Raw genomic sequence first — 144,179 nt, 5'->3', positions numbered from 1 at the left:
TCTCACCCTTAAAATAAGTATAATAATGCCCATGTTGTGCAATTATAGTGCAGATTGCAGGAGACAACACATTTAAAAAGACAGTACACAGTCTAGTGTGTAAAAATCCTCACTCAACTTTACTAATTATTGCTACTTTTATTGCATCTCATCATCTTTTTGCTAGCATTGTTAATCACAATATTATTGGTTCACCTTCAGAATATCACCTAATCTGTGGCCTGATCCTCATCTCCGGAAGAGATTCCATTTTTTATCTATTTTTTTATCTAAAGATTTTATTTACTTATATATATGACAGAGAGAGAGAAAGAGCACAAGTGGGGGAGTGGCAGGCAGAGTGAGAGGGAGAAGCGGGCTCTTGGCTCAGCATGTACCCCGATGTGAGACTCAGTGTGGGGCTCAATCCCAGGACTCTGGGATCATGACTTGAGCCAAAGAGAGATGCTTAACAGACTGAGCCACCCAGGTGCCCCATTTGCAGGAGGTTCTAAAGCTTAATTGTCTCACACTATTCGAACTCACAAGTGATTGATATGAATATTGAAATGCTAATATTTTCATTCAAAATGGAAATCGGTTATGTATAGAGGGTGCTACTATATTTAAGAGACCAAATAATATATCAAGGCGTATTTGATAGACATTGCAAAAGGAGTTGAAAAATAGTAATAATAGCGAGTATCAATTAGTGGTTACAATTTGTGGAACAGCTTTCTCATATTCTTTCATTTGATCCATGTGAACTAGGCACTTCCTTTATCTCCATGTCACAGATGAGTAAATTGAGGTGCAGAGATTCAGTACCTTGCTCAAGTGTATAGATCAAGCAAGCAATGGAGCTAACCTTGAAGGTAAGTCTTTCCTGTACCATTAACCTTTATACAAGTCTACCTTCCTAGATCCTAGTATCTATTTCTAGTAAGATAAGATACTCTGATAAAATATCCTGCACATGTGTTAGTTTGTATATATACCATAATAGCAGAGAGACTTAAAATCATGATTCTTCGAAGTTACTTTATTTTTCCATTATATAAAAAAGTCCAAGTGAGTGGTTCATGGCTGATGGGGCCACCCCGTAATCATCAAGAATGCAGGTCCTTCATCTTCTGTTACTTCATGTAGCCCTTTCATGTACAAGCACATACACCTTTCTCCACATATTCCTTTTGTATATTGGTACAGGGGCTGCTCCAGCTCCTACCACCACACTTGCTTTTCTACTGACGAGAAGAGGGAAAATGCACAAGAGTTAGGTGAGCACTTTACTTTTAAATGGTTGGCCCAGCCTTTTCCCACACTTTTGTTTCTGTTCCATTGGCCAGCATTTGGCCACATAGCACAGCTGGCTGCAAGAGATGTTAAAATACACATATATTTGGTTACAGATGGCATGTGCTCAGCTAACATTATATTAATATAATGTTATGATGTTATAAATGATGCCATTTGCAAGAACATGGATGGAACTAGAGGGTATTATGCTAAGTGAAATCAGTCAGTTAGAGAAAGACAAGTACCATATGATTTCACTCATATGTGGAATTTAGGAAATGAAACAGACAACGGGAGAGAAGAGAGAGAGAGAAAGAGAGAGAGAGAGAGGCAAACCAAGAAATAAACTCTTAACTAGAGAGAACAAACTGATGGTTCCCGAGAGGAAGAGGGTGGGAGATGAGTGACATAGGTGATGGGGATTAAGGAGGGCACCTGTGATGAGCCCTGGCTGTTGTATGGAAATGATCAATCACTATATTGTACATCTGGAACTAATGCTACACTGTAGGTTAACTAGCTGGAACTTCAAACTTTAAATTTAAATTAAAAAATTAACCATCACAGGATTGTAGGTACTCAGGATAAAAAGTTAAAAGAGGAGGTCTTGATGAAGGACCTGCCAATTTTTGCTAAGCTGTTGGAAGAGAAGGCAGCAATGTGAGACCAAACCCCAGTAATCTAAACTGCATTGGAGAAGCAACCATCTAGTGAACTAAGACATACTAGACATTATATCATTAACCGGGCAAATGGGATTATCTTCCTAAAAAAAAAAAAAAACAACAACAACAAAACAAAGCTAAGGTGAGTGAACACACAAAAGCACTATGAAACACTATTCTACACCGCCTGCATCATTTTTGTTTTTCCTATTCTCTTAGGCAATGCCTTCAGTGCAAATTCATAAAATCACAACCTAACCTCCTCTTGACTTTGATCTTTAAAGTGATCAAGCTATCTGGTGTCCTTTAAGCTCTGAAAACTCGGAGAATAGCACCACCATCAACAGGATCAACTGCATTACCTGTAGAAAATTGCAAGGTCAAAATGTGATGATTGTTTCCGTAGCAGAGTTTATTTAGGAAGTAATCCCATTTCATTTTTCCTGCCAGAGTCAGAAAACAATGCAAACAGCTAATTTCAATAAGCACCTAAAAATCAAATGGAAAACCACACAAATATCAGAACGGGTTTGCAACAAAGTCTCAGGGTTTCTGGGGCTCACTGGGCACAAGATTTCCAATATCCACATCACGCTATTAGAGGTAATCATTGCTCTGCAATAATCAATGCACTTCAGGCTCTCCAGTGGTGGTGCCTCAGAAGCTGAAGGAGAAGTGACACCTACTCAGCCTCATCAGCAACCCTAAAACAGAGACCTGGGCACATTCCCCACGGAGGGCCCTGCTCCCCTGTCGAATACACACAAGCCTTTCAGAAGAAGGATACAGCTTTTCACAGCTTATCGCCCCGACTCTGATAAGGAGAGCTAATTGCACTTGTTTTACCACCTGAAATCCTGTCTTCTTGGTACACTGTGTATGTCCAGAAGGTCTCTGGTGCTGCATCAAGTGACACCTCTTCCTCAAATGGTAAAGATTCTTCATGACAAATGATGGACCCAGGGGAGGACGGCATCCCACCCAAGTGGAAATTCAAGTAGTTCCTGCTGGAAACTGACAGCAACCCCACACTGAGCCTGAGATACTATTCTACTGAGTGTGGGAGAGAGCATCTGCTCAACAACCTTGAAAACCAAATTACTTGGGGAATGGGGCACTTTGGCTTATTGGACTTGGTTATCTGAAAGCCCCTGATATTTCAACTCTTATCACTGGAGTTCTTAGAACTTGGAAAAGTCAACTTCCCATCCTAGCATTTTAGGAGTACACTGAACGTGACTGAACTGGCGGATGGGGACTTGGCACTGACACTTGAATTGTCAGGAGCTATGGATGAAAAACTCATGAACGATTGCAGCTGAGTAATACTGACCCCAGGATCTATACCAAAAGGCCGTTAATTCATTAAGCAAATAATTATTCAATTTCTATTCTCTGCCAGGCATGGAGAACAAATATGCCTGAGAGGAAGGGGAGGAATTGACAAAATATTTCACAAATAAATATTTAATAACAGCCAGCTGTGTTGAACACTATAAAAGCAGTGAGCATCTGACAAATTACAAGAGGCCCTTTCTATGCTGGCAGTTATGGAAAGCTGACTTGAGGAGCCCGTGTTTAACCCAAACCGAAGCAGAAGAAATAGCACTTACAATTAATTTTAAAGTAAATTTATGTGACTTTACACTATTATTATAAGTCACAAAAACTACAACATATAGAATAGCAATATCTTTTCCCATAGTCAAATATTGCGTCCAAATACTTATTTATTTATTTATTTATTTATTATAGACACACAGAGAGAGAGAGAGGCAGAGACACAGTCAGAGGGAGAAGCAGGCTCCATGCAGGGAGCCCGACGCGGGACTCGATTCCGGGACCCCAGGATCATGCTCTGGGCCAAAGGAAGGTGCCAAACCTCTGAGCCACCGAGGGATCCCCTATTGTAATTGTTTTAATTTGCATTTTTTAATGTTTGTAAGGCTGAGCATCTATTCAAATATTTATTGGCCAATTGGATTTCCCGTTCTGGACATACCTATTGATATTCTTCATCCATTATTTTGTACTTTCTTTTTTCTTCTTGATTCCGGGACCCTTCCTGTTCTACAGATGAGCCCTTTGTCTATACACTGCAAATCTCTCTGATTCTGGTGTTATCATTGTGTTTATGGTCTTTTATCTTGTGGGGAGATTTTAATATTAACGTGATCAAAACGAACAATCTTCTCCTTTAAGTTGTGCAAGTATTAGGTTCTGTTTAAAATATCACTGCTTACTCTCAAGTTGTAAAGGCGTTCTGCATATTTTTAAATAAAATGTGAGGAGTTTGCTATTCACAATTGCTCCATTGTTACTTTGCTGTTTGGTATGAATAAAGCAGATTGTTTTACTTATTTTTTATTTTGGACAGTAAACCAATCATCACGGCATCATTTATTGAAAACATTCTTCCTCATTGATCTGAAATGTCTTCTCTGTCATTTATCCAGTTTCTGTAGGTGTTCCTGGGCTCTATAATCTGCCCCCCTCCCTTTATTTCCATCTCCTTACCTTATGACCAATGAATATTATCTTAATATTATAATTTTGTAACCAGTCATGCTATCTAGAAGGATTGTTCCCCAACTTTTTAAAAAGAAATTTAAAGAGAAGTTTGGTTATTTTGGGCACTTTATTTTTTTTTAAGATTTTACTTATTGATTCATGAGAGACACACAGAGAGAGGCAGAGACACAGGCATAGGGAGGGGCAGGCTCCCCAAAGAGAGCCTGCTGGGACTCGATCCCAGGACCCCGGGATCACTCCCTGAGCAGAAGGCAGATGCTTAACCACTGAGCCACCCAGGCGTCTCTTGGCACTAAATTCTTTCACCTGAGTTTTAGAATCTCCTTATTAAGATCTTGATTGCAATCATATCTCATTGGGGGACAAAATAGCTATCCTTACAATATTGAGACTTCCGGTTCATGGCTCTGGTACATACCTCTATTTTCTCATTGTGAAACTTTTTTTGCGACTTGATTCTACTTTAAAAAGAAATACTAAAAAATTAAAATTATGGTAATTTTAGTTTTCAATTATCTGCAGTTTAAGCCTCAAGACACAAAGCTTGAAGTACACGGTGGCCTGGACTCAGAAGAGTTAAGTCCCTTGTTCTGAAGTGTCTGCAGGTCCAGCAGATGACAGCTCTGGGAAAATCAAGGCTCATAGCAAGTACAATGTTTTCTGAGCCATTCTTAGGGATTACAAACACCATTTTATCTCTGGAATTTCCTTTTTACTGTGATCTTTGCTGAGTCTTGGGAGAATTTTTCCCTATTGCCTTTCTTATTTCTAAATTGGTTTTAGCCGAGAAGAAAATTGCACATCTGCAGGAGATACTGCTCAGCAGCAGCAGTCTGATTCAGTACTACAGCAGGTATTTGATTTCAGGCCAAAACTTTTAACAGCGAATATAGCAAATGTTGAAAAGAAAATGAAGGTATAGTATAACTTCATTACTTTTATTTACAGTCATTTTTGTTCTGAAATCATCTTTTCAGGCTTTCTCTCCCTGCATACAAATATCTGTTATGTTTCTTTTCCTTTCTGTTTTTCTAGCTCTCTGTTAATTCCGGTCTACATTTTTTTCTGAGATGCAGGGAAAGCACATTCTCTGAAGTTCCAGTAGATGGTAGCATAGAGCTGCTGTTCCAGCCGGGATGTGCCTTCAGTTCTGCAGGGCAGGATCAAGACTGCCTGAGTTGTGCGTCCCGGATACAGAACATGAGCTCGGTGTGCAAGCCAAGGCCAACCCAAGTGACAAATATAACATCCCCAAATTTCCTGTGCACCATGCAATGGGCCTTCAGAGTGAAAACTATAATATTGCAAGTTGCAAATAAAAGGAAAACAAATATACTTCTTACACACTGGCTAGTTCGCTGGAATTATTTGGAAGACAGTCAAAAGCACATTTATGAATTTGAATATTCTTTATGGATCAGTTAGGGAAAAGAAACCGTAAGCCTAAGTACTTCCTGCTGATTACTTTGTTACCAGGACTGATTAAAGATAGTTAGCTGCTGGTAGGACACAGGGCCCCCAGCCATCAGAACTTGCCTGGCCAGCCAGCATAGGATACAGAGACTCATCCCCTTACCACATGTGAGGTCTGAATCTCATCCTTCTTCCTAAAAATAACGAAAGCCCGGGAGGCTCATTGCAGGGAGACTTAGGGATAATTTAAAGCTCTTCGCTGATGGCCATCTTTTCTGACCCTCAATTTTTCACTTGCCAAATTACAATCCTAGGTCCTTCTCTGCTTCCTTTATGGAGCTGTGATGGGGACTAGAGGTATCAGGAGATAGACTGAGGCAGCAGTATCCAGTTAACAACCATGGGCTCTGCAGCCACCAATAAGGGCTTGAACCCAGATCCACACCATCAACTGTGGACAGATTATTCAAACTCTCTAAGCCTCAGTGACCCCCATTGTAATATAGGTCTAGGTTCTAAGACTAGAACATATTTATTCTGTTTTCTTTGTTTAACATATATTAGCTACTAGTATCAAAAAGCATAAATTTTGCCCTGGCCTTGCCATTAACATCTCTGTGGACCTGGGTATATTTTCAATTTGTAAATTGAAAAGCACCATATTAATGAAAAGTATCCCTTACTAAGTGGAAATCTGAAGGAAGTAGATGAACTCAGCTGACAGGTGTTTCCATGGAAGTGGCCAGGTTTGGGGACTGAGTTAATTAAAGGCTTTTTCCAATGGTGTATAAATACTGCTCCAGGTAATCAGAATACAATTATGTATTAGATGGCTGTTAAATAGGCAATGGAGGCCAAAGGCAACACCAAAAGCAACTGGGCATGGAACCAAGGCCAACACTGGGCCATTTGGGCTTGAGGAGCTGCAGGTGCTTCCTGAGTGGAAGAAATCTCAGATGCAACCACCGTTTGGCACCTGCATAAAGAAGACTCTACTGGAGCCTTTGCCGTGATTCCATGAGTGTCAGCCCTGGGTAATCCATGGTTTATCCTGGATACTTTAAGAATATGGATTTTAGCATTTACCCTCCCCCTAAAAATCACCTCCATAAATCTGCCAGAGGTTTCCAAAATTCAGTTGTTCTAAGGAAGAAATGAGCTTCTCATCAGTCAGACATGACAAATCTGGAATGTTTCTTTAATATTACTTAATACATTTCAAGATCATTTCCCCTGCCCAAGATGGCCAGTGTATCTCAGCTATTATCTGCATTCCAGAAAGCATGAATGAAGCAGAATAGAATGGCTTGCCTCCCAGCTTTTGTATAGGTCCCCAGATGTCTCATACATTTCTGTGTATGCATCTTTGGACAGAACTTAGTCAAATGACCACTTACTGCAAAAGGGGGTTTTCACTAATGCAGGGTTCTATTACTCAGAAGCTAAGAGTGAGGCGTGCTGGGGTGACTCAGTTGATTGAGCATCTGATGATTCTTGGTTTCTGCTCAGGTCATGATCTCATGGGTCATGGGATCAAGGTGTGAGTGCGGCCCCATGCTCTGTGAGGTACCTACTTGAAATTCTCTCCCTGTGCCCCTCCCCCATGCTGTCTCTCTCATAAATAAATAAACCTTAAAAAAAAGGGAAGGGGGAATAAATGTCAGGATAAGAAACTAATCACCTGTCACTTATACTGAGTTACAAATTGCATGTCAACAAATAAAATTAACATATAATCTAGAGGCCATGAAAAAAGTACAGCTAAGGGACTTATGGGGATAATTCCTTCCAATTGGAAACCTTCATCTAAAGGAAAAGAATGGGGGTGAACGGGTGATGGGCACTGACGGGGGCACTTGGTGTTATTCTGTATGTTGGCAAATTGAAGACCAATAAAAAATAAATTTATTATTAAAAAAATAAAATAAAGGAAAAGGAGATAACACTGGTGAACAGCACTATCTATTGGGTACTGTGTTGGGCAAATTACACACTTTACCTCATGCTTTCCCACAAGATGTGGTAAGAAATGCTTTCAAAATTACACAGTAGTTATGTGATAGAACCCTGATTATTAAAGAAAGGATGAGAATATTCTAGCCAGGGGCACCTGGGTGATTCAGTGGTTGAGCGTCTGCCTTCGACTCAGGGCATGATCTTGGGGTCCTGGGATCAAATCTCGTATCAGGCTCCCAGTGAGAAGCCTGCTTCTCCCTCTGCCTGTGTCTCTGTCTCTGTCTCTGTGTGTGTGTGTGTGTGTGTGTGTGTGTCTTTCAAGAATAAATAAATAAAATCTTCTTTTTAAAATGAGAGAGAGAGAGAGGGGCAGAGACATAGGCAGAGGGAGAAGCAGGCTTCATGCAGGGAGCCCGATGTGGGACTGGATCCCGGGACCCCAGGATCATGCCCTGGGCCAAAGGCAGACGCTCAACCACTGAGCCACCCAGCCGCCCCCCTGCCCTCTCTCTGTGTGTCTCTCATGAATAAATAAATAAAATCTTTAAAATATATATATATTCCAGCCAAAAGAAGCATGGTTAGATGAGTAAGGACAGGAAATTGCAGGACTTCTCCACCAATGACCACTAGTTCCGTCCCTCTGGAACACAGAGATCCTAAGAGGGAAAAAGGCTGCAGGGTTAGCCTGAGGCTGGATCCTGCAGAGAATGGATTCCAGCTTCCAGAATTAGAAGTTTAGTTTGTCTTCTGACAGGACTGTGGAAAATGCCACAGATTTAGGCCTGGGAGAATAAGAGGAGGGGGTGTGGAGTAATCATTTATAAAAATAGAGTCTAGGGGAGGGAGAACAATTCAAGTTAGAAGACATCGAGGGCCAGGAGCTGTATTGTCACATTTGAGAAGTGGTTGTGGCGGGGGAATTAGCTAAAATGCTCCATACATGCAGTAAACACGTGTCTCAATATGTATAAAAGTAAATAGATGCGTTATCTTTTTACAAAGAGTGGTTAGAATTCCTCATTCTTTCTTGTATAAACTACCTCATAAAATGCATCATCTATAATTTACAGTCTTTTCGTAGATCTCAGTAACATTGTGAAGCAAAGTGAGTACAGAATCTTTGTAGATTTTTACAGTTCCCCAAGAAACTTTTAGATATAACTTGACACCATGTTTTAACAACTGGGCTCTATTGGTTCCAAAGCATTAAACTGATTTTTTCGTAGAAACAAGTTTCTTTTTTTTTTTTTTTTGTATACGTTTTTATTGGAGTTTGATTTTCCAACATATAGTATAACACCCAGTGCTCATCCCGTCAATTGTGTCATCCAGTCCCCCCATCTCCCCGCCTGCCTCCCCTTTCACTACCCCTTGTTCGTCTTTCACACTTATCTTTTATCAATTACTTAGGTATATAATTATAATAACAAGTTATATAATTACAATAACTCCAGCGGGCATAAACAGGCTTGAGAACCAACACAAGTGACCCCTGGTAAGTATATGATTCAGTTGATAGGTGCATAAACTACTGGCCACCTAATTAGCCATGAGATATATAAGTTGTGCACTTAGGGGCCTCAGTCAATATAATATGTTTTAAAGATAAAGAGAAACTTGTCAGTTAAACAGAAGTCAGGTAAGAGCATCTACTGTATTAGATATAGGTATCACTATTTGTTTTTTTTTTTTCCTTGTACCTGTTTTCCCATCATTTTGCTTAATTTTTTTCAAACACGTTCCTCAGGTAGTTTCAAGCACCTATACAATAGTTATTTCTATTCCCCAAAATTTAATTCATGGGTTGCTTTTGCACTAACCCCAAGGTGATATGTTCCATCTTGATCCTCTCTAATGTATTGACACATCATTCACTTGTTCTCAATTCATAGAAAGGTTGATCTAGAAGGATTTTAAAGGTCATTAAGTTAAACACCTACATCTTCTAAATTAATGTTGCCCGATGGAAATACAACACAATTTACAAAAAAAGTTTTCTAGTAGTCATATTTGAAAGATTAAAAAGAACATAAAATAAATTTGTAATGTATTACTTAATCCAATATATCAAATACGATTTCAACATGTAAGCAATATAAAAACAATTATCAATAAAAAAAATTATTTGTACTAAGTCTTTGAAACCAGGCATGCATTTTACATTTATAACACATCTCACTTCAGCCCAGCCACATTTCAAGTGTTCATTGGCTGGATATGACTAGTGTCTACTATATTGGACAGTGGAGCTCTAGGTGACTAGAGGTAATTAATCTCTCGTTCAGGAAGTTTAAATGACTTGCTAGAGGTTGTCTAACCACGATAAGTATTAGCCCAGTGAGACCCCTCCTTCCTGCCCCCAACATCATGGGTAAGGGATGGTGCTTATGTAGATTGCCAAATCTAGCAGAAGTTTTACACATCTAATGACCTACCAAATATTGCATTTTTCTGATTATAAAATATCATCTTGATCTCAGGGTCATGAGTTTGAACCCCATGTTGGATATAGAGATTATTTAAATAAGTAAAACTTAAAAATAATAAAAATAAAATAAAATGTAATATAATATAATCTCACTGTAGAGAATGTGAAAAAATGTAGAAATATATGTAGTCTTTCCTACAGTTTAAAAATCACTGCTGAGAACGACCACAAATATTAAAATATATATATATATATGTGAACAGTATCATACTCGTTTTAAAAATAACTAAATCTAAATACTGTTTTTTAGGTTTATTCCCTTCCTTTCCTAGTCTTGACATGTGCTTCTGTGTTCTCAAGTTTTTTCTTCTTTTATTTTAAATTATTCTGTTTCTGCATTTAAAATGTTGTGTAATTTTTTAAGCCTACTATCAAAAGAGCAGCTGTCCAAAATATCCATTTATTAGCATAGGGGCAAAAAAGCATAGCCAAGATCTGGCTCACTGTATATTTAACTACTTCTAATGATCCAAATGAAGGCTTGCCAGAGTCTTCCAGCTGTTAAGAAAGGTAGACGCCAGGTTTATGAATTCATGTATCCCAAATCAACTTATTCTTAAATTAAAATAATTTCTTTCAATAAAATAAAATATCCTTCTCGAGGACACAGTCTGAAATACGTCACAGGGGCTGAAGTATCTTGTAATTTAAACATAGCATGTTCCTATATTTAGTTTTACACAACAACCCAACCAAATGCTAGATATAATAGAAAATCAGAATAATCTGCATAAGAATCATTCTGCACTCACAGGAAGAGCCACTCCAGGTGCTACATACACCAATAAAGTTACTATTTAAAAATAAACATGAAAAAGAAATGATATAGAATGAAAGATTTTGGAAGCTTGCGCTGTGTAAGAGAAAGCTCAGAACACCGAATCACAGCAGAGAAATATAAAGGAAATTGAAAAAGTGAATTATAGGAGGTAAAGGGATAATTGAGTTATTTCCAGCTAATATCACAGAAATTGGGTTGCACCTAATTGTGACCAATCCAGACAATACCAAATGCTTATGCTCATGGGCCCCTTGTTGCTGCTGGGGAGTAACGCATAGTCCATGGAAGAACTATGGGCCATATTTGTAGGAGGGGAAAGAGTTGTGCTTCCAAATGCACCCAACAATCAACAAGCAAACCACTCCCTGAGCGATGTGTGTTGAAGCACACGGAGCCAAATTCTCTCACAGCCAACTACTCACCACAATTCATCATATTTGGCTTCACGTTTCTCAGTCTGTTCTGGAACATTTGACCTGGCTTTGCTTGTGCATTTAAAGGCGATCTGTTCTGACTGGGGCTCCCCAGCTGGGCTGGAAGATTTCGTGGCCCCAGGCCATGCAAAACAAGCAACATCTCTACATCTCTGCTTGCAGACTTTCAGCAATTGTTTTATAGTGAAAGGAGGGCCAGGAACCCCTAGGGGGAGATTTCTTCTATATTTTTAGTGGCTTCTAGAGTTTGCAAAGGAGGTTGTTGATTAAAATAGTTTCAAAGGGTAATTTCTGATATTCTTTGAATTTAGCTAGAAAAACGAGCCTGGCACTCAAGGCTCTCGAAATTTACCCAAAATATCCACCAGTCCTACCTCTTCATAAATATTTTAACATAACCCCCTTCTGGCCAAATTGTTTTATTTAATAGCACCTCCACAACAGCGCGTTTAACTTTTGCACCTTCATTCATGCATGAAACGCCCTTGCAGGCTCATGCTGCTGCCCAGGGCCTCCCAATCCTGATGGCCTAACAGAGTCATTCACATGTGAAGCTTTTCAGAATATCCAGAGTGGAGCCCAGGCACCTGAAGTTTTCAAATCCACCACGGATGTTTCTGAGGAGCAACCAGTTACAAATTACTGCTTCAAGCCAAGTTCCCCAAATGTTGATGTGTGAGAGGAATATAACACTGACACAGTTGCTCAGCAGGAAAAAAAAAAAAAAAAGTCGGTTAGCCATTTCTGTGTTACTTCTTCACAATGGTAATGGAAAAGACAGCATGCTTACCACTGGAGGAGCCCCTGTCGTACACTAGCAAAACTAAAAAGTTAATAACACAAACTAAGCCTACTTCCTTTTGTCCTCAGGCCAAAATTTGCTGAACTCAGAAGTACCTTGTTATTTTAGTTTTTTAGGGGAAACAGTAATTCCAATATCAAGATGGTACATAAATGTGAGAATGAAAATAGCTGATAACATTGCAAGGGGTTAGTTTTTGTTGATAACAGATTTCGGATTTTTTAGAATTGTTCATTGTCCTTTCAACGTATGTCTTTTCCCCCATTACTTACCCCAGAGTTGTTCATTGACTTTTCACTGGTGACTACCAGTGAAAGGATGATTTGGAACAAGTCCTGTTATAGCTGGGAATCAGCCAAAAACTTGTTGATTTAAGATATCTGTTTGATTTCCTAAGCCAGCCCTTGCTGGTGATGATGCCTGCTGGTAGATGGCCTAGTGTGAGTTTGGCCGACTGGGGAGACTGTAAAACTTATTGTCTCTCTGTGTCACAGCTAAAGGAACCAAAAGACCTTAGCTCTTGGCATTTAAAAATCTCTCTCCTGAGTAGAAAAAGTAAAGATAAACTGATATGCAAAATCCAAAATGAGAAATCAAGAATTTCTCATCCTAAACCAAACAAATAAAATGGGGGTTGAGGGTTGGGGAAAGGTAACATTCTAATCCTATAATTCTCATTTGCTCACTAATGATTGCCCATCATCTAACACAATCTGGAACACAGTAGGTGCTTATGTAATATCTGTTGAATGGTGAATTAATTCATAAATAAGTTTACTTCTGAGAAAATGCTGGCTGATAACTACAATAAACTTGGGATTTGAATATCTATAAGACCAAAAGAGAATAATTTGGGTGGATTTGTAAAATAGAAATGTGTAATTATCATTTACATGGTTCTTTTATTACAAAATCAGCTTAAGTTAATAAAATAGTATAGTAGACTAGTTAATAGCACGGATATAGTAAGTATTTTGGATTTGACACTAGTTGCATGGATGAATTTGGGCAAATTACTTAACCTCACTGAGCTTCATGTTTTACAATGAGTATACATCAATTTTATAATTAAGAAAATACTAATAAATTTTAAGATTAAAAATTGTGCTGCATCTAAAAAAATGGTTACCTATTCCTAAAATGAATATAGTAAGGTGCTAGAATTACAAAAGGTATAACTATTTGAAAAATGAGATATTGACCAGAAATGAAAGGGCAGCAGTAGAAAAGGTTCTTCTACCTGTCCAAAAATAATAATAATAATAATTTAAAGAAAGTAATGTGGCCAAGTGGAAAATACATTTCCGGAATTGAAGGGGTAACCATAGTAATTATAAAAGACATCACATATGAAAATTACTTACCTAATAAGATTTGGGCTGGGTGGGGATGAATCTGGGGCTGAGCTTAGTGGAGTCAGCAAATGCAAACTCATACTAAAGACACATCATCTTGGAGTGCCTGCTTGACTCAGTCAGTTAAACATCCCACTCTTGATTTTGGCTCAGGTCATGATATCAGGGTCGTGAGACAGAGCCCCAGGTTGGGCTCCACTCTCAGCAGGGAGTCTGCTTGATATTCTATCCCTCTCCCTCTGACCCTCCATCCTCCTAAAATAAATAAATGAAACTTAAAAAAAAAAAAGATAGACATGTTATTATGAAATGCTGGAAACAAACACAACAATTTAAAGCATCCAGGGAATGCAATCCAAAATAAAAGTCACAAATAAAAAATTAGAACTCAAAATGACTTGAGAAATCTTAACCATAACACAAATAGCTAGATAGTAGACCAGGGTCTTAAAAAATGCTGAAGGGAAGTGACTTGCAACTTCAGCTTCTACGCTTACATAAACACAATCACACTAATGCATTTTGATGATTAAAAAGAAAACAAAACAGTTCCATGTATTTAACATCACCAATATTTTACCTCTTGGGCATATTTTCTAGGAAGCTACTGGAAAACAGGCTCTATTTGGTAAAAGAGAGTAAACCAAGAGGAAGAAAGGCATGGTATGTAGGGAACAGAAGGACCAACACAAGAAAGAAGAAATTCTCAGTCTGATAGAAAGAGAGATCCAAGGAAAGAACCAGAGCAGAGAGGAGCAGGTCAGAAGACTCCTGGAGAGACACCCCAAGGAAATAAGATGGAATTACTACTAATTGCCTTTGTATGGACAGAAGATTTGAACAATTGGGGAAAAGCTTATGGTTGAACTGCCAATAAGTACCTAGAAATTAAGCAAAAATATGAGGGAATTATTAATTCTAGGATAAATAAAATGTATAGGAAAGAAAAAGTAATCATGGTCCTCCAGGTAGCTTTCCATGAAAATCATTTACAATAGTCATAACAGTGTAAAAATGGAATATGTAACCAATGCTTGATATAACTATATTAAAGGGGTTTAAAAGGATAAGAAAAACAAAAGAGGGACACCTGGGTGGCTCAGTAGTTCAGCATCTGCCTTCAGCTCCGGGCATGATCCCAGGGTCTGGAGACCGAGTCTCACGTCAGTCAGGCTTCCTGCGAGAAGCCTGCCTCTCCCTCTACCTATGTCTCTGCCTCTCTGTGTCTCTCATAAATAAATTAAAAATCTTTTTTTAAAAAAGTTACATAGCTTTATCTTCCATAGTGAGAGGTTAATATAAAATGTCTACCATGGAAAAATTACAAAATGGCAATATAGTAGTTTTATTTAGGAAAAATGGGATGGGAAAAGATAGAATTGGAGAAAATAATAAAATAAAAAATTGAAATAAGTAGAAATATGTACCAAGTGAATCAGATGTAGTAGACTGAAGTGGTTGATTGTGGAGATGTGGATAAGATGTGGATAGCAAGGCAGCAGGTACACATATGACTACCATTTTTTTTAAATAATAAGTCTTATGTAACAAGTAAACTTTTAAAATTATGTGTACCTTTGAGAATGATAAAACCAAAATTTAAAAGAAGTAAAGGAGGAGGAGAAGGAAGAGTAGAAAGAGAGAACCATGCCATTAGGAACCCTCACTGCCCTTGCCTGAAAATCTCCAGGGCACGTTGGTCACAAGAAGGAAAATTATTTTCCTGCCCACCAAGAAGGGCCAGATCCTAGAGGCTGATTCTTCAGAGATGGCTGGTAGGTCAGCAGCTGCAAGGAGCTATGGGAAACACAGCCGTAGTGGTCACCCAAAGGAACAGAAACCTGAAAAGCAGGCCTGTAGGCATACAGGCAGTAGCTCTTATTGCAAATAGCCAGGTCCTTTCCTACAACCTCCCACTCCATTGTGACTAGAAGAGGTGGACTTCTTAGGAGTCAAGCTGAACCATAGTTGAAGTGTCAGTGGAAATAACACCAGCAATAGTATTACCATTAAAGACTTCACAGAGCTTCTTGATGAATTAGCTATAGGAAATCAGTTTAAAAAAAGTTCAGCAGAGTGCTATGAACATATAAACATACCTTGCCCAACTAAAATGTCTTTTATAAATGATAAACAAATGTTACAGGACAATGCTCCTTGTGATATGGTCTGAAGGACAGATGAAAAATCTGTGCAACTTAAAGGACTTCCCCCCAAAATTTGCTCAATATTGAATGTTTCCCTGTACTTGACTCCAAACATGACACTTCTAATGAGACACAGTGCTCATAACCAGTAAGATATGGTATAATAACTAAAAGCCCAGGTCTTAAAAGTAATCAGATTGAGGTTCAAATGCCAAATTGACTACTTCCCTATCTTATGACCTACAAAATGTTCTTTAAATGAAGTCTTTGCTTGTTCTTATGAAAAATGGTATAGTAATACCAGAAAGTTAGACTATTTTAAGAATTATGTGAAAATGTGCATAAATCCCTTAGCACTGTTTCTGACATACATATTTAAAACATTAAATAAATAATAGCCATCACTATATTCTCAGGGGAGGACTATAGAAAAAACAGGGACAAGGAAACTAATGTGGGGGCACCTGGGTGGCTCAGTGGTTGAGTATCTGCCTTTTGCTCAGGCCATGATCTCAGAGTCTTGGGATCTAGTCCTACTCAATCTTCTCCCTCTGCCCATGTCTCTGCCTCTCTTTCTGTGTGTCTCTCATGAATAAATAAATAAAATCTTATTTAAAAAAAGGAAACTAATGTGGAATGTGCTCTTCATGTTCTGGAAATGCTATATATTCTTTTAGTTAAACTTCACAATTCACCCAAGGTCACAAAGATGTAACTAGGAGAGTTTGGATGTGAATATAGAACTATCTGATTTCAAAGGCTATACCCTTCTCAAAAAAATTCTTAACCCTAATTCTGTCAGTGTATCATCAGATCAAAATCCCCTTTCTCTTTCTTATCTACACACATCACTTAGAAAAGAAGATACCTAAGTGGACAAGGTATAGCTGAGAAGAAATGTTTGATCAGAAAAATGAAATAACTAAAGTCTCAGAAAATTTAGCCCCTCCATAGAGGATCCAACCCAAGGGACCCCTCCAGTACCATGTGAGCTCACCCAGATGCCAAAGAGGTGGGGGGAGATGAAGAAGAATGAGGAAAAAATGAAAGAGACAATTTAGAACCAGGGAGATGAACTACATAAGCAACCCAATCCAAATCGAAACACTTCCCAGACTAAACACTTAAATTTGAAGTCATATTAGAAGTCTTAATATATTTATTTTTTAAGAATTTTATTTATTAATTGAGAGAGAGAGAGAGAGATTGAGCACAAGCTGGGGGAGGGAGAAGCAGGTTCCCTATCAGGGAGGGGGCCTGATTCCAGGACTGATCCCAGGATCCTGAGATCATGACCTGAGCAGAAAGCAGCCACCCAACCAACTGAGCCACCCAGGCACCCCAGAAGTCTTAATATTTAATTGTAGTATATCAAATATTGAAAGTTAGTTCATTCTAATAAATTAATAACTTAGAGATATCAGCCAAGTACACTGCATACTTTCACATTCTAGATATAGAGAAAAGAACATAAATCCAGTCTCTGCCTCCAAGGAGTTTGCCAGGTGGTGCTTCTGATAAGGCATTCTCAGAAAAAAAATGATACTAACAGATGCCACAACGTTTGAGAAACATATAATGAGTAGTGCTCACAAATACCTATGGAAGGAACTCAGAAATCAAGACATGACTACCAGATGGATAAACTAGGGATGTTTCACTTCATTTAAACACTGAAATGGATTTGAAATAAAAGGGGGAGTAGTATTTTTGAGGAGGTAAGTGAAAATTAATGAGCATGGGAATAGCATTGTATGTCAGAGCACTCAGAGCAGTAGTGATTTGCTTTGGCTGAAGATGAGAATCAAGGTTGAAAAGGTATAAAATAGGGCAGCCTGGGTGGCTCAGCGGTTTAGCACCGCCTTCAGCCCAGGGTGTGATCCTGGGTCCTTGATCAAGAATCCTTGATCCTCAGGATCAAGGCCCATGTCAGACTCCCCGCATGGAGCCTGCTTCTCCTTCTGCCTGTGTCTCTGCCTCTCTGTCTCTCCGTGTTTCTCATGAATGAATAAATTTTTTTAAAAATCTTAAAAAAAAAAAGAAAAGGTATAAAATATAAGGCTGAGAAAAATAAGTTGCTGCTGAAAAGTAGACGACTTTCAATCTCAGGCTATGGTGTTTGAGTTCACTTTCTAATAAGAAGGGGCCTCTAAAATTTAGGTTTTGTTTGTTTGTTGCCTCAGTCAAGAAATGATGATCACTAGGCTTAAAGATACTCTCCACTGACAAAAATGTTCCTTATATTTTCCTAAGCTTTCCTCTAGGTCCTTAAACAGTGGTTTAAGGACATTGATGATTTTTAATCTCCCCTCAAAGGGAGGAACTGTAGTCATTCAGTAGGTAAAGACAAGAAAGAAAGAATTGTCCAGCTCACAAAACAGCCAAAAGAAGACACCAGATTGCTAACAGCCAGTTTCCAATCTCCAGGTTTGGAAAAAATTTTGTTCTTGAAGATTTAGGAAAATTATTTGTTATGTGAGCCTCATTTTCTTTCCTGCCTAGACTATTTCATGGGGTTTATAGAGATCTAGGAGGCAATTAATAAGAAAATTAAAAGAAAGATATGCTTTGTTGACAGCTAAACAGTAAACAAATGCAAACCATGGTAAAGATTATATTAGGCCATTGAATATCAGAACAAGGAGAATTTGCTGACAATGTAGCCCATGTTTTACTTGAGTCATCATCTTCCCCATTCTGCCACTTTATAGACAAGCAAACAGAGGCTCAGAGATGGGCGAACTTGTTTAATAGTCAAAAAGAAAATACCAAACATCCAGCCACTATCGAAAACAGTAAGGAGGTTCCTCAAAAAATTACAAATAGAACCACTATAAGATCCAGCAATTTCACTTCTGGGAATATATCCGATAGAAATGAAAACACGATGTTTAAGAGATATCAACACCCCCAAGTTCAAAATAGCATTTTTTACAAAAGCTGAGACTTGAAAACAGTCTAAGTGTCCATGGATGGATTAATGGGGGATTAATTAAAGAAACTGTGGTGTATGTCTATATGAATGTTTACACACACATACACGTACACACACACACACACATACATAATGGAATATTATTCAGCCACAAAAGGCAGAAATACTGCCATTTGCGATGACATGGATGGATCCTAAAGACATTACGCTATGTGAAAGAAGTCAGAGAAAGACATACTTTATGATCTCACTCATATGTGGAATCTAAACAACAATCATAGAAAGATCAGATTTGTGATTGCCTAGAGGTGGAATGAGGGAGAATTGGATGAAGATAATCAAAATTTGTAAACTTCCATTATAGGATAAATTAGTACTGGAGATGTGAAGTACAGCACGATGAATATAATACTGCTGTATGGTAATACGAAAGTTGTTAAGAGAGTAAATCCTTAGAGTTCCCATTACAAAGACAGATTTTTTTCTTTTTCTTTTCTTTTTTTATCTATATGAGATGATGGATATTAACTAAACTGATTATGGTAATCATTTCATGACATAAGTAAGTCAAATCATTATGCTGGACACCTTAAACTTATACAGTGCCTCAATAAAACCATAAAAGAAAGAAAGAAATGCTGACCAAAACTCCATTCCTCATTTCTTCTCTCTAGCTTGATCTTTGATTCAAATTGCAGCCTCAGAAAGCTTTTTTTTTTTCCAGATATTGACGTGCTGATTCTAAAGTTTACAGGGAAAGACAAAGGAACTAGAAGAGCCCATTCTGAAATTATGAAAAAGAAAAGAACAGAGAGTCAGAGGTCTCACATTACTGGATTACAAGATTTACTCTAAAGCTATAGTCATCAAGCCAATGTATTGTCAAATGGGTAGACACCTTGATCAAGCAAACAGAATTGAGAGCCAGCAATAGATGGCACAGATACAGTTAACTGATTCTTGACAAATGTTCAAAAGCAAGTCAATGGAGAAAGGCTTTCAGCAAATGGTGATAGAATGATTGAACATCTATGCAAGAAACAAACTTTGATTCATACCCACTGCTATATTTAAAACAAGCAAAAAATTTAAAATAATCGTAGACCTAAAGATAACTTGCAAAATTATAAAATGCTCTTCTGGGAGAAATCTGTATTAAATTGGGTATGTCTATGAGTTTTTAGATACAACTTCAAAAGCGCAACACACAAAAGAAAATATTGATTACTCGGACTCTCAAAATTTTAAAAGGCACCGTTTTTGCTCTGTAAAAGGCACCGTTAACAAGATAAAAAGACAACCCAAAGGATAGGAAAAGATATTTGTAAATCATATATCTGGCAAAAGCCTTGTATTGAGGATACATAAACATTCCCCAAACTCAATAATAGAAAAATAAAAATAAAATCAAAGACACCAGATAGAAAACGAGCAAAACATTTGAACAGACACTTTACCAAAGAAGATAGATGGATTGCAAATAAACATACGGAAACATCCTCATCATTATTAGTTTTTAGGGAAATGCAAATTAAGAACACAATAGGAATTCACTACATACCATTAAAATTGTTTAAAATTTTAAAATCTGACAGCATCAAATGTGGATGTAGAGCAACTGCAACTGTCATACACTGTTCCTGAGAATTAAAAATGGTACAGACATGAAAATACTTTGTTGGGTTTTCTTTAAACTTAAACATACACTTAACATATGACCCACTAATCCCACTGCTAGATATTTATACTGAGCTAAATTGAAAAACAAATGTTCATACAGCTTTATTCATAACTGCCAAAAATGAGAAAGAACCTAAATATCCTTCCACAGAAGAAACAAATTCCAAAACATCTGTCCAACACAACACAGAAAGTATCTATTTATTTACTCAACAGCATAGATGAAACATATAGGCATTTTGCTAAGGGAAAGAAGCCAGACCCCAAAGGCTACATATTTTTTGATGTCCAGAAAAAAGGGAAAGCCATTAGGGTGGAAAATAAATTAGTGACTGCCAGGGTTTGGGATTATGGGTTAAGTACAAAGAAGTACTAAGTAACCTGTAACTAAAATACTAAGAAACTTGTGAGGAAACTGAAACTATGCATTTGCCAAAATCCATGAACCCATATACAACAAAGGAGTTTTACTGTATGCAAAACAAAACAAGAAAATCCATCCACTTCTATTCCACACCGATTTTAACTTTCCCAGAGCAGAAATATGCTAACTATAATTAAGGGATACAACTGGATATTACAAAAATTGGTCTCTTACCATGTCAAATACATAAATCTAACTCACAACCTTTGCTCTCACTTTTTCCTTCCCCATGATTAATGCAGAGATACAAATCGAGACACATTTGACTTTTCACGTGACCCACTAAATCTCTCTAAATCTCTCTCGTGTGCAGGAAGACGTGGCTATTATGTGATTCTCTTTGTGTCTCCCAAAATATATTTTGATTACAGCAGTCACAAAAGAGGCACTCAAAAACTTCCAAGAAAAAAAAAAAAAGGGAGGCTTTAAATAGTCCTTGAATAAATCATTTTAATTTTATTATATCTAGTCTTCCCTAAACTTGGTTGAACTCAGAATTTTTTCTTCCTATCTTCTAATATTCCTTGGAGGTGGTTTAGTGAAATAAACTTTGGGAAATACTTATAGATGTTGAAATACATTTTTGCACTTTAGATAATACTTAAAAGATTAATTTTGGATCCAGAAAAATATTGAGGTCTTGAGAAATTTGAAATATTTGAGTGAATTGTTTTGACTGCCAATTTAGAGACCATGTGGTATTTTTGAAGACTATTTATATGCATTTGGCCCTTACAAAGCTGCAGCCACACGGCCCAGTCCCACAGAGGGGTCATAGCTTAAAGAACCCAATCCATAGGACTGAAGCTAATTTCAAAATAACTCAAGTTATTTATATAATAACTTATTTATGTTATTTAATAACTTATTTTCTTAATATTAACTTAAAATTTTGAATACCACGAAGAAGCTGTCCAGTCCATGTAATACATTTTAGAATTCCCCTTTTTCCTTCCACTGCATTTATATACTAAAACTACTTCCAGCTCTCTCTTCACCACTCCTGAAAAATTCCTCCAACCGCCCTGCCTCATGTCTTCTATAGTTTTGCTTTTCTCACCATTTACTCCTGAATTGCCACCGAGGTCCAAGGAGTCTGGCAAGGTAGGACTTTCTTCAGGGAGGAAAGAGGAGGAAATAATCATCAGGCCCAAGCAGAACCCTCTTTAGCAGGCAGAGGAGGGAAAAGCCAGGAAATATTCAGTAGTAATATTTATTCCATTAAATGCTAAAAGAGGAGCATAGTATTCCCTGAGAAAGACTTTTTTGCAATAAATAATCAGGCAATCAACATTAGGGAAACTGAGGGCCTCAGTGCTTATTGACCAGTTGTGACTATTGCGGCCAATTTTCAGCTGGGTAAATTTGAAAGGGATAAAACTGAAAGGCGATGTCAGTCAAGGTTCAGTCAAAGATGGGCTGCTTGGCTCTCTCAGTCTGTAGGGCATGTTACTCTTATCTCAAGGTTGTAAATTCGAGCCCCGCATCAGGTGTAGAGATTACTTAAAAATAAAATCTTAAAAAAGAAAAAAAAAGAGAGAAAATATTCAGTCAGGAAATTCTGAGAAGCCAAGCAGGATCATGAAGGGGAATCCATAGGGTGATCTAGGGGAAGATGTCTGTGTGAGCACCCAGACAGGGGCCTGTGGCAGGGACTGGCCAGCAGGCACAGCCTTTGGAAAGAAGAGCTGGATATGACAGAGGAGAGAGAGACCAGGCTAGGACTCTTGGGTCCAATCTGGGTCCTTCTGTTAAAAGCTGAAGACCTTGAGAGAGGAATGGCTGTAGCCTTCTAGGTCTCATGCAGATAGATCTCTTTGGCCAGCTCTAACACACAACATAGGGGAAAGGACACTGGGAATTGTGGTTCCTAACTCTTCCAAAGAAGATAGATGGATAACAAAGAAACATATGAAAGCATCCTCATCATCATTAGTTTTTAGAGAGATGCAAATTAAGAACACAATGAGAATTTACTACACACCATTAAAATTGTTTAAAATTTTAAAATCTGACAGTTGTCAAATGTGGATGAGGATGTAGGGGGTTCAGGGGTTATTACTAAAATGAAAAAAGTAGAACTTCCCCTTTCTGGTTGACAACATTTACATGATTCAAATTTAACAGGTTTTGGGGGGATTCCCACTCAATGTCAGACATTGTGGCAGATATTGACACACACACGCATGCACACACGTACCTATAACTTTTTCAGTAGTATCAGTCTATATTCTACCTTTCTCCATTTCTGTTGGTCACAATGAAAAAAATGAAGACTTTAGATAGGTCTGGAGCTTTACCAAAAGATGTAAAAAACAGTAGATAATGTTGTATGATGGTTAGAAGAGAAAGCTCCAGAGTGTCTGGGGCTAAATCCTATCTTCTGTCATATAAGAGTTAAGTGACCTTGGGCAAAATACTTAATTCCTCTATTCCTCAGCCTCATCGTTGCAAATTTTAGGTACTACCCGCCTTACAGGGTTGTAATAATTATATGTGATAATATATGTACAGCACCTGGGGTTAAAAAAAATAGAAAGTCCAATTTAGGAACGAATAAAAATAAGTATTAGTGAAATTCCTGCTTGTGCCTATAAATATAATTTTTTAAATATTCAATTGCTGAAACAGAATGGTTTTAAATTATAGTTATGTATTTTTAACATATGTTCCCTTTTTTTGCTATCAATCAAATGAGGTAATACATATTGATGATATGTATTACCTCATAACATACAGATAACTGAATATACTACATATATCATAAAGTCCCAGAATCCAGAATATTCAATTTCTAACTTAAAATTTGAAGTAGAATACAGAGGTATCAACTGACATAAACAACTCCAAATGACTGAATCAACAATTGAAAATAATTGAGTTAAAGTCCACACAAGTTGTATTTTAATAACTTAAAAATTAAGACAGTTCATTTTATTGCCCTGTAAATTGTTAAGTCTCTATGTCTGCATGGACTTCCTGCTAACTACAGCTTCATAATCTGGACCTTTGCCTAAGTTAATGTCAACCCATTAGGGCTTTCTCTTTATTATTTCTTGATAATCAGTAGCGATCTCCTGTCCTTGGTTCTTCCTTTATAGCTATTTGTCCTAAATGGGACAATCCTTCATTTTGCCACAGCATGTAAGATCCCGTGGCTCTTTGGCTGTGTCTCCCAAATCACGTGGTATTGACTTTCACTGGTTCACTGTTTTTCACTTCTTCATGGTACACTCTTTTCTGCAATCCTGAATAAAGCATGACGTACTTCTCCAGACAACTGCTAAGATTCTTAAAAAGGAAAGACCTCGGACAGAAACTATGGTTTGGTTAGTATAAATCAGATAAATTTTAACTCACACAAAATATTGGCTATCTGTGAGCTTTCCAGTGTTCTGATCAGTACTATTAGTATCAGCATGTGCTTTTTACTAGTAATAGTGCAAGTTACCTGGAAAGGATTTTTGTATTAACTTCTCTGTTCTTCTTTTTAAACACATGAAGACATGGGAATATTGATTGACTCTGTATACCTCATTTTAAATGAATGGCTTATTTTCATGCATTCACATTACTCAGAAAAGTGAGAGTCAGATTTAAGCTATTGATAGTCATCCATTTAAAGGAAGGACAAGCAGGCCGGCGCCCACCTGTTACATTTCACTTATATTACAACTGTATGACTCCTAATTGAGGGGTCCTCTGATCTAGAAGACAATAAGTGAGCCCTAGAAGTGATATCATTCAAGAATACAGGTCCTCAGTATGTGTCAGTATGTGCTAAAGCATATGGTATGTACTTGGTCCCTAGACAAAGTTGTACTTAAAAGGATCAGGACAGTTAACCAGAAGCTCAGGCTGTAGGAGGCAATGCCACATTTGGCCAGTAGATAGCACTCAAGATGTTTCAATAAATGAAGAGAAGGGATCTTGGTGCGATTGTTACACTGCCAGGGAAACATTAGACAAGTTCATTTTAGATCAGTGGAGGGGCAAAATAGATGCCTCCAAATGCTTCGAAATTGGGATTTTCGCACCAAATCCCAGTAGCCTTTTAATGTAAATCTGTACTTTTTAATAAAATAATGGTAGCCCACTTGTTTCCTAAGACGATCTCCGTTTGAAGGCAAGGAAACTACCATTCATTTGATAACAGTTTGAAATAAAACGGGAAAGCAGCACTTGAAGAGTAATGCTGAGGTCCAGAGGGACCACACAGTGGACACAGCAGCTGCATTTCACAAAAAGATTCAAAATGCAACACCTTGTAGTAGAATCCGGATAAAGAGCACAGTTCACAAGCGACATGTATTTCCGAATGCAATGTCTGGGTAAGTAAGAACCTGTCTGTAAACAAAAAATGAGTCATAATTGCTGGAAGCTGGTGGACGGTGCCTTGGCATGGTTAAACCTACCAGTACGTGTAGCTGCTGTTATATCTTGGTAAGTGACGGCTTCCATTGTGCATAAGGAGGAACTCTTGTTCCGTCGAGGTATGTAGAATTCAGTAGTAATATTTATTACTGTAGGAAGTGGTGAAGCCAGCTGCTCCTGTGATTTGGCACCTTCTTCCACATTTGCTCCCCCAGTTCAACTGATACAGCAGGTGTGGGTCTGTGTTAATAAACAAGGTGATGGGTGCTGAGGCAGATACAGAAAACCAGGAGTGTGAGCAGTTAGATGCGAGTCATTCAAATATCTATCTAAGAAAACTGGCAGCACTTGTGAGCAAGAAAAGACAATGTTAAGAAAAAAAGACATCTGAAAAAGAATCAGTGAGAGAGCTAAAGAAACAACGTCGACCTCCTTCTGCAGAAAATTGGAGGTGGTTGGAGGTGTCAGGCTATCACAAAAATGAGCTCCTGGGAGGATGAGTTTTAACCACAAGCTTCCTGCAACTGTAGCCCCAGCCCCACTTTAAGGCACTTACACACTCAGGATGGCCAACCCAATACTCTGCTCAAAAATCTCTTAATCTAACCTCAAATTGCCTGAAACTACCTTCAGCCTTTGAACTTCCTATTCATGGGAGCCGTTATATGATCCTGTTGTCACTGTTTGATTTGAGCCCCTGTTTGGGCGCTAGTAACCAACAGTACCTTGTTAATATTAGGGGGTGGGGGGGAGTCCTATTCAAATTTTTTGCATCCCAGATTTCTGAAACCTAAGCATTTGATTCAAATTGGAAAATTTCCATTTGATTACCCAAGCTAGTGTTGTGTCAGTGTGTTTTTCCTCTGCTGTGCCTTTCTTAACTGCCTTGCGGTTGGCAGTAGGCACTACGTCTCAACCCCGGAATAAGCCCAGAACAACTGAAGTCAAAAGAGCAACCGATCTGGAGTCTGATGTTCTCTGGCTGTGGCCTGGCTGTGTGACCTTAGGAATATCACTTTCCCTCTCTGAGCCTCAGTTTCTTCAACTATAAACTTAGGGGTTAAGCAAGATGTCATAGTTCTAACATTCTATGCTCTGTTCTTCTGCCTTCACTCCATCTAGGAAGCAACATCCAAAGCAGGTCAAATGATTTCCTAGTTGTGACACCCATCATATTTGATGTATAAGTAGGAAAAGCGGTTATTCAGGCAAATAATCACACATATATGGACAATGCATGGAAACTTACATGGAAAAAATGAAAGATTTATAAAACAAATCAGTCTGGTTTGTAGAGACATAGTATTAGCCCTCAGGGAGAAGCTCTCTCCTGCCTGGTCCGTCTTGAGAGATGTTCTCTTTACCCAGTAGCCCTCTCATCACAGGACCTGCTGGGAACCCCAGGCCACCTCTCTCCCTTCTAGCCTCTCCTCTCGGTGGCTGACAGTGGCATCAAATAGCAACACACCCCTGGTAGCACCTTCTGACATCCAAGGACGAGATGGATGTACTGTTCACCAACAGTGGAGAAAAACTGCTTTGCTACAGAGGAATCTTTTGACTTGTGTCAGAACCAGGAGCCACTGATATGTTTATGTAATAAAACTTTATAAATCCCCCAGTCGTTGCCCCAATATCTACAAAGAGAATCTCTAGCTTTCTCCTGATCTGTCCTATAAAACATAACTAAGAAGGCAAATAGGTTCAAGTGATACTCCATTAAAATCTCAGTGCATTTCAGGGGTGCCTGGGTGGCTCAGTCAGTTAAGCAATCTGCCTTGGGGCTCAGGTCATGATCCAAGGGTCCTGGGATCAAGCCCCAAATTGGACTCTGCTTGGCAGGGAGCCTGTTTCTCCCTCTCCTCCCAGCTTGTGCTCTCTCGCTATCTCTGTCTCTGTCTCTCTCTCAAATAAATAAATAAAATCTTAAAAAATAAACAAATAAACTTCAGTGCATTCCAAAAGCGGGGTGGCTACAATTCTGTAGGGGAAAATAGGAAGGAGGGGAAGAAGGACAGAAGGGAGGAGGGGGGGAAGGAAAAAAAGAAAGGTTTCTGGTAGAGCAGTAGTTCTCAACCGTGACTGTATAGTGAAAACTCCTGGATGAAAATGATGGTGCTCAAGCCCACTTTTAGAGATGTTAAATTCCCCAGTCACTCCATGCACAGTCAGGGTTTAAAGTCAATGTAATACGGCATGATATTTTATTAAATAGTGACTCAGTGATATTCAATTACTCAACAAGAGTGGCAACTAAAAAGGATTTTAGTTGTTAAGAATTGCTACTAAAAGCCCGCCAGCTTATGACAGAGGTCTAAGAGTTCCAAAGGCTCCCTGAGAATTCCCTCTTTCCTTGGGGTAAGTAGTGCCATGTTCCTGAGTCCTGATTCCCACATCCCCGAGAGCTGCAGATTAGCCCCATGCCATGCAATTCTCCTCATGTCTCACCCTTCTAAAATTATTACCAGATCAAAGCTTCAGGCTCAGTCCAGTCGAACATCTTTTCCTAATAATAAGATAGACTCTGGGGCTTTTATCATCCATAGATCATTCCTACAACTCTTATTAGCTAAAGGTTCATTCATTCACTACATCAAAACTTTTCTAACTGCCGGCCAGTTGAAAACTACCTGAGGCAGAGTGATGAATTGGAAAGTGTGCTGCAGCGGGAAGCTGAAGGCCTTGAATCAAGTTTCAGATTTGCCCACATGTCTCTGATGACCTGCAGCAAGGCACATGACACTTTGAGTTTCTGTTTCCTTAAACATAAAGTGAGAAAGTTGGTTAATGTCTACTGTATACTCTGGCTCTGAAATGCTATGTACTGCATAGAATGTTTTTATGCACATGCTGGTGATGATGCTAATGAACAGGAGAGTGAGAAAAGTTAAGTCCAGAGGAGAAGCAAAAGAACAAAACTAAGGGTCCAGATGAGCCACAAGTTGACAGATTTGCTCTCAAAGCATTGACATCCCTGTAAGTTGCTTTTTATAAAGACTACAATGGAGTCCTATGGCAGTAAAATTTGTTAGGTTCCACTTTCTGCCACTTGTCTATATGAAAAGACTATTTTCACTCCCCTCACACTGTGAAAACCACCCTTGCAAAATGAAAAGGCAATGATCTGATTCTCTAGCTGTTAAATTGCCTATAAGAGAAAGTGGTGATGTTTAAAGTGGAAAAAAAAAATCTTCCAGTATGCCAGGAAAGTTTAAAAATACTCCAACCCCAAGTTCAGTTCGCTGTTCCTTTATAACAGCTCCTGTACCCACGTCTCTCCATTCTTGTCCTTCCAACTCCCATGACCATCTCATCATGCGGCCTCCTCCTCAAGACCACCCTGCATGTGTGTGTGTGTGTATATATATATATATATATATACCACTTGGTGTGTGACTTTCCTCCTCCAAAAAGTTGTAAGACTCCTTATTTCCTGCAGATCAAGCTAAACTATTTAGCCTGGCATTCTCAGATCTCTACTTTCTAGCCCATAATCTAACTTTCCTCTCATTTTTTCTCAACACGTGTCTTCCACTTATTGTCCATCCATCCTTCAGTTATGTCCTATGAAGTCCCTCCACTTTGCCTTTCCCCCTGTTTTTCCTCCCATGTGGAAAGGCTCTTCCCATTTTCTCCCACATAGACTCATCCTGGCCATTCTTGGAAACTGAGCCCCCTCCCATGTCATCGCTGCCATGAAGCCTTCATACTGGATTACAATGGTCTTTCTTCCCTCGAATTGAACTTAGACTTTCCTATAATGTCTACTGTGTTTTGTTTATTGCATGTTTGCTGATTCTGAAGGACAAAGCAACATATTATCTTCATCTCCTTCCTTCCTTCCTTCTTTCCTTCCTTCCTTCCGTCCTTCCTTCCTTCCTTCCTTCCTCCTACTTTCCCACAGCATGTACTGCAAGAAATTGGAGAAAACAGTAAACTCTTGGTAGTAACCTTATTTAAAAAAATATATATATATATACACACACACACACAGTAATACCAGGCCTTAATCAATAAGACTGTTGGTACTTCTCTCTTACACAGCCTTATCAATGGAACACAAAAGTTTGGTCATGTGTCTTAGCTTGGAATTCAAAACCTTACAGCACGTTCTTTTGCAAGAATACTTTGTACTACTCGGACACGTCCAAGTTTGGGTCCCTTTAAAATTTTATGTTTTTGTCCCAAAAGTAATGACCTAAGACATATGAACAACTTTAAAGAGTTCAGTATGCCAGTAATTAAATCACTTAATTATTTATTTCAATAGTGTGTTAAGTCATGCACTCAGCATTTAAACAGTGGTAACAGAATTAGAAACTACTTAATCAGGAGGGGAGCCCACCTTCTGGTTTTATAGATGAGTCAGCCGAGGCTCAGGCACCAAGTCTAAATGAGTCTAAATCTTGCAAAGTCCTGGGATGCCTGGGTGTCTCAGTGCTTGAGCATCTGCCCTTGGCTCAGGTCGTGATCCCGGGGGTCCTGGGATAGAGGACCCACAGGGAGCCTGCTTCTCCCTCTGCCTATGATTCTACCCCTCTCTCTCTCTCTCTCTCTCTCTCTCTCTGTGTCTCTCATGAATAAATAAATAAAATATGAAAAAAAAGAAAATATTGCAAAGTCCTCTGCCTTCCTCTTCCTCTCCCAGCAGCACCTCTCCAAAAAGAGGTTCCTCTATGTCTGCCAAACCCTTCCCCATTTAGTCCTTCTTGTTTCCCAAAGATTGTCTGTAAATAATTTGCAGCCTTATCCCAGGGACCTAAAGTTAGACAAGGAGACCGACCCATAGAGATGTCTTCCAATTTTTGAAATGATCTTATTTATGCTTCTAAGATAGAATAACCTTCTAGAAGTGGTCTCTAAGCCTTGGTAAAGAGAGAATTTTTATGGACCTGAGGGGAGGTGAATTATAGATTTAGATATGCAAATAGTGATTATGTCTAAGAGTTTGCTGCAAGGAATAGTTGAGAGTCTGAGGACAAGCAGAAGTGGGGCAGGGCTGGGGCATCCTTTGCTACAGGGTCCCGGAACTCCCAGTCAGGCTTGGGCCCTCACTTACCTTCCCCCTCTCCCTACACAGAATGGAGGTGTCCTAGAGAGATGCCCCACCTGCAGCCTCAGGGACAAGATGCTTTCAAAGTCACACCGGGATCCCAGAATACTTGGGAATAAACTCTCTCCCCCTCTGTACCATCTTGGCATACCCCGTGAAAAGGCTGGACCTTGCCATGCCCCAGTCCATCCTCCTGTCCTTGGCTCTGCTTCACAGGTGGTCCTGGCCCATTTAAAGGCTTAGGGACTCCCCTTTCATTTCGGTTTTAGGGTAGAGGTGGGTAGTAAGAGGAGGAGAATGGCCGTCCTAACATTCCCCTAGGAATCTCCCCTAAAATTTCAGCCCTAGTTTCACTTTTTGTTGCAGAAGACTGGAAATCCATCGCGATTCTTCTCCCCTGCCTCAACGTGTTTTTCTTCCGTAAATGAGAGCTTTCTGGATGTTTCTGGATGTAGGAAATAACCTCGTTGTGCTCATTTCTCGTTGAAGCAGCTGCCTAGGGGCTCATCCCTGGACCTCAAATTTCCCACCTGTTAAAAATAACATACAAGGGCCGATGAACGGTGGTTAAGTCCCCACCCACCGTAAGCGGTGGAAGGCTGAGGCCCGCTGCCCTCTGACTCTTCCCCTCGCGCGCCCAGCCCGGGTGGCTGCAGGTTAAGCACCCCCTGCTCCAACCCAACGCAAGTTGTGAGCATCGGGCGAGGCTCAGAGGCTGCAGCCAGGGCTCCAAGGCGACTCCTCGCCAGATTTCCCGAGGGGAGGCTCTGCGGCGGGGTGTCCTCCATCCTCTCCGGGGTCCTGTGCCCCTCGGTGACCTCGCCGCCCTCACCCCCCAGCAAGCGCACCCGCACAGCTCGCTCGCTCCCCCAGCCCCCCCCCCCAGGTGCAGGTGGGCTCCCACGGCTCCCGCCGCTCGCGACCCTCCGCGCCCCCGGCTGCCGCGGGTGGGGCGCTCGCCCGGGCCCCTTCCAGGCCGCGCGGAGGGGGAGCTCCCCGCCCCGCGCCGCGCCCGCGGACCTCCCGGGGAGACCCGAGCGGGCCAGCGGGCGAGCGGGGCCCGGCGGCTCCCGGGCTCCGGGGCGCTCGGCCCCGCGCGGGAACCCGCCCCCGGCGCCCGAGCCGCCGCCTCCAGCCGCGGGCGCCCCGCACGCTCCCCGCGGGCCGCTCCGAGGAGGGGCGCAGGGGCCCGAGCGCCCTCCCCCTCCCGCCCCTCCCCGCCCCTCCCCGCCCACCGGCCGGCGCGGCGCTGCGCGCGGACTCGGGGACCAGAGCGGCGCGGTGCCCCGCGTGCCCAGCGCTGCCCTCGAGTGGAGATGCGCGAGCGGCAGGCGAGGGCGCGCAGCTCGTGAGACGCCGCCACCGGCCCCGGCCCGGCGCGGCCCGGCCCGGCCCCGGCCCCGGCCCCGGCACCGGCACCATGCGCCTGCGGCCGCTGCCCCTCGTCGTGGTCCCCGGGCTGCTGCAGCTGGTGAGTCCTCGGCGGGGCGCGGAGTGCGAGGGCAGCGACTCGCGGGCTGCGGCACAGCAGGGCGCCAAGTGGCGGGAGGGAGGTGCGCGCCGGCCCGCGCTGGGGGCTCTGCAGGGCTCGGTTCCGAGGGGCTCGGCGCTGGGTAGGTCCCAGCCGGGATTCTGCCGGGAGGCCCGCGGGCACTTGGAGGCCGTCGCGCGTCCCTGTTCTCGGGGTCACCCCGCGGCTCCCGGCCGGGACACCTCGGGCGGCCCGGAGCGGGGAGGCTGCGGGGCAGGTGCATCGCTGTGCGCTCTGCGCTCGCCGCCCGGCGCCGGGACCCCCGGGGAGACGCTTGGCGCCCGGGGCCGCCGCAGGGGACTTGCTCGCGCAGCTGCTCGCCGGAGCCGCCTCGGGCACCTGCCCCGCGGGGCGGCCCGAGGGGCCGGAGGAGGGCGGCGGGGGACGGCGGGCGGGCGGGCGGCCCCTGCCCGGGACCTCCGTGGGTCCCGCCATCCCGCGCCGCGCCGCGCTCGCCTCTTCCGAGCGCACCTCCGTGCCCTGTGCATTGCCCGTGAGTCCCATTTCAGGGAGACCCCGACTGAGACCTTCCAGAAGACAACTTGGAAAGGAGAATGCGAGGAGCCGGCACTGCTGTCGCCCGTGCGATGCGTTTCTCCTGCTCTCCAGGCGCTCCCCGAGCTAAGGCGCGGTCACCGGGGCTTTCTCCGGGCTCCACGGGCTCCTTTGGTCCTTACTACACTTAAGATTTTGCTTAAGTTATAGCTCTGGGCTGTTCAAACAAGGTTAAAGAAGCCAAGCCCCTTAGAGAAGGATTATCTCTCCCTTTCCCCCTTTCTTTCCTTCTTTTCTCTTCTATTCTGTTGTTTGCTTTTAGAGGGAAAGACGAAGTAACTTACAAAAAAGTTTCCCTGCGAGACGTCTGGTGCAGTAGATGCAGAGGTACTGTGCGCGTATTGAGGGTGAAAGGCAACGTAAAAGGTGTTAGTGAGGGGACAGATCCCAGGGAGAGGCCCGTCCATCCTGCTTACAACAGAGACTAGCCTCACTTGCACAGCATTGAGTAAGAAATTCTTCAGTGGCATCAGGAGGAAAATGCAGTGATGTTCCCAGATGTCCTTCAGTGAGCCTTCACATACTCCTACATGTAATACTGCATGTTAAAATAAATGTTACGGCTAAGGTAATGTGCATGCAACGTATATGCCACCTTAGACTTTAGGGTCACTTGCTTTTTAAAATGTTTAAGCTGGATTCCGATAAAAGATGGGCTAACCAGCAGCATCTGTGGGGTGTGTGTGAGTAAAACTCCAGAAGCCTGGAGAAATCAGGTACTTAGTTAGGTAAGATCTTCAGGATATCTTCATGAATCTCACGGCGAATTTAATTTTGCATTCAGTGATCATGAACTGTGTATCTGTTCCACTGAGTTAGACTCTTAAAGATGAGGAAATATATTTGGGCATATGTTGGGAAAAAGTTCTCCTATCAGCTACCGTATTGGAAATGTTACTTTTTTTTTTTTTTTCACACCACCATAGTCAATAGGAAATAGGAAATACATCTTGAAGGGATTATATAGCCTCCTTAAGAGCTAGATTCTAATATTACAGCATGGATTGATTGATTCATTTTTAAGGAAGCTTATGTCAAATTCTAATCCGTTTTTGGATTGTGCTTGGGTTGTAATGTTTTTTTCCTGGAGCACTTTATCATGGTAAGTGAGGTGGGAGCTGCAGCTGTGTGATAAGCTCACATTCCTTATACTGCCATCCTTTTGGACAATAAAAGGCTGTTTACATTCTCCACATTCTTAGAGCGGTTTCCAGTCATATAACACAAGGGGGTTAGGATGTGGAAGGAAAACAAAGTGGCTGAGGAGGGTAGACCTAAATGGAAACATTCCCCGATCCCACCATGTACCCTGGCAGGTATCAAGGAGGGCAGGTCATAATTTGGCCCTTTGGAAGGTTCACTGTTTTATTCTACCTTTTTTCAGCTGATACCGAACTTACTTGCTAAGTCCCAACAGCAAGTGGATAAAATGTTTTCTAGATTTGAAAACTAGTCTTTTACTTTTCCAGGAACTAGAGACATACGTATTTAGTAGATCTGCCATGGGGCCAGGAAGGGGCGGGGGGGCGGGGGGGGCAGGGGCAAGTTTTGGGTTACTGTTGGAATTGGATTTTATTTCTTCATCCACTCTGGCAACCCGAAGAATATACTTTTTAAAAAATGCCAAGTATTTTAAATGAGTAGTGGATTCATTTGGGGATTTTGAAATTTAACTTTAAGAAAACTGTCTGTTTCATCAAAAACAATCGCAAAGCGTGGAGTCCAAATAAGTCACTAGCCACATGATCTTGGTGCAATAATGAGAATGTTTTAGTTGTTTTTGTAATACTTGAAATTTTTAAGAAAACAGTCATCCGAATTGATAAATATTGCAGGAAGTCTATGAACTACGTGTGTATGTTACCTGCCCTCGCCCAGTTCTCCTTGCCTGTGTCCAGTGTTTTAACTGATAGGTTGCTTTACCTAATTGATAGGATTACTAGGGCCGTTGCAAAATTTAAATATCAATCCTGAAAGTATTATTTTCTCCAAAATCCTTATTCAGCAACACATCCTTTATTACAGTATTAATAGCACATTATTTCTTTTCTGCCATCTAATGATGAGAAAATTAGCATTTGAAATTAATATTATAATATAATGAGTGTTATTTCCTGACATGATACAAAGTAAAGACTTTGCCAGATGACAACTTCTTCAAGATTTATATGATAATTTGGAACTCATAATAAGTGTGATTTTTGCCTTTAAGTAAAATGCAGATCGTAAAAAGATTAAATTTGAATTTAAATGGATTATTAGCTTGAGTTTAAGATAAAATTCAGTGATGATTTTTAAAATAAGTTTGTTATGCATTTCAACTTGTTTTTCTGTGATATAATGATTTTATAAAGTAAAATATAAATTAGAAGTGACGTAAGTTAGCGAGTTTTTAGAATTATATAAAATCAGAATACCTGTGATACAAGGTGTTACAATTTTAAGGTCATCCTCATTGTATAGTATCATCCCACATGAACTTATTAAGGGTATTTTGTTTATCTTTAACAAATTAATAATTTTAATATTTGTTTAGTGAGATATTCATATCATGTATTTATTCTCAGCTCTGTAATTACAAAAGGTGGTAACTCATGACTCTCTTCCATTCAGAAGTCACAATTTCCCTCATGCAGTTCTGATCCATAAACATCAAAACAGTGTTTTCTAGTGTAGGATCGATAGTCTGTTGGCTAGATGACAATGCACAGGAGTAAAAGTACCACCATATATTGGTTACAACTTAGAGTTGGTCGGGCATTAAAATTAATTGCTCATTAAAAGCATCATTATCTTAGGCATTCTTAAAAATGAGAATTAGGATTAAACAGCCAAGTCCTCCGTTCTAGACACTCACCTCCCCGTGTAAGTTGCGTTCCCTTGGCCTATTCTGAGATTTATGTTATTTGGTTCTGTTTTAAATGCCATCCACCTAGGAAACTGACTCCTTTTGGGAACTTATTTTATAGCCTAATAGATTTCCAAATGGAAAAGAAAAGCTTTCTTAATCTTTGTGGTGTTTTTAAAAATTTTTTTTATTGTTTTTGATTAATGATCAAAATGCTAAAAAAGGCAGAAGGCTTTTTGAAAAACCTTTTAGAGGTTTTACATTGTCAGCTTAAAATGTGTAGCTCTTGCAAATCGAGTGAATTAAGAAATGTTGATTTTATAATACGTTGCCCACCTTTTACCTATTAAAGAGCTAATCAATATACTTTGGATGATTTAGACATTTAGTAGTAGCAATCAAAGGCGAATATAAATGTGTCACAGGTTTGTGCTTTTGTAAAAGCTCTAAGACTGTCTCTTACTGTTTACATATTCTGCAGACTCCTTTACCTGAAGCATTGCTGGGTAAGATTTGAAAAAAGAATTATAGCTGCACACTCAAGTGCCTACAGTTAGGGCTGTGTCAGCGATTCTGTAAAGAATCTCATTTCTATCTTAGCCATAAGCATTATTGCTGGTAAGAAGTTGGCATTTAATATCTTGATTTGGGAGTCAATTATTTTAAAGCTGCTTTAAAAAATTGGCCCAAATGATTTTGAGCACTCATCCATGTGAGGTTATTCTCTTGTTATTCGTATAGTGTGCAAGATGGTGGTTTAACAAACTAATTTCTCTATTATTCTGGCACAGAGGTTATAATGTTTAAATTATTTTAAAATAATCCTTTCCCAATTAACCTATATATTGCACCATTGTGATACTTTGAAACGTTATTTCATCATAAGCGGTTTTAGTTGTGCCAAATTCAGATGCCCTAATAATTATCTTTATGAATCTTCATTTGCTAACAATCTACTTGAATTTTTTACTACTTTTGAAATGACCAGCGGTGTTAATGACAACTCCATTTTTTATTTCAAAATGTTGTTCAGTAAAAAAAAAGAATCTAAAGCAACTTACAGCATAGATTTTCATATTATAGAAGGAATTCTAAGATATGATTGAGAACTTCCATTTTATGTTATTTTTAATTTATGAAAATCTAGATAAAAACCTTCAAAAACTGGTTCATTGTGCTGCAAGATCAATATATAATAAGGAATGCCATTTCTTTGTAGAACGACTATTAAAAATTAAAATTTCACTATTGAAACCCCAAATATGTTTTCCTTTTTCCTAGTCAGATCATTCAAGAAATTAAAATAGTGTCTTTAAACTTACCGTTCTTATAAATTTTGTCCCTCCAAGATTTATGGATGTATGGTAAGGGACAAGGGAAGTTTTGTATACTTAAACTACAATAATAGTGTTGTCTTAAGAGTTGCATATCCTTAGTATTTTCAAGTTTCTTTCACACAGTTTGTGGCTTTCTTGTCTCCCCCAAAAAACTGTAAGATTGAGAAGGACCTTTTAAATGTTCCCACTTGTATATTGGAATGAACAATACATTTGGTGTTTCATTTCTAAATAAATGGCACATTCAACAAATATTGACTGTTTTGACCCAGACTATGCACTGAGACCATAGCAGATGTTGAGGACATAGGAGTAAACAAAACAGGACTGAACTGAGAGTCTGAGTGTGTCAATGTGTGTGCACACACGTGTGCGTATGTGTCTTGGGCAAGTCACTTAGCAACCTCAACCTCTCGTCTGTAAATGGAGTCATTAATGATAAAGTGGATGGAAAGTGATTTCTAGCATTACTTTCCTCTTTTTTGTTACATGGTAACAGTGTCTCAGATTTTTCTTTTCATGAATTACATCTTCCATTATTGTAGAAAGTATGTGTTACATACAGACATAATTGTTTTAAATATAAATTTTACATGGAGTTCATGCTGTGTAACCACATCACAAATGATATGTATATTTAGAAGTAGATTTAAAACATTGCAAGAAAAAAAATAAAATAAAACATTGCAAGATTAATTAAATGTTATCCCTGCTTATGGGAAGAGAAAATTAGTGAAAGTGGGCAAAGGGAATTGATGAGCATTTATTTAACCTATATAATCAACAAAATCAATAAAATTTAAATTAAAATGGTATAGTCAGGCTTTTTCTCCTCCATACTATTTTTGAATTGAAAACTACCAACATCTAGTCATTGCTTTAATTTAAATAAAAAGTAAATTGACTCTCAGTTAAATTCTAATTATTAAGATAAACAACATAACAGAGTAATACTGTACTTCAACCAGAAAATGATCATGGGACTTCTGTGCTCTTCAGTAGAATCCAGCCTCTTTAAATCAGAAATACTTTTAACTCCAGAGGTTTCAGGAGTTCAGATGTAAATGGTATGGAATTTTTAAAAGAAAACAAAGAGCTCACATGTGAGACCCTATCAAAGATGGAGAAAATGTCAGTGGTTTTAACATTAGGAAACAAGCCATCTGAAGTAGACTGACTCGTCCTGGGGTTCAGTCCAATTACACTTTAAACAATGTAAATGTCTTGAAAAATGAACCCTGACTTTGTGCTATTGCTGTTCAGGGCCAAATAAAGTAATTCTAGGATCACAGAAGCACTTGTTTAAATCTCTTCATGCAAGATTATGTAAGATTGTGATTTTCAAGCATCGTGACAATTTTAAAATTTTATCAGTTTTACCTTAACTTACCTAGCATGTATATTTACTCATTCAAAACAATAACTTAAGAAGTTATTCGCAGGGAGAGACCACATGTTTAATTTATGTGGTTATACGAAGTCCATGTAATTTCCAGTCCAGGTTTCTAGCTCTTATTTGTGTGCGGACTCAGCCAGTGAAAATGGTTGATGGACTATGACAATCTGCACGATATTTTGAATGGATAATGTATACAATAAGAGAATAGAGGCCCTAAAGAACTATTTAACATTTTGTAGTAATGATAACAATAATTTTTCTTAACAAAGTTTTGCATTTTGGTAATCCAAACAGACAACAATTGGGGTCAGTATAAGGAATATTGCTATGGAGATAAAAAAGGAGGTGAAGTTTTCAAAGGTGTGTTTTCCATAATCATGAATTCATCTGCGAATCCCGTGTCGATGACTCCCAAATTTGTACGTCACTTCCTACCCTACCGTTCAGGCTCTAAGACCATATCTCCATAGTTTACTGTTCATTTTGACTTGGATATTTTACTACCAACTCACACTCAACGTGTTCAAAGCCATGCACATCTTTCCTGAATAAGTGCTTTCCAATATTCATGGGTTCAGATCTTGAAGTCTCCACCTCCCCCTTTTTAATGTATGGTGTCCTTGTGTTCAGACAGGTGACTTGATATAAAGCACTACGTGGTTTATTAGATTCTTTCACATATGTGATCCCATATTTTATCTTCACATCAGCTCTGAAAGGTAAGCAGAGCAACAGTTACTGCACCCACTTTTCAGATGAAGAAGCAAAAGCTTTGAAGTTTTCAGAGATGGACTGTAGACCAGAAAAGATAAAACTTGCATTGTCTACCCAGCCCAGCTGTTAGCTCAGGGCAGCCTCCATTTATAGCAGGAGGTTGTGAGATCTGTCTTTGACATCCAGAGCCATAGGCTTGAGGAACATTTCTGGGCAACATCTCATTCTGTTCAGTGTCCATGCTGAGATAGAAACCTCAACTCACTCATTTTAGAAATGTTTTAAACAACTTTGTGATAGAGTCAAAGAAGGTAAATACAACAAACGCATTACTGGATTATGTCCCTTAATCAAGAGTTGCATTTACAATTTAGTCTCACAGAGTTTAGTTTGCCAAGTGCTTTGGCTTTTATGTCACTTTAGGGTTTTTGTTGGCCCAGTAAATGTGGTTCCAGTTGGGATCAAGAGAGGTTTGAGAGTTCCTCTAACTTCTCAAGATCTCAACCTGCACTTCTTCAAGACTGAAAAGGTGAACAGGAAGAGAGTGAAAGGTCTTGATTTCTGTTAAGGGCCACTTAATCCTGGTTGCCTAAGGGGCGGTAGGAATGTGAGAAGCCTGGGGGATGGGGCCGGGCTACCTAGTAGGTGCTTATGCTTGTGCAGAATTGTGAGCATAGTTGTGCTTTAGCAGTAGCAAGCTTCCTCTTCTTCTCTCATCCCTTTCTTACATTTGTAAAGATGCTATATCATAGTGCATTTTGTTGGCTCTTCCACCCAGACCTCTTTGGATCTCTTTTTAACATGTCTATGGACAACACCCCCCCCCCCAACCCCTCCACTTTTTGGTTTCTATTCTAACACTGGACAACTATAAATCTCCTTTGGGAAGTACCCCCTGGTGTTGGTGTTGGGTGCATCTTGTCAGAAAGTACTCATGATCAGAATGTCCTCCTGTTCCCTTTTCTCCCCCTTCAGCCAGCTCTTATCAGATGACTCACAGGTACCAGGGTATGGAAAGCCATGTTCTCTCACTCCGAGATTTGGCGGAATGTTCCAGAGTTCCCTTGGAGGCAGTGGGCTGAAACTACCTCAAGTGGATTTTGCTTGAGATCACACACCTGCATGGCTGTCTTCCACTCTCTGACCTGCAGCCCCACTCCCTTACCCGACTTCCCTGGAACCGCTTCTTTAGGAATCACTTGCATTCCAACACTTGTCTCAGGGTCTGCTTCTGGGGAAACCAACCTAAGATTTCTGTTTAATATTTTTTTTAATATTCAGGAATTTTTATGATAGCCATTCTCGCCCCGTCTGCTTTCTGTCATCTCACAGTAAGAGATAATCACTATGAATAATTTAATGTGTATTTTTGCAGAAATTATGGATATGCATGCTTTTATCATAATTATACTAACACAGCATAATGTTCTATAACATTTTTAATGCAATAGTATATTGTGGCCATTTTTATGCGATATAAAACAACTTATGTTTTTGAGGATTCATAGTGTTTCATAGCATTGACATACCATAATGTGTTTGATCCATTCCTTATGAATATTTCGACTCTTTTGGATTTTTAAAATATATTTGTGAATATTTAAAATGAATTCCTAGAATTGTAGATACTGGTTCAATGCTGGGAATGTACAGTAAGATTTTTGATAAATATACATTTTCCCCTAATGGACTATGCCAAAATGTAGTACCATACATAGTGTTTTCGCATATCTATGCCCCTTTGTGGACAGTGTTTTTCCTTTTTTTGACTTTGCCACTCTATTTAAGGAAGACACCTCATTGTTTATTAGGAAGGTAAAGTGTGTTTTCATATTTAATCATTTGTATTTCTTATTCTTATATCATTTTTTTTCTATTGCTTTAAACTTCTATACTTTTTTTATATTGCTCTTGCACAATTGTTTATTTTATTATTCCTGAATTTTTTTACATCATGGGAGTTGTTGTAGATACTGTTTCTATGCCTGACATTTTAGATTTATTTATTTATTTATTTGCTGGCATACAAGGAAAGATATTTATTTTAGCATATTTATGTTCATATGAGTTCTATTTCTGTACTAGATTATTTTTAATTTGATTCTCCTGGATTTTATGTATAGATAATTATATTATCTCTAAATAATCTTATATTAGGCCCTTTCTATTAAACATTAATGCCTCTTGAATTAAAATTGATTCTAGTGTACTGAGTAAAACCTTCAGAATAGTGTTGACAAACATTGGGAAAGTTGGGGTTTTCATATTTCCAACTTTAATGGAAACTTTACTAAATATGATGTTTACTTTTAGCTTCTGATAATCTATCAAGTTAGAAATATACTTTTATATTCCACATTAAAATAAATTTGCTGATCGCAGAAGTCAATTTTAGATATGGTTTTAGCATCCTTCAAAATGATCATATATTTCTAAAATGCTAACCTTTTTATATTTATTTATGAAACCTAATTTTCCTAATATTTTCCCAATATTAAGCTGTTTAAGCCAAGGTAAACGATCTGCCTTTTTTTTTTCTTTTTAAAGATTTTATTTATTTATTCATGAGAAACACAGAGATAGAGAGAGAGAGAGAGGCAGAGACACAGGCAGAGGGAGAAGCAGCCTCCATGCAGGGAGCCTGACATGGGACCTGATCCCGGGACTCCAGGAACATACCCCAGGCTGAGGGCGGCGCTAAACCTCTAAGCCACTGGGGCTGCCCTCCCTTTTACTAATTTTAAAAGAAAAGTATGCATTTTTGTGCACCTTCAAATTTATTTAGCATAAAATTATATATACCCTTACTTTAATTTTAAAAAATTTACTCCACACCTGTGAATTTACTCCATGTCCCCCCCAAAGTTTGTATGTTTTGAAGCAGTAGTAGTAGTAGTAGTAGTAGCAGCCCCCCAAACAGGGGGCCTGCCTTCCTCCTTTCTAGATCAATGGCTGTAACTAGAAGCCTTCTGTGGCAGATTGTGCAGTTCGTTCTGTAAGCTGTCCAAGGTGAATGAAGCCTCACATTAAGAGCGAGCATCCAGAGCCTCAGCCTTCTTTCTGCTCACTGGAGGACGTTGCAGCCTCCAGGGTGCTGCCCTGGTGCCTTGGTGCACTCCCAGCTCCTCCTGGGCTGAGCTTGGTGGTGGGAAGAGGGTACTCAGTGGCGTTGTTCTCCTTTGCCTTTGTTTGGTTACAGGCTGCTCCGCACATCTGGCTTTTGCATAATTCTGATTCACTCTTCTTTCCTCCCTCTAGAGGTTCTCAAATCTTGCAGGCTTTTGGCATCCTTTCCTCTTTCTAGCACCACTATGCATTCATTCTTGTTTTTGCATTCCTAGTTCATGTCATTGGAAATTTGGGAGGGAGGCAAGGTAAATACATTCACTCAGCTTTCCCCATTGCAACTGGAAATCTTTTAGTCTTTTTTGGCTCATTTTTCTTCAGCCCTTACAATATCCATTCAGTCACAAAATCCTATGAAATTTCCTTCCAAATCCTTCTGTAAACTGTCTCTTCCTCTCCACCTGCTGCCATTTCATTGCTACAGCAGCCTCCTAGCTGGTCTACTTTATTCCAAAACAAGCCTTGTAAATTCATTCCACATGCCATAGAATCATCTGTTTTAAATCCTCTTTTGATTTACTATGTCACTCAACTTTTAAGAATAAGATTGTGATTCCCTTTTTCTTAACATACCGTGTCTAAATTTTTTTTTGCCTGGTTTTCCAGCCTTAAATCTCTCGTCCAATATTCATCATATACTAATAACTGCAGCCAGGTTTGTATCCTTAATACTCCATGAATACTTCAGAGTAGAGGAAAAGCATGGGTTTTGATATCAGATTGACTTGGGTTCCAGTGCTTTCTTTGGCATCTTGGACAAGCCAATAGATCTACTCAATTTCAGTTTCTTCATAAGATAATGTCAATTATAGCTATTTCATAGGGTTGTGATGATTATATACAAAAATGTAAAATGCCTAGTACTTAGCATTAGCGTAACAAAGATGAGTGTTCCTTCCCATCTGCAACACCTTAGTTTCTTGCTATGCAAGCAACAGAAGCTGACTCTGACAAACTTAAGCAGAGAAGAAATTCATGAGAATGGAGTGACTCACCGGAAATGTTGGAGAACCAGGCATGTATAGAGCAGAATCAAGGGTCTGGGTGTCAGGAAAGTATCAATTAGGCAAGATGATGAATACATGCCAACTTTTTTTCTTCAGTTCTTGTTTTGCTTCATTTAAGATGTCATGTTCTGGTTGAGAGAGTCTGGTTGACTTGAAAAAGGTGGGATACTTTGATCAGCAGTTCTACATGTACTAGAGAATCAACGCTCTATGTTCCCATTAGAGAACTTGTGATTAGAACTCCCACTAAAGGAAGAACTCTATTAGAGAAGAGACACAAACACCTCCAGCTCTTCACCTTAATTAGTGTGATTTTTCACTCATAGACATAGACAACCAAAGATCACCAGACATTTAAGAGAAATCATTGGCGAGGAGGAGGAGGAGGAGGAGGAGGAGGAGGAGGAGCTACCCTGGAGGAAACAATTAATATAAGGGATGGGTTTCAATTTTAAGGATTCCTAATTAGTATTCTCAAAAACTCAAGAGGATATTGCATCCTGAAAATAAGAACAGGCTGCTTTGGAAATGAAATATATAAATGACAAAATTAGAAAGTTGAGGAGAAGATTAAAAAGAACAGGGCTAACATTCATGCTGGTGAACTCTAAGAGGAAGTCTGCCAAGACAGAACCAAAAAACCAAAATAGGAAATGGAAAAAAAAAAAATAGGAAATGGGAGTGAATAGTAAAGAGACGTAGAGGACAAATTCAGAAAATCCAGTGAGGTGCCCCAGAAACAGAGACTATGAGAGAAGGGAACCTAGAAAAAAAAATGTTGAAGGTGCTGATTTAAAAAAAATTAGTGAAATTTCTGAACTCAAAGGGAAAAATAAGAAAATCTGAAGAGTTTTCATAGAAACAAGAGATTACTGACACAGACGTGCGCGCACACACACACACACACACACATATCTCATTAACCACACTGGAAATTAGAAGCAATGGAATAATGCCTACATAGTTAGTTCTAAGGGGAAAGCGATATTGAATCAACAGCCAAATTATTGAATATGAAGGAAGGAGAGGGAAGGAGAGAAAATCAGAGAAAACAAAAAAATGGGGCATGCAAGGATCTCAGGGGAGGTACCATTCATTCCATATGGAACGATCTTTAAAGACATACCTCAGCCAAGCAAGAAATAGAGAACAGAGAGATGATATGGGATACAGAGGTGTCTGAGGATGACTCAGAAGACGTGAAGATCCGTTAGCCTCTGACTTGGGAAAAGTAGGAAGTTCTGTTTCCTTCTCTGCCGTCTAGTTACACTGTGGCTCTATGGGGAATTCCATTTCAACCCTCTCAGTTTTAGAAATGCTGTTTATTAGCTTACTGTGTTTAGAATGGATTGATACACAAAGCATGAATGATTTGAATGTAGTTTAAGAACAGAACGTAACCACAATGAATGTTAATGAACTAAAGTAATAGAATATAATTAAAATTGGAGAGTAAAAGGAATACACAGGTGAAGATAGGCAAGCATGACAGTTTCTTTATCTTTCATAGTAAGAAGTGAAGAGAAGCTGTCTAATGTTAATAAATTAAGAAATGGACTTAAAGTCCTAAAAGCTACCAAATAATAGCAGAATTAAAAATGCTACCAACAAAAATTCAGTGTGTAAATTTATTTTTTCTGTCATATTAAACAGATGAGAATAATAATTTTAGTAGTAACATCTGGAGATGGCTTTTGACCTTCAAATGTGATTTTGTATACGTGTACTTCTTTTTGTGTAGTGCTTTTGACAAATATTATCACTCTATGAATTTCAAAATAAGGGAGGACTTTTAGGGGCGGGAGCTTCCCAGCAGGTGTAAAAGCATGCTTGTGAGGTCATGAGTGTGCCTTCACTGGGATGTGACGACTGTTAATGGCACAGATTGAGGTGATGGTTTCATGAGTATATACTTATCTTCAAGTACATCCATTATAAATGTGTATAACTTTTTGTGTGTCAATCATCCCTCAATAAAGTGATTTGAAAAAAGGGGTAATCGGAGGCAATCTCTTGGGTCATGGAGTTGGGCAGAGTTTCCCAAACTCAGCACTACTGACATTTTGGCCCAAGTAATTACTTGTGTGAGGGGTTAGGGGTAGGGAGAAAGGGGTTGTCCTGTGCATTGTAGGATGTTCAGCAGCATCCCTGTCCTCTACCCACTAGATGCCAGTATCAGACTCTCAATTGTGACAACCAAAAGTGTCTCCAGACATTGACACATGTGCCCTGGGGAGCAAAACATACCAGACTGAGGCTCACCACTGTAGAAGATTCCTGGCTGTGAGAAGCTGAACCAAGTGACCACTTTGGCCTCTTCCGATGAAATACTTTGTCTTTGCACTTTTGGGAAGGGTCAGCATTTTACAAAGACCTAGTTTCTTAACACTTTTTTCCCGCCATCTCAGTTTCCCTCAGCTCAGTCTCCTTCAGTTCAGTTCAGTTCAAACAATATTTTTGAGTGTCAGCTCTATTAGGCATTCTGCCCAGGGTACACATCTCTATTTAACAAATTGTCCTTTTTAAGGCAAATGGAAGAGTGACCCCCCTGATATTTCTCTCCTGGATATGATTTCTCTCTTTAGCAGAAGTTCACACATTTTATTTTGCCTCAGGTACAGCTCTTAATCAGTTGTTAGGGCTGGCTCAGAGAATTTTAGTAAAGCCTTTGAATTTCCATATTTTAAAACGCAGTAAAAAGAAAAAAATACTTCGTAGAAGATAGAAGACAACAAATAAAACTGAAAATGATCACAAATAATAGTTGGTTAATACAAATATGAACTAAACCACACTGGATGCATGTATTTGTTATGATTAAAATATAGTGGGATTACATTCTTCAAAGAGTCTATCACAAACCCACATTATAATATGCATATTAAAACTGGAGAGTAGGGCACCTGGGTGGCTCAGTGGTGGCTCAGCATCTGCCTTCGGCTCAGGTCGTGATCCCAGGGTCCAGGATTGAGTCCTGTATGGGGCTCCCCACAGGAGCCTATGTCTCTGTCTCTCTCTCTGTCTCTCATGAATAAATAAATAAAAATCTTATAAGAAAAAATCAACCAAACCTGGAGAGTAACACTTTTGAATGGGAAATTTGATCCACTGTATTTTGAGATTTTAAAAAGTAGCTTAACACTATTAAATTCAGCTCTTAGGAGTTAGAATGCATTTCCTTTTTATTGAAAAATTGGGAATTTTCAAATTTATTGAAATGTAAACTCTGAGTTACTCTATTTTTATAAGTGGTATGAATCAGTTTCTTCTACATTGGAACGCATTTTTAATTAAATTTCTCCTTTAAGGCAATTCTCTCTTTTTTTAAAAAATATATCTATGAAGATATACTATAGAAGTGTGTCTTCTCCCCCAGAGATAAACATGGTAATAAACAAACAGAATCCCTGCTGGTGTTAAAATTTAAAATACAGTATATTTTTGTGAAATTATAGCTATATATAAATAATGACTTTATATGGGGATAAAATCTCAGAACCACAGCGGACTACAGCACTATGCCATTGTATCTATGTTGGAAGAGCCTCTTCCTAGGCTCCTGTAGCTTCTGCAGTGAGTGTGTGTGGACACCCTGGGTGGCCCAGTACATTCTTACTTCTGCCGTTATATAAACACACATATGCACACAGACAACACTTTCTTACTGAACTTTTCCGACTACATCAAAAATGATATGTTTTCATTAGCAGGAGAATGCTTTGTCTCTACCTTGGAAGTTACAGACCTGCTTATATTGTGTTAATGTCACTCCCCACAAATGCCTGAACAAGCCATTATTTACTGATACACTCTTAGCTTCCATCAAAGGTTAATGTAGGAAATAACCAAAGAAAAACATTTTTTTTGGTAACACGTATATTCATGTTTTCATTCATTGCTTCATTCACAAGTTTAAGTGTCTACTGTAGGCATCATACTAAGCCAAGATTTTCCATAAAACATGTTCCTAAGGACAAAAGTATGAGAGTTTTCAAGTCAGTGTTTCTATTAATTTTTTCTACCGGGAAGAGCACAGCTAATTTATAGCTCAGTACCTTTACTAAACCCAATTTTCTCGAAGTTTTTCTCTCCCACTATGTAGTTCTTGACCCTGTGGTCCTATTCTATATAGCTTATGTCATGTGCCATGAAAATACTTTTCGAAACTATTTGTGCTAAAAGTTTCTTTCCCAGATGTTTCTCCATTGCTGTTCTCATGTTCCTGAAATTTGATGGAGTCTTTTCACTTCTGTAGGTATGAATTTCCTTAAAAATTTTCCTTCTGAAAATTTAGGTGGTCGGATTCAGTGATTCCCAAGTGCTGGTGCACGTATGCCGCTGCAGCAGCCACAGTAAAAGAGCTTGTTCAGAGCCTTCAGGCATGTTACATCAGTGTCTCTGGGTTGGGGCCAAGGCACCAGGTGTTTCTGGGGCCCAGCCAGATTTGGGAACCCCTAGACCAGATGGTCTCTTAGATGTTCTTTGGCTTTATGAATTTATGATGCTGTTGGAGCCCTGGCCCCGGGTGGGTGGAATATAAGACAGCCCCTAGGGAAGGAGCTTTGGCTCTCCTGATTACACCGTCACAGGAAGGAGACCCACTTGGGTCTCACAGCAGGGGTTTTCCCAGCTTTTGCAGACATTTCCTTCAGAGCCATGGTATGTACTTCTCTCTGGGCTCCTACCCTCCATGCACACCTCCATAACTCTTTGTGTTATGGTTTGGTATTTATGGATGCTCATCTTTGTATATTCCACCTGACTCAAGTGCTGTCCACAAACACAGAGAATGTGGATGTGAGTTTCTAACACCACAGCCAACCCCCCAGTAAGCATCCGGCAAATGCTCAAGTGACTGAGTGAGTGAACTCTTGAGAGAAACCACTCAGTAACACCCCTGATAAGCTGTGCCACAAAGCCAATGGAAAACCATCTGTGACATATCACAAGGAAGAAATTTGAGTGGCAAATTAAATCTAAACCCTTAGATGCCAGAGTCACTGACCTTCAAAGTATACCTGAACCCCTTGTGTGGATTTATATAGGAAGAGGCCCTTTACTTTTCTTAATGATATTATCGTAAGGATCCTTTGGGATAAAACTTTTACATCTATGTTACAGCACCATACAAAAATGGATTTATTTGCTGTCTGTTATCTTCTATCAGAACAAAGAAAGGATATTCTCAATAGCCAAGGAACTGATTAGTTCCATTGTTTACTCTTTTAGAAGTAAATATGGATAGGCACAATTAAAATTTGATGTTCATTCGCAAATATGCACTTTACAATGCTATATAATCTCTTCCTATCATTATCATTGACTCATGTTTTTAGTAAAATATGCTTTGTTGTTGTTCTTTTTAATATATTGTCATTTATATAATTAGAGAAATATATAATACAGGAAAAATTTTATTTCTAAAGTTTAGAGTCAATCGTTAGATAGAAAGTGTCATGAAAATAAGGATTGAGACATTCAACAATTTTACATTTATGATCAAGATTTATGATCTGATTTTTAATTCTGATATTTGAGTGCTTTTCTACATAAATCTCCTTATTTCATTTATCTGTTATTTCATGAGATAATAGGTTTAATTTTCTGACATTTATATACTAAGGCCATTTTCTTACTATAGCTTCATTTACCCTCTTTTCAAATTGGAATCACCATGTATCAGATTTTGTTTAGTGTTAAGGTGATTATTTCGTGATTCAGATTTTTTAAAATTTCTAGGACCACATACGGTTTTAACAATCATCACTTTACCTGTAAGTGCACACTGTGACCTTCTTGTAACAATGAGATGTCCCAATTCTCTCATCTTATGTTTAAGTAAATGTAGTGTAACATAATGGCACATGTAAGTAGGCATGGCCTGACCTGAGGAGCCAAGCATGACTCTGTAGGGAATGGTGCCTCTTCTTATTATACTGAACAAGAGTATTTCTAGCAGATAAGGGAGCATATCTACTTTCAGTTGAAGAGTATTATTTGTAGACAGTTATGGTTTAAGCAGGACACAGCTCACAAGCTACGTGTGATAAAGGGATCCTCTGTTTATCCACAGCATTCCCATATAGGCTGTCGGAAGATTCTAGCATTTTCATTCAGGAACAGCTTTTCTTCTGGGCTCTAAACAACAAAAAATATTATGGTATAAGAAACCCTTTTTATCTGTTGTACAACATTTATGTAACACATCAAAAGTGACACAGCAAAGGCACGTGACCAAATCCTTAAGCAAATTCCTTTTATAATATTTGGTTTTGCTTTGTCTTTGGGTTTATATTGGGGAGATGTAGAACCATATCAAATGTATCCAAGTTATTATTAAATGACGTGCTTGCAGTAAAAGAACAGTATTTTCTGAGTGCCTGCAGTGAGCAAAAGCTGTCATTTTTCAGTGTTATTAATGAGAGATTTAAAGTTTTTATTAAGAATTCTGGGGTGCTAGAGGTTTCTGGGTAAAGTGTGAATCATTGGGAGAGATGTGCCAGTGTTGGTGTGAAATCTGGTTCCTTTAGTGATGTAATACATGTCATAGCTTGTGGATTTCTGTTATCTCGAGTTGACCTTGTTGATGTCATAATACAGTGTGGTTCAAGGATCTCATCTCCAGATATGTCAGAGAGAGGTTATACGGTGTGCTATAAAAGAAGCAAAAGTCATGCTTTTTCTCTTTACGTATGTTGCCTTCTCTTGCCTCCCATACACCCAGCTTTGAATCTACTTAATAAGCACTCTAACAGAACCTTCTGCTAAGATCTTTCTTTGGGGATTCATGTGGTTTTGGCTATTTCCCAATTCTGTATATACCATAATTCTCTTAGTTAAAAAAAAAAAAAACTCTCTAAATTCCAATTGTGCCTACCTGTGTGGTACTCTGGATTTTAACAAGCCTAATACAGGATTTCAACCTTTGTAACCCTATGTGCTGAAATGGGATGATGTTTTATATGTTAGCACTATACTCCCATGTCACCCTCTTGAACACCTACAAGCATCTTAAATGGTTAGCTTCAGATGCCCGGCTTTTAATTTTCTAAATCTCAGAGCTGCTAGGTTTCTCTTAAGGTGAACCTTCCAACCTTATTTTTTATCTTCAGATAATCCATATATTTGAATGTACACGACGAAACGTATTTTGCTTTAGGTATGTACTTCAATCAGAATCTTTGAAAGTTAAATGTTCTTGTATCTGCAAGCGGCCAGAAAACCACTTTCCCAACTTTATTTTAGTGAACTTTGGAGGTGGAGGAAGATGTACTTGGGTACTAAAGCCCAAGCCAGGATCCTCCTTTCTCAGCTTCAAATGGCACAGGAAACCCCCTTCAGATTTCCAGCATGCTCTCTCAGAATAGCACTCATTTCTGTGCCACAGAACACGCTTCGGCTTCTTGCTGAGAGCCAACAGGAGGCACAGCAGATGTATTAGTAAATCACAGAAATTACAAAACTATGAAGAAATACAGCCACATGCCATTGAAAGGCTCCAATGTATAAATGTGCCTGGGAGTGTGCTGTGGCCCCTGACTGTTGAGGACCTGGCCAAGAAACTGGCTGTGAAGGTTGTCCCATTGCTAGAACAATGGACAGCCATAGGTGAAAAATGTGTGGCATGGGGGTTAGCCAGAGGTGGCCAGGGAATGGTTTAGAGACTGGTGAAATGACTGAGGATATGCAGAGTATAGGCAGGGAAGACTGGAATGAGCTGGAAGGCTCAAATGGAGGGGAAGGTTGGGGCAAGTAGTGGCAGTAGGTCAGGCATGAGGACAGAGGCTTTGGCCCATTATAGGTCTCTGAGCTTCAGGTAGAGCTAGCTCCAGCACTCTGAAAATCTCCTTAGGATGGATGTTTACTTGGCGGCAGTGTTAATTGGTTGGAGCCTTGTACGTGCCACAGCCTGGTTTAGTCTGTGGCTGCCCTAGCCCAGGGTATTTGCTTAGCAAAGGGAGCTCAGGCTTTTATCCTGAGTCTGGTTCCTGTAAAAAAAAAAAAAAAAAAAGTGAATTATTGTTCTTCTAGCACTAACTTCAGAAGGAAGGCCCATGTCTGGTCTGACGGAGAACCCTGCCAGCCTGTCCACCCAGTCCCTGAGTCTGGCATATTAATCTAAGAGAATGGTTCTCAACTTTTAATTTGCAACCACCTGGGAACTGCAGGTACTTGGCTGCTGCTCGAGGAGATAGATATCAGGTGTATAAGGTGGGGCCCAGGAGCCTGAATTTTAAGCAGCGCTTAAAGGGTTTCTAATGCATGTTTTAGAGACAATTAGAGAAACACTAGCCTAAGGGGAGCTGCTTCTCCTGCTCTAGGGACATTAATAACTTAGGATCCTGATAGAATTTGTCCTCCAAAGAGGGACCCTCTGCAGGGGATGAGATGTGTGACTCCCTATATTCATTATACCATTCTAGGTTTTACCATTGGTAAGTACGTTCCTAACACCTAGTCCTTTCTTTTTTGAAGGGTCAGGCTGAGTCATCTTGATACTTAAGCAGATATTGAGGATGTGGACAGACTCCAAATATGCAACAGAACAAAAAGGAGAGTGGCTTGCAGATGGGTTTATTATCATTCACTAGTAGTTGAGGAGCTAGCTGGTGGTCCATTTATTTTACTGTTCTGTCTCTTAGACATACGGTATCTATCCAATGTAGGGTTGGATTTGTTAATTTTTCTCACCTGTCTTTGACAATGAACAAATTGCAGGTGAGTTTTAACTTATTGATTTGGAAAAAAGAAAAAGTTCAGAATGGGTTTTGATTTCGAAGGCTTTTTCAGAATGATTGTTAATTTAAACACTTAATAGAAGAATAGTGGCATAAGAGTCTGTGACCAACACTATTAAAATATAGTATCATAATCACCATCTACAATGTGTTTGTTCTTTGTAAAATTCTGGCACAAGTAGAATTGTAGAATTCTTACAATTCTTAGAAGACATAGCTATGGTCAATGGCATACAAGCAAAAATTTGCTGAGTGCTACTTCCAGGAAAACTTTTGCTTTTTTTATTAAAATAAGGATAAATTTGGTTGGAATGCCTTTTGCCCTTTGGCACTTTGCCTCCTTTTCCCTTGGATTATAGAATTGTAACTAGGGGGTGCAGCAGCCATCCTGTGAACATGAGGCAGCAAGCGTGGGCAGAGAGCTACATCTTGAACAGCAGAGAGGAATGATGACAAAGCCTGGTCTCCTAAGGCTTTGTGGAGCATCTGGATCAGCCCTTGCCTATTTGTCTCGGGACTTCTTGTTTCTTGAGTACCTGCCTATTTAAGCCACATATTGTCCTAATTGCTACAGAATACTAAAACATTCCATGAAGTTTTCCACCTTAATAAAAATACCCATTATCAGGGCCTCTGGGTGGCTCAGTCAGTTAAGGATCCGACTTCAGCTCAGGTCATGATCTTGGGGTCCTGGGATAGAGCCCTGCGTTGGGAATCCCTGCTCAGTGGGGAGCCGGCTTCTCCTTCTCCCTCTGCCTGGCCTCTCATTTGTGTGCCCCCCCCCCTTTCTCTCAAATAAATAAATAAAATCTTTAAAAAAAATTTTTAAAAATGAAAATACCCATTATCAAAGATAGTTATGAACCATTATGAAGAGGACACCTTAGTTAAAAAGAAAAGAAGAAAGAAAAATGTCCTTACAAACCATGCACCAGAGCCTGATGAGATTCAAAAGGAATTACAAGGAGTTTCGAATGACAGTCTGTTTCTCTTACAGCCTATGTGGTGGCAAATTGCTTTGTAACTTCAGGTAGTAGCCATGAAATGTCTTAGGATCTGAGATGGTGAGTTCTGTATCTTATAAACTATCCAGAGGAAACACTTTCATGACATGAGTATATTGTGATGTAAGAACTGGACTAGCTCTTATCCCCTCAGAATCGGCAACAGACAATGGAATGTTTCAGTACAACTTTTCAGTCAATTTTTGCTGATGTTCTTGGTGAGGTACAATTGGTGTAAACAAAATTTGAGTACATAAGAATTTTCCAGACTTGGTAAACCAGTCAGAGAAACAGAACTACAAGGCTGCATCTGATTATGAGTCTTTCAACTTTGAGAACTGGAATTTGGAAAGACAAGCGTGTGATTTAACAAACTTGGGATGTTTCATAGTGAGGCAGGGCATGTTTGAGCCAGAACGCTTATGAAGGAGTTCACAGGGCTCAATCAGGTAGAGACATGAGTCAAGCATAGAAATGGTATTGTGTAAGGAACTCTGGATTGGGGGCAGGAATTTGAACTTGAAAATTAAATACTTCTTGTTGACTAGCTGTGTGACTCTAAGCAAGTCATGGTATCACTCAACCTCAGTGTTTTTCCCTGAAAATATTATATGAACTTTAAAGTTATGCTCAGACCTAAAATTCTATGATTCTATAGTAATTTCACAAGGATAGGGATCAGTTCCTTCGGGTGAGAGCAGATTTTAAGCACAGGCATCTTAGGTGCCTGAATAGCTCCTTGGCAATAGTATTTAATGTTATTATTGCAAGAACCCAGGTAATAATATTAAAAATTGTTGCCAGTTTTTTTCAAAAGAAATGCAATCTTATTCAACTATGATTTTGCATTTGTCTGGAGTTCTCTATCTTAAAAGGGTTTTGGCCTCTTTTTAAAGATCTAGTCTATGGAATATAGGAGATAGAAATTTACTTTAAAACATGAGTCTGAGAGTCATCTCTGATTCAGCCTATGCCTTTCCCTTCTCTTATCACACAGCTTGTTGAAAACTGCATCAAAACAGTGGTATTCCTCGGACTACCACTCTTTTCACTCAGAAATAAGACTCTGGGAGAAAGTTCATTGGTGTGTGCATTAGTCAGGGTTCAGCTAGGCAAGCAGAACCAATGGAAGATTAGATAGGTGGATAGATGATAGATTAGATAGATCAATTGATAGATAGATATACATACACATGTATGCATACACATGTATACTTCTAGACATATTTGTATGTAAACACATACATTGTTCATTATTCATCTATCCAAAATTAAGGCTATAATTCAATAAATTACCTTATAACTCACTTACCTGGTTTGCCAGCCAAACTAGTGGCTTTAACTCTCTCTGTCATGCTAACAAATCCTGTGGAACAGTGAGAGTTTGAATCCATTAGATACCTTTCTGAGCTCTTTCTTAGTATAGCAGAGTTTCTTTTGTCAAGTCAGTTTTCTTTTGCACCCAGCTTATTCATTCCACCCTTAATTGTTATTGTGATTCTGTAACTTAATTATTATTGTGAATTGATAAAAATTGTCTCTGAAGAGAAAAGTAATTTCATTTATAAAACTTTAGTTAAGTATCATTGAAAGAGTAAATAAGGGCTACTTATTTTTCCTAATTGGTAAAAAATTAGGCATGGGCAAGGTAACTGGAATAAAAGGCAACATTTTTCTAAAACTCTGGGCAGATTCTACATCCAGATTACTTTGCAAGTATGTTCATTTTGGAAGTACTTAAAGGAATCAGTACTATAAGTCTTAGAGAAAGTGTGTTTTTTTTAATAAGAAATATGACATGTAACTCCCATCATGGGCCAATTCTCAGAGAAGAGTTCCAGACCTTACAGTGAAAGATTGGCATATTTTTACATTTTGATCAAAATTTTAAAAAATTTTATATAAGAAGTCCTTGCTAGTACATTAGCACAAGGAAAATAAGTAGTGTTCATATTATAAAAGGATGACTAAAATAGGTAATATGATTCTATAACTAGAAAACCCCTCAAAATCAAAAACAGCAAAAAATCCTAGAACTAATAAGTGAGTTTAGCAAAGTTTCAGGATATACAATTAGTATATAAAAGTCAATTACTGTCCTATATACCAGCACAGAACAATTGGACTTTTTTTTTTCAATTGGACTTTGAAATTTAAAAAATAATTTCATTACAACACCATGAAAGTTAAGGATGTACTTAAGTAAAAAATCAAAGAATGTCAGGATCTATCTGTAAAAAACTGTAAGACATGGATGAAAAAAAAAGAAGAGCTAAATAAATGGAGAGATATGCTGTGTTCATTGTTTGGAAGTCTCAGTATTGTTAAGAAATGATTTCTTAAAAAAAAAAAGAAATCATTTCTTACCAACTTGATCTACAGAGTAATGCAATACCATTGAAAAAATCTAGCAAGCCATAGATATTGACAAACTAGTCCTAAAGTTTATGTGGAAAGACAAAGACCCAGATAACCAATATAGCACTGAAGAAGAAGAACAAAGTTGGAAGACTCACACTACCCTCATTTTAGAACTACCCTAATTTTAGGACTAATTAGGACTCTAATATTAGGCCATAATAATCAAGACCGTGTAGAATTGATAAAAGAATAGACACATAGATCAATAGAACAGAATAGAGGGCCCAGAGATAGACCTGCACAAATATAGTGAGCTAATCTTTAAAAAAGGAGCAAATGCAATTTAACAGAGAGAGGACAGTTTTTTTAACAAATGGTGCTGGAACAATTGGATATGCATATGCAAAATATGTAACTTGACACAGAGTTTACATCTGTCACAAAAACTAACTCAAAATTATAAACCTAAATATAAAATGAAAAACAATAAAACTTCTAGAAGAAAACATAGGAGAAAATCTGGGTGACCTTGGGTCTGTTGATGAATTTTTAAATAGAAAACCAAAAGCACAATCCAGGAAAGGAAAAATTGATAATTTGGTCTTTATTAAAAATTGACAGCTTCTTGGTGAAAGCACTAATAAAAGAATGAAAAGAAAAACCACAGTCTGAAAAAATATATGCTGAGTGCATATCTGATTAGGGTCTTTTATCCAGAATATACAAGGAATTCTTAAAACACAATAATAAAAATGATTTAAAAATGGGCAGAAAATCTTAATCTCATCATAGAAGATATACAAATGGCAAATAAGCAAGTGGAAAGATGCTCAATATCATTTGTCATATGAAATTGCGCATTAAAACAATTACGAGATACCACTACATACCTGTTAAAATACCTAAACTACAAATAACTTCCAATACCAATGGCTGGCAAGGATGCGGAGCAACAGGAATTCAGTCTTTGCTAATGAGAATGCAAAATGGTATAGACACTTTGGGAAAACGTTTTGGCAGTTCCTTGCAAAGCTACACATAGTTTTATCATAGGATTCAGCAACTGAGCTTCTACATATTTACACAATAGAATTAAAAAACTTTTTATACACAAACCCCTGCATGCAAATGTTTAGGGCATCTTTATTCATAATCACCAAAAACTGGAAGCACACAAGATGTCCTTAAATAGGTGAGCAGATAAACAGATAATGGTACATATGTATAATAGGATATTATTCAGTAATAGAAAACATGTGTGGTCAAGCTAGGAAAAATATGGATGAATCTTAAATGCATATTGCTAAGTGAAAGAAGCCCAGCTAAATGGCCACACACTTTATGGCTGCGTGACAGTCTGGAAAAGGCAAAACTATAGAGACTGTAAACAGATTAGTGATTGGCAAGGGGTTGGGGGTAGAGGAGCTTACAGATGGCAAAGCATAGACATTTTAGGGCACTGAAGCTATTCTATATGATACCATAATGGTAGATATTTGACACCAGGCATTTGTTAAAGTACATACAATTTGCGACACAAAGAGTGGATCTTCATGCATTAAAAAAAAAAAAAAATTAGGAGGTCAGGGATTCTGGGACAGAATGCAGAATATCATAAAACAATCTAACTGCATTACAAATGAATGAAATGGCCTCACTGAAGAGGATAGGGATTAGGGGGAGTTACTGACCTAAGTAACGACAGATGAAATGGGGTCTGTAAAACTAAAGGCACTGTACCCTAGTTGATAAAATTGTTTCCCCTGGAGGTCCAAGTCAGTTGTCCTTACATCACTATACATGTACACCAGAATCACTTAAGTAAGTGTATGGCGCATGTAGGAGCTAGATTTCTTACTTTGGAGCTGGAATCTACAAATAAGAAAGAGGAGGAGGCTAGAATGATCCATGTGGTAATGGACTAGAATTGGAGTCATCAGTATGAGCTCATGTTTAGTATAAATATAGATGGTTGCTCTTAGAAATATTTATAGATGTGTGTTTATACACAAGTTAGTACACACACATGTATTTCCTTGCTCTGCCAGCTGAGAGGACCCAGCAGCAACAACACCTCAGTAGCAATGAGTACACATATCAACCACATCTTAGTTTCTCATACCATTTTTTCAGTAAAAGGAACCAGGGCTCCATAGAAAAACAAGTTCTAGAACTACGGCAGGAAATATACAGTTCACATCTGGAACATCTCGTGCCCGAGAATAACAAAGTGCTCAAAAAAAAAAAAAAAATCCTCAACAATGACATATGTCAAAAGGACACAAGAGCCAAAGGAAAGAGCCTCCAGTGGTCAAAGCTGGATAATGTGAGTAGCAAGGTAAATTAATATTGGATTATAACCCAAGGTTTAAAATAAGTGAGTCTTTATTGACACGAATTACTGAATAAACAAATCTCCCATGCAGAAGGGTTCCAAATGATTTATATAGATCCTCTACCCTCAAGGAGGGATGAAGTGTAGCTCCACTCCTGAGGTTGGTCTGTGCATAGTGACTTCCTTCTAAGAAGTACTGTATGGAAAGGGGCAAAACTAATTTGTGGAGAAAGCTGACAAACACTACCTCAGCCAGATAAAACCAACATGGATGTCACGTTGATAGTATATTTTCTTGATACCATGGGATGAATATGGCACTTTAGCTGTATCGTCTTCCTCCTAAAAAGTCTAATCCTGAGAAAAACACCCGACAAATCTGAATAGAGGGACATTCCACAAAATACCTGCCCAGTACTCCTCAAAACTAAGGCCATCAAAAACAAAGCCTGAGAACTCACAGTGAAGAGGAGCCTAAGACATGATGACTAAAAAATACCACATATCCTGGATGAAATCTTAGAGTAGGCAAAGGACATTAGGGAAAGACTAAGGAAATCTGAACAAAGTATGGGCTTTAGTTAATAATAATGTACTAATATTTGTTAATTACTTACAATGAATATATCATACAGATTGGAAGATGTTAATAATAGGGGAAATTAGGTACAGGGTAAATGGGAATGCTCTACTATATTCCTAATTTCCTGTAAATTAAAAACTTATAAAATAAAAAGTTTACTTAAAAAATCTTTAAAGTGTAATGTATACATCTCTTTTAAATGGGCCGCAGGCCAGTCCTAATTTCATCAGATTAGGGGCCTTCTCCTCCTGAAAGCTCTGCCATTAATTCAGGATGAGGAATTCCACTAGGTGCCTGACTTGTGTTATTTCATTCAGCCCCACCACAACTCCTCGGGGACAGTGTTTTTCTTCAGATCTATGAATAAGGAGGCTGATGCTGAGAGAAAATGAGGGGCTTGTCAGAATTCTATCTCTAACAAATAAGATTTGGGTGGAAAAGAAATCATATGTGGGCTTTTGTAGCTTTACATTTCCTTTTCACACTGTTAGATACAGGAAGCTCTTAAAGCCATGTTGTTAGCTAGAATTAAATCATTCTTTATTGCTCTATTCTCAAAATTTATTTTTTAATCCCTTCAGGCCCCCATTTCATTAATGTATCTTTGAGACCAAACTCAAAGTAATTTAGGTATCTCAGATATTCCTAAAGTTATCTCCCCATAATCTCAATGATGTCTGTCACTCAATTCAGTATCAAGTATTTAGTGCTGAGTATTAAATTTAATATTTAGCACTACAATTTAAATTCAATATTCCTCACAACCTTTCAAATAAGAATTGAAGTTACCCTAGAAAGAAGAATATAGTAAAATCAATTTAAGAAAAATCTAAACAGAGTTGTGAGGGGATAAACAAATACTTTAACCATAAAAGTTAATAGAGTTGTTAAAATTCATCATGAAAGCTGCCACTATTTTATCTGGTGGCCAAGAAAAACAAGGAAATGTGATTAAATTATATGTCTCCTTTGAGGAGGGAACATATCAGATTCTTAGAGAAGCAAAACTTTCCCTTGTTTCAGATTCTGAAAGAATTTATTATTTAGGGTATTTTGAGGGGGTAAAATAAAAGAATTGTTCATAATAATTTCACGGCCATTATGAAAACAAAATTTATACAGTTGTTTCTCATAAAAAATGGCTAAAAGATTGAAGTCATAACAATAAAAGGCAATTCAATGCATACAGTTATTTGAGATCATATTGTAATGTAGTCAATGTATATTGTCGGAAGTTTCCAAATTCTAATTCACTTTGAGAATATGTTAGACGAGTAAGAGTGGTATATACATAGCCTGTTCCTAAAATTATCTTCTCTAAATACTATCTTTCTCATCCGGGTTTCTGTGAGTAGCTGGGTCTCAGAGAGAGCATGCTACATTCTCTAATATGTGATCTGTACTACTCATTGATTTCTTGCACAAATACTTCTTTCCGACTACCTTCTATGTCCCAAGATATCCTGGTTCATTTGACAACAGACACCTGCTCTCGTGAGCAGATGTTCTAGTGAGAGAGACAGAAGAAAGAAAGTAAATAAGCTATTAGGAGATGGTCAGACAGTAAAAGATGCTATGCAAGAAAAAAAAAAAAACAGGGGTGGTTTGGCAGGGTGGCAGTGGGGCCACATGTAGGATTGAGCAGGCGACAAAATTTTATAGAGGATAGTAAGAAAAGGCCTCCCTGACTTAGCATTAGAGCTGAGGGCAGAGAGAAATAAAGAAGCCAGACATGGGAATACCTGAAGAAAGAGAATCTGTTCCCAGGAAGAGGGAATAGAAGATGCAGTGATGCCTATTTTGCCCATTTTTGCCCATTTTAGGCATTAATAAGTTGAGTTACAACAACATTGAAATAGCAAAATATAGATGTTAAATGAAGGATGCTTAGGCTCATTCTGGCATTGCACCCTTTAACATTGTCTGGTTCGGCAGGAAGCCTCTTGTGCTTCCCATGATGGTAGTGTTATTACAATGCTTTTGAAAGAGAAGTTTAATAAAACAGGAGACTGTGTCCTTGAAAGATATAAATAGACTTACATTTTTCTTGGAATATTTTTCCATAAGATGAAGAAGATTATAATGGGAACAGGCTTGCTTCTTCTAAAAAAAATATTGGACCAAGAGACGTAAATTTGCTGCTTATTAAAAATAAATTTTTTAAAAGCTAGGAATAATACTGAAATGCAGCATTGAAGGAGTCCACTAAATTGATAGGCCTACCATTGTAAAAACCAAAATGTATGGTCATTTTAATTATACTTTTTCACTTACGTTCAAGGAGTTATCTCTGAACTAAAGGGTAAAATGAGGAAAATAATCTGCAAGTGGCCAATAGAAGGGTTTTAAGTGTTAGCAGAAAGAAGTATTTAATGAGGTCCTCTTGCCTTATCTAGCAAGAGGCTTAGGGCCGCGGATTTTGAAGCGTATTTCCGGGAACTAAAGAGCTTTATGTCATTACTTTAAGGTTATGTCACACACCATTTGCCAAGTAAATATATTCCCAAACTTATTGCAGTTCTAAACCCTAGGCCAAGTGTTTCCCATGGGGGTTTATTTTATACTTTTTAAAGTAACAAAGCATTTGTTAGAAAATACTGAATAAAATCAATTCTTTGTGTAATTTAACTCAGTACAGTCCACTAACTCTTGGTTAGTTTCTTCTGTATGCTGTTAAAGAACCTAAAACTGTACGCTCATGCTCAGGGGGTGCATTTTGTCACAGAATGTTCTCATTGAGTCCATCTTGCCAGGTCCTTCAGCCAAAAGATCTGTCCTATACCACACCCTGTGAAAAGCCATAAAATAGCCAATGGCAGTAGAAAGCACGATTGTCTGTAACCTGGAATGAAGGCCTCAACACTTCTGATTTTTCTATAGCTTGTAACATTTAGATTTTAAATTTTGGTTGTCTTGAAGTTGCTGGGGCTATGCATACATCTTTTTCCTTTTTATTTAATTTGTGAAGTCATAAGATTGCCTGATAGATTTTTGGGACACTCTCTATTCATTTACTTGTCTGAAAGACCTTCATGGGTAAAGACTGATTCTTACTCACCTTTGTGTCACCAGTCCATAAGCATAGTTCCTGTCCTTGTAGCAGTCCTCAATAAATGTTTGATGAATGAATGAATGGACAGGTGGATGCGTCTCCACTCTGCTGCTACCCAATTACAGCTCTGCCCCTGGGCTAGATCGCTGATGTTGGTGATATCTAGAATATGTTCTAAATCGATTTTTTTCTTATTTCACCAGCTTCTTTTATTTTCATGCCCAAATCAAATGATTTAATTCTTCATTTGCTAATGTCATTGGATGAATTTGGACTGTATATTAGTGTTCAGAATCAAATCATTTGCATGCACTCCAAGTTTGGGGTTTTTTAAGTTTTTATTCCATGGGAGATACTAAAAACAGAATACATGGATGACTTTCATCACATTCACAAAATGTTTCTTTTGAACATAGTAAATGGTGAACTATAAAAAGAAACACCATTTTAGTCATCACCATAGAGAAGAATAAAATAAGACCTGCATTTTGGATGCAACAAAAGATTGCATTATTATTTTCATCCTGTAGGAACCTCACATCACCCTGAATGTCATTGTGTGCGTATCACTTGTATGTTTTCTGTTTAAGACCAAAAGGAAAAAAATGTTTGAACTGAAATGCCTCCTAACCATGCCTCCTAACCAATGAAATGCCTACTATTCTCTTATCATCCCTGAGATTCAAAGGGAATGGACACCTGTCCCCTAGGTTTTTTGGCTTCAACCTGGTGTGTAAGCATATTTTTTAAAAGATTTTATTTATTTATTCATGAGAGACACAAAGAGAGCAAAGACCTAGGCAGAGGGAGAAGCAGGCTCCCTGCAGGGAGCCTGATGTAGGACTCAGGATCTTGGGATCACGACCTGAGCCGAAGGCAGATGCTCAACCGCTCAACCTCTGAGCCACATCTTTTGAAATGAAAAACAAAATAAGTCCTTTATAGAAGCGACACGATCCCTGCTATTGGTTTGATTTAAAATACTAGGTCTTAAATTACACTGGTCTTAAATTACGTTGGGAGAGGAATGTTTCATCCTTATGAGGAACAAAACTTAAATGTGGTGTTTTCATAAGAGAAATAGTTCATGTCGGTGAAATTTATTATTTCATCCTAACATTATAAACTGTACTCTTAACTATTTGTGACCTAAAATTGTCACCTTTTTCCCTTTGTAGTTTAAACAACAGTCCTCAAAACTTTGAATATTTTTGCTGTTTTACTTTTTAAACTAAGAATTCACTTGAGGTAAAGAGGCAGATGAAAGGTAAGGTGTAGGGAAACGTCTAATTCTTGAATTTGTCTTAAATTTTCTGTTTTCTTAATAGAAAACATTTATTCTTTGAATATATGTTCAGGATCCATCATTACAAAATTCAAAAACATATTGATAAGACAAAGTATATGAAAGTAATTTGATAAAAAGAAAGGAACATGTAAGGTATTGTCATTAATAATAACTTTACTAAATCAAATCTGAAAATTCAGGGCTGAGTAAACTAAGACATATATTTCAGCCTTTTGGTAAAAGAAATAGAAGCAAGAATGCAAAACTTTACTTTTAAAACAATTTTTTTTATTTATTCATGAGAGACAGAGAGAGGCAGAAACACAGGCAGAGGGAGAAGCAGGCTCCATGCAGGGAGCCCGACGTGGGACTCGATCCCGGAGCTCCAGGATCAAACCCTGGGCCGAAGGTGGCACTAAACCAGTGGGCCACTGGGGCTGCCCAAAACCGTTTCTTTTATTCCATTTTATTGCACAATCACAGAGGAGTCCTTAAACGTGCTGACCAAGATGCATACTTTTCTTGAAAAAAAAAAAAAAAAACCTGCCATTTTCCAGGTACTCTGTTTTGGATATTGACTCCCCTTATTCTTAGGGTTGCAATAACATGCCATCTTTGATTTCTAAAAGCTAAGCGAATAGTAAGTAGAAGTTTCATTTCCATTATTAGATATGGCAATTTCTTCTTCCTCTCCTAATAAATACATTTTCCACAGTATATTATCGTGTGTGTGTGTGCATGCATGTGTGTGTGTACATCTCAAATGCAGGCATTTTCCATTTCCAGCTTATCTCTATCCGTTTTAGTAATAAATCTCCCTAGCTGGCACCATAACATCTGCCCGCCTTTTTGTTGTTTGTTCTATTATTCTTGTCTAGCGATTGGACCATGATGAGAAGGTAGTGCTGGGAGCGGCCCCCTTGGGCAACTGGATACTCATGCAGTACAGACCTGTAAACAGTATAAATGATGACACTGAGCTAACTTTTAATGAGCGCTCACTCTGAGACAGTAAGCTAAGTAAGAACTTTCTGGCAGTCTTCACAGTAGTCCTCTGAGATTGATAGAACCATCTTGTTCCTGTGTCACAGAGGAGGAAACAGGCTGGTGAGGTTAAACAAAAGTAATTGTTCATCATTCCTCTTCCTCCTGACACACTGCAGTGTCACTAGAACCTAGCATGGTAGCAGGCACTCACCAGCATCCCTGCAACACCGGATGAATGAATTCATGAGGTAACTTGCCCTGGCAAATATCAAAGCCACAAAGAAATCCATGGCACCAGATTCCAAACCAAATCACCTAACCCCAAAAATCATGTCAGAGGGAGGCTGTTAACATCACCTAGAAACAATAAAAGGAGAAAGGAGGTTCCGGGGGTGAGAGGAATAAGAGCTAGCAGTGTGGAGGTAAAATCAAGTCTAAGTCAGGATAGAGGAAGACAGTAAGTGAAAACTGGGAAAGGAGAGGCATCATAGCATTGATCAGCTGTTTCCATAGCTTTGCCAACCACACATGGAAAAGTGACAGCGGGATGCACATTTCTGCATTTGCACCCTAGAGGTTGCATGGCTGACAGTCCTGGACTCTTGAGGAACAGCTGACCACTTAATTGTCCAGTGTATAGGGACATGGAGATGACAGGAAGTCTCTGGAAGCAGCAGTTTGCGTTCAGAGATTCCCACCCAGCCTGGGAAGAATGAGCCTGGCTTGTTGGTCCTCACACGGTGGGTAGGGCTAGAGCCAGGAAGAATTCTTCCCTTCACACAGTGGGAAATGCCAGACTGAAAGGACCAGAATTGTGCCCAAGAGAGAGTAACTAGGAAGCATGGTCAAGCTGGCCCATAACAGATGGGAGGCTTACAAAGATGAAGGAGGTCTGGACACCAGAAGGAGGGAGGCTTAGGGAAGATGATGGTAGGAAGGAGCATACTGAAGGCCTCAGTAACTGCAGGGAGGATCAGATGGGCACATACCCAATGCCAAAACATTGAGCTAATCGGAGCGAAGCTTAGTCTAAGAGGTGGTGGTGGACACCGGTAGAGCTACCTGTTTCTACAGACCTCTAAAGATCAATGTGAAATATTAGGACCAGTGCCAAAGATAACAATAGATTACTCTCCTCCCTCCCTCTGAGACAGCCTTTCTTTTTTCTTTTAATTTTTTTCATTTTTTTTCTTTTGACAGAAAATATGTCCATTATTAAGCCAGTCATCAATTCACAGGTTATTTGTCTATACTAGTTGGGGGGGGGGGGGGGGAAATGCTGTCATATGTTTTATATACAGAGACAAAATTCTTAAAACAGTGTATTCTGATAGTCATAGCAAATCCAAAACATCATGCCTACTGAAAACATAGTTTTTGTTGTTGTTGTTGTTGTTGTTGTTGTTGTTGTTTTTATGGCCAAGCCACTCCTCTATTAGTAATGGTCATAAAGAGTAAGATAGTTAAAGGTATTATTTAAAAAATAAATCAAAACAACAGGATAACTTCAGTCATTTCTTTAGAAAGATTTATTTATTTGTTTGTTTGTTTGTTTATAGAGCACCAGCAGGGGGAGGGGCAGAGGCAGAGGGAGAAACTCCAGCAGACGCCCCGCTGAGCTTGCGGCCTGCTGTGGGGCTTGATCCCACAACTGTGAGATCATGGCCTAAGCTGGAAATCAAGAGCCAAATGCCCAACCAACTGAGCCACCCAGGCACCCCTAGCTGTAGTCATTTTTATAATAGTTTCATTAAGTTATAATTCACAGACCATAACCTTCACCTTCAAAAATGTATGGTTTTGTGGTCTTTAGTATTTTCACAGAGTTGTGCAACCATCATTATCTAGTTGTAGAACATTTTCATTACCCCAAAAGATATCCTACACCCATTAGCCGTCACTATCTATCCCCCACTCCCTTTAGCCCTAGACGACCCAAGTTACTTCCTTAGGGAGTGCCCATTCTGGCCATTTTCAACAAATGGAATCACATAACATCTGGTCATTTATGACTGGCTTTTTTCACTTAGCATAGTGTTTTCAAGGTTCATCCATGTTAGAGCAAGTATCAGCACTTCATCCCTTTGGATGACTGAATAATATTCCATTATGTAGATGTACCACAATTTGCTTATTTGTTCATCAGTCGATGAACATTAGTTTGTCTTTGTCAACTAGAAGTGGATCCTACCCGGATGACCATGACCTCAAAGAGATACCTCATGGCATGTGTAAATCCAGTTCTCTCTGCACTGGGTGCAGACTAACTGCCTTAGTCACAAGCAACCAAAAGAACTACTTTGACATTATGATAACTCTCTTGAAATCTGTTTGAAAGCGCTTTCTTTTGTCCAGTTCTTTGAAATGTGAATTACCATTTACCAGAGAAATAGTCTTGCAAATAAGAAATGATCTCATGGACCAAAACACATTGATTTAGAAGTGAGAATGCATGATAAAAGTATTGTTGCTGTTAATGTCTGCCATAGTCAAGGTCAAACAATATTTGTCACTTTTAATTACTGCCATATCTCTGTTCTCTACTGATATGTAGTCCCTTCTGTCCCAAGTTAGTCTGTATACCTTCTGGATACCTCTGGAACCTGAGCTTCAAAACCACTTTGTGGACACTGCAGTACTTGAATTGAGATTTAAATTAAGTCACTATTTGAGTTCCTTTGAGTTCATAGAATAAAACCAACTTGCTCTAGGCCCAACCATGGTTGGGTTCATAGAATAAAACCGACTCGCTCTAGGCCCAACCATGGTTGGGGGTGCCTGCTTGCTGGGAGTGGATACCGTTTCAGCCAAGTGAGGGATTTGCATTGCTCGTTGGTGTGTCCTTCTGGTGTCTTACACACACTCCTGTTACATTCATCCATGGTGGCATCCACTGTTGTCAAGCAGACACTTATGATGTTTTGGGAGTCTTAGGAAGAAACCTTTAATCTCATTTTCTATGACTCTATAATAATACCAGAGATTTTTAAAAATTTAATGTTACACTAATTTCAGGTATACAACATAGTAATTTGACAACTCTATAGGTTATGCTATGTACAGCTCACCACAAGCGTAGTTACCATCTGTCACTGTACACTGCTACTATAATACCATACCAGAGTTTTGTTATTTTTTTGAAATGAATATTCAGCAAAAATATTAGCGAGAAAATCCCTGTCAGAAATGTATTGATACTTTTCCATAAGGTCCAAATTCATCTCTTCATTATCATCATCCACTGTTTTTTTTTTTTCACTGTGCTCTATTAGAAAGCACTCATTTTATCCTAGCATTCCTCAGTATTTTAATCTATGTAAGTTCCAGAAAAAATTCACTTCTTCAGGGCTCCAGTCCCCCTTCCCAGAGGAGTACTTGAAGATGGATTCAAATGTTAGCTCAGAGGCATCTCACATCTGCGAGGCTGTGAGACACCCAGCTCTGAAATTGTGGAGGATAAATAAAACAATCTGAATTCTGAGCCCAAGACTCATTATTCCTGGGATTAATACCTTAGTAATGAACCGGTTCGATTCGAGCCAAATTTTGTGTTGCTCTCTTTCATTTGGAATGCTGACAGTTGGCTGGAATTAGGGGCTAATGATGGCATGGGATTGACTTTTCAGGCTCATAAATAGAGAGCAATATGCTAGCTTCTGTGGAACGTGTAACCATGAATTAGCAATAGTGCATTTTACCATGGTAACATTCTACCCTTTAATGCTCAAATCGAGTGCAATACAGGACTTTCTTCTGCTTTGGGGATCCTCTGCTTCTCTCTGTTCTGCATCTAGGTAATTATATAAGAGCTGGAGGAAACGGAAGTAAATATACTTGATATCCAAACATTTCTAGTAGCAATCCAGAATGGAATTAGATGTAACCACTACAGAAAGTACATAATACACTAAATGCCTTGCTTTCACATCAATTTTTGCTACTTTCATTGCTTTAGCCTAGATTTTTTCTTGTTAAGATATTTGTGTCTAGGTTCTTTCATTTCAGGACTCCCAGCAAATTCTGAGTGGTACAACTTCTGCACATAGCAGAATTAGTTAAATGACAAGAGGTGCCATCCTCAATTGAGAAATTAGGTTATTCGATATCTTCCAGAAGCCACTGGGATTTGGATCATACAATTTCAGAACTTCGATAGTGAAAATTGTGAACCCAAAAAGTGGGGGGACGGTTTCTCATTTTTCTAGCATTCTCAAAAACCACTTCAAAGAGAAGGTAAGCAAAGGTAGCTCTCAGGGACCCTGACCTAGCATTTCATTATTTCTGAGCTCTCCAGTGCTCATGCCTGTCTGAGTAGCTGCATGAATGAATGTGTGCACGGCTGTGCAGGCCATCCATCCCTTGGGCCGATGGTGTCTGCAGCTCTGCCAACTTTATCTTGGCTGGGGACAGTAACCGTCTCTGAACATCATGCTACCATGGACCGATTCCCCGTGCAAGCTTCACTCGTTCCCATCCACAACAAAGCTGAACCGTCAACAGCCTTCACGGAGAATCAGGCCAAGTTGTCAAACAAAGGTGTTTTCATTCCTGTTCTCAGATCTGTTAAGTGGATTTCTGTTTTGTTATATTTTAAAATAAGTCTTTTTCACCAGGAGTTGATATGACGCTTATTACTTGCCAGGAAAATGTGGAGGGGGAAGTGGGAAGCAAGGGGATTGTCCCAACGTGGCTCTTCACTCTAAGGATCTATTTCAAGACGTATTTTTTCCCCCACCCAACCCCCACTCACATCTCTCCTTATATTGGCTGTTCGAAAGGACAGGAGGCACCAGCACTTGTTTCTGACACTGCTTTAGCGAATTTGCAGCATGGCTTCATGCTCATCATTTCAGATCTGTGGCAAAGCATCTCTTTCCCCCATAAGCCCCATTGTGAACTAATTCTTACTGTGATCTATAAAGCAAGCAAGAGACTCTAAACTTTATAATGCAATAAGAATTAAAATTTTGGATGATAAAAGTTATTACACATGAGTGAGTTTGTCTCTCCGAATCAAGGAAATAAATTAGGTTCCCTGCTTTGTAGCATATGGTATCCTCAGAATTGCCTTCATATAATTATAACTCTGTTTATTAAAAAGAATTATGTAACAGTATGGTTGATTTATTCTGATGTGATTGGCTTAGTAACTTAATTGGACTAAAGCAATATATCCGAGATAAAATTAATTTAATTAGCTGATTCATTTCAGGATGACTAGAACCCTTCATCGCACTTTGATAATCTTCTGAAAAGGTGTGCAAGCAAACAAGCAAAGTTCAAAAACAATCGGATACTTATGTGGCATGTTGATTAAGAGAGAAAACAGAGCACCAGAGTACCTGTCGCCAGAAAGTTGAAAAATAATATTTTACCTCATGCTCTTAACTCTTTTCCAGAGGACAGATTTTTGTCAAAGACGTCTGCGGTTCTAAGACGCTCTCTTCCTTAAGCTAACCAGGACCTAGTTACTGAAGCCTACTCCTGACTTGTCCCTCCCTTTTCTACTGCGGATTGCAGTCGTGATCTCCAGCTGGTCAGGTCTTTCGTGCAATCAGGGCCCTAAGGTGAAGAACTGAGCATGAATTTGAGCCCAGTATGGGCCAGTTCGCATGGCCCCTTTCTGTGGATTGAGAATACCAGTGTGCAAATTTGTCCCATTCAGCAAAAGAGGATTTTAGTGAATAGATATGGATGTGTTAGGGAAAGATTGCTACAGCTGTTACAAAAGCAACAAAAAGGGGATCCCTGGGTGGTGCAGCGGTTTGGCACCTGCCTTTGGCCCAGGGCGTGATCCTGGAGACCCGGGATCAAGTCCCACGTCGGGCTCCCGGTGCATGGAGCCTGCTTCTCCCTCTGCCTGTGTCTCTGCCTCTCTCTCTCTCTCTCTCTCTCTCTCTGTGACTATCATAAATAAATAAAATTAAAAAAAAAAAGCAACTCAAAGTGTACATATCCAAATAATTCTAGGGTCAAGAGCTACATCTTCCCATCTGCTTCCTATCCGTTCTCCCTGCTTGTGTTTTTTTTTTTCAGTCTTCCCATTCTAATTTATTCCATACAGTGCCATTATATATATATATATATATATATATACACACACACACATATAATATTTTATTTATAATATTTTTTGTTTCTTTATGCATATGTACAGTTCCTGCCTCATTCCTGAGGCAGATTCACTACTGCTAGGTTAATCTTGCACTGCATCTTTGATCATATGTCATTTCCCTACTTGAGAGCAGATGGCTTTTCATCAGCTAAACTGCAGAGGGAAAATCACAATTCTTCAACCTTGGTTTTCATGTCCCTCTGTAACCTGCTCCCACCATATACCTCTGGCCTTCCCTAATGTGACCCCACTGAGGGTGGCAGGCATTTGGGACTTTGTGCCCTTTACTCCCTCAGCCACTCCCTTCCTCCTCCTTTGTGTCTTGCATACCTGAGCTCTTTCCATATTCTGTTTCCACAGTAGCTCCTCACCACATTTCATTGCTGTTTACCATATGAAGCCTTTTCTGATCATCAGAGTCAATATTTATTTCTCCTTCTTCTGAATGTGTGTGTGTGTGTGTGTGTGTGTGTGTGTGTAAAATTTTGGTGGCAGATATTGTGAATGTTTGTTTATGTCTACTAATTTCATTTACCCAGGGGTGGTGGCCCTCCTCCTCTCTCCAGTGCCTCCCAGTATGGCAATCAAATCTGGAACCTAAGATGGCATTCGATGATTACTTTTTTCATAAATGGAAGCGCATTATTATGACGGTGGTTGTGGTTATGCTTATTATTGTTGCTATTTTGTTTTTATCATTGACATAGACATACCTGGGAAATCCGATTTGGTTCCAGACCACTGCAGTAAAGCAAGTATCATATTAAAGTGAGTCAAATGGTTTGTTAGTTTTCCAGTATCTATGTGTAGGAGCACCTGGCTGGCTCAGTCAGTGGAGCTTGCAACTCTTGTTGAGTTCAAGCCCCACATTGGGGTAGAAATGACTCTAAAATCTTAAAAAAAAAAAAAAAAGTTATGTTTACACTATCCTGTGGTCTGTTGATTGTGCACTCGCGTTATGTTTAAAAAAATGTACATACCTTAACTAAACAATACTTTATTGGTAAAAAATCCCAACCATCATCTGAACTTTCAGCAAGATGTTGATGGCTGCTCACTGATCAGGGAGGTGGTTGCTGAAAGTTGGAATGGTTGTGGCAATTTCTTAAAATAAGACAACAGAGAAGTTTGCCACATTGATTGACTCTTCCTTTCATGAACAATTTCTCTGTAGCATGTGACACTGTTTGATAGCATTTCACCCACAATAGAACTTCTTTTAAATTTGGAGTCAATCTTCTGAAACCCTGGCACTGTTTTATCAACTCAGTTTATGTAATATTCTAAATCCTTTGTTGTCATTTCAACAACCTTCACAGCATCTTTACCAGGAATAGATTCCATCTCAAGAAACCACTTTCTTTGCATATCCATAAGAAGCAATCCCTCATCCGTGAAAGTTTTTCTCATGAGATCGCAGCAACTCAGTCACATCTTTAGGCTCTACTTCTAATTTTAGTTCTCTTGCTGTTTCCACCCCATCTGCAGTCACTTCTTCCACTGAAGTCTTGAACCCCTCAAAGTCATCCAGGAGGGTTGGAATGAACGTTTTCCAAACCCTTGGATGCTGATATTTTTACCTCTTCCCCAGAATCATGAATGTTCTTCATGGCATAAGGGAAGGTGAATCCTTTTCAGAAGGTTTTCAGTTAACTTTGTCCAGATCCATCAGAGGAATCATTACCTATGGCAGCCATAGCTCTGCAAAATATATTTTTTATTTTTTATTTATTTATTTTTTTAAATTTTATTTATTTATTTATTTATGATAGTCATACACACAGAGAGAGAGAGAGAGAGAGAGAGAGGCAGAGACTTAGGCAGAGGGAGAAGCAGGCTCCATGCACCGGGAGCCCGACGTGGGACTCGATCCGGGGTCTCCAGGATCGCGCCCTGGGCCAAAGGCAGGCGCCAAACCGCTGCGCCACCCAGGGATCCCAAAATATATTTTTTAAATAATAAGAATTGAAAGTCAAAATTACTCCCTAATCAATGGGTTCCAGAATGGATGTCATGTTAACAGACATGAAAACAATCTTAACCTCATTGTCCATCTCCTTCAGAGTGCTTGAGTCACCAGGTGCATTGTCACTGAGCAGTAATATTTTGAAAGGAGTATTTTTTCCTGAGTGGTAGGTCTCTCAACAATGGGCTTACAATATTCAGTAAGCCATGTTGTAAACAAATGTGCTGTTATCCAGGCTTTGTTGTTCCATTTATAGACTACAAGCAGAGTAGATTTGACATAATTTATAAAGGTCCTGGAGTTTTTAGAATGGTACGTAAGCATTGGTTTTGACTAAAGTCAAAGTCAAGAGCATTGACTTAAAGTCACCCAGCTGCATTCACCCCTAATAAGAGAGTCAGCCTATTCTTTGAAGCTTACAAGCCAAGCATTGACTTCTCCTTTTTGGCTATGAAAGTCTATCTTTCAATAGAAAGCTGTTATGACTGGGACACCTGGGTGGCTCAGTGGTTGAGCATCTGCCTTTGGCTGAGGGTATGATCCTGAAGTACTGGGATCGAGTTCCGCGTTGGGGTCCCTGCGTGGAGCCTGCTTCTCTCTCAACCTGTGTCTCTGCCTCTCTCTGTGTCTCCCACGAATAAATAAAGAAAATATTAAAAAAAAAGAAAGCTGTTATGACTAAATTGAAAATCTGTTGTTTAGTGTAGCCACCTTCATTCATTATCTTAGCTAGATCTTCTGGATAAGGTACTGCAGCTTCTACATCAGCACTTTCTGCTTCACCTTCTCCTTTTATATTATGGAAATGGTTTCTTTCCTTAAACTTGATGATCCAAACTCTGCTAGCTTCAAACTAGTCTTCTGCAGCTTCTTTACCTCTCTTAGCCTTCATAGAAATGAGGAGAGTTAGGACCTTGCTGTGGATTAAGCTTTTTTTAAGGGAATATTGTGGTTGGTTTGATCTTCTATCCAAACCAAGGAAACCTCCATTTCAGTAATAAGGTTGTTTCCCTTTATTATCATTTGTGTGTTAACTGGAATAACACTTTTAATTTCCTTCAAGAACTTCTCTTTTGCAGTTTGACTGTTTTGCACAAGAGGTCTCACTTTCAGCCTGTCTTTGGTTTTCAACCATGCCTTCCTCAGTGAGCTTCATCATTTCTAGCTTTTGATTTAAAATGAGAAGCCTGTGACTCTTCCTTTCACTTGAACACTTAAAGGCCATTGTATGGTTATTGACTGGCCTAATTTCAATATTATTATGGCTCAGGGAGTAGAGAGGCCCAAAAGGAAAGAGAGAGAAAGGGGAATGACTGGTTTGTAGAACAGTCAAAACACACATAAAATTTCTAGATTAAGTTTCCTGTCTTATGTGGGCATGGTTGATGATGCCCCATAACCAATTACTATGGTAACACCCAAGATCGCTGATCACAGATCACCATAACAAATACAATAATAATGAAAAAGTTTGAGGTATTACAAGAACTACCAAAATGTGACACAGATACAACATGAGCAAATGCTGTCGGAAAAATGGCATCAATAGATTTGTTTGGTGCAAGGTGCCACAGATCTTCAATTTGTTAAAAAAAAAAAAAAAGACAATATCTGCAAAATGCAATAAAATGAGGTATGCCTACACAGTGCTTTGTAGTTTCTGCTCCTTGGGCAATAAAACATTGCCCATGGAAGCAATAATTGCTAACTTATTCACCATCCTATATCCACTGTAAACTTTATTGTTTTGAGAAATTTTTCCTCTTAAAAATTTAGACCATGTTTCCCAAGATTTTGTTAATTTTTGAAGCCTAGATGTCTTTGAGGACTTTCTGGCTTCCTTGTCCTGGTAGTGTAGGTTGCAGGCCGCTAAGATCTTTGAGGATGGTATTATAGGTGTGTTCCATCCCCAAAGAAGCTGATGAGAGACAAAATTCCCAGTTCACCTGATTCTGGCCCTTTGATGCTGCAGCACATGTGGCATGTGTGATAACACATTTCCCACAAGCAGCACTAACCAGGCAGAGCAAGGGGAGCAAATTCAGACAGTTCCCTCGGTTCTGACTCTTTGTTTCAGTGAAGTTAGATTAGGATTGCACTGCATTGCATCGAACTTGGGTACTTTGATTTCTTTTGTTGTAGGAACAAAACTGTAAAAGAGAATAGAACAGAGGTGCTTCTATAATGAGCACTGAAGTGATCGAGGAAATCTATATTGAACAAAAGACCCATTTATCAGTGCCATGAAAATCCTTTGAATAACCACAGTGTTTTTTTTTCTTTAAAGTCTTTTATCCTTGTAGACTGAGGTAATAGGTATATCTCTAAAGATTAGATAAAGATTTTTGCACACAATGAAGGAAGAGAAAAATATGTTTTCCAAAATAAAATTAGGAATAGTGATTACCATTTGGGGGTGAGTCCATTAAGTGTCATGCACTATTCCACATGTTTTTTCTTCATTTTATTTAATTATAAGAACAACCCCATAAGCCCCATATTATTACCATTTTAGAGATAAAGAACATAATTTTTTTAAGATTTTATTTATTCATGAGAGAGAGGCAGAAAATAAGTTTTTTTTTTAAGATTTTATTTGTTTATTCATGAGAGACAGAGAGAGAGAGAGAGAGAGAGAGAGAGAGAGGCAAGACACAGGCAGAGGGAGAAGCAGGCCCCATGCAGGGAGCCTGATGTGAGACTTGATCCCAGGACCCCAGGATCAAGCCCTGGCCTGAAGGTGGTGCTAAACCACTGAGCCACCCGGGCTGCCCAAGAAAATAAGTTTTAGAAAGTGATAAAGTGGGTTTGGAATCCAAAACATACTCCAAACTTTGTTTTCTTTCTACTACACTGGACTGTGTCTACAGATGAGAATGAAGATGTTCACTTTAACCAGATAGTAGAATAGCTCCTTGTGTCAATCATTGGATTATTAACTACAAATTAGACTGGAAATGTCTTCAGAGGTTGACACGCTACATAATGATTCAGAGAAGCACTCTCCTTATTAGTTGCCTGAAAGTTGTGTATTTTAGATACTAATTAGGATACCAGCAATTTCAAGGGCTAGAGGGGCATCCAGTTCTCACTAATTCCAACACATTGCTCTTAACTTGAGAGACAAGTCCCAGGAAGGCTGAGACATTCCAGAGACAGATTGGCTCTGAAATTCGTAGTAAACTGTGGGGATTGGTGGCATGGGAAAGTAAGAAACAAGGATACCACCATGGGATCCTAACTCTAAAACCTCCTACAAAAATCATTCTCAACCATCAGCTTTTTTGGTGTGCATCGTACATAGGAGATTTATGACCTTTTAGGTCAATAAAAACCAACATCTCCAAGTTCAGGCATCTAATACCATGGATTTTTCAGAATAGCACCATATTTATGTATAAGCACAGCTTCTTGCCTGCCACAAACTCCTTTCCACCTGACCTCAAACTACTGACTTCTTCAAGATTTTGTTCTTGTCCTTTTCACTTAGTAAAATCTTCTCCATCAAATTCCAGATAATACCACCCTCTATCAAGACTGATTACCACTTATAAACTGAGGATTCCTAGATCTACACCTCTGACCTTGACCACTTTTCCGATTTTCATCTCTTGATTCTACATTTTTATCAAATGCCTCTGAGCCACCACAAGCTCCGTTTATCCAACATCGAATTCCCTGTTTTCTCTTCTTGTCCCTGAACATCCCCTGCTCCCCATATTGCCTCTCTTCATGGTACCGTCAGCCATCCCAACATCCAAATACAAATCCCCAGAATCATCCAGGGTGCACTTCTCCTTCACCTCCCCTACCACCCCCATCAGCGCTAGGGCCTCTTCATTCTTCCATGTCCAAATCTCCCACCACTTCTGGCATTTCCCTCTGGCTTTTATTTTATTTTTTTTAAAGATTTTATTTATGTATTCATGAGAGACACACAGAGAGAGGCGGAGACAGAGGCAGAGAGAGGCGGAGACAGAGGCTCCCTGCCTCCCCTGCAGGGAGCCCGATGTGGGACTCGATCTGGGACTCCAGGGTCACGCCCTGAGCCCAAGGCAGACGCTCAACTGTTGAGCCACCTGGGCGTCCCAACCCTCTGGCTTTTTACTGCCACATTTCTAACTGGCATTCCCTCCCTCTATTCCATATTCTATCTTTTTTACAAGCACACTTCACTTTAAGAACACAATCGTGTCCATAAAGCTTTCCCTAACTTGGACATTTCTTCCTCTCTGCCACTATTGACATTGAATAGTTACTTTGTTTATCTCGTTGCCTCCTGGTGATATTGTGAGTTATAAGGAGTATGTAATTTGGTCATTCAGATAACCAAAATATGTATCTCATACATATCTTTTGGTTCTTGACTCACAGCACCCCAAACTCTTAGAGGTTCTTGAACAATAAAAGCAGTGGGAGCATCTTTTGTTATACTATTTGATCTCTTGTCCTCAGTTCCAAAAATCACTTCAGAGCCATACAGGAATAATGGGTGTCTCACTGCTCATAACAAGCCCCTTTGCACCACAACTGGGTTTATGGTAATGAGGTGGCTTTTGTATAACACCTCAGAATGGGGGCTTGTTGCCAGGGGAACCAGCCCTGTGATTAGAGGGTTAGAAATTTCAGTCCCATGCCCCTGACCTCTAGAGAGTAGAGAGGAACTAGAGGTTGAATCAGTCACCAGTGGCCAATGATTTAGTGAATCATGCCTATGTAATGAAGCCTCCATAAAAACCCAAAAGGAAGAGATTCAGAGAACTTCCAGGTTGGGTGAGCATATAGAGATTTGTGGAGAGTGGCACGCTTGGAGAGGGCATGGAAGCTCTGTACCTCTTCATCATACCTTTCCCTATGTAACTCTTCATTCTGACCATTCCTGAGTTATATTCTTTTATAATAAACCAGTGATCTAGTAAGTAAAATGTTTCTCTGAGTTCTGTGAGCCATTCTAGCAAATCAATTGATCTCAAAAAACGTCATTGGAACCACCAATCTGCAGTTGGTCAGAAGCAGAGACCATGCCCTGGACTTGCACCTGGCACTGGGGAGAGGGGGCCATCTTATTGGACTGACCCTTTAACGTGTGGGAGGTGATGCTATTTCTGGATAGATAATGTCAACCCATAAAGGAGGCAAAACTGAAAAAGAACAAAGGCATTTATTTGGGGTCTTCGAATTGTAATTCAGGGAGCACAGATTCCAGCAGTAACCAGAAAAGTGTCCTGCCTACAGGGTAAAAGCAAGGGGTTTTATGTAAAAGAAAAAGGAAGGGGAATGATTAATGACTTGAATAAAAGAGGAAAAAACATTATCAACTGGTACTAACAGGCAAAGCTGCTTTTGGTTACACATTGATCAACTATCCTATTGGTGTTAACAAATGGAACTACTCCTGGTGTACATTAATTAATTTAGCTATTATGTCTTTAAAAAGTCCACAACCCACAGTCTTAGGACAAAAAGTCCATTGTCCTGTTGATTTTATAAACAATTGTTTGTAAAATACTGCTTCTGGCCCAGTCCAAGGTCTTTTTGCCCAGTTCACAAGTTCATTAGCCATTTATTTTAGAAAAGAAATGGAGCTTTTCTCAAAATGGAGTCTCTCATGCCCAGAAGTTTTATAGAATTCCAGAATACTGTCAGATTCAAGTTAAATTGTAAGACTCCCAGCTGGTACCAGAGCATTGCTTATTGGTGGGGAGAAAACAGCCCCACACACATTGAAATTGGGTGCTCAGACCTCTGCCCCCCTTCTAAAATATAAAATTGAGAACAGAGATTAAGTCCTATTGATCTTTGTATTCCCAATACTCAGAACATAATAGGTAGTTAAGCTTTTATTAAATCGAATATCTCCAAACTGAGTTTTGCTTCTCAGTAACTTCCGTGCATTCTTCTAGACCTACCCATTAAAACTACCCAAAATGTCTCCTTCTTTTTTTGACATTTCTTTTAATATTTACAAACAGCATTCTGATTGTCTAAAATCTTCTTGCTTCCTGATATATAACTGCAAATCCCTCTACTACCCCTGACTCTATGTTCTGGAAACTTCCAGATCCTGGTCACCCTCTTCTGGAGACAGCTCATTACTTAATGTCCCTTTTGGAACCAAGTATGAATACCAAGGTGTGATCTGAGACCCATGGGTACAGTAACCTCCTTCAATCACTCCATATGATCTGCTTCTATAATGTAGCCAAAAGTTGGGAGAGTTTTCTTAGAAGTTATATCCCCTGTGTAAGTGTGGCTAGAGGACAACTAACCATACAGATATTTTTTTTTTCACATGAAATAACAGTTTCCACAGAAATATTTTCCAAGTTTACGTGTAAGATTTCACATTTCTCTCCATTAATTTCATATTCTTTTTTTTTTTTTTTTTTTGCCTTTCAAGATCTTTTTGATTCTTGATTCTGTAATCTAACATATTAATAATCTCTTCTAGCTTGGAGTCACCTACAGACTTGATAAATGGTTTCCCTCTTGGTATCTAAATATGTCTTCAACCCTTGTTTTAAGCCAGATATTCTCTCTAAATCTTTATAAGTTTCCATTCTTTCTTTCTAAGCTACCCTCAGTTAACAAAATGGCCTTCTGTTTGCTTGATTTCTTTAAATACACTTATCACTGGACCTCTCATACTAAACATTCTCATAGAAATTTTTCAGTAGAAAAATCATCTTTAAGGGGATTTCAACTTCATTTCATTATAGGCCATGTTGATACAGGGAATGTGAAACAATTTTTAGAACATACAACACAGCTTACTTCAATAAATTCACTTTTCTCAAATTCTTAAAAAAAAGAAAAGAAACAAGTCATGCAAGGTATTTGAAGGATTTGTGCATTTTAAACAGGACAAGAGATGATTTAAGAACACAGAAGCTGCATTTTGAAAAGGAGAAAATGTAGTCAATTGCTTGAAAGTCTGTTTTGCACGATACCAAATATTTGTGATTTGCTTTGGGTTTTTTCCATTTAATATGGATGTTTTGGCTTTATGTCAAATATGCCATGATGTGTATAATGACTGACAGTGAGCAAACCTCTAAAAGTGGAATAAAAAGAATAAGCAATGGAACTAGGAAGGGCCACATTATTCAGAATTTTGAAGAGCCAGTTATTAGGACTCAAATAAAAGATCGAGGGCACAAACTAAAACCAGAATACCAGCAGAAGGAACATTTAGAAGACCCTGGACTCAGAAAGACAGGTCAAAGGGATCACAGCACAGGCTCATGAAGGCAATGTGACAAGACGGGAAAGGCAGGGCCTGTGTAGTGAAGCTTTGAGGTGTAGGTCTCCAAAAGCTGGGCCAGCATACCTGCGGATCTCCCCGCATTAGAAAAAAGTCCATATCCTCAGGTCTGTCATCGACAGAACTTTAGAGGAGACCTTCTCCTAAAAGGAGTTCCTGCCCTTACAGTTTAACAGAGTTAATTTTTCAACTTTTTCTCCTTTACCTAACCAAGCGGATGCCTTTTAAAAGGTCCAGTTATATACAACATACTCTCCTCCAGCCACATGTATGACAGGTCACCTAGGGAGCTTTCCAACCTCCTCCTCTTCTCTAGGACTTTTCATGGGCCAAATTGCTCTACAGAGTTCTAAAAACATTTTCGATTGGCCGGGATGATTGTACCCCTAATCACAGAGCCCCCCTTCTAACACAGCATGTGTGAGATCAGCAAACTTGGGAAGCAATGTAGTCCATGATTTCTTATTTCTAATTTGACATTCTTTGGATGTAAACCAAGATGTCTGAGAACAATCAGCTAGTTCCTTAACCTTCTTTGCCACATTAGTCACATTTTTCTTATTTCTGTTTCCTCTTTATCTACATATCCATCCACACCTGCCTACTCACAACAGCCTACGCAGACATCATTTTCAGATTTTGGCAGAGGTGCATACACACAGATCATAGGTTGAGGCAATATATAAATCATGAGAACTGAGAGGCATAACTAGAAACAACTGCAAAACTTTTGGGCAAAAACAATAAAGAAAGAGGTACTACTACAAGAAGAAGTGAGTTTTAGGAATTGTGAAGCAGAGTTTGTCAAGACTGTGCTACTGCCTCCTCCTTGTGATGGTTTAATGGTGCCACTCTCTCACCCTTTCCTTGGGTTGACCTCCATGATTTCTAAAAGATCTACCCACAAGTTTGCTTAAACTTTTCATGTTTAGTGTCCACAGACTTCTAAAGGCTCAGCCTAGTATTTATGGAAGATCTTGGAAACAGCCTCACCTACCAAGGGCAGACTGTCATGGGCATTTTTTAGCCAGTACTCTCATCACTTTAACTCCCATGTTAAGTTGCCAAAGTTCCGGGAGACTGTGTCAAAGAGCAGACTATTTGTGAGTTGCCGCAGTGCTATCCACTGGTGGATTTATTTGGCATTTGGGTTTCCGTGGTTGTCATTGCATCATCAGCTCCTAGATTAGAGCTTGCAAGAACTGGTACTCAATCAAAGAACATTGCTTAAATTTAACTAAGCCTCTTCCTAAAGCCCATCAGTTTACTTTCAATTATTTTTTTTCCCAACAAGAACAGAGTAATGCTGAACTGAGAGTCATCTGTCTATTCAACAAAGTATTCCACAGCCTCTGATTATGAGCACATAGAACATAGCTGATCCAGGCAAACAAGTGGAAAGTGGTCCTTTCTCTTAAAAAGTGAGTAGCTTCATGAAGGAGGCAGAAACGGAATAATAAAAATAAATGATTAAATGCCATTTAAGTGTTTATGGATGCTCTGAAGGAGAATAGGAACTCTAAGACAAACGAAAGGGGAAACACTTTACACTGGCTGTCAGAAGAGACTCGCTAAGGAGGTGATGTTTAAGGTGAGACAGAGGATGATGACCAAGAACAGAGGGAAGAGCATTCCAGGGAGAGAAAAGAACATACATGAAGCCCCGGTTATGATGTCACCATTATCTATTGTGTAACAAACCGCCTCAAATTTAATGGCATAAGACAACCAATTTTTACTGTGTTCACAGGTCCTGGGGATCAGGAATTTGGGTAGGCTGGAGCCAGGATAGCTTGTCCTTGCTTCACAAAGTATGGGACCTCATCTGGGAAGACTAAAATTTCTGGGTGACTTGGATGGCTAGGGGCTGCAACCAGCAGGAGTTATCAGGACTTCGCTCCCACCTCTGGCTCTTGTGCTAGCACAACTCCAACACTCGGCAGAGGTGGGGCCACGAACCCAAGCATCTACATCTGGCTTGTCTAGTGGCTTAGGGACTTCCACACAGTATGGTGCCCTGGGATAGTCATATTTCTTACACAGTTGCATAGGACCTCAGAGTGAACAACAGATGATGCCTAACCTTTGACATCCTGGCTGCTGGAGTGTTACGGGCTGATGTATGTCCCTCCAAATTCTTATACTGAAGTCCTGTGCTCCACTAACGCTAAGCAGAATTCAGAGACTGTATTTGGAGATAAAGCTTTTAAAGAGGTAATTAAGGTAAAATGAGATCATATGAGTGGACCCTTACACTGTGAATGGTATCCTTATGAGGGGGAATTGGTACACAGACAACACAGAGCAAGGGACGACCATGTGAGGACACAGTGAGACGATGTCTGTCTACAAGCCAAGGAGAGAGGCCTCAGAGGAAACCAACCCCGCCAGCACCTTGATCTTAGACTTCCTGCCTCCAGAACTGCAAGGAAATAAATTTCTGTTGGTTAAGCCACCCAGTCTATGGTATTTGTTTATGCTAGTCTTAGCAAACTGATACATTGCATAGCATTACTTCTTTAAAAAATTTTTGATTTTATTTATTCATGAGAGACACAGAGAGAGATGCAGAGACACAGGCAGAGGGAGCAAACTGTTACATTGCATAGCATTACTTCTTTAAAGAAAATTGGTTTTATTTATTCATGAGAGACACAGGATGAGATGCAGAGATTTATTCATGGGAGATCTCACAGAGAGAGATGCAGAGACACAGGTAGAGGGATTTTATTTATTCATGGGAGACAAAGATGCAGAGACACAGGCTCCCCAGAGGGAGCCTGATGCAGACTCGATCTCAGGACCCCAGGATCTTGCCTTGATCCAAAAGGCAGACACTCAACCACTGAGCCACTCACTTCTTCATGACGGGAATGTTGAAAGATAGGCGGCAGTGTTTTAAACTGCAATGTGTTGGAAGGAGCTTGGCAGTTGGAGGACCTAAAGGCCAGTGTGGCTTGAACATGGTGGGCAAGACATCACGTCGGAAGAAGCAAATGTCAGGAGGTAGGCAGGGATCAAGTATTGGAGGATTTTTTTTGTCCCAGCAAAGATTTCAGATGGTGTTCTAAGTGCAGCAGGATTTTAGAAGGTTAATCCAGAGAATGATGTTTTGATTTATATTTTTAAAAAGCACTAACACAGCTGTGAGGAAGAGGACAACTGGAAGCAAAGTGACTGATTACTATGTGAGCGTAGGGGTCCAGGGGAACAAAGTTGTTGGCTTGGAGGAAGGTACTGGTGGTGAAAATAGAGAGGGACAGATAGGTACAAAATAAGGTTTGAAGGTAAAACTGGCAAGACTTGAAGAAGAACTAAATGTGAGTTTGTTGGGAACTGAAGGCTCACTACCAGATTTCCAGCTTGAGAAACTAAGGACACTATTTACTGGGATGGGAAAAACGAGATAGATCAGATAGGAAGATGAATGTGAATCAAAGGCCTTGTTTTGGACACCTAATGCATCTTTTGAATTTTCTTCAAATGAAATTTAGCAAATATCCCCTGAAACAATAATCCAGAAGTGAAAAATTTCCCCTAATTTTATTCACATGTCTCTCTTTTAACAAAAGTAGAGTAGAAAGAAATTAGTTGGAACTACCCAAGACACATGTCACCTCCAGCTTCCAAGCAGTCTGCCCACCCCAAACCACAGTTGAAAGGGGCCTCCAAGTATGCAAGTATATACTAAAATCTTGCTTTTAATTAAAAAATAATAACCAAAGATTAGACCTGATCAAAAATATCAGTCTCAGGGTACCTGGATGGCTCAGTCAGTTAAATGTCTGCCTTCAGCTCAGGTCATAATCTCAGGGTCCCGGTATAGAGCCCCACATCCAGGCTCCTTGCTCAGCAGGCAATCTGCTTCTCTCTCTCCCTCTGCCCCTCTCTTTGCTCATGTTCTCTCTGTCTCTTTCAAATAAATAAATAAATAAATAAATAAAATATTTTAAAAAATCAGCCTCACTTTATAAAAGAAGGAATACCACCTTCTTAATAAGCAGGTAAATCTAATTTGTCTAAGAAAATAATTGGAATTATTAGAACTCTCTATACATCGATAAAAGAATAGAACTCTAAACAGAATTCAGTATCAATCTCATTTTTTAAAAAAGGAAATGACCTGTTTTCTTCTTAAGAACAATAGGTACCACCTGTTCTGTTATGAAATATTTAGCAAAACATAAGGAGATTTCTGAACATCGGGAGAAGATTGGACCCAGACAGAGTCTATGGCTCTCTTTGGAAAGAAGGTAATTTAGTATAATATTTGGGCCAATATGCGTGAAAGCAAATATAAAAAATAATTATAAGTAAAGTTCTGATCTATTTAACCCTAGAAAACTAATTAGAGTCATAGGATACCTTAATAATAACTACCAGGAAACGGCTTAAACCCTTTAGCAAAACTTTGGGTCTACATGATTCCCAACACTTAGACTGAAAAATGAAAACATAAGTGATTAAAATGTTTTAAAAAGCCACATCGGATTTTTTACTGATTTTTTTTTCCATTTTAACCTGTAATTTTAGCTTTGTTCACTATGCATAGCTTGATGTCTAGATAATAGCAAACATTTTTTATGAGAGAATAACTCTGTCTACATTGTTGTTAGAACAGTATTTTAATATAGGATTTTTTATTCATACTTTATGTTTATAAGCATTATTTTTGTGTTAAGGAAAAATGTATTTTGGTTAAAAGACTTCTGTTTGACCTGATTAAGCACCTGCTTGTTAAAAAATAATAATAGGGGACAGCCCTGGTGGCTTAGCGGTTTAGCACTGCCTTCAGCCCAGGGTGTGATCCTGGATCCAGGGTGGATCCAGGATCGAGTCCCACATCGGGCTCCCTGCATGGAGCCTGCTTCTCCCTCTGCCTGTGTCTCTGCCTCCCCTCTCTTTCTCTCTCTCTCTCTCTCTGTGTTTGTCTCTAATAAATAAATAAAATCTTTAAAAAATAAAAAATATATATAATAATAGCTAATATTTATTGAGATCTTTCTATGTGTCAGGTAGTATGACTTTCTTTTTCATCCAAATACTTCTTATCAGGTTATATACTATTTTTGTATCCAGAGAATTAAAAATTCTGTTTTTATAGATTATGTTAGTCTGTTAGGGCCACTATAAGGAAATACCACAAACAGGGTGGTTTAAACCACAGAAATTAATTTCTCACAGCTCTAGAGGCTGGAAGTCTTAGATCAAAAGATTGGTTTCTGTGGAGACTTCTCTTCCTGCCTTGCAGATGGCCATCTTCTCTCTCTGTCCTCACATGGTCTCTCCTCAGAGGCCGAGCGTAGAGAGAGCTCTGGAATCTCTTCCTCTTGTAAGGACAGCAGTCTTCTCATAGTAGAGCTTCATTCTTATGACTTCACTTAGTCTTAATTGTCTCTTTAAAAACCCTGTCTCCAAATATAATCACATCGAAGGTTAGGGCTTCACATAGGAGTTTTTTGAAGAACACAGTACAGTCCATAACAGAGATATTAAGAAACTCATGCAAGATCACGTACCCAACAAATACGGGAGGTTTAGAACCCAGGCAGTCTGACTATAGAGCTCTATTTTACATTTTCACTCAGTTTGCCTTATATAGTAACATCTGTCTCTGTCTTCCAGAAGCCTTGGCAGGTACACAAAAATTAGAAACAATGCAATTGGCAGAAATTCATATAGGTCAAATAACATGAAAATATGTGTTCTGTACGCAACTAGTAAATTTGGTCTTTCATTCTGTGTTGGAAATATTTTGTGTGTGTGTTTCTTTTTTATTTTTTCAAATTGATGCAAATAAAGCAACTTAACTTCAGTATGGATTGAATATTTTTAATCTCCAGAAATCCTAAAGAATGTATAGCAGTAACAATAATAGTCCATTTCAGCAACACAATTTCTGTATCTAGGTTAATAATCTAGGGGGAAATATATCAACATTATGTTAATTAAACTCTCAGTTGGCCATACCTTGGGAGATGTTATGAATGGTGCTGAAGAGAAAAAGTCAATATGCAAATAGTTACAATATCAAGATATAGTCAGGAAATTGTGGCATAGATGAGACAAGCTCATACATGCATGAAAGAATGTAAATGTAGATAATATGAATGGCAGTAAATACCAGAAGCAGGCATAGTGGAACAATACCTGTGTGTTTGAAAATTCTTTACACACCGTAAATGGGTTTTTTAATGCAAGAAAATAAAAAAAAGCACAGAGACTGTCAGAGAAAGCCACTGATCATTGAAGCTAGAAAATACAAATCATTGTCAAAAGACTATTTTGAAATACAAAGAGTGACTATATACATCGCTTGGTGGGACAAATGTGGGATAAATTTAAGAACGGAAAGCAGCGTCTCTACAATGCCAAATATTATGTAACATAAGCCTAGAATATCCTTTTGCCTCAATCTTGAATGAAAATTATCTATAAAAAAATGCTTGCTTTCATGAAATTTACCTAAACAAAGAGTCACAATTTAACATCTATTAATAATTATATTTGCCTTCAATTCAACATGCATTTACTGACTCGGACCCTCAGTTGAGAAATCCTAGCTTTTTGGGTTTATCTCCTTTCTCTATCCTCTCCCACAGACCTCATATCTACCTTGGATGGGAACACTAGCAAAATACAGTAAAATCTAAGTACAGAGGATGGGTAGATACCTGAGTTAGTTTCATCTATTTGGGGATGCAGAATCTGTTTAACACAGCATCAGATGAAAAATTTAAAAAGCAGCCACTTAGTAAATATTTGTAATGCCTTGCCTCAAATACCTGCACATTTAAAAACTTGCAGAGGTTTAAATCAGTCGGATAAAATATTCAATAATTAACTGTCCTCTCAACTCTTTTGTTATGGAATAGACATAATCCATGTTTATCTTTCAGCCTACATTTGCAAAGCAAATAGCAATTGTATTTTAACCACACTGTGTCTTAGTTCCTCTTTCACTGTTACCACTTGTTAGCACAAAAAATAGTGAAGCCTCTACAATGTGGAACACCAGCAGGGAGGGCTTAGGAGTAGCGAGAACAGGCATGGCAACCGCTGTCCTTGGTGTAGCTTCTTCCATTCACAGACTGATTCTCAACTCTGTGTAATCCTATTGTGATCAGCGCCTGGTTCTCAGAGAGCATGTAGCATAATGCCTGCTGCCTAATAAGTACTCCATTGCTGTTTGTTTAATTAATAAGTTATAATATTCATCTTCTTGAGCCACCAACGGATTAATTTGGACAAGAAACACACACACACAATTATCAGTAGCAGAGTTTTGTCATTTCATCAAATCCCTTTAGCATTGAAGCAGTCATACATTATGAACCACTCAGTGGTTTTTTTTCCTCTGGTTTTCTTCTGGTTTTTTCTCTGGTGAGGCTGTGCTTTTCTTGAAGGTAGAAATAATAAATACAAAAGGGGAGAAACAATCAGGGTGGAAAGGACAGGTATCCAACAGTGAGCAATGATCTGCTGAGCTCTGCACCACCGAGCCATACACTTTGCCATAAGTACACACACACACACACACTCATCCCATGGGACAGCAGTGGTTTGGTGAAGTTAGGTCCCACACGAATGCATGACTTGCCGTAGCCTTCTCATGCACTGGAACCTGAAGCCATAAAGGAAAGTGGCCGTGCTAAGTGTGATGCCCTGAAGTTGATAAAATGCCTTATGTACCTGAAGTCGTGCCTGATAAAAATATTAGCAAACCATGAAATGTTGGTTTAGGAGTAATGAGTGGTGAAAGAATCCAGGGGCTCCGGGAATGTCAATACTAGCCGGTGGGAGGGAGGACATCTGAGGCCAGAGAGGAGAGGCTTTGGGCCACGTGTTGGCTCAGCCACACTGCAGCTTCGTGGTGTGACAGCTGCGAGGCTTGGGGCGAGTCTCAAGTACCATCTCTGAAAAATGGGGGTAGTGATCGTCAGCCTAGAGCAGCGCTGTGAGAGCGGAGCTGGATGCCAAGGACCTCACAGAAGGCAGATGCCCAGGAAATGCAGCTTTCCTTTTTTTTTTTTTTTTTTTTTCTTTTGATGTAAAACTTACGAAAGGGCCTTATGAAAGGGCCAGGTTCAGTGTTTTCCAAGGAGCTCCAGCTAGGATACTAAGGAATACCAAGGCTGTGCCCCTAACACGTGGCTTCACATGAAAGCCTCACTCGGAGAAGAGAGGCCTTACAGTTTAATCACTGAAAACTCGATTTTAGGGACAGGTTTCAGCCAAATAGTTTGATTTCTTTTCGAATACCAGGAACTCTGCCAAGTTCTTAACCGTGGCCTTTCCATCCATTTTCCAGTATTTATAATGTTCAATGAGTTTCTTTTTCTCGTTGATTCCTTCTGGAACAAAATCCACCACCACTGTCAATTGTTGCTTTCCAAGGCTTCATTAAAGCTACTTGGATTAAGGCTTTGAGCCTCGAGAAACACTGTTTGCTTGGCTTGGCTGTGCTTTAATGTGAAAGCCTGCAATGAATTTCCTCAGTGTTGTTCTGAGAAAGAAAATATCTCGTCTCAAGCAGTTCTTGTCTCTGCTTGCCCCGGTGATAGATATTAAATAATGCGGTGTTTAACCTCCTCATTTTTCTTCACTCAGAAAACAAGCAGTCAAGGACACAGGAGACAGTAGGTAATAGCTGAAGAAGCAACATTTGGCACTCTGCCCACCCCCACCCCTTTATTTTATTCTTTCTCTGTGTCATTTTTAATTTGGGCATCCACTGATGAGGAGAGAACTTCTGGTGAAAAGCCAAACAGAGATCTGATTGACATGGGGTTTCTCACTATCCTTCATCCCTCCCCTCTCCCCCTTGTGCCACTCTTGACAATGTTCAGCAGATAAACAGCTGGAGAGGCTAGAGAGCCTCAAAAGAAGATGGGAGTGAACTTGAGTTTTTGAGCAACTATCAAATTTTAGGGTTTTTTTTTTTTTTTTTTACTTTGTTTTATTCTCCTAAGACCAGCCAAAACTCCTTGAGCCAAAGATCACACCTTGACCATCCAGCAGCAAATCCTGGCAGGACCACCTTCTAAAAAATCCAGAATACAACCACTCTACCACCCTTCCACGTCCTGGTCTCCTCTTTGTTGTGCGGCTCATCACAACTCTCATGGTCGGAATGGTCTCTCTCCCCACATGCCTGGAGTCCTCAGCACAGCAGCCTCGTGATGCTCATGCAAGTCAGATGATGCCTCTGCCTCTGCTCCGGGGGTCTTCTATACCTCAGACCCCTCTGAGGGTGCTGGCTGGACACCTCTCTGTGCTGTGTGGCTGAGCCTCCACGAGGCCCACACATCCCATCTGCTTGCTCCCACCTTCACGGCTTTCTATTCGGATCAAACACGCCTCCTCAGGTCCCTGCCCCCGTGCCCAGCTCGCTTCCACACCAGGGCCTTTGCACCTGTTGTTTTCTAGGCCCAGAAGTCCCTTTCTCCCAAATAGCTTCAAAACTCACTTCTTCACTTCCTCCATGCATGTGCTCAGGGGGGGCCCTGATCGAAGGATGCCTTCGTTGACCACCTTACACAGAAGGCAGTTCTCTGTTACTCTCTTTCCCCTTGTGCTGCTTCGTTCTTCTTTACTACACCCATCAGCTTTGGTACACATTTATTTTATTGATGTCCATCTGCATCCACTAGTATATAAATTTCATGAAAGATGCCAACAAATGAGATTACATTTGAGAGAGATGAACTTACCCATAGTGTATGTGGTCCTCCAGCCTGGCAGTCTCAGCGGCCTGTGTACTCTTTGCTACATCAAGCAGCGGACTTTTTTTTTTTTTTTTTTTGGTAGCAGCGGACTTTGAAGCAAAAATAGCCGTGCTCCATCCATTGCTCTTGTGGGTCTGCACATTCACTAGAGACGGGATGCTCAAAGTGCACCACGCTTTTGTATCTACCTGCTGCATCTAAATCCTGCAAATGTACAGCGTTATCCAGTTACTCAGCCTAGGAAAGTTGAAGCCTTTGTCAGCCTTAGGTTTGCAGGAGAGGAAAGAAGGGTAAAAGAACAAGACTGAGCATAACACAGGATTCCTTAGTTCCCAGAGCCTGTGTCACCTCTCTAGCTGTTCGGCATACTCTTTTTATAGGGTCTTTTTTCCTCTACATGTCATATCTCTCCCATTGCAACTTAAAAAAAGAAAGAAAGAAAAGAAAAAGGAACAGGTCTAAATGCTTCTTTTGAAATAAAATGATCCTTCTGCTTGCAACAATGCCAAAAAGCCCTACTTCCAAATCCCTCCAGCACATCCTCTGTACTGTTGCCAGGAGGGTCTTTATAAGACCCGAATCTTATTACTTAACCCATTTTGAAAAAGAAAAAAACCCTGCTATAACCTACAATCATGATGCCTTGACCTAACATACTAGCATATGAGGTCCTTTCTGATTGAAATCCTGTGCCCCTCACAGACCTCTGCCCAGGCTTGCCCCCTCTGGCAACTTTTAATTTTACAACAAAAGTATTTATAGGGCCCTGCATACATTATGCAATGTCACAATCAAACACTTTTCTACACTAGACACTCCAACACTGCTTTCTCTGCCTGATTTCTGTCTGCCAGTCATTAACACCGGTGTCTATTGAGAGCCCGCTACATGTCAGGTAGTGTCCAACTATATATATTTGTGTATATATAGATATGTATAAATGCATACATTGCATTTAGCCCATGTGTTACAGATAAAGGAAGTACAGCTGAGAGAGCCCAAGACCCCATGACTAAACAATGGGAGGGCAGGGATCCGAGCCACACTTTCTTGCCACGACACCAGTGTGTGTCATCTTTCCGCTGTGCTGGGTGCCACGTGTCTGCTCCTGTGATCGCATCTCCTGCTAAGACTGCAGGTCCCTTCCTGGCACAGCCTTCTCGTTCTCCTTGTAGCTACAGTGCCTCAGTAGCCTGGGTCATCAATTTTGCAGTTGCATAAATAGGATTAATTATCTGCGAGAAAGACCGTGACTAGGAATTACGTCTGAACACCAACAGCTTTGGGGCAGTCAGCCCTCATCTGGACTGTGTGGCCTTGTCCCTCACCACCCATTCAAAGCGAACAAATGCTCACACTTCATAGAAGTTTGTTCATTCGGTTTGTGATGAGCACAGGTCTATGAACACAGCCACCCATGAACCCTCATGTTCGCTCCCGTCTGCCTCTGAGGAAGTCCAGAGGCATACTTCTTTCTGTAACTGAGGATTTTGTTTTATGTACGAAGATGGGGTTGTCTAATACTTATTGCTGGTGCTCTTCATACAATGAGCAGCAGACCTGCTTTGCGTTATGTTTTCAAATGGCCTCTGTTGATTTAAACATACTGCTTTTTTTTAATTTAAATATTTTTTTATAACAGTGATAATGCCTGTTTCATGTAATCCCCCCAAAATTCAATAGGTTTCTTTTTTGTATGGGACTAGATGATTTAAAAGTTCATATGGAAAAATAAATGCAAGAATCCTCAAGAATGTAAGAGGGAGAGAGAATAATGAGGGGGTTCACGTAGTACCAGATATTGGAATTTACTTTAAAGCTAATGTAATAAAAAAAAATGCTATTTACACAAGAAAGAGCAAATAGAGCAGTGGAATAGAATCAAATCGAGAAACATATGTAAGTAAATGTGGGAAGTTACTATATGATAATGAGAGCATTTCCATTCCAGGAGAAATAGAGAGTTTGTTTAATAAATAATTGGCATTATTTGGTTATCAAAATCAAAAAAAAGTTTGAATTTTAATAATATACTTAAACATTCAAAGTTTTAACTGAAGAAAGGAAGGATAGCACTATACATTTATTTATAAATTTACATTTTTGACTTGTTACAACACATATTACCTTTGTAATTTAAAAGAACTAGAATTTATTTAAAAAATGATGTTCAGGGCAGCCCGGGTGGCTCAGCGGTTTAGCGCCTGCCTTCAGCCCAGGGCATGATCCTGGAGACCCGGGATCGAGTCCCATGTCGGGCTCCCTGAGTGAAGCCTGATTCTCCCTCTGCCTGTGTCTCTGCCTCTCTCTCTCTCTTTCTCTCTCTCTCTCTGTGTGTGTCTCTCGTGAATAAATAAAATCTTTAAAAAAAATAAAATAAAATAAAATAAAAGTGATGTTCACATATTGCATAGTATGTATTACATGTTCCTAACATTAAAACAATTTAGATTATAAAAGTAAATACTAAAAGACTCCTTCCTGTTTACAGTACCCTTGGTTTATATTTCTCCTCCCTGATATTTTTATGTGCATTTATATATACATATGCAGAGGGACAGTTTGGTTTGTTTGTTTTTTTACTTTAATGAGGATATTATTTTATTTTCCAAATTATTATGCATATTAAATGTATCATGTGGGCGATCTTCTACAAAAATATATATTGATATAGCTCAATTTTTCCAAAGGCTACACACAGTATTCCATTTTATCATTCTAACTTCAATTTATTTAAGTTGTCCTTTATCGATAAGAATGTCTTTAATATATTGTTGGATGTCAAATTATACAGAGGCACCTAGTTGGCTCAGTCCGTTAAGGAGCCAACTCTTGATTTTGGCTCAGGTCATGATCTCAGGGTGGTGATCAAGCCCTGCATCAGGCTCTGCACTCAGCAGGGAGTCTGCCTGCCATTCTTTCCCTCTCCCTCAGCCCCTCCCCCTGCTTGTGTGCTCTCTCGCTTTCTCTCTAAAGTAAATAAGTAAATCTTAAAATGAAGTGAAATCATACAGAAGGAACAAAAATGAAAAGTCAAGTTTCCTCTGACTCTGTTTCCAACATTCTTCCCCAGGAATAAACAAAAAATGGATCTGTGTTGTAGTTCTGGAGTTACCATTACAGCTTAAATGACATTTTCCTCTTTTTTTTTTTTTTTTCTGCTTTTTATTGTTTGTTTGTTTGTTGTGCTTTGACTTTAGGATGTAGCTATTGCCTTCCTGATACAGAAACTACCATCTTGTGAGTTGCTGCTCCATCTCCCGCCTCCCCCACTTCCCTACATCTGCTGTTCTATGACCATGATTATGTATTATTTGTTTAGTCTGTCAATGCAAAGCGTTTAACTCAGATTTAAGAGGCGTTAATGAGATTATTCTCCTATCAATATTTACTACATAACAAGTAATACTGTTGGATTTAGAGAGAAAGAAATATAGTATTAAGACACTAATCACCAGCTACTCATAGGACAGTGCCCCAAATCTGAAAGTCCACTAGTTTCTCTTAGCTTTTTTTTTTTTTTTTTTGAGCCTAAGTCACGTCAGCTGCTACCCTTGTGGCTCATGACGTACTCTTTTTAAATTATTTCTCTTTTGTTTGATCTTCTGGAGCACCTTAGTAAGTAATGCTTTTGGGGAGTTTTCCTTTCTCTCTCTCTCTCTCTCTCTCTCTAGAAATTCTTAAAATTTTCTTTCCAGAGATTTCAACAGAGCATGTTTAAGCATAGATCTTTTTTCTGTCTACCTCATCTTAGTGAGACTTTCCGTATGAGGGATCTTATGCTTCTGCAGTCTGGAATATTTTTATTTCATTTTAATCTTTCACTATATCTCCTCTTTTCTGTCTTCTCTTGGAACTCCTTTTAGTCAACTATTGAGCTTGTTGGGCCCATTCCTCATATCTTTAAAATTTTAACTTTATTTCTTGTGTCTTTTTTTGTTTGTTGTTTTAGGTTGTTGAAAATTTCTTTGCTTGAGCTTCCAAATCAAAAATATGGTTTTTACCTCCATTAGAATATGGTGGCCCATTGATTTTAAAATTTCAGCTGTTGTATTTTAATTTCTAAAAATTCTTTCTTGTTTCACAGATACAGTAGCCTCACTACTAAGGATAATACTTAGAATTTTGTTTCACAGATACAGTAGCCTCACTACTAAGGATAAGACTTAGAATTTTTAGGGACATTTTGGGTCTATTTTGTTTCCTCACATTTCTGCTGATCTTCTGCTGTCTGCTCATATTTGCAGATCGTACAGGTTGTCCTGAGATGCCATGTGTAAGAGCTCTTCAGTTAATTCTCATTTGGCATGTAGACATAGGATTATCTATGCTAGTTAATAGGGTGGGTATAAGATTCTGTACATACTTCTTCACTTTGTCTTCTTTCATCTAATAATATCTCCTGCAGATTTTTCCTTATCAATGTATGGAAAAATCCCTCTCTTTTTTTTCAGAGCTTCATTGTATTCCATTGTGTGGATGTACCATAGTTACTTAATTATTTCCCTATTGACTTGAAGCACTTGAGTTATTTCAAATATTAGAGCAAGGAAGGAATTCTTTCCTCTATTTTAAAGCTGTAATGAATAATCTTATCTATTTGACATTTCGTACATGTGCAGTTATATCTGCAAAACCATCCCCTAAGGACAGAATCTGTATTAAAAGAAATGTATTTTTAATTTTGGTAAGTATCATCAACTTACCTTTCAGTTTTAAATATGAGGAAACAGGTGCTTGTGTGGCATAGTTGGTTAAGCATCTGACTCTTGGTTTCAGCTCAGGGAGTGATCTCAAGGTCATGAGAGAGCCCTGCATCAGGCTCTGCACTCAGCAAGGAGTCTGCTTAAGAGCCTGTTGCCCTTTCCTTCTACCCCTCTCCCCTACCATGCTCTCCCTCCCTCTCAAATAAATAAATAAGTCTTTTTTAAAAATTTAAAAAATTTAACAAACATGAGGAAACAGCTCCAGAAAGGTGAAGTGATTTAAAAATAGGTACGTAGCAAATTTATCCTGGTGTGAGGAACAGATATGAAAATAAAGTAAAGCAAAATAAAAATGGAATTAGCTATGGACTAGAAAATTTAAGGAAATTTTGGAGAAAGAAAGCAGGATATGAAAACCTATAGCTAGAAACACAAGAGAAGAAAGTAATTCTCAAGGTAGCTTTCAAGGAAACTCCCGAGTACAAAGTTAATTAGGACAAAGGCAAGAGCAGTTCATCAGGCAACACCAAGATTTTTAAGTTAAGAACTAAATTTAAAACAGCCAGCTCAGCTGCCTTCCTAGCTCTCACCCTACCACAATATACAGAAGCTACTTCAGAGCTGGCATAGGAAGTTTTGCCTTTAATATTGAAGACATCTCATCCAGTACTAACCAGACTCGACCCTGCTTAGCTTCCAAGATCAGATGAGATTGGGTGTGTTCAGGATGGCCTGCCCATAGACTGAAGCCCTATTCTCGAATGAACAAGTGGTTGATGAGATTGGGGAAGGGTCTTAGTACATGTACTAGACCTGAGAAAAGAAACGGAGGTTTAGGTAACCCTACATGTCTGTCTACTTCAGAGAGCCAGGTGAAATATAAAGGAAGCAGCTCTGCCAATCAGTAAAAAACAGGAAAGCCCTTTAACCATCAGAATAAGGCCATTCTTCCTTGACTATAGTGGGATTCCCAGCCTCCTGCCTGCTCCTAGCCGGCAGGCCCTACTAGGAAGCCTGCCCTGTCAGAATGCCTGAACAGTGTCACAGGTGAATTTTGCTCTCCCATTCAGAAAGCATTTGGTAAGCCAGCCTGCACCAGGAGTGTGTCGCTTTGTTACAAGTCATCCAGCTGTGCACACACACACAAAATTGTGCAATATATTTTACCTCATAAAAGCTCTTCAGATAATTCTGAGTTGTATCCAGGATTGAGAAACCCTGCTCTAAACAACTGAATGGGATAGTTGCTTGTGTTTAGTATAAAATGACCTCTGCTTTTTTGAAATTGAGTTTAGAGTGAAAAATCAGATTCTAAATCTACTTACTAGAAAAGTATTTTTGTGCCGAGAGAACTATTAGCTTATAGTTAACTCTAATCAATATACAGAGATTCTAGTTAAAAACAAAGTGCCTTTGGTGGACCTACGATGTAATATTCTTTTCAGCATTTTTGGGTGAGTGTACCTAGACTTGATTGAACAGCCTTATCTCCATCACTGATGAATAACCTATATTTTCCTTCAAATTCCACTTCTTTGTCATTGGTGTTTGGTGATTCCACTATGATATGTCTATTCGTGGAATTGTTTTACTCATTTGTTTGGATTACTATCTGTAAATTAGTATCTTTCATCTGGTCTGGGAAATTCTCAGGCTTTACCTGGGCAAATATTTCTTCTTTTCCATTTTTTCTGTTCTCCCTTTCTGAGATTCTAACTAGACATAGACTAGAACTTTTCATTCACTTCATATTTTTAAACATTTCTTTTATATTTCCATCTTTTCTCTATGCTGATGTTTTCTTCAGCTATCTCTTTCTTTCTTTAGCTTCTTAGCCATCCAAAATGGCACTTTTGCCTTTTTCTTCCCAAAAATGCTTGCCATTTTTAGAGTTTCTGTTTGATTCCTTAACAGGTCTACCAGGTCATTCCTGGTAATTCCTTTTAAAAAAAAAAAAAAATTCCTATATCATTTCTTTAAATTGTTCACACATAACTCTTTTGCATTCTATATCTGAATCAGGCCTCTGCAATCCTTGAGGGTCACCTCTTTCCTTTTAGTTTGCTCTGACTCTCATTCCTGGAGCTTGCCTTTTCTTGTGCTTGTTGCTCTTTGATTTTAAGCTTTTTGTTTGTTCTTCCTCTGTTGGGATCCTGTGAGGATGCTTTCCCAAGGAGAGTGCCTGTATCTGCTTCTGCTGTGAACTAAGGGCCTGCACCAACCTGGGACCATTTAGTCCCTCTTAGAGTCAGAGTTCAAAGCAGGATTCTCAGGCTCAATTTGTCTATGGTATTGGCCCAAGACTCACGATCTAATTTATGCATAAAACCTCAGGGCAACCCTGTCCCTCCTTGCCCCTCCCACTCCTGAACAGCTTGTGGTTTGGGGTTTTGAGACCACCGGGAAGCATTCCCCAACTGGAGTCCTTTCTACAGCAGGAGGGCCCCTTCCAACAATTATGTTCCACCATATTGCTGGAAGCAGTTATCTTTATGAAATATTTTCAGCAGTGCTCTGGGGAGCCAAGCATGATTGTATCAAAAGTAAATGGGCACAGCAAGGAAGACTGTTTTGGTGATTAGGATAAATTGTAATCAGCTGATTATCATATTAATATAGTGAAAATAACTTTCTGATCTCTTTTCTATCAGTTTAACATTTTTTTCTAACATCTCTAATTAATTCCCAAATTAATTTGTTTGGCCACAGAGTTTTATGGATTTCCATTAAAAAGTGTGACAAAAATGTGCTAATAAGCCTTTTAACTAACTTTGCAAGTAACTTTACGGCACATATGTAATTATTCCTCTGATTTTCTGTGTTTTTCTGGTTAAAAAAACCACAGAGGTCATGCTAATGGACGTCAACAGTTTGAAAGGAAAAAAATATCAGCATCCGCCTTTGTATCTATCTGTATTGTATACGCATATGCCTTTAGATGTTATGATGTGGTGTGAAGTCAGGTTGTTCTAGTACATGGTCTAATTTCTTTCAGGTGCTAGACTTTTGTTCTTGTGCTATTTTGCACATGGTGGAAGTAAAGTAATCCAAATGGCTTAACACCACTATCTCAGAGGTGGACCTAGTTCTTCAGTACCTCACCTGTTATTGTTTAATCAGGCCATTATCAGCAAAGTGTGTCATTTCTAATTTGTGGGGATGCAAACACAGCCTGCTTCCTGCCTCTGCGTTTAGAAGAGTCCAGCGTTCTCTAGCACATCATCTTCAAAAAGATTCCGAGTTTCTTCCTGAGGTGCTGGGAAATAAAGAAGTCTTATATTCATATTAGAAGGATTGCTCTATTTCTAGGAATTCAAAGAAATTCAGGATATGAATTTCAGCTGGATGAGAGTATATCCAGCATGGAGTAGGATACATGACAGGCACTTAATATTTATTATTTGTTGAATGAAAGAAAAAAAATGAATGAATGAATCTTTTAAAATAGGGATCCAATAATACAAAACTAGCCTACTAGTAATGATTCTCATGGTGAGATTTTATTTGCTCCTTTATTGGCTCTTTTATTTAATATGCCCCCATCCCATCACATACATACATACACACTGAGCAAGAGAGGGCAGCAGGGATAGAAAATAAATTTAATTTATTCCAGTGTGAATTTTGAGGCTAGAAATAACCAGTAATTATAGTCCAAATGAGTGACCTAATGCGTTAGGACATGTATTTAAGCTTCTATACTTTTATAACAACACAAAAAAAGAAAGAAGCTCTCCTCGCTGATTTTTTTTTGGCCTATTTTGTTCTGCCGACTGTAGCTTTTTTGTTTTGTTCTGTTTTGTTTTTACATAATTTGAGAGTGGTGTACTGACTAGGAATGTGCCAGTAGGAACTAAAATTTATCTTGTGAGGAGATAAAAATCAGTATCTGGAGGATTGTTTGGTAATTCACACTGAAAACAGAAAGCTTTGATAAGAAACACATTGGATTCCCCTGGTGGGTACATTGTGAGTCTGTGCAAAACAAAAGGCTGGGGAGGATCCCTTGTGCCCACCGTCCAGTCCCAGTCCTATTGTCCAGGCCCACAGCCTCATCACAGAACACATGTCATGACGCCATTTCTCTTGGGATCCTGGGCAAATGGAAATTTTGCTTGCACTGATTTTGCTTTTTTTAAAATATTGTATTTATTTATTCATGAGAGACACAGAGAGAAGCAGAGACACAGAAAGAGGGAGAAGCAGGCTCCCTGCAGGGAGCCTAATGTGGGACTCGATCCCGGAACCCTGGAATCACAACCTGAGCCAAAGGTAGACCCTCAACCACTGAGCCACCCAGCTGCTCCTGATTTTGCTATTTTAAAAAAAGGTTTCTACAATTGACTTTAAGCAGAGTTAATCCAGTCTTTAGAAAGGGTTTTATATTTCTCATGTTCTCATTTCCTATTCATTCCGTTTCCCTCACTGAAATCAGGAGATGAACACTAAGCACACCGGATCACCCAGCACTAGGCAGCAAAGCTGTGACCAGAGTTCGTTCCATTTTTATTTTGTCTCTCTTCATTTGGAGGCTTCTAAAGATGGCAGAAGGAGAAGAAATCTGTTACTCCCAGTGGATAAGCATTCCTCTTCAGACATGGGTCAGCCACAGAGCCAAGAAAATTCAGCATGCTCTGCTATGACTTTCTGAGGCTTCCTACTTGAATTGAGGCAGGTCAGACCCCAATCAGAAGGGCAGCAGTCAGGGCCCCTGGGGGCCTCAGTCGTTTGGGTGTCCCACTCTCGATTCCAGAGGCTCAGGTCATGATCTCAGGGTCATGGGATCAAACCCTGCATCACAGAGTCTGCTTATCCCTCTCCCTCTGCTCCCCACCCTGCTTGCATTCTCAGTTTCTGTCTCAAATAAGTCAAATCTTAAAAACAAACAAAAGGGGAGCAGTGAAGGTCAGCAGCAGCTCCAAGGAAGAGCCACCTTTGTAGGATGTAGGCAAATCCTGAGTGGCCTCCCAATCCAGTTTTCTCCCAGCAGAAAACCCCTTTGGAATTAGCAACCGTTGTTTCTCCACAGTCAACTGTGTAAGGCTTGAAAGCATTAGATAATTTATTTATTTATTTTTTTTATTCAGAGCATTTTGTGAACAACCAACATTTAAAACTATCTCAAAGCAATTAGTAATGGTAGACATAGCTGAGAGAAGGAAGAATTGGAAGGAATTCATCACAGAGTGTTTACTCTTATGATCTCTGGTTGTTCCTTTACTCCGTAGTACTGGCTGGATACCTGCTGTGTGGTAGGCTGTGGAGGGTGTAGAAAGATATATGAGACATTGGCCCAATCTTCAAAGAGTTTTCCATTCACACATGGAAATAAGGCTGAGCCCAAGTACTTATAGTGCAGTGGACTTTCGGCTCAGTGGCACATAGTAATCGGTGCACGGCAGTACGGTAAAGTAGTAGCTAAGAACATAAAGGGGATTATGACCTTGGCTTTCTCAGAGTTCAACTAGGAAGATACACTTAGCCGCATTCACAAGGCTGAACATGATTTGAGGATAAACCAAAGATAGTATGCTGCTGCAGATTTGGGGAAAAGTAAAACTAGATTCACAGATGCCTCTGAATGTCTCAAGGATGGAAGGTGGAGGGTGGGAGGAGGACAGGGAGGGTAATATTGTGGCGAGTTGTATTTAGGCTTTTGAGAGTAAAACTGAATCAAGAGAAGGTGGTCAGCCCGGAGAGGAAAGAACTCCAAAATCCAGTGCTCGCTCACCAGCCAAAGATGAACAGGTCAGACCCTGTGACAGACGAATGAATCCCCTCAATGAGTTAGCACCGTGTTTTGATTCTATACTCACTTAATATTCTGATTATAAACTGGCTTCTGGTTTAAGTCTGTCTGTCAGGGAGAGAATCTTCTACTCATGTAACATACGGGCTTCTATCCATGTAGGTTATACCGTAGTAGCCTTCTGCAACGCACATACACGCACACACCAGTTTCAAGAGCTTAGGCAACGTGCATCCATTCCTAAGAAACAGTTCTGCCTGGTAAGCACAGTTCAAAGTCAGGTTCCTCCCCTTCCACACTAAGGATTAGAACCTGACATTGGTGAATACCCCAAGGTGACCTGATTGAGACCATTTGGCAGGCTGCCATCTGCCCTCTTGTGGTGTTGCCCCAAGCTCACTGGATGCTTTTCAGATCAAGCTAAAACATAAACCAAATGCACAAACTACATGAGACCAGCAAAGGATAAACATTCTTCTAACTGGAACTACCATGGAAACTCTACCCTTGAACAAGCGTAGAGGTTCATTAAGCAGAGGGCTTTGGCGAACGGGAACCCAAAGGCCAACTCATGAGTCAGATGCAGAGGGATATGCACAGTCTCTGCAGACAGGAGCTACTAGGAAAGAGTGGGAGCTGGTGTGGGAAAGGGTGGGTTGGACTGCTGTGGGGGACCAAATCCGGGGTTTGAAGCATACTGAGTAGGAATAAGGAACAATTGAAGAGTCTGGGTAAAAGAATTGGTGCCGTAAGAGATATGCTATGATTGTACTCAACAAGATGGATTCAACTGAATTAACTCATGTGATGACATTCTGCAGCACACAGACGTACACACAACGCACCAATTCCGTGAGCTCAGGTCATGTGTATCCGACTGAGGTGCAGTTTAGAGGCCAAGTGACAAGTTTGGACGCATTCGGAAGATGTCGTCATGAGGTGACTGCGGCCTGAAGTATGATGGAAGCACATGGATGACTGAAAGGAAAGTCCAGGTGCTGGAAGAAACATAAAGGAAACTCCTCTCGAAGTGCTTGTTAATTAGCCTCCTTTCTCAGGCTAAGATTTTCACATAGAATTACGCCAGTTCATAAGACAGCATGGTGCAGTATCAGAGACAAAAGGAGCATCTCACCTCATTTTAGTGAGGAGCAGGCTCTGGGAAGAGCGCGGCAAGATGCTCGGAACCAAGGAGCAGGGCGGTAGCAGCCAGAAGCACCGAGTGGTCCAAGGGAGGTCCAGTAAAGCCTCACCCCCAAGGGGGTGAGGGGTGCATCTGGGGCTGGTAAACTATAATAACTTAGGGTAAAATGTATCTTACAGGATCCGAGGTGGAGTAAGGATGCCAGGTAACTTCAGAGTAACCTGCAGCGGGTGAACTAACCAGGTCTGCTTGGGTCTCAAGATAAGCAGCACATTGGAACTCTCACACATCGCCAGTGAGAATGTGAAATGGTGCATACTCGGTGGAAAACAGTTTGGCGGTTCCTCAGACAGCTAAACATAGGATTGCCACGTGACCCAGCATTCCACTTCTAGATATTGGAAAACAAGAAAATTGAAAAGAATTGAAAACAGGAACTCAAACAGATACTTGTATGCCAATGTTCATTGAAAAATGTGTTCGTGGTAGCCAAGGGTAGAAATAACCCAAGTGTCCACTGACAGATGAATGGGTAAACAACACATGGTACGTAGGTACGACTGAATGTTGTTCGGCCATAAATATGAGTAAAGTTCCAGTGTATGCTACCACATGGGTGAATCTTGAAAACATTATGCTAAGTAAAAGAAGCCAGGGCCAAAAGGACAAACATGAGTCCACTTAGAAAAAAAAAAAATATATCTAAAAGAGGCAAATTCTTTGAGCCAGAAAGTAGGTTACCGGGGCGTTGGGATGAATAGATTTATTGCTTGATGATTGCAGCGTTTCTCTTTGGCGTGAGAAGAAGTTTTGGATGTACTGGTGACAGATGCATGCCCAACAACATGAACATACTTAATGCAACTAAACTATGTACACTTAAAAATCTTTAAAATGGTGAATTTTATGTTATGTATATTTTACCACAATTTAAAGACAATTTTTTTCTTTTTTTTTTTTAAGAGAAGTTGCAAAGGCTGCCTGTAGACTGAAGAGTGAGAGAGAAAATGCAGCTTGAGCCTGCCGGTTCCTGAGCACCCCTCCTCACGGGGCCCCACAGTTAACCCTATTGCCTGACAGTATGGGAGACACCTTCTGCCCCACGTAACCCCCAATGGGAACCACCAGCCCACATTCCAGCTTCCCCCCAGTGGCTCCCAGAGTCAGTCCTGTGGGGTCTAAATAGCTTCATCGTTGATTGCAATTAGCTCCACTGCCAGTCCCTGCTACTAGAATACACATGGGGACCAGGGGAATATTGGAAGTGCTGGTTTCTGCAGCTTTTGTTTGGTAGAATGCCAGAGAACACAGCTTTTGCTGTCATAATTGGTCTAAATTTAAATACTCACTTGTTTTTGTTTCAAATTGGTTTGTGGGTGCGTGGACACAGCCTAGGTTTGTGGGCATAGGATATATTTTGTCAACATGGAGAGAGTGAGTCAGGGCTTTTTGTTATCTAAACCAGCCCTTGTTTTCAGTCTCGATTTCCTTGTGCCTTGAAAAATGTCCTCCAGCCTTTAAGTCAAGGAGAGGTTGGAATCCAACCACTTAATTGGAGGTTTTCCAGTTCACAGCAGTTAACTTTTCTACAACTTGTCTCCTTAATTTAGAACAACATTCAAAGAGTAATGAGCACTGTACCTCACATTAGTTTGGGCCTATTTCTAGACCGCTGTGTAGGATATTCAGAACTCAAAGACAGTGATTGTCTTTCAAGAGTTTTCAGTAAGACTGTGAAGGAAAACAGTTGTCTCGAATTTTATTAGTTAATTTCAGTCGAATTGCTAAATGGGGTGATTTAGTATTTTTCAGTGAGTGCAGCACTAATTTGCATATTAAATCATATTACATCTGCCTCCATTAATGAAATTATTTTTAGATTTAAGCAATCAATAGAGTCTTCTACAATATTCAAGTCATAGTGTAAGAAATAGCGCTGGCTCGATTGCCTGTTCAGATACTTGTTAAAACATCTTAATTAGTCTACGCTCATTCTTCTCTCGAGTTTAGGTTCATGGCTTTGGTGATCGTCGCAAAGTGGTTTGTGTGTATGACAGCTGGGGAAGGTAGCAGCTGTTTTTGTTTTTCTTTTTGTTTTTTGTTTTTTTCCAAATAGGCCCTCCTTGTCATCCTGTGCCAGAAAAAAAAGAGTTAAATTCTCTGATTTAAACACACGTACTATATGCCGGGTGTTTAGACTAAATGCACTTGCGGACGAGACAAGCACAGTGCCACACATGAGGCTCTGCCGGAAGACATCCCTGGCATCCTGGGACAGCCAGAGTTGTGACTGTAATCACAAATGATTCCAGTGAGGAAGAAATGGAGGAAGTATCTATAGTAATCAGCTTGACTGCCCAGGGAGCCTTCTGACAAGGTCAGATTTTAAAAGGGCAGACACAAGTCTTACTTATTAAATTAGCTGATGACATGAGGCTCAGAGAGAGAGGGGGGATGTGTTGGCTGACAGGATTCAAAAGGATCTCAGCGGACTAGAATGATGAGTCCAATCCACAAAGAAGAAAGTTAAAAGGGATCATTTTGAAGTTTGGTACTTGGATATAGAAAGAACCACCACCAGAGGAATAAGGATATATGGATGGCAAGTATGGATGGAAAAGTTTTAGCTGAAATAACTAAAGTTATGAGTCATCAATATGGTGAACGCTTTTTAAATGTGCATGAGCTTTCCAGAATGCTTATGCAATCCTAGACTATATTAATAGACTATGGTATTTAGTAAGAGAACAGCGATAGCATAAAGCATTTGCAGGCAATATACACAGATGTCAGGCAAATGCTCTTTGGGATCAGACAACCGTTTTTCAGATCCCATCTCCGGCTCATGGTGTAGTAGAAGCTCTTTGGGAGCGATTCATAAAAATGTCAAACGTACACTAAACTTTTTAACTTAAATTGTGAATGTTCATTCTTTCATAGATTTTTTTTTTGGTGTAAGGTCAAACCTTTTCCTTTGAGGGTGGAGCTTACCTTCAGCCAGTGCACACCGCTAGGGCGGTACCTGTGGTTGGTGGCTGACTCCCATTCTCATGTGCATGGTGTAGGTTCTCGTTGGTTATAACAATGTTTGCAATATCATCCCTTTAAATATGGGTCCCCTGACTGGAGTTCTCACTTTCTCATTTAAATAAACCCCATCCTTAATGGATTATCTAAAATTTCTAGCTGCTGCTTTCTTTTAATGGAGCATGTTTTTAAAAGACATCTTTTAATCCATCCAAATCATTCTACAATTTCTGCATTTTTCCCTTTTATAGTTCTCTTGCTCTCATTTATTTTAACAGCAATGTTTTAAGAGACCCATCTGCAAAAAAGTTTCTCCAAGCATTCAACTTAATTTTTACATAAGAAATTTTCTTTTCTCACTCATATTTCACCAGCTTATATAATATTTTATTAAAGTACATGATTAAAATGACCACTTTAACTGGAATAAACAAGATGGAGACAAATAGCTGTCTCACATACAACTCAAGAAAAGTAGGTGGGTACCAGAAAAGAGCCTAGTACGGGTGAGCAGTCAGCATACTGTGAAACAGGATCATAATCAGAGGGAAGGCACCAGGATGGAGATGGGAATCAAAGGATGGCTTATGATTGACCAAGTGGAAGCATTTAGTCTAAAAAGGGGGTGATTCACAAATATCTTCAGCTATTGGAGTATCTATTTCAAGGAAGATTCACTGAACCTCTTCTCTAGGACTCCAGAGAGAGAGAGAGAGAGAGAGAGAGAGAGAACACACCAATTAATATTATAGGCAGACAAATTTCAACTCATACCAGCATGAATTTTAGTAGAGAATTTAAAGATGACACAGGCCCTCTGGGAGATGCCTGTCCCTGGACATGTTCAAAATAGGCGGGATGACCAACATGGCAGTGATGGTATAGAACAAATTCAGGCTAGTATGGGAAATCCAAGTAGATGATGATAATTTCTCAAACCCTAATGGCGATACCAGAAAATCAGTAACTCAGGCCAATCTACTAAAAAGAATTAGGCCGAAAACATTCCTCTGGCAAAACATTGCCAAAAGAAGGGCAGTCCCAAATGTCATTGTTTTGTCTTAATTTTAAAAAAACAACTTCTCTTCAAAAGAATGATTTTTGTGTCAAGATACCAGAAATACAACTAAGAACATACATACATATTTGTGTACATACATGTGTACGAGTCCATGCATATACATATTCTCCTCCAGTATGAGAATTCCATACCAAAAAACAAAGCAAAAGAAACAAAGAAACACAAATCTCATTAATAGTATTAACAATAATTATTTCCTGGAATAGGATCATTTTACATCTCCACTAGATGAAGGTATGTTAAGTGAATTTGTTATATGAATTTAAAATGACTTACAAATCTGAAAAGAAATACATAAGTTTGATACTGTTTAGTAATGCTGTCTTTGAAAAATATGATGGGTCCTACTCTGTTGAATAAGATCCACTTGACAGAGTTGCAGAAGTCAGAGTATAGAAATCTAAAAGCATAGACATCCCTTTATTTGGTATCAGGAGACAAGACACAGTAGCTGCAGATGGCAGTCTCTGGACCGGTCACATTTTGAGGGATATCGTTTGAGCCCCAGTATATCTTCACTCCATTCTGTAATGGAGTTTTATTCCACCTTATGGCCCCTGGGTACCTATAAATTTCCAAGTTAGAATCCCTTTAAAGCTCATCTGTATGGACTGGAAAAATATCTTCCCATCACATGTGGCTGCACCATATGATTGAATGTTGTGACAATGTCAAATTGCTCTAAAAGTTTCTAAACACAGAAGTATTTATCTTGGACTGGTAACAGATTGTGGATCATACTTTAAGACCTGATTCTCACCAAAGGTGGAGCAAGGAACCACAGATTTAGAGAGCCTGCCTTGTCTGCCAGTCATTGCTTCCCATGTAACTTCTTATGTATTGACTTGTGTTTTACACTTCAATAGCCCAAAGACATTTTTTAGTCACGACTGTTTATTATAAGGAATTGGCTCACATGGTTATGGATGCTGGCAAGCCTCGGTGTCTGCAGGGTGAGTCGGCAAGCTGGAGGCCCAGGAGAGCCAATGGTGTAGTTCCAGTCCAAAGGCCAGCACCCCAGAGACCCAGCAAGAGCCAACATTCCAGTGAGAGTCTGAAGGCAGGAAAAAACCCAGTGTTCCAGTTCAAAGGGTATCAGGCAGAAAGAATTCTCTCTTACTCATGAAAGGGTCAGTCTTTTTTGCTTTAACCAGCCCTTCAGTGGATTGGGTGAGGCCCACTCACATTGGGAAGAGAAATCTGCTTTACTCAGTCTACTAACTTAAGTGCTAATCTTATCCAAAAATTAGCCATCACATGATGACACATAGGAAAATGCTAGCCTTTTATTCAATACACTGTATCACACGCATCATTTAAGGCTCTAAGGGACATAAGGTGACTCGGATCAGGTTTTACGCAGTGAGTTCATGGGGGCATGAGCGAGGGGAATGTCGCTAGCAACACAATTTAGTATGTCTTGCAATGAAGCCATATCCAGGGTGGTGTTGTAGGAGAGGCCCATAGCTCCCAAGGGTTCTAATAAGTTTGGAATGAAGCCTAACCATTTGTATTATTTCAAAAGTCTCCCTAAGCCACCTTGTTAAATGATAAGCAGGATAGGCACATAATAGATCCCCAGTGAGTGCATGTTCCTCGGTTAGGAGGTTGTTTGCCACCCTTTTTACAACAGCTGCATCGCCATGCTAAGCACCATTACAACATATATGAAGGATCGCTGTCATTTGTGTTTTGTGATACCGGCCCTGCTCACATTTGCCACGTCAGGTCCCAAACATTGTAACGGGTAAAATCCTTGAGACTTCCTTACAATAGAGGTAACAGTAAAAGCTGTTCTTTCTTAAAACCTGGTGTGGTTAAAACCTATACTAGGTTTTAGTAATAATCCTGCTCACACACCTACCAGGCTGCTAGACAATGACTCCCAGGATCTGTCTTTCGGTTGTACTCAAGTGGCTGGGAATAGTTTGCTGTGGCACCTCTGCCTTTAAAAGGCACTGGGGACTTATTATTTTAATCCTTGTACAGCCTGATTTATCCCTTCAAACATCTGTCAGCTGTGCTTTGTCTTGAAATTGGTACCGATGCTGCTGCTGATTTTTCAACAGCAGCTGGGAGACATTCATTAGTTAGACTCTCAGAGGGTGTGTATGGCTGTAATATTTTCTTTTACTAATGATCTCTGAAGCATTAAATATTATGCATCCCATATCTACAGGAAATCTTGAATTTTTATTTCCCTGCTTCAAGATTCGAAGCATTAAGTTTTACTCAATTAGCTAAATTATTAACAACCTAGTCCCTGGGTCCTGGAGATATAAAAGAAAAATGGACTTTTAGTTCCTAGGTTAAATGCTTGTTATTTAACACAGGGGAGAAAACATGGCCCGTTCTTTCCAGCAGATATAAATAAGAGCCGAGGCATAATTTTTCTTCAATGATTTCCAAATTAGTTTGTCAATAGAACATCCCTTGATTTAGCACCCATTAAGCCTGATTTAGGTTTCATTTGCTTAACCTTCCATACTCACAGGAGAGAGGTTCTTTTGCCCTCTGAGGCTTCTCCATCCCACCTTTAGTTGGCCATTGTTAAAGCTCCCAGTGGTTTGTGCAAAGATCTTTCACGTTTCTTGTTCTTGGCACCCGGCAACTTACTCCTCATATGTGGACAAAGGCAACAGCATTTTACACTGTACTCGAAGCCTTGAATATTCTCTGTGAGAGTAGCCTGTCCCTCTGGCCCCATCGTTACTGTGCTTCCATCATGAGTTTTCTCTCCTTGAGTTAATTTATTCAGGTTATTTGGGGGTGGGTGGGGATGGAGTAGGAAGGAAACTCAAGAAAATTTTGGAATCATCTGTAATTCTTCTGGAAGTAGATACTGTGGGTAGGAGCCACGAGACGATATGATGCCAGGCCAAATTTATGACTTTACTCAAGTCAGGACCTGAGACTGGAATATATTAAAAGATAAAGAAACTGCCTCTGAAAAATCATAAAGTAACCTTTGTGTTGCAGAGAATTCGCTCAGTATTTCTGCATACTAGCTTTGCCCTGAACCAGAGTAACAGACCTCTCCTCTCCTGTGATGGGCAACCAGCAGGACCTGCTCCATACCAAAGCTAGCTCTCTGTGCATGCCTGTGTGGGGGCATTTACACGGATGTTAAATGTTACCGAGTCAATGTCCCTAAATGCTGAAAGACAGGTGCTATAAGCAGGCGAGAGCCCTCAGCTGGGTGAGGTGAGTCTCTGTAGTATATGGATGACATTGCTTTTCCCTGTCTACTAGAGAGGGGCCTGGGTAGCTTAGCCGGATGAACATCCAGCTCTTGATTTCGGCTCAGGTCATGATCTATAGGGGGTCCTGGGATTGAGCCCCTCGTTGGGCTCTGTGCTCAGCATGGAGTCTGCTTGAGATTCTCTCTCTCTCTCCCTGTGTCCTTCCCCTCCATGCACATGTACATATGTGTGCTCTCACTGTCTCTAAAATAAATAAATAAATCTTTAGAAAAACGATATATACTATAGGCCATGAGGGCTTTAAGGAAGAATTTGTATCTTATCTTTTTTCTCTCTGAAAACTGGAAATCCACAGCACGTAATGGAAAACGCATAGAGTTTGACGTTGGACAACCAAGGCTTAAACCCAGATTCTCATCTCTCCAAGACTCAGTTTTCTCATCTGTACCATGCAGATAATTCTTATCTAATCCAAAGACCCTAATCAAGCACACAATGAACATTCAGGAAATGTTCCGTCTTATTGGTCTGACTCCTCCAGTGAGTTGTGAGTAGGGGGTGCTCAGAAAATACTGTAGCAACTCCCCGGGATGTGTTTTTTCTTCCCCTTGTAGTCATCCTCTATACTACCCATCTTTTTATTCCTAGTCCCTTTTCTTAAACCTGTTCTGTTTTCCTTAGTTTGCCTTTTTTTGCCGCTTTCTCACCTATTTGATACCTTAAGTCTGAGAATTGCACTCAGTACTGCCAGCCAGTGGGCATTTCCTAGGCTGGGTGATGGATTCGAGGGTAAAGATATCATTGACCTTTATCCAAAAATGAGGAATAACCCACACTTCCCACCCACTTTGGTCGGCAGATTGCAAATCCTCCAGGAGTTAGATCAGCTGATGCACAGTTAAAATCTTCCCAACTTGACGACAGGACTATTACCTGCTATGCTTCCTATTTGATTGCTTTTTTTTCTCCCCCAGAAGGTATGATCATGAATAGTTGTACAATTGAGTCTATTTACCATATTTACAATTCTTCCTGCCTGCCTTTGTTGCTTTTCTTAAGACGCAGTTCTCTACATCTCTTTAAAACTGCCTCCTTTTTTGAGTGCCAAGGTAACTCTTGCTCGAGGCTCCAGGGGATGAGAACAGATGTGAAATTCTCCTGCAGTTAGTAGATAGCACCACTGTGGTTCAATCGCAGATATGAACCAACAGATAATTACAGTTTAAAATTAGTATTTTAATGAACCAGTCTTAGCAAATGTAAAGTGAAATCTCCCAGGCTTTCAAGAAACGAGCAGGAGGGAGGACATTAACTAAGAAGTCCAACAGACGGATGGTCAGCAGGTGCTGGTCTGAGAGTGTTGAACGTTCTAGTTTTTATGTGCTGCGCAAGGCGGGGAAAAGCCCATATTTAAAGGTGAACAGAAATACCTAAAGAGCAGCGTCCAATTCTAATCAATCATAGATCTGAGGCTTCAATCCAAGAACCTCAAATTAAATATCAGTGCAAAACATCGGGAAATAAATTCCTTCTTCATTTAAGCCTAATGTCAAGGTTCTCATTTTCCCTTTCAGAAATTAATGACATCATTAAATATTTATGTAGCCTGGTACCCAGCAGTGATTGTTAGCAATACTATAAACTGTTTCAACAAAATAGAAATATTAGAAACCAGAGGCAAGTGAACAGATCGTTGAATTGTTAAGGTTTAAATGTTTATAGTGCTAAATATGTCTTTTACTAAGGGCTCGTGTATTATACCACCTAGTCAATTAAAAGAAAAGTCCATACATGGATCATGTTAAAAATGGTTTGAGCATTTGATTAAAGTGGACTGTTGAGTGCATCCGTGTAGGGGCAATAAGAGGAGCAGAGTTCTGTTTTCCAGGGCTCACTTGCTTAAAGAACTTGGATGAGTTGCTTAAACTCTCTGTGCCCAGATGAGATGAGAGATCATCTCATCTGCACAATGAGGCTATTACCATTTGCCTACGTGGCTTATCCAGGAAATAGGGAAAATGGGATTCAGTAATATCCTCAACTGCCCTGGCCACACACGCATGGAGCCTTGTGGCTTTATTGTCTAGAGTGTGCACCGACGAGATCCACCACCAAAGCCCCAGTTTGTATTTGAATATACTTCGGCCTCCTGTAGAATTTTGGATTAAAGGTTGCTATTAACAAGAAAATAAGCATGAACATATTTCTGCAGCCCGTGCTCTGCATCTCAGCAGGAGGCTGGCTGGGATCTGGAATCGGGTAAGACACTTGCTCACCCAAAGGTCTGACTCCGTCTAACTCCCTGCAGAGAAGTGTCCCCTTGTGCTGACATCTATCATCTGTCATCTGTCCTCTCAGGAGCTGGGCATGGCAAGGTCTGCCCTCACTCTCGCCCCACCTTGGGCTAAGCTCCCTTGACCTACTTAAATCTGGAACCCAGTTTGTCTGTTCTCATTGCCATGTTTCTAGGCCAGCTCTCATCCCAGAGACTGGATGCTGCCGTGATAGGAAGGCCCTTCTAAATTAGATAAAACACAAAGCAAAAAGGGGAATTTTTGCCCTCTCTGCCTTTAAGGATGATTCTTCCTAAAGATCTATTCACAGGGTGTGCACTGGAAACCCAGGTGGTATTGTTCCTTGACTTCCTCTATTTTCAGCAGCTCCCTGGTGAGCCAGCTGATTGGATGACGAAAAGCACCTTCCTCCCAGGGCTCCGGGGCAGTGCTTGCTTTCCAGTAGACACTTAATCCTTTTGCCCACAAATGATTAAACTTGCACTTCATTGACAACTGCAGGAGGGGTTTGTGTTCATTCCAATTTTCTCTACACATACGGATGAAACCTTTTACCTACTGTTGATTCATTAGGAGATTGCTTTATATCGTGTGTGTGTGTGTGTGTGTACTTATGTGCATACACATTCATATATATCTTCAATATTTTTTTCATTTCTGTTCATTGTAACTCACACTTAACCATCTTGTCCTAGATATTATGCTAGGCATCAGAGATACAAATCTAAATTTGTTTAATGCCTTATGGATTTCTGTCCAGGCACTGAAGTAGTTTGATTCCCCAAATTTATTACCCTTTTCCGTTTCACTAGACACTAGAAGACTGAAGGATTCTATCTTTGATGGCAAATTGCCTTAATGTGCTAACCTTGGTCTGAGCATATTTTAACTCCAGAATTTTACTTGGGAACAGTTATTATATTTATCCCTGCTTATTGTTGACTGTTTTCAAAATAATACAAACACATTTAAAATAGGCAGAAAATTATCTGTGATGTTTCTAATTGTAAACTATAAATATTTTAGGTTATTTATTCTAACTTCTTTCCATTTATTTTTAATATACAATGTAGTTGAAATAAGACCTCACGTACAATTATGTAGCTATTATAACCTGACGTTATAGAAGTAAGCATTCCCCCATGATATTAAAATCCACATCATTTTAAATATCAGTTAATAAGCTTTTAAGTAAATGTGTCAAAATCACGTAACAATTTTTTATTAATTTTTAGAGATTTTGCTTGTGCGTAGTTTATCATAGCATAAATAACACTGTAGTGAACGTCACTGTGCATACATCACAGTTGGTGTTTTGAAAAAATTTCCTAAGGCTAGTACTTCAGAAGCGCAGTTATTACATCAAAGGAATGAGGAATTTTGAGGCTTTTTGCTCATATAAATTGCTTTCCAGAAGTGCTGTACTAATTTATATTGCCATAACAAAGTCGGAAAAATATCCTTTCCAGCAGTAGATATTTTTATTCTGAAAACATAATTTGTTTTCATACATTTTATATTTGCTAATTTGTTAGTCACAAAAGCATCTGTTGTTTAATTTGTACTTGTTTGGTTAGTAATAAGGTTGAATATTTTATTGAATGTTAATATTATCCATTTATACTTACTCTAAAGAGAATTCCTTGGTCAGTTTATAATTTTTATTTTATTTTTCTTCAATACCTGCATTTTTAAGTTTTCAAATTAGAAAAGTGATACAAATTTCATGTAGAAATTGAAAAAAAGAAGAAACACCAAGAAATTCAGTATCCTGAGACAACCAATTAGTGTCATGGTACATGTCCCAATATATTTTTTCCACTCTTGCCAATTTTTTTAAATTAAAGTATAGTTGACATAGAATATTAGTTACAGGTGTATAATATAGTGAATTGACAATCCCCTACATTACTCAGTGCTTACCACTAGTGGCATTACCATCTGTCACCATACAAAGTTATTAGATATTGACTGTATTCCCTATGCTGTACATTTCATCCTCACGACTTATTTTATAGCTAGACATTTGTGCCTCTTAATCCCCCTCACCTACTTTACCCATCCCTCCACCCCGTCCAGTTTGTTCTTTGTATTTATGAATCTCTTTCTGTTTTATTACCTATTCTTTTGTTTTGTATATAAGTGAGGTCATTTGGTATTTGTCTTTCTCTATGTGACTTATGTCACTTAGCATGATACCTTCTAGGTCCATCGATGTTGTGGTGCATGGTAAGATTTCGTTCTTTTTTAATGGCTAAGTAATATTCCATTGTACATATATACCATATATTCTTTATCTATTCATCTATCAGTGGGCATTTAGGTTGCCTTCATACCTTGGCTATTGTAAATAATGCTGCAGTGAATAGAGGAGCACATTATGGCTTTTCGAATTCATATTTTTGTTTTCTTTGGGTGAATACACAGCAGTGCAATTACTGGATCATATAGTATTTCTTTTTTTTAAGTTTATTTTTATTTATTTATTTATGATAGAGAGAGAGAGAGAGAGAAACAGAGACAGAGACAGAGACACAGGAGGAGGGAGAAGCAGGCCCCATGCTGGGAGCCCGACGCGGGACTCCATCCCAGGACTCCAGGATCGCACCCTGGGCCAAAGGCAGGTGCCAAACCACTGGGCTACTCAGGGATCCCCTCATATAGTATTTCTATTTTTAATTTTTTGAGGAATTGCCATACTGTTTTCCACAGTGGCTCCATCAATTTACATGCCCACCAATGGTCCATAAAAGTTCCCTTTTCTCTACATCCATGCTAGCATTTGTCCTATCTTGACTTTTTGATACTAGCCATTCTGACAGGTGTGAAGGAATATCTGATGGTGGTTTTGATTTGCATTTCCCTGATGATTAATGATGTTGAGGTGTCTTTTTATGTGTCTGTTGGCCATCTATCTGAACGTCTTCTTTGGTCCTGACAATAATTTGTAATGTGTATATAAACTTTTTTTTTTTTTTCAAAAAAAGTATCACTTTCTCCCACTTAGCAGTATATCATTTTTCAAGTTACTAAATGTTATTTACTTACATGATTTTAATGGATCCTCATATAAGTTATATTTTAATGCTTCCATTAAATGTATATGCTGTGTATTATTGCCATTATGAATAATGCTATAATAATATGCTTGTACATAAATTGTGTGCATCATTTCTTTTAACTTTTTAATCAACTTCTAAGAGGTATGATTTACACATAATTGATTTAAAAAAACAGTTCCAAGAGTTTTGACAGATATGTACACGTGTGTAACTACCACCACAATCAAGGTATAGAACTCTTCCATCACTTTGAAAACCTCGCAAGTTCCTTTAGTCAGCACCACCACCAACCCCTTGATCAGCGGCAATGTCTGATTTGCCTCTATGAATAAAGCCGCTATAAATATTGGTGTAAAAGTCTTTGTCTGGATATATACAGGCATACCACATCTTACTGCACTTCACTTTATTGCGCTTTACAGATAATTGCATTTTTTACAAATTGAAGGTTTGTGGCAACCCTGTGTTAAGCAAGTCTCTCCGCACCATTTTTCCAACAGTATTTGCTCACTTCATGTCTCTGTGTCACATTTTGATAATTCTTGCAAATTTCAAACTTTTTCATTATTATGATGTTTGAATTGCTGCCATCTCATGAGAAAACTTTAACAGGTAAGGAGTTGCTTCTTATGGATGTGCAGAGAAAATGGTTTCTTGAGATGGAACCTACTCCTTTTAAAGAAGCTGTGACAATTGCTGAAATGACAACAAAGGATTTAGAATATGACATAAACTTGGTTGCTAAAGCAATGACAGGGTTTGAGAGCATTGACGCCAATATTGAAAAAAGCTCTACTGGGTAAAATGCTATCAAACAGCTTGCATGCCACAGAGAAATTGTTCATGAAAGGAATAGTCAATCAATACTGCAAATTTCACTGTTGTCTTATTTTAAGAAATGGACACAGCCAACCCAACCTTCAGCAACCGCCACTATGATCATTCAGCAGCTGTCAACATCAAGGCAAAGGCACTACCCTCCCTCCACCAGCAAAAAGATTACAATTTGCTGGAAGTTCAGATGATGGTTAGCATTTTTTGCCAATCAAGTATTTTTAAATTAAGGTATATACCTTTTCTGGACATATTGCTTTTGTATTGCACACTTAACAGATTACAGTAGAGCACAAACATAACTTTTCTTTAAAACATAACTTTTATATGCACTAGAAAACCAAAAAAAATTATTTAACTTGCTTTATTGCCATATTTACTTTATTGTGGTGGTTTGGAACTGAACCTATGATATAGGCAAGATATGCCTGTATATTCATTTCTCTTGGATCAATACCTAGGAGTAAAATTGCTGAGTCTTGGTATAGGTATGTCTTTGACTTTATATGAAACTGTCAGATTGCCTTCCAGAGTTGCATTTTACATTTTGCTTTCCCACCAGCCATGGACAAGAGTTCTAGTTAGTCCACATCTGATACTAATGCTACCATCAGATACTGTCAGGTTTTTTTTTTCATTTTGGCCATTTTAGTGGGTATGTAGTGCTATCTCTTGTGGATTTCATTGTAATTTCCCTAATACTAAATGATATAAATGAGGTGGAGCATTTTGTAATGAGCATACTGGCCATTTGTATCTCTGTAGTGAAATATATCTTCTTTTGCTCAACCATTTCCCATTTTTAAAAATTGAACTGCTTGTCTTATTATTGAGTTGAATGAGTTCTTTATTATATTCAAATACAAACCCTTTATAAGATAAATGCATTAAGAATACGTTTTCCCAGTCTGTGGCTTATCTTTCACTTTCTTAACAATATCTTTCAAAGAGCAGACTTGAATTTTGGTGACATACAATTTAATATTTTTTTCTTTTATACTTTTTGTTTTTTATATCCTAAGAAACCTTTGCTTGTGCCAAGTTCTTGAAAATTATTTCCTTTTTTTGTTGTTGTTGTTAGAAGTCTTATAGTCTTATTTTCTTGATTTTTAAATTTTTTTTTAAATATTTTATTTATTTATTTATGAGAGACATGGAGAGAGAGGTAGAGCCACAGGCAGAGGGAGGAGAAGCAGGCTCCATGCAAGGAGCCTGCTGCGGAACTGGATCCTGGGACTCTGGGATAATGCCCTGAGCCAAAGGCAGATGCTCAGCTGCTGAGCCACCCAGGTGTCCCTAGAAGTCTTATAATTTTAACTTTCACATTTAGGTCTAAGATCCATTCAATCCAATAATTATTGGATTTATCCAATTATTTTGTTTGGGTGTAAGAGATTCATTTTTTCCATGTGGAGATCCAGATATTTCAGCACTGTTGAAAAGACTACTCTTTTCCCATTTAATTACTTTGGCACTTTTATTGAAAGTCAATCATATATATATATATATATATATATATATATATATATATATATATATAATATATGTTTATTTCAGGGCTATTTTGTCCCATTGCTTTGGACATCATTTTGCCTTACAGTAAGTCCCTGAAAATTAAATATTGGGCTCTAGGGTATCACAGTTTTTAAGGCTATTGGTTAATGTGCCTAAATTTCTCTCTAGAAAGATTATATCTTAATTATTTTTCCAGACATATTCCCAACCTTCAACATTGATTGTGTCACTTTAAAAAACTCCATGCCAACTTAATTTTTGGAAAATATTGTGTCATTATTTTTAAGTGGATATTTATCTGTTTATCCTAATATTCATTGGCTATTTGTATACTTTTCTGGTGAAATTTATGTTTTTATCCTTTGTGTTTCCATTGAGATTTTTACCTCTTTTCTTAATTTTATCTAAAAATCTCTTTATATGATTATATATGAATCTCTTTTGTACTGTATTTATTCAAAATAGTTTTATCGGTCTGTGTTTGTATTTTAACTTCAACAATCCAGTTTTTGATATCTGAGGTGTTTAATATTTACTTCAGAATGGACTTAAAATCATTTTTTAATGCTTTCCAAAAAATCTTGTTAGGAGTTTTAGATCTAATTACATAAAATGGATATATTTATTTGGCAGAAGTGATACCTTCACACAATCCATTCTTCTCAGTCAAGCACGTGCTATGTGTCCAATCAGTGCGGACCTCCCTCATTTCTCTTGGCAGAGTTCTATAAATTTACCCATAGAAGTCCTAGACATTTCTTCTCAAAGCCATTTCTACCTATGTTAAACTTTATGTTGCTACTGTGAACAGCATCTTTTACAAATTACATTCTAACATTTCTAACATTAAAATATAGGAAACTATTTTTGCTCTTGATTTTTTATTTAGCCACTTTCTTGGACTAGTATCCTTTTTGAATTCTTTTCATTTGATTTTCTTGGATTCTCTATTTATGCAACTTATTTTTTTTCAGCAGGTAGTGGTAATGTAGTCATTTCATTGCCAGGAGTTTTTCCAATTATCATTTTTATGCCTTATTGAATTGGTCAGAACTTCTGCAACAATTTTAAATAATAATGATAACAGTAGGTCTATAATCTCAAAGCCTCCAGTATCATTCACAGATCATAGAGAAGTGGATTAAAAATGAAGGTAATTTGAGACTGCAAAAAATGTAAAAGTTGTCTAAGTTAATGCTTAATTTTTGAATTTCCCTTTACAACCTCAGATACTCTGCTTTAATATCTGGAGTGATAAGGACAGAGAAATTAACTGTCTGTATTGGTTTTCTAGGGCTGCCATAAAAAAGTACTACAAACTGGGTAGCTTAAAACAATAGAAATTTGTTTTGTAGCACTCTGTAACACTACAAGTCTGAAATCAAGGTGTTGGCAAGAGCGAGCTCCCTTAGAAGCCTCTGTGGAAGGATGCTTCATTGCCTCTTTCAGCTCTGGTAGCTTCAGGTGTTCCTTAGCTGGTGGCAGCATTACTCCAATTGTGCCTCTGTTTTGAGAGATTGTGTCTGTGTGTTTCTGTCTTCACAAGGTGTTTTACCTGTGTGCTTTTTCCTCTCTTCTCATAAAGACTCTAGTCGTGTTGGATTAGGGCCCACCGTAATGACCTCATCTTAACTTGATTATGTCTGCAAAGACCCTGTTTCCAGTAAGATCCCATTCACAAATGCTGGAGGTTAGGACTTCAACATATCTTTTTGAGGGGACACAATCCAACCCATAACACTCTTATAGGAGCAGGCTGTTCTGTTGATGGGCAGTCCTCATGGCTAGGAATCTCCTTCTTTCTTTTTTTTTTAATTTTTTAATTTATCTATTTTTAATAATAAATTTATTTTTTATTGGTGTTCGATTTGCCAACATACAGAATAACACCTAGTGCTCATCCTGTCAAGTGCCCCCCTCAGTGCAGGAATCTCTTTCTTTAACCAAACCATGGTCAGCCTACGCCTACCTCTTATCTCCATACTTTGTACTTTGACCTAGAGTAAAACCACAGTAAATCTCACCTGGCTTCTATTGGACAGACCTTCAGATGTACGAAAACCTCATAGCTCACTGTTTAGAGATAGTCACACACTTGATGAAAAAAAAAAGAAAAAGAAAGAAAGAAATCAAGAATTGGCCACAATCAAGAATTTGTAAATTCTATGGAAACTACTCATTACCAATTCATAGAAGTTACTTCAGAGGTGTATATAATAAAGCTAAGTGATACAACTTGTGAGTTTTGAATATCCTTTTCCTGATCTTCACCAGTTATCTCAGAGAGTAATCTCAAGTTCTTCTGATTTGGATGACATTGGAGCATCTGAATTGATCTTTATCATACCTGACCCAGCGTGCTCCCAGGCATTGGGCCATTACCTTACATTTTTAACCTGGCCAAAAGCCAGTAATAGAGAAACACCCACACTTTTTTAACAGTCAGTTCTCTCCTAAAGGTGCATAGTTGGTGAAGAAGTAGGTGATTTCTATTTTTTTAGCCACCTTTTCATTTGACCATGGTGGCTAGATCAGATGGTGCTTGAGCTATGTTGAGAAACAAAGCATGAGAAGCATAAGTACCTTCACAGGGCAAACCATGAAAGCAAATCAAGCAAAGACAGTAAAAAGGAGATACTATGGAAAAGAGACAAGCAGGTTGTTAAATGTTATTAATCATTAATTCCTTGCTTGAAACGACTTTTAAAAAGAATATGTGTGAAATGGAAATACAACTTATATGCACTGCATAAGGAGGGGAAGAAACTAACGTCTTTGCAAAAAGCTTTCTTGAGATTCTGACAACTGACTTAAGAAATCAGACCTCTTCTAATTGTTTTCTTCTCTGCTATTGTCTGCTATTGATGTGATTCCTTTATAAATATTGCAAATCTCCAAATATTCTGAAGCACTCACTTTTTAGAATTAGGTCATATCAAGATGAGAAATGAGATACGTTGAAGATCAAATAAGCCCTGTATAAAAATGATGTCTCTTGTGAGTATACTAAACAAATAAAAACCAACAATCCTGAATTTCACCTACTTTCTGTTGGCCTGGCTTAATAGTACATACTTCATCATTTTCTTCTATTTATGTATCCATTCAGAATTAACCTTTAAGAATCCTCTTCAGGACAAAAAGGTACCTGATTAAGACCCAAGATAGCTAAGAATTCTTAAGCAAAAGAAAACAGAAGAGATGGTTACTTAGCAAGAAACATCACACATTTCTTGAATATCACTGAAATATATAAATTGGCCAAAGCTCTGCACTGGCTGGTGAGGAGCTAGCATGGGTTCCTTGGTGGTACAAAGATGTTTTGTGAAAGTCATCCCAGCAGTATGGACTCAAGTGGTCCTGTTCATGGGAGACTGGGGTTGAGTCTGGACTTTTCAAGAACCATCTCAACAAGGACTATAAAATCCTGGAGGCAGAATTTAGGAAGGCCTTTGGGTTTTGTGTGGGATCCATAAATCAGACTGATTAGGGACTGAATCATCAGGCTAATGCTAGGGGTCACTCCACGCACAACAACCTCATCTACAGGACAAAGTTTAGATTATCTTTCTAGCACTTGCACCTTGTGGCTCCTGCTCCAATCTAACCTCACAGACTCTTACACACCCTCCATGATTCAATTATTGACTGCATTAAAAACTATCCTCAGAATTTTGAAATCTTAAGGCAACAGCCATTTTATTATATCTCATGATATAGCGGATCCAAGATTTGAACAGGGCTTAGTTGATTGATTCTCTTGCTTTGAGTGGCATTTACTGGGATCACTTGGAGGTACTCCATGGTACTTGAACTGCTCTGAAGCATTCAGGATGGCTTTACTCACAGGCATGGGGCCTTGGAAGGGATGGCTGGAAGTTTAGACTCAACCAGGCTCCTTTCCCTCACCCTGTAATTTCAGAACCTCTAAATGTTTTGACTTGGTACCTGCCTGCTAAGGTTCTAAGAGTGCATATATTAGGAAGTTATAACTTGGTCCTAACAGTGAGGGAAAGTTTCCCTGGTAGAGAAAACACAGGCAAAAAAGAGTCAAAAGCAGTTTGGGGAAGAGAGAACATCCAGGCAAAGAGTAGTATTTGCTTTTAGAATGAGGATAGATTCAGGAAAACTATCAGTAGCTGTCACACATTCTGATAAAAAAAACTGTGGATTAATGCATGTCAATCGCATTCAGTCTTTGCATGGTAGAAGCTGGCATTGTCATCTGCAGATGCTGAATCATCACATCTCCACACTACTTCTGGGTCTTCATTTATATTTTATAGTCTATACTGATACTAGGCCAGGCTCTCAACAGGGAATGAGGAGACCTGAGTTCCAGATTTTCTTAATTTTAAGGGCCTCAATCTCTTAACCTATAGAATTTTGCAGTTGGTGTTTAGTCAACTCATGAAAACCCAACAAATATTAAACACTTCCAAGTAAGACGCTTGACTTGTTCCCAGATGACCTGACCCTTGCCCGCTCCTTCAAAACCACCTTGTGCCCTTTCTCCTGCCACTAAACTGCCTTCATATAATTCCTGAAATTCACCAAGTTTTAGCTGGTCATGAGGCCTTTCACGAGCTGCCCCTCTGCCCACAGCACTCCTTCTGTACTGTCCCTATAATTCTGGCCACGTGAGCTTAAAGGCCACTCCCTGTAAAGTGACCTATCCCATTCTCTGGTGCATCTTCTGTTGGCTTTCTTCTCTGCAGTCCCCCAGAGTTTGCATCTGTTTTGTAAATGTCATTTCCTGTTCATCTTCCCCACTAGACATCACATTCCAGATAGTGGGATCCGTGACTGTCTACTCACTACTGCATCTTGTTGCCCAACCCAGGGCCTGCAATGCACGGTGCTCCTAAAATGTGTGTGGAATGGATGTTATAGGGACACAAAGTAAATTTGCAGTCTAGTGAGAGAAGGAAAAATGAGGCAGCATATAAATGTGCCTTAAGATAAGAACCATGAGCCAAGTTCTCTGTTGGTTTTCGAGAGGAATAGACAGAAGGTCGGTCACAGAAGGTGTCTGCCCAGGAGAAAGTGGGGTGCACTTTGGGAAGGCAGAAGGAGCCATAGCCAGAGGACCTTCCTCACCATTTGGGGAGGCTGAATTTTATTCTTAATGCAGTGGAACATGCTGAGGAGTTTGAGCAGTGAAGGGACATCTCTTGGTCATGTAATGGTCACCATGCAGAGAGTAAGTAAAAGGTCAAGGTTGGACGCAGGACAAAGGTCACCATGTAGAGAGTGAGTAAATGGTCAAGATTAGACACAAGGGATTCTCCTGAAGGTGTCCAGGAGAGAGACCAGCTTGTTGATGGAGGAGACAGTAGAGGTGAAGAGAGGGAGACAGATTTAAAATAGATTTGGGGGGGGCACTTTGGTAGCTCCGTCAGTTAAGCGTCGACTCTTGATTTTGGCTCAGGTCATAATCTCAGGGTCTTGAAATCGAGCCTCAAGTCAGACTCCATGCTTAGCAGGATGTCTCCTTGAGATTCTCTTTCTCTCTCTCTCTCTCTGGCCTCTGCCCCTCCCCGCACCACATGCGAGCATGCACTCTCTCTAAAAATAAAATAGAATAGATTTGGGAACAGAATACAAGAATTATGGATGAATTAGATGTGAGATAGTGAAAATGGGGGAGGGCTTCAAGCATAACACAAGGATCCAGGTTGAATAACTGGTGGAGGGAGACATATTAGATAGGAAAGATAAAGCCGCAAAAGGAGAATGAATATGCTTGCAAGAAGGGAATCAGAAAGGAAATAAGTATAAATGATCCAGTTATCACAGAAGGGATGGGCACTGTTGAGGGTAAGTGTACATTTCAGGTTTCTTAGTCTCTGGATATTTGCTTTCTAACCATTTCCTCCCTCTGCCACCACTTCTAGCTACCCATCCATTTCACTGCACGTTCTTAATGAGGGAATGTTCACCGAGCGGTCTTTACGTTATAGTTACTCAATAAGCGCCAACGTGAACCAAGTTTAATTAGGAGGTTGATTAGGTCTTAATACTTATGTGTACATAAAGACCTAGCGAATCACTGATTGTTCCTCCTTCCCAATAACACATTGGGAAGGTGTCCACTGGCTATTAAATATTCTGGCTTACTTAGTTGATTGCTAAAGATGTCTGCAAAAGCCAAGAGCAGTACAGTGAGAAATGGAATATTATCTATGTGGTTCAGGTCCAGAGCACTTTTAGTCTGAAAAAATCAGATCTCTTGACAACACTGTAACATATCTAAATATATTTTTCCCTGGTCCTTTACTTTGACATGAGCACTCCTAGAAAAGTATCCTCTCTCCTTAGCAAGTCAGTGGATGCTGCACTAATTCTCCCCTTGTCGCTGGAGGACATTCTTCATGTAGTCTCCCTTTCCCTGTTTAAACAGAGTAAGCCACAACATCCCTTTTTCAGATCCCTTCCTAAATCTGACCATATTCCTGAACTAAGTCCAACAATCCTTGCCTTCTGAATCCCAAAGGCTGGAATTATGCTTGACTCTCCAAGGCACAGAGTGGCCAGGATCCCATCAGAAATTGTAGCATATCATTTTGTTCCTATTTCAAGTATGGCTTTTCTCTCCAGGTTTCCTACAAAACCACAGACAGTTATACTTTTTGATTTTGATCCCCAATAATTTAAAAATGTTAAATGGTTATTTGGATACAGCCCAGGAATGATTTTACAATATGTAAAATCTCCTGGGCAAATTTAACCGTGTCATTTAATATTGAAATTATGTTGGCATTTTATGGGAAGGGTTATACTTTTTCAGCAGCGTATAATTGTATACTTACTAAACATGTGCACTTTATTTGGACATAAAATAAATGCTGGGCTTTGAAACTGTAAGAATAAGAAAATGTATCTTAAAATAATTCAGCCTAGGGGATCCCTGGGTGGCGCAGCGGTTTGGCGCCTGCCTTTGGCCCAGGGCGTGATCCTGGAGACCCAGGATCGAATCCCACGTCAGGCTCCCGGTGCATGGAGCCTGCTTCTCCCTCTGCCTGTGTCTCTGCCTCTCTCTCTCTCTCTGACTGTCATAAATAAATAAAAAAAATAAAATAAAATAAAAAATAAAAAAAAAAAAAAAAAAAAAAAAAAAAAAAAATAATTCAGCCTAGTGAAGGGACACCAACTCAGGTGCTGTTATAGGAGTATAATGGGCCCACCAATGGGTAGGGAATGACCAAGTCCACTAGATTATCAAAGACACTCCATGATGGGGATGTTGCTATGAACTATTTTGAAGCTGATATAACTGCAACAAGCATCTACTACCTCTGATTCAAGTTGTATATTTGTTTTAAGATTCTTACTGTTGGGATCCCTGGGTGGCGCAGCGGTTTGGCGCCTGCCTTTGGCCCAGGGCGCGATCCTGGAGACCCGGGATCAAATCCCACGTCGGGCTCCCGGTGCATGGGGCCTGCTTCTCCCTCTGCCTGTGTCTCTGGCTCTGTCTCTGCCTGTGTCTCTGGCTCTCTCTCTCCTTCTATCTCTCAAGAACAAATAAATAAATAAAATCTTTAAAAAAAAAAAAAAAGATTCTTACTGTTCTCATTCATGAAGCTTATAGTAATTGTTACACATTTGAACTCACATAAAATCGTGCATTAATAAATGGCATTGATGTCTCTTATATATACTAAAATTCTACGAAAGCTTACATTGAGGGGGGAAAAGATTCTATTGCTTTGTAATTGTGAAAACACCGCTCTAGGTAACAGGGAGCTTTTTAAAGTCTCATGATCAGATCACAGTAGATCTTAGAAAATGCACTGGGCCAGATGCCTGATGGGTGTGGCTTGACAGGAAATGTTTGCAAGAGCCAAGGCCACTGCCTGTGGGCCTGAACCAGTTCCTAATCCCAGGACAGTCCTGTTCGACCTTTCCCAGGACTTCTGAACCACATGTTGGAAGAAGGGGGGCAGAGAACGGAGGGAAGGCTACTCAAGAGTTTGCCAGAAAGACAGAAAAGACTTTGACTTGATCTTATTTGCAAATGATTACAGACACTGAGGAAGAAGCCATGACAGATCTTAGCTGGTATCAGATGACTGAAAGACAGCTCCCTAGGTGTATACGTAGCTGTGCCAGTGGCCAGGACGTCACAAAAACCCATGGGGCCATGGGCACACTACCTCAGCCCAGCAGAGACTACATGAAGCAATGTTGCTATCATTTGAGTTGTAACAAAGAGCTCTCCAGCCCCCCGCCCCTAAAAAACAAAACAAAACAAAACAAAACAAAAAAACAAAACAAAAAAACCTTCTATCTTCATATTTAACTGCTACTTACACTGTCACAGAGGAATCAGGTCATGTTTTACAAAATGGGAAACCAGTGTTATGTGCTTTCCATGGTTCAAGTTGTTGCAGGATCTCTTTTCCTTCAGGGCCTGCAGTTTTTGGTCACACCTCTTGGAAGAATGAAGAGGTAGACCAGACGAAGGGTGATGGGTAGCAAAGCGAGGTTTATTGAATGAAGCAAAGTTTATTCAGAGTGCAAAGCTCCCGAAGAGGGAGGGGACCTGAGACTGTTGCCAATTTGGAGTTTAAATCCAGGAGTTTTTATGGGCTCTGTGGGGTGGGCTGTTTTAATCTGATTAATCCTCCATGCACCTGTTACCCAATCAGGTCCTACCTATCAGGGAATGTTCACATGGGAAAGGGCAGAGGGCTCCTTGCAGGGTAGTGTTTCCTAGCCTTGAGGATCAAGAGGGAGGTGGCTGCCACTGCCCGAGGGCACGCTGGCCAGCACAGGCCACCAGATCAAGCTCTTTGTTTAAATATCCCACTGGCTGTTGAGCTGGCCCCAGGCCTGGGTTAGGATGCCCAAGGCCATTCCCTCCCATTCTGTCACGTACAAGTCTGAAGTCGTCCCAATAGAAGACTTAACTCTGGGGTGCTGAGTAAAGCCTAAAACAACAGGATGTGGTCTTTTTCTTTTTAAGGATACTTTTCCTCTTAGGACAGAGCCCCTTGTCCCTGCCTGTCTTTCTTCTGTCTTCCATTAAAGTGAACTCATCTGCTAGAAAGCTAGATCCATAGATCTTGAACTCCAGGTAAAATTGGGGCTAACAGTAAAGACCAGCGAGTTGATCTCAGATTCCAAATGGAAGAGGAAGTCACAGGAATGAATACCCCTTGAGAGTAATGGAATTTAGTCTTTCTTTATAACACTCTGTAAATTAAGTTTTTCAATCATTACTGCCAACTCTTTCAGATATTATCTTGGAATTTTTTTCTATTTAGTTTTCATTATCCCTCTATTGGATTATCATTACTGCTTATTTGGGTCCATTCTACAAACATGCGACTCCTCTTTCCACATCTCCACTATTTTTTTCTACTTGACTACTTTATTGACTCCATTTTATTTAGGATCTAGAACATTTTCCAAAGTGGCCTAAGAGTAAAGCCTAGGAAATAAAAAGTTGTGAAAGGTTCAGGATGTTACACACTGCCAGTCAGATTTATGTACGCAGTTTTTATTGGGCACTTACTGTGAATCAAACATGGTGATAAGCACTGGAGACATGAAGGCGAACAAGATATAGTAGCTGCCTTCAAGGAGTTTACAAAAAGAAGAGTCAAGTGAAAAATAAATAATAATGATAATAATAAAACAACATGACAAGTGAAGCAATTTGAACTTCCACAGTTTACTCTTGGAAGAACATGGAGACATTTGACCCTAAATCTGAACCTGTGATGAAATCACAATCAAGCATCTCCCTTATTAGGTCCTATGGAGAATGTAAGAAAATGGGAGGCATAAATGAGTCATCAAAATAAGATACTCACACATGAACATAATTATTAAAATTAAAAGGCAGTATTGGAGTTCTCCAGAGATACAGAATCAATAGGATATACAGATGATAAAAAAAAAAAAAAGATAGATGGATGGATAGATGGGTAGATAAGTGGAAACCTAAAAAGCCATATTTCAAGGGATGGCTTCTTGCGATTATGGGGGCTGGCAAGTCCAACATCCATAGGACAGGCCCCAGAAACTTTCATGCAAGAGTTAATGCTTCAGTTTTGATGCAGAATTGCTTCTTCCTCAGTCAAACACAACTTTGTCTTTAAGACATTTCAACTGATTGGATAATGCCCACCCACAACAAGAAAAGTAATCTCCTTTACCTAGAGTTAAACTGATCTGCTGTGGAGAAAACACCAAAGGTGTGGCTGGACAACTTTTGCTAAAGACAGTTGAGTGTAAAACTCATGGATCCAATCAACTATCTCAGTAGAAACCAGGAATAGAGATAGAATTATCCAAAAAAGATATGTGGCGGGCACTCTTGTTAATGGCTTGGACCCCGGTGAATGACACAGGAGACTGATGAGGTTTTAAGAAATTTATACCACCAGAAATGTCACCGGCTTGGACTGAAAGGTACAGTACAGGGAAAGGACAAGATGAAGAATGACTCAAGAGGGCAGAGTCATGGATGCAGAGACCAGAGCCCCCAAGACCTCCTTGGGCTTCAAGGGTGGAGCCAGCTCAGAGGACAGCGTGTTTGCTCTTGCCCCAAATGATCCAAATGATTCTGATATGGACTTGGATGACAAATGATGGAACAGCGAAGTGTCAAAGATTTAGGGAGGAATCTAGAGAAAATTGACCTGGATTTGAATTTAGATTTCATTCTTAGTAAGATTTTTTTTCTTCTAAAGCATTTAAACTGTTATGCAACTGAATATATTTTCTTTTTTTTTTTTAAGATTTTATTTATTTATTTATTCATGAGAGACACACACAGAGAGAGAGGCAGAGACACAGGCAGAGGGAGAAGCAGGCTTCCTGCAAGGAGCTCAATGCAAGACTCGATCCTCTACCGGGGATCACGCCTGTAGCCAAAGGCAGACACTTTACTGCTGAGCCACCCAGATGCCCCTGAATACAATATATTTTCTTAAAAATAACTAAAAATAATATACAAAAGATGTATTATTTATATTAAACAGAGAGAAAATATAAATGCACATTAAAATATTCATAGTTTTCTGACTTTAAATTTCTTTGGTTTTCTTAGTTTCATTTTCTAGAATAAACATTTTGTAATGAAAAGAAATTTTTTATTTGTAAGGTAAATATGTTATATTACATCCTATTATTTGTATTCTATTAATCAAGTTGCTTTTTGGTGTCAAATCCATTAGAATATCAGTGTGGAAAAAAATCAGTGACTTGATAAAAAAGACCTGATTTCCAGATTTATTGCTGCCTTTCAATACTTGGACCTTGGACAAGCCCTCTTAAAGTCTCTAAGGCTATTTCTTGCCCTACACACCTCACGAAATAGATGTCAGAATCAAATGAAGTTATTTATGAAGACTGTAATTCTCAGTATAAATGTTAGGAATAATTATTGCAAAAAATAATTTGAACAGTATTATCAGTTTCACTTGCACAAATATATGCATTTGTGTTTTTTATTGAATAGGACTTTTATCATATGGAAATTGTCATATAAATAGCCTACATTTATGTAGGCTCATGTAAAAATCCCCAATAGATTGTGAATGTTTGCATTTAAGTGAAATATCATACTTTGTATCTAAAACCACTTGAAGATTTATTTTAAATGAATAAATGCCATGTCTGTGGAAAGAAGTTAACCAATAAACACTGACATTCTGAGCTGAAAAAGGGAGAGTCAACTGATTATGAATGTTAACCACATCTACAATAAAGCTTCACAGCAACACCTAGAATAGTGTTGGAATAACTGAGCACCATCACTTAGCTGAGTTGACACTTAAAACTAATCATCACGGGGCACCTGGCTATCTCAGTTGGTAGAGTATGTGACTCTTACTCTTGAGGTCATTAAGTTTGAGCCCCACGTTGGGTATAGAGATTACTTTAAAAATAAATAAATAAATAAGACCTTTAAAAAACTAACCATCACAGGCAGTATACGCTAATTGCCAGACTAATGGTACCTGAAGATTGAAATGCCAAATGGATTTGATGGAAAATGTGCCCTCCTCCTAACCACCATCTCCTGTCTGTGTCTGCAACCCCCACCCCATGTTGAAACTCTGCCTAAACTGACATAGAAATAACAATAACTGGCATTTCCACTCATTCAACTGTTCTTCCCTCTGTTGTAACTTCCCTTTTCAAATGCCAACTTTTAGAGGTCAAGACACAGATGTGTGTTGTTCCTCCCAGGCATTATATGAGAAGTATTTATTTGTTCCTATCACGTGAAGCTCTTCTCTCTCATTAAAATCTTGGATGGGGTTTATAAGGACACAAGGGTGAAAACAGACCGTACCACTTACCACTTACAGTCTCTAACTACAAAAGGACTATTTTTTATTCTCTTCGATTATTAAAAGAAAACAAAAACAAAACAAAAAACCTTACCTTGTTTGACTTTGCAAAACGTGCAGTAAATGAGACTGCAATCTGACCCCTGTTTCATTCTGGAAACATGGTCATCTCATAACACTTAGCAGTCCCCTACCACAAGACATCCTCAACATTTGTTTCTAGCCTGTTCATGCTTAAGAGCCCCTATTATTCAGCTTGCTAATACAAAATGAAATCCAAATTTTCTTCCACACCATTTCCCCTAAATGTTTACAGAAATTATGGCATGTGCATGCACATGTGTATTTATACTTATGATATTTCTGTGTATCAGAGTGTCTGTGTGTGATTTTTTTTTTTTTTTTTTTTGCATAGGTTGTGTCATTGCTTTTCCAGATTACTGTCATCAGGATAAAATAGGAATTGCCATATTTAACCTTAGCAATAAAACTACTGCCAAGCATTGCAATCTAGCTTTTTGGCTCTCACTGCTAAGATTTCTGTCTTCACATTTATGTTTCCTGTTAGTTCCTGTATCAATTTAGAAAAATGTAAAGGGTAGCTATTAAAAGATATCTGGAAGGTAAAATGAATTTGCTACTCTCAGCAGAAAGGAAGGATGTCCACTGTGTAGCTTTTTTCTGCTAAGCGATCATTTGTTTTTCAACTTGCAAAATGAATTTTGAAACAATGCCACATTATGCCACAAAATATTAATAGGCACAATTAATATATTGATATGTGTTTGATTTTACCATCCTTCATTCCCTTTATGTCATTCTTCTTCTAATCTGCTGTGACAGTTCAGTAATGGAGCCCCAGAAATATGACTTTAGGGTGAGCCGTACTACTAATCATCAATATAGCATTGTGTGTTGTCCATCCTGTTTTGTCGGCAACAATGATAATCTGTAAAATGTCTACTCAGAAAATGCTTTCCAAGATTCCTTTACAAGCAAAAAATTTAATGGGATGCTGAGTTTGATCATGACAGGGATTTCTTTTTTTGTTTTTTTCTGCCGAGTAGGTTGTCATTTTAGTTTTAACTACAGGCTACAGGACAGAATTGTTAAGCAATCCAATTATATAAGCTATATATATAGGCAACAAAAATGAGGCTTTAGACCTCCTTCATTATTGGCTCTGTAATTCTTCAGCTCTAATGGGATCTGCAGGCCACCTCTAGATCACATAACAGTGGTCACTTTGAGGGTTCTTGGCTTAAACTCATACCCCCAGTAAAATAATTACTAGCTAGCTACATGGACTCCATCATGAGCAACTTACAAACAGATCTATTAAACACACCAGTTATTCTTCCAAATTGGCACTTAGCAGTGATGGTCATTCTCAACAAACATTAATGAATGCTTCCAGCATATCCAAGGGGGGCAAACTAGCTGCCTTTAAAAAAGATCTGTCTGGGATGCCTGGGTGGCTCAGCGGTTGAGCATCTGCCTTTGACTCAGGGCGTGATCCTGGAGTCTCAGGATCGAGTCCCACATCGGGCTCCTTGAGAGGAGCCTGCTTCTCCCTCTGCCTGTGTCTCTGCCTCTCTTTCTGTGTCACTCATGAATAAATAAATAAAATCTTTAAAAAATAAAAAAAATTTTAAAAATTAAAAAAAAAAAAAAGATCTGTCCAGATCAGTATCACTTTATCTCTTGTAGCACATGCCACTCCTATTATTAAGAAGCCAGCCCTTCCAGCTTGGTACAAATCCACATGTCTGGAGCATTCAGTTCATTCTGTCTGGTACTGGAAAGTCATATATATATATTTTTTTTTAGTGGACAGAGGACTACATATTTTTAATGCAGTAGTAAAAAACAGTTAAGGGTGTGGTCTTCCTTGTTAATGGTAGGTGATCTATTCAATCTATACAATGTGTATTACATACATTATGTTGTTTCATGGTAAAGCAGTATAGGATGTACATACTTTATATTCAGTTTAAACACATAAAACTGAAAACATCCTCTTGAGGTCTTTTCAGTGCTATGGTTATGAAAAAAATTAGTTTGTTTTATTTTACCTTTTATTTAAAACATTCACTAGTTCTTGTGAAAAACCATAGATATCAGTCAAATTTGTTGCCTGTTAGCATCTTTTCACACACATAGAAACATAAAGACAAACCTACATTATTTCAAAATGTTGTTATTTATCTAGAGCATACTTAGTTCATTATCAATCAGCATTAATATATATCATATTAATCATATAGTATGATAGAAAAGGGTTGTAACATAATCATGGCAAAGGTCTGGCTCTCCCAGAACCCAACAATATATACAGTTGACCCTTGACTAATACAGGGACTTAAGGGTGCTGACCCCCATGCAGTCAAAAATCCACATATAACTTTTAACTCCTCTCAAACTGAACTACTAATAACCTATTGACTGGAAGACTTACCATAACATAAATAGTTTATTAACACATATTTTTTACATTATATGTGTTGTATACTGTATTCTTACAATAAAGCAAGCTAGAGAAAAGAAAATATTATTAAGAAATCATAAGGAAGAGGATATTCATTTACAGTACTGTATGCTATTTATGGAAAAATATCTGCATATAAATGGACCCGCAGAGTTCTAACCCATGTTGTTCCAGGGTCAACTGTACTATAAACCTTCACAGGTCTTAAGGGGGAAAGACCAGGCCTGCTAGGGTTGCCACCTACGAGCACCAGACCTCCTGATCAGGAATTCAGCCCTGACCAACGTCAGAGTCCACTTATGGTTAATAGAAGCAGTCGTGGACTTTCAGTTATAAGATGAATAAGTTCTCTGCGTCTAATGTACAGCCTGATGACTGTAATTGATAGTACCGTGTTCTATAATTGAAATTTGCCAGGAACCCTTTCTTAAGGGTTCTCACCCGCCTCCCCCCAAAAAAGGTAACTGTGAGGTGATGGATGTGTTAATTAACTGGATGCTAGGGATCCTTTTACACCGTAAACATGTATCAAATTATCACGTGGGGCACTTTAAATCTATTACAATTTTGTTTATCAATTATACTTCGGTAAAGTTCTGCGGGGAGAAAAAAGAAAAAAAATTAACCTTTCACGAGAAGAAATATAACTATTGTCTTATAATGTTATCACACTCTCATTAGTAATTATAAACAAATCGATACACAATTTGGAACAGGAAAAAAGGAGTATAAATACCAAGATCGATTCCTTTCCTTGTCACTGATTCACTCATTATCAACCATCAACTAGTGAATCTTGGATTTCATTTCTCTCATTAGAATAAAGGTATTAATTACTCCGTTCTATTCACATCCTGCACTGTTGCTCCCCCTCTTTAGGACTAGCACTCTCTACATCCTGTTGTGCTGATGTGTGCAGATATAGATATCGGTACAGATGTAGATACAGATATAAATTTCCAATCCTTTATGACAACTACAAATAAGTGAGATATTTATGTGTGATTAATGCTTCTTTTCCTTTCTCTCCTACAAATCCCACAAAGGCAAGAATTCTATCTGCCCCGTGAGAAATGTGCTCCCAATCCCTAGAGCAAAAATGCTAAACCTGGAAGGCATTCAATAAATAGGTGTTGAGTCAGTGACTAAAGATTCTGTGTCACCTCAATCCTCTGGCCTACAGAACTCACCTCATTACACGTGTCCCTCCCGCAGAGCTGCCTCACTCTGAGTCACTTTCTACCTCGTGACCTCCTTTTTCTCTCTCAAGTGAACTCTAACCTTTTCCTCCCCTTGCCCCCCCCCCCGCCCCTGTTTTACCATTGAGAAAATGGTTGTGACTCCCAGGATGATGGGACCACAGTGGCAGTGCCAGATTACCATCCCAGTGTTCTGACCCCAACTCCTTCCAGCAAATCAAAGCACTACTATTTCCATGTCTCGTTCTTCTGTGCTGCAGTTTTTAACCTATTCTGATTGAGTTCATTTTGCCTGCTTCTTTCATTCATTCCATCGCTCTTGCAAGTTTTTCTGTTTGGGTAAATTCAGCCCCTGGAGACTGTGCCAACAGATTCTTTTCTACAATGCATGCACTTGTTTGGGACTCCCCATTTTTTCTCCCAGTCCAGCCATTTGCAAGTGCAATGTGGGAGTACAGTCACATTCATCTGATTGCAGGTATAGGCAAAAGTCAGTGAAGCAATAAATTTACTCCTGCAAAAGCAAAATAATTTGGGGGGAAATATTTCCAAGCTGTTCAGGCTTCCTACTTTCTTAAACAAAGTGTGTTAATGCCATCCAGTCTGGTCTTGCTAAGTCAGGGGAACTATATATAGAGGCAGTGAGCTTAAAGTGCTGAGCTTCAATTACTTAAGAAATTCAAGCCTTTCGTACTCCACTGTTGTCACGAAAGTGAAGAGTCAGTGGGTGCTCAATAAACGTGTCAGTTATAATTGTTAAACACTGGGCTGGGACAGCAAGGCTGGTCGAGGTATCTCCTCCATTGGCATTTCTTCAAATAAAAACTCCATCTGTTAAAATTGCTATAAGATAGAGCTTCCTGGACTGATAATGACGTGGCATATATTGAATGGAATTTGAACCCCAGAAGTTCAAAGCTATAAATGCCCGTCAATTCCTTTCTGTTATTCACTGTGTATGAAGAAAACCCCCCTCTTCTTTGCTCCCCAACCCTATAGCATGCAGCTTCAGAGAAAAAGCAAAGCTGTCACAATGATGGACATCTAGAAAAGGCTTATCCCATAATTATGGAAAAGGTCTCACTGTCCCCCGAGCCCAGGGGAGAGCAAGTAGCATTCATGATCCTGTAGCACCCAGAGTACTATGACTATAGAATGGCCTTTCTTTCATTAGCTCTCCCTTCCCCCTTGCTAAACAGGTGCAAAGAAAACCCCATCCACAAGTTGATACTGACTCAGTGGGTATGTAGAATCAAGTATGGTGGACTGACTCCAAAATTGAGAAAAGGGACATTTGACACTAATACAGTCAGCATCTAATTCTATGTAAGATATTGATAGAATAAGCTCTTCTGATGAGCTGCCGGTGATGGAAATTGACCCAATTTTTAAAAAATTGATGTTAAATAAAAAAATAATAATGAGAACAGACAAATTTATAGTGTGCAGTATTCTGAAATACTTTATGAGTAATGTATGACTTCCTAAACAACTCAGAAGTTATTTTAGATAACTCAGTAATGAAATAGCTATAAATTGAAAGGCTTGAGAACTTAAAAAAAAGTTAATCCTAAACCAAGTGCAGCCGAATTAAATGTAAGTTAAATTAAGTTTATGATAACAAAAATGAACTAGCCTTGTGAAAATTCCGAAAGGAAACCTTTAAAAAGAGGATCTTCTCTCCCTGCGCCAGAATACAAAGAGTAACATCAACAGTCTTGAAGTGTGTTGCTAACGTGCGCTTGAGATGAAGTGATGAAAATGGCACGCACCACCGTGGTCTTCCTTCCCAGACCTGTAACCCCACTATAATCATGAAACAAAAATCAGACAAACTCAAATTGAAGGACGTTCTATGAAATGCCCAACCAGTACTCTTCAAAACATTCGATGTCATCAGAAACTAGGAAAGACTGGGACTCCCAGGTGGCTCAGTTAAGCGTCAGACTCTTGGTTTCAGTTCAGGTCCTGATCTCAGGGTCATGGGATCGAGCCCTGTGTCAGGCTACGTGCTCAGCCTGGAGTCTGCCTGAGAGTCTTTCCCTCCCTCCACCATCTCCCACTCCTGCTTTCTTTCTCGATCAAATAAATAAGTCTTAAAAATAAAAACAAAAACAAAAAAAAGGAAAGACTGAGAAACTGTCACAGCCAAGACAAGCCTAAGGATTCATGGTGATCACAGTGTGGGATTTTAGATGGGATCCTCTGGTAGATTAAAAAAACATTAAGGAAAAACAAAGGAAACCTGAGTAAAGTATGGACTTCAGTTCATAATTGTGTGTCAGTATTGGCTCATTAGTTGTGACAACTGTGCTCTAAGATGCTAACAGTATAGGAAATGGGGAGTAGGGTGTATAGTAACTCTCTCTATTGCACAATTTTTCTGTAACTAAAATTACTCTAAAATAAAATGTTTATTGAAAAATATATGACAGATGTAGTTTTTAAAAGGATCTTCTGATATAGTATTTGCAGAGGAAGATGCTTTTTCGTTTATAAATTATTTCCATAATTCGTGACAGTTCTCACATCTGCTACTATAAAATTCATTGCAGCTTCTTTGCCTCTTGGGAAAAAAATGCATTTAATTATCAGCGAAATTCAACTCCAGCTTGTTATGATGAATGATTTGAACCTGTCAGCTTTTTTCCCTCTAAAAACAAAGAACTGGAATGAAATACAGTCTTCTTCTCTACTCCCTTCCTTCCACCTGCTTCATTTAATTGATGAAGGTTTGAGCTTTTATTAATCTTTTTGAGCTCCTCCGTAAGATGCAGAAAAAGCTAATATGATATCATTGTATCTTGCTAATGTGTGTGCTTTGTGAAATTGATACACCCTGCCAAGACATAAATTACTTAAACTTTGATAAATGTGTGGAAATCAGGGGATGTTCAAACAGATAAAGCACAGCAATTCCTCTTTTTTCTGCCGTTTTTAAACTCCATTTTGTGCTTGCGGTGAAATGTTTTTGCATTATTATTGTAATACGATGGGACAAAAGACAGCAGAAACCAATAGAGAGCTCCAGCAAGTACAAAAGTAACCAGGGGGATACAGCCATGTGTTTTGTAGATAACATCTAACAACGTTGTCTTGGACAGAGTGGTTTGCCAACAGGTTCAGAACCACCTACAGTCTCTCAGCATGTTGTATCATGGAAATTGTCTGTTCAGGAACGAGGGCGCCTGCCAGACATTTTGTACTTTCAGGTCTTTTTGCTGACTCATTTAGTAGGTCAGAATCAAAGAGCCACAAACACATTTTGTTGGCAAAGAGAGCTCACCTGTGCCTGTGATCTGGCTATGACTCAGATGCCAGTGAGACTGGAAATATGAGGAAATGATTGATTGATGTTCTGGGGTTGAGAAGGGTGTTCTCTACTCAGTCATTAATTTATCTTATGGCATTGAACAAGTTGCTTGATTAACCATTAATCAGTTTCCTGGAGGCCTGAGAGTTCATACAACCCTTTGAAGACAGTTCTTGAATAGAAAACATGGTACTATCCATTGGACCATGTAAGAGCCATCAGTCTTTGAATGCCTTTTGCCAGAGATTGGGTTCAGTAATTTCCATCCATTCTTTTATTTGGTCCTTGGAATCAGTCAGCAAAGAAGATATAGATGAGAAAATGGTTTCACATTAAACACTCAAGTGAGAGGTAGAAGGTCATCCGGCACCGGATCCCTTGGCTTTTTCCACCATGCTGCTTCCATACTGGGAGTATATAAATGAGTGTGGGGCAGGGCTATAGATCATCCAACCCCTAGGCATCCCTGATTAGATCTTTGAGATTAAGCATGAGGCTTAGGGACTTAGATTGCACAACCATCTCTGTAGACCTGGTCTAGGAGAGGGTACCCTCTCAGCAGTGATGCGTTCATAAGAAAGTATTCAGGAAGGCCACCTGGGTGCCTCAGTGGGTTAAGCATCTGCCTTCAGCTCAGGTCATGATCCCAGGGTCCTGGGATGGAGCCCCACATCAAGCCCCACATTAGGTTCCCTACTAAGCAGGGAGCCTGCTTCTCCTCCTCCCTATTCCTGCCACTCCCCCTGCTTGTGCTTGCTTTCTCTCTCTCTCAAATAAATAAATAAAATCTTAAAAAAAAAAAAAAAGAAGAAGAAGAAAGTATTCCAGGGAGAAGGCCAAACAAGTTATACCAAAGAGAGAGTGAGTTGGGAAAGGAAGCACAATTGTCAGCTTTCTAGGACAATTAGCAATACATATAATTACACTTCTGCCCATATTTCATTATCTGATAACCTTTTGAGATTTGCATTTAGATTTGGAAATCAGTATTTGTGATAATGGTCATGTATTTATTTTACAGTAATAAACAGGGGCACCTGGGTGGCTCAGTCAGTTAAGTGCCTGGGTTGGGTTCAAGTCAGGATCACAGGGTCCTGGGATTGAGCCCCGCATCAGGGCTTCTTGCTTAGCGGGGAGTTGGCTTGTTCCTCTGCCCCTCCCCCCACTCATAGCCTGTCTCTCTCAAATAAATAAATAAAATCTTAAAAAAAATAAAATAATAAACAAATGAAGTTATACACAGCTTTTCTTAACTAGTTTAATATTGTCAAAGCAAGTTAAAAATACATGATCTAGAGCAAAGCAAAAAAATTAAAATATATATATATCTACTTTTTATCTAAAAATGTCTATTATCTAAATATTGTTAGTATTTTCCTGAGAACAGACGGCAATTATAGATCTGTGCTATTAGTTAAATTTTCTTATTTTTTATATGAGCCTACTTTATCATCAAAAGCTCCTTGAACAGTTTGAACCTGTATTGTATTAGAATATATTTTTTAGAAATCAAATTATATCTTAAATTCTCATGTGGAAAATATTTTCTGAAGAGTGGAAGAGCCTTTCTAAAAGCAATTAGTTACATCTAAGTTATCTGCTTCATAAATTTAGGTTTTGTTTTGTTTTGTTTTAATAGTCTCATTTCTTAGGGTTAGTCACGTATGTTTGGATCAAATTATTCATGGCAGAAATGACTACAAAGAAAATCTTTTCTTTTAACACTCAGTAAATGATCATTTAGTAGTATTATTCCTGTTTTTGTTATTATCATTGAGTAATCTCAGAACCAGCACAGCAGAAGTCCTAGAGATAAGAGGATTTCTTGACATCTCTCATAATGGGGTCTATGATGAGTAAAAGGCCAATATCAGTTAACTTGCAAACTTACTTGTCATTGAATGATGGGTTCACTGTTTATAGGTTTTCAATAATGGAAAAGTAAGGAGAAAATCAGGTCAGGCACTAAATGAGGAAAAATGATCCAGGTGGAAAAAATTCAGGAAAATGTATAATGTAAAGCAGACATTTTTAAGGGGGGAAGAAGGAAGATCATGTTGCTGCTGGGAACAAAGAATGTTCTCATACTTCTGAGCAAAAAAGTATTTCTGAATGGAAAATGGGTCTTAGTTCTAAAAAAGCATTGATCGGCAGCATGATGTATAAGGGTAAGAACTGAGATTTTTTTAAAAAAATTTAGAAGGGCAAAATATCAGAAGGGATTTACCCTATCAGAGAGAGGAAGGAAGGCAAGAGTGAGGAAAGAAGTTTGTAAGTTGTACCAAGTAGGGGAGTAGCGATCAGGAGGTAAAGTTCTTGCGGACGAGCTTCTCAGCAAGTAGAAGGTGTGTCTGTCAGCATGGACCACGAAAGGCACATCTCTTGCAATACTGGAAATGGCTGAAAAATAGATAGTAGACCCTGGACAACAAGAATCACAACCACAAAAAAAGAGAAATTGGACCTTGATCAGCAAGGGGTTCTTATCTGCCCATGTGTCCTTGGTCATCTCGCTAGGCAAGAGGCTGGCGGTGTCAGTTGGACCAGGCTGCATCAGTCAGTTCTCAGGAAACTCAAGGCATAATGGAAACCAGCACTGAACTCCATGGGCTAGTACCAATGGATTTAAATGAGATTTGTGCACATCATAATTAAGAGTGTTCAAAATCAGAAAGCTAAAAAAACAAAAAACAAAAAACAAAATCAGAAAGCTAGTTGCAGTGTCAAAAATACTCAGAATATCTTGAGCCAGGAATCTAGAGTAAGAATTCTTCTTTTCTTGGGGAATATATTCACCTTTCAACACCAACAGAGGAAAGAAATATCCACTCAGGATACCTAAGCCCCTAAGAAGGTGGCACGGATTTAGGTTCTCAAAACAGTAAGAATGTGCTTCGTGTCACTTTGTCCTTCTGCCAAACCTCAGTAATTTAAGGGAAAAGAATTTTTAAAAATACTAGACATGAGGAAGAAAAGCTTTCAGGAAATTAATCAAAGGCAAATATATATTATGAACTCCCTGCCCAACATACACAGAAAGAAAAAACCCACACATCCATTGAAGTCCTTAGTTTCCAACTCTAAAGTGATCTTGGGGACGAGGTGTAGGTGAAAATACTTTTCACGAAGCTCTATTAGAACTTAAACTTCTAAACTTTTATGAATATATAGAAGATAACCTCATGTTATTAAACTCTACCATATGGTCGAGTGCAATATTTATGATCCAAGCTGTGTCTTCTTTTTTTTTCCTCAAAATTGGATTGAAAGCAATAATTTTTGTAATAATACTGAGACTAGTTTTACCAGGTGCTTTGCCAAGTTTGAAAGGGTTGGGGAAACAGTTCATAAATACAGCTTCACTTCTCTCTCATCCTTTTCATCATGCTGACAGTTTTCTGGAGAATCATTACCAGAGTGGTTTGTGCCATTAGAGATAAGAGGCTATCTGTGTTTCCACTAGAAACCTCTATTTTCCGGACTTTATAACTCATCCATAAATATTCACTCCAGGCAACAGTTTCATATATTATGATTCTGTTCCTCAAAATCAATGTTGACTTAACTAAATGATTTTTAGAAATTAAGGGGAGTCTGACACTACAAAAAGAATAAAAAGAAAAATCAGATGCAGATGTAGTACTGTGTTTCAGTGGGTGTGATCTGAACCGCTTTTTGTGAAATCCATAAAACATTTGCATTCTTTCTTAGCAATTCTTTCATGGTATATAATTCAGTTGTAATAAAAGTTTTTGGATAATCTATAGTCTGTTATTAATTCAAAATAGACATTTTCAGTTTGTTTCTGTTGCTGTAAACACCACAAAATTTGAAATTGTCTTTTTTCAACTGAAGCTTTTGTAGAACTTTCTATTACTATTCACACTCCTTTTTTGTTACAGAGTTTGAGATGGGGCTATATCAAAAGCTATGACATTATTTGACCTAAGCCTTTGAGTATAATAATACTCTTAATATTTCCAATATTACACTTAAGAGATTAATCAATATCTTATATTCAGATGGTTTCTAGCTTCTTGGTAGAAACCTTCAGCATTCCAGAGTTGTCTTCACCTGAAAGAGAAGACCTCACAAATTGAATGTTTTTACCAAAGGAGATACCAAAATATATTGCTTCCTCCAATCTGGAAAGATAATATCATGAAGATTAGGAAGCAAGGACTAAAACCACATCAGCCCATTAAAATAAAATACTTTCTTCCTAATTTGAATTTTGTACTCACAACTTCACATTGCTTGAATAGATGCTCATCCTGTTACACTGTTGAGCCCAGGTGTGTCGTCGAAATGCTATTTATCAAGAATCGAAATAATACTGCAAGCACTTCCCCTGTGCTTTGGCTTTAGTTTGTGTGCTCAAAGCCTAACCTGAGGTGTATTTCTCTTTCTTCTTTTCGAACAGCTATTCTGTGACAGTAAGAAGGTGGTGCATGCCACAGAGGGGCTGGACTGGGAAGACAAAGATGGCCCGGGGACTTTGGTCGGAAATGTGGTGCACTCAAGGATCATCAATCCTCTGCGCCTGTTTGTTAAACAGTCTCCAGTCCCAAAGTCTGGACACCTGGCTTATGGGGACAGCATGGAAAACTTTTGGGATTGGCTGGCCAATGTCACGGAGGTTCAGGAGCCATTGGCAAGAACTAAACGGAGGCCAATAGTAAAGACGGGAAAATTCAAGAAGATGTTTGGATGGGGTGACTTCCATTCCAACATTAAAACTGTTAAACTCAACCTCCTCATCACGGGGAAAATTGTTGATCATGGAAATGGAACCTTCAGTGTTTATTTCCGACATAATTCCACAGGCCTAGGCAATGTTTCAGTGAGTTTGGTACCCCCCTCCAAAGTGGTGGAATTTGAGGTTTCCCCACAGTCTACCTTGGAGACCAAGGAATCGAAATCTTTCAATTGTCGCATTGAGTACGAGAAAACAGATCGGGCGAAGAAGACTGCCCTGTGCAATTTTGACCCATCCAAGATCTGCTACCAGGAGCAGACTCAGAGCCATGTGTCTTGGTTGTGCTCCAAACCCTTCAAGGTCATTTGCATTTACATTGCCTTTTACAGTGTTGATTATAAACTTGTGCAGAAAGTCTGTCCTGACTACAATTACCATAGTGAGACTCCATACTTATCTTCTGGCTGAATCTGTCCACAGTGATATAAATGAAGGTTGAATATATATTTAATTAGAATGGCCAAGAACCAAGCTCAGCTCTTCATGGTAAAGGATCCCTTCTGTTTCTGGCAGTGAACCTTAGTTCCCCATTAGGTTTTCAAATTAAAAAGAAAAAAAAAAAAGAAAAAAGAAAAAGAAAAAGAAACATCTTTAAATGTGAAATGTGTTTGTTTTGGTCATACCTTAATCTAAAAAGTCAAACTGTGTATGAAGCCATCACTTTCACGTAGGATGGCTAAGTCCTAGAAATATTGTTGTTTCTCTAAAAGAAGCATCTGTGGTAGCAACATGTAACGAGAAAGAACCGAATTATGCATGTGATAAACATTGCTCTTGAAATGAGCCTGCCTTTGAAATATGTTTTGGAAGGTTACCTTAAAAATAGCAGATTCAGTAAAGTAACTGAAAAGATTGTATTTGATAGATGAATCACATTTCTGACATCAGATTCTTTTTTTATTGCTGTCTTCCCCCCTACCCCCACATCTGTGCTGTTACTGATATGAGAGATGAAGGGGTAAATTTTGTTTCAAAACTCATGTGTGCAGTTACAGTGCCACAGTGGAACTAAAAACATTATTGTCTGAGCTAGGGTGGGATGTGATTTAACTTAGCCCTGTGTTGATCAGTATCTTTAGGATTCTCATCTGAGTAGTCATATTGGTACTTTGGGAAAGCTAATCTGGATGTATTTTAAGTCAGTCCCACAATAATGAAGATCATGATGTTTTTAGATTCTTTTGCCAAATTCATTGGTGTGACATTGCCAAAAATACTATAAAATCTGTATTCACCCTATAACCTATAACCCCATTCTATTCGATAGTGTGATTTTATATACATGCCTAGAACAACTCCAGAATTGAGAGAAAGTGATTGTTCCCTAGGCAAGAATAGGGAACAAAATTGGAAGTGGACTGACAAAATTTCAGGATTATGGATTCATCATTTCTAGCCTCCCAGATTAAGTCCTCTTTGCGTGTATTTAATTATTTGAATGAGGGATCAAATCCTCCGTGGAAATAAAGAGCATATTTAAACATGACTGGTTATTATTAAATGCTAACAACCAAGATACCTAACTCATCACCAGGCTTTTGAAATCACTTCCAAATTAATGTGGCTTCACAGTCCGAGTCCTTGCCATCTTCTCTGAGGGCCTGTGGACAGTCATCTTGCATCGTAGAGCTGCATGATCTCTGAGTTAGTACAGAAAGAGGGTCTGGCTGGCCAGTAATAAGATTCCTAGAACTTGTCAGACTTATGGAATGCTTACTGTTTTTACAACAGGTGTTCACTTTTGCCCCCTTATCTGTAAAGTATCAGTGGGAGTAAAACCTTAAATTAAAAGAAGACAAGTCCAACCAACAAAAATGTTCTTACTACATAGTTTAAAAAGCCAACAGCTCTTTCTCTATTTTGCATCTCCATTCCTTTCCTTTTACTGGTGATCTCTGTACAGTGTTTGATTTTGTCTTTTGTAAAAATTGTATTAGGATTAGTGTGTGGTAGTACAGGCTTGAAATTTTTGCTCTGAGTTCATCGGATGCTTTTGTAATTTTGTGGTTGGTGTGACATATTTTGAGGCATCTTTTTATTTTCATCTAGAAACAAGATTAAAATACTATTTATTGTAAAATATGTGGGAACCATATATGTATATATACTTAGAATTTTCTGTGTACAGAGAAAGTGTGTGTACACATTTCTATGTAAATAAAAAGAATTTGCTAAATCTGTCACATGACTTCAGGGTGTTTTTTTTTTTTTTTTAAGACTCTTCTTGGTTTCGTTCTCACAAGGATTTGTGTGTGTGTGTAACACCAAGTGGGCATCAAGTTTTTCCTTATGTACGTATTAAACAAAGCACTTTGGTTACGAAGATTTTAATGTAGAGTAAAAGAATAATTCATATATAGTATTTGGCACATAACATGGCACCTGGTAAGAACACTACAAGTGTGAGCTTCCATTATGGTTGATATTAATTATTATTATTACAACATGAAATATATGTTAAAAACTCTCTGATGTTCAAATGTTGAGTGATATAAACATATCCATGCAAAGAGTAAAAATGGAGATTGGTTTACACAATTCTTAGATTTTAGCAGGGTTTGTGGAATTTAAAAAAAAAGAAAGAAAGTTTCTCTAGGCATATTTTTTAATTGGAGTAGAACATATGCCACATACATTTTTAAGTCATAATTTCATCTCAAAGACTACATAATTGTCAGTAATGGTACTTGGCACAATATCAATCAGATTCCATTTAAACATGCAAATGCATACATTTCTACAAAACCATTTTTGCCTTTGAATATTGCAGTTGAGGGAAAGGACATTCATGTAAGCTAACTTTACACTCAATTACAAATTCTTCAAAAGTTATAGACCCTTTTAAAAATGAAAATTTAATGATTGTACACCTGAAACTACTAAAATGTTGTATATCAATTATACTTCAATAAAAAATTCTTTAAGTTAAAAAAAAATTCAGCAGAAATTTAATCTTCAGGGAGTTGTCAGGCATCTATCCAGGCTTGCTGCTTACTAGAAAGCAAACTAGTTTGAAGACCTTTTCACCCTCAGCAGAAACAATCTTTTTACTCATCACACTGAATCAGGAAAGAGACCATATATTTCCATGACTAAGAACAATGTGATCACACCAGCCACAGAGTCTCTAAGATCTGTGGAAAAGAAATGAGAGGAAGAGCCTGTGGACAGCATGCAGCAAAGCAGCAATCAGTAAAAAGGGAACAATTTTCTTCTTACTGCTTGGTAAGTATTGGAATTTCAATGCATTCTCATGATTAGAATAACAGCAACAAAGAGTGTAGTTCTCTGATACGGCCACCCATAAGAGTACTGATACATATTGCATTACAGTCTTAATCTTTATTCTGCAACACCTTTCTTCCTTATTTTATATGACTCAGATGCTACATGCTACATTTCAGGCATGACTGCTACATTTTAAACACTCCACAATCTGGTTAATTCTGTCTTCATTCAAGACATGGTCCTGCTGTTGGAGCTGCAGTCCCGGCTTCCAGAGCCCCGCTATTCAGAGGGTGTGAGCATATCAGCAGTGTTACCTCTAAACTTATTAGAAACACAGAATCTCGGTTCCTAGCCCCAGACATACCAAATTAGGAGTTTTCCTTTATAACAAGATCCCCATGTGACTTGTACACACATTTAACGACTAAGGAGTATTTCCGTAGAAAGTCTGATTTAGTGACTGTGCTCTAGGGATTATACACTTTTTTATAGGATATCTACATCTTTTTTTTTAAACCTTTATTTTTTTTTATTTAAGTAGAGTTGACACACAATGTTACATTAGTTTCAGATGTACAACATAGTGATTCAACTTCACTCTACATTATGTTGTGCTCACCATAAGTGTAGCTACCATCTGTCACCATGCAATGCTGTTACAGTATCATTGACTATAGGAATCTACATCTTAATAATCATCCCAGGTTATGCTGGTTCAAATAAGCTTCTGAAAATACCTTCCAAAAAAATATAAAGGACCGTTTTAACAACAAAACTTAAAGTAATAGATTGATAACCAAATAAAAAGTGATCAACCTAATATTAAGATATAGAAGAGTAATGTTTTGGGCATGGAACCCACTTCTCCCTCTGCCTGTGTCTCTGCCTCTCTCTCTCTCTCTCTCTGTGTGTGTGTGTGTGTCTGTGTGTGTGTGTCTCATGAATAAACAAAATCTTAAAAAAAAAAAAGAGTAATGTTTCAAAGAGAGTGCAACCTACCTATCTTCTGGTTCAACTCCCTCATTTAACAGACAAGTAGACTGAAGCACCATCACAATAAAGAACATAATATGCCCAGGAGTAAGTGGCAAACCCAATTGAAATGCAGATATCCTGACTCCTAATCCCAGGTTTTGTGTTACATAAGAAAAGTAAATTGAAACAGAGATTCAAGACAAAACGAAAATAAGTGCAGTAAGTGTATAACAAGTCATGATCCAGAAGGCAAACTGAACATGAACAGAACTGGCAAAGCTCTCTCTCTCCAAAACCTTCAGGGTTATAATTTCCTTATGAACATAAAATTTTTAAAAACTAACCACTATAGAAAAATAAAGTCAGAAAAAAAAGAAAAGAAAAGAAAAAGAAAGTCAGGACAGAGCAATTATATACAAAGATGAGAGCCCTGGGATATATTAGAGGTATGACTGGCTAAGAATTAACAGCAGTAAAACACCACATTTGGCAGAATTTTCCAGAGATTATAACACCTGAAAAAATATTTTCATAGAACTAGGTAAATTGTATGGAATACTTTATTTGCCTGAAAGTCCAATTTTATCTTATAAAGAAACTTAAATTAATTGGTCTATAAAATAGAGAATGGAATCATGCATTTTTACTTGCAGTAAAACTAGTTAACCCCAGCTTAATTAATCAAAACTTTCAATGAATGGAAATGTATATGTGCTGCTGAAGTAAGCACTCAATGAATGAAAATGTAATATGTCCAATAGTTAGAGACAAATCATAGGGAAACAAACTCTTATAACAGACATTTTTCTTCACAAAAATCTTATAGAAGAGTCATTTCATATTTGTCTTCATCTCCTACCCCAACTGTGAGGTCTGGAATCCTGGGCATGTAACCTCTTCTATTTCATTTATAATCCTTCCTCTTCTTTGTCTAGCTCAGCTCTTTCCTAAATAGTATATAATCTATTCTCAATAAGAATGAGTCAATTGTCATGCACAGCACCTGGCTCAAAGTGTCTGGTATGGAGTGGTT

The 144,179-nt window shown here is 39.0% G+C and overlaps 1 protein-coding gene across 1 annotated transcript; it reads left to right on the top strand.

The window, feature by feature from the left end:
* Nucleotides 1–31,613: 31,613 nt before the first annotated feature.
* On the top strand, nt 31,614–141,116 carry NXPH2 (neurexophilin 2). The gene is made up of 2 exons (XM_041739344.1): nt 31,614–31,791; nt 138,608–141,116. The coding sequence occupies exons 1-2, from the start codon at nt 31,741–31,743 to the stop codon at nt 139,349–139,351; spliced, it is 795 nt and encodes a 264-aa protein (XP_041595278.1). The 5' UTR covers nt 31,614–31,740; the 3' UTR covers nt 139,352–141,116.
* The last annotated feature ends 3,063 nt before the right edge of the window (nt 141,117–144,179 follow it).

This window comes from Vulpes lagopus, chromosome 24 (assembly GCF_018345385.1).
Source record: "Vulpes lagopus strain Blue_001 chromosome 24, ASM1834538v1, whole genome shotgun sequence".
Taxonomy (NCBI): domain Eukaryota; kingdom Metazoa; phylum Chordata; class Mammalia; order Carnivora; family Canidae; genus Vulpes; species Vulpes lagopus.
The sequence above is the reverse complement of the archived record's forward strand: the minus strand, read 5'-3'. Positions and strand labels throughout refer to the sequence as shown.

Coding starts and splice junctions, on each gene's coding strand:
- NXPH2 (XM_041739344.1), top strand. CDS start 31,741: ATGCGCCTGCGGCCGCTGCCCCTCGTCGTGGTCCCCGGGCTGCTGCAG. Junction 31,792..138,607: donor TCCCCGGGCTGCTGCAGCTG/GTGAGTCCTCGG, acceptor CTTTTCGAACAG/CTATTCTGTGACAGTAAGAA.